Source organism: Chiloscyllium plagiosum, unplaced genomic scaffold (assembly GCF_037043375.1).
Source record: "Chiloscyllium plagiosum isolate Xiang-an unplaced genomic scaffold, Cpla_swu_hap1 HiC_scaffold_40, whole genome shotgun sequence".
Taxonomy (NCBI): domain Eukaryota; kingdom Metazoa; phylum Chordata; class Chondrichthyes; order Orectolobiformes; family Hemiscylliidae; genus Chiloscyllium; species Chiloscyllium plagiosum.
Window position 1 is genome coordinate 38,019,550 of NW_028270178.1, and position 144,179 is coordinate 38,163,728.

At 44.8% G+C, this 144,179-nt stretch overlaps 1 protein-coding gene, 1 non-coding gene and 2 pseudogenes across 2 annotated transcripts; 2 read left to right on the plus strand and 2 right to left on the minus strand.

Annotated features, from left to right (window-relative positions):
* Positions 1-12,537: 12,537 nt before the first annotated feature.
* On the minus strand, positions 12,538-20,559 carry LOC148138475 (uncharacterized). Its single transcript, XM_087981495.1, has 2 exons — positions 20,422-20,559; positions 12,538-15,305 (listed from the first exon to the last, which is right to left on the minus strand). Exon 2 carries the CDS (start codon positions 14,971-14,973, stop codon positions 13,042-13,044), a length of 1,932 nt encoding a protein of 643 aa, XP_087837621.1. The 5' UTR covers positions 14,974-15,305; positions 20,422-20,559; the 3' UTR covers positions 12,538-13,041.
* Positions 20,560-25,811: 5,252 nt separating this feature from the next.
* LOC148138476 (putative G protein-coupled receptor 139) lies at positions 25,812-44,680 on the plus strand (annotated as a pseudogene).
* Positions 44,681-51,369: 6,689 nt separating this feature from the next.
* LOC148138477 (uncharacterized) lies at positions 51,370-105,748 on the plus strand (annotated as a pseudogene).
* On the minus strand, positions 85,350-85,545 carry LOC122547554 (U2 spliceosomal RNA). The gene has a single exon (XR_006311029.2). It is a non-coding gene; the product is annotated as a U2 spliceosomal RNA (small nuclear RNA).
* Positions 105,749-144,179: the final 38,431 nt, after the last annotated feature.

A 144,179-nucleotide genomic window follows, 5' to 3' on the forward strand; every position in this document is an offset into this window, starting at 1 on the left:
GATGTTAGTCTCATAGAACAAAGAACATTACAGCACAGAACAGGAGCTTTATGTAACCGCTCGTCTAATAAAGGAAGTTAGACTAATGCAATTTTGAAGATGACAGCGCACGACCAGTTATTTCTAGAACGGTTCGTGTAACAAAGGAAGTTAGACTCATAGATCATCAAACATTACAGTGAAGTACTGGCCCTGTATGCATCCACTCGGCGGATTAAGGAAGTTTGACTGATACAACTTCGAACATGAATGCACAGTACAGGCCCTTAATGGAACCGCTCAGGTAATAACGGAAGTTAAACTAATACAACATTGAATATGTCAGCGCAGTACACAGCTTTGTGGAATCGCCCGGCTCATAAAGGAAGTTCTGCTCATAGAACGTAGAGCTTTACAGCACTGTACAGGCCTTTTACGGAGCTGTTCGGCTAATAAAAGAAGTTAGACTTATCGAATATAGAATACCACAGCGCAGTGCAATTGCTTTATGGAACTGCTCGTTTGATGAAGGAAGTTAGACTAATGCAATATAGAGCAATACAGAGCAGTATAGGCCCTTAATGAACTGTTCTTCTAATACAACAAGTTAGACACATAGAACATAGAACATTACAACGCAGTACAGGCCCTTTATGGAAGCACTGGGCTAATAACGGACATTAGACTAGCACAACATAGAGCAATATAGCGCACTACAGACCGCTAATGGAACCGCTTGGCAACTAAAGGAAGTTAAACTCATCGAACACAGAACATTACAGCGCAGTACAGAGCTTTATGGAACCGCTCGGATTATAACGGAAGCCAGACATACAGAACGTAGGGCATTACAGCACAGTATAGGCCCTTTATGGAACCCCTCGGCTAATAAAGGAAGTTAGACTAATACAACATAGAACATTACAACGCAATACAGGCCCTTTATGGAAACGCTACGCCCATAAACGACATTAGACCTATTCAACCGAGATTTTGACAGCGCAGTACAGGTCCTTTTTTGAACCGCTCGACTAATACAGGGGGTTGAGCTCAGAGAATATGGAACATTACAACGCAGTACAGGCCCTTTATGGAAAGCTCGGCCTAAATGTATGTTAGACTCATAGAACACAGAGCATTACAGCACAGTACAGGCCCTTATGGAACAGCTCGGCTAATAATGGATGTTAGACCATATGACATAGAACGTTGCAGAGCACTACGGCCCTTTATGGAACTGCGAGGCTCATAAAGGTCATTAGACAAATACAAACTAGACTATGACAGCGCAGTGCAGGCCCTTTATGGAACCGCGCAGCTAATAATGAGAGTTCCACTCATAGAACATTAAACATTACAACACAGTACAGGTTCTTTATGGAACTGCTCGGCTAATAACTTACATTAGACTCATAGAACACAGAGCATTACAGCGCTGTACAGGCTCTGCATGGAACAGCGTGGCTCATAAAGGACGTTAGACGATGGACAATAGAACATTATAGCGCATTACAGGCCCTTTATAGAACTTCCAGCTTCATAACGGGCATTAGACAAATACGAACTAGACTATGACAGCGCTGTACTGGCCCTTTATGGAACGGCTCATCTAATAATGAGACTTCAACTCATAGAATATAAAGCATTACAGGGCAGTACAAGCCCTTTATGGAACCACTCTAACCTCTCTTCTAATAACGGAAGTTAGACACGCATTACGGGTAATTTCTTGAACCGTTAGTCTAATACAACATAGAACATTACAGTGAAGAACAGTATAGTCACAGAACATAGAACATTACAGTGCACTACACGACTTTATGGAACCGCTCGGCTGACAAAATGAAGTTAGACTCATAGAACATAGAGGAGAAAGTGAGGACTGCCAATGCTGGAGATCAGAGCTGAAAATGTGTTGCTGGAAAAGCGCAGCAGGTCAGGCAGCATCCAAAGAACAGGAGAATCGACGTTTCGGGCATAAGCCCTTCTTCCTGAAGAAGGGCTTATGCCCGAAACGTCGATTCTCATAGAACATAGAACATTACAGTGCAGTACAGGCCCTTTACAGATCCGCTCGGCTAATAACGGAAGTGAGACTAATACAACATTGAATATGATAGCGTAATACACAGCTATATGGAACCGCTCGGCTAATAAAGGAAGTCTAGACTCGTGGAACGTAGGGCATTACAGCACAGTGCAGGCCTTTTATGGAATTGCTTGGCTAATAACGGAATTACACTACGGGTAATTTCTTGAACCGTTAGTCGAATACAACATAGAACATTACAGTGTAGAACACTATAGTCACAGAACATAGAACATTACAGTGCAATACACGACTTTATGGAACCGCTCGGCTGACAAATGAAGTTAGACTCACACAACAAAGATCATTACAGCGCATTGCAGGCCCTTTATAGAACCACTCAGCTCATAAAGTACATTAGACTAATACAACCAAGACTATGACAGCGCAGTACAGGCCCTTTTTTGATCCATTCGGCTAATATAGGAGGTTGTATAGGAAACTAGACTAATACTAAATAGACCATTACAGTGTATTACAGGCCTTTATGGAACCGCTCAGCTAATAAATCAAATTAGAACATTACAGCACATTACAGGCCATTTATGGCACTGCTAGGCTCATAAAGGGACATTAGATTAATACAAACTGGACTATGACAGAGTAGTTCAGGCCCTTTATGGAACCGCTCAGCTAATAAGGAGAGTTCCACTCATAGAACATAGAACATTATAGCGCACTATAGGCCCTTTATGGAACCGCTTGTGTACTAAATGAAGTTAGACTCATAGAATATAGAATATCACAGCGCAGTGCAACCGTTTATGGAACTGTTCGTCTGATAAAGGAAGTTAGGCTAATACAATATAGAACAATGCAGCAGTATAGGCCCTTTACGCAAAAGTTCGGCTAATACAGGAAGTTAGACACATAGAACATAGAACATTATACCGCAGTCCAGACCCTTTAGGGAACCACTCTGCCGATTATGACCGTTATATTCATAGGAAATAGAGTATTATAGCGCAGTATAGGCCTTTTATGGAATCGCTCAGCGAAAAAAAGAAAGTTAGACTCATAGAATATAGAACATAACAGCTCAGTCCTGTTCCTTTATGGAACCGCTCGGATGGTATAGGAAACTAGACTAATACAAAATAGAACATTATAGTGTATTACAGGCCTTTATGGAACCGCTCAGCTAATAAAGCAAATTAGAACATTACAGCACAGTACAGGCCCTTTATGGACCACTTGGCTAATAACAGGAATTAAACTAGTACAACATAATACAGTATGACGCTTATGGAACCGCTTGACGAATAAAGCTTGTTAGACTCATAGAACATAGAGCATTACAGTGCAGTACAGAACTTTATGGAACCGCTCGGATAATAAAGGAAGTTAGACTCACTGAACGTAGAGCATTACAGCAATACAGGCCCTTTATGGAACCCCTCGGCTAATAAAAAAAGTTAGACTAATACAAAGTAGCACATTACAGCGCAGTACAGGCTCATTATGGAACCACTCGGCTCATATAGGGCATTACACTGTTACAACCCTGACTATGACAGCACAGTACGGACCCCTTATGAAACCGCTCCGCTAATAGAGGACGTCAGACTAATACAGCACAGAATATGACAGCGCAATACAGGCCGTTTCTGGAACCGCTCAGGTAATAAAGAAATTTAGACTTATGCAACATAGAACATTGACAGCGCAATATAAGCCCTTTATGGAACTGCTCAGCTAATAAAGGAAGTTAGATACATAGAACATAGGACATTACAGCGAGGTACAGTCCCTTTATGGAAATGCAAGGCTCATGTTAGACTAATACAACATATAATATTACAGTGCGGTACAGGTCCTTGATGGAACCGCTCGGCTGATAAAGGAAGTTAGACAAATACAACATAGATAATTACAGCATAGTACTGGCCGTTTATGGAACCCATCGGCTGATAAAGGAAGTTTGACTGGTACAGCATATAACATAACAGCCCAGTACAAGCCCCTTCTGGAACCGCTCGGCTGATTAATGAAGTTAGACTCATCGAACATGGAACATTACCTCGCAGTACAGACCCTTTATGGACCCACTCGACTGATTAAGGCTGTTAGTCTCATAGAACACAGAACATGACAGCGCAGTACAGGAGCTTTATGGAAATGTTCGTCTAATAAAGGAGTTAGACTAATACAACTTTGAATATGTCAGCGCACTACGGGTAATTTCTTGAACCGTTAGTCTAATACAACATAGAACATTACAGTGTAGAACAGTATAGTCACAGAACATAGAACATTATAGTGCACTACACGACTTTATGGAACCGCTCGGCTGACAAGTGAACTTAGACTCATAGAACGTAGAACATTACAGCGCATTCAGGCCCTTTATGGATCCGCTCAGCTGATTAAGGAAGTTAGACTAATACAACTTAGAACAAGGACGCACAGGACAGCCCCTATTTGCAACTGCTTGGCTTATAACGGAAATGAGACTAATACAAAATTGAATATGAAAACGCAGTATACAGCTATATGGAACTGCTTGGTTAATAAAGAAAGTCTAGACTCATGGAACGTAGGGCATTACAGCACTGTTCAGGCCTTTTATGGAATCGCTTGGCTAATAACGAAAGTTAGACTGATACAACATAGATCATTATCGCGCATTGCAGGCCCTTTATACAACCACTCGGTTCATAAAGGACATTAGATTAATACAACCTAGACTATGACAGCGCAGTACAGGCCCTTTTTTGATCCATTCGGCTTATGTAGGAGGTTGAGTTCATAGAACATTACAGCGCATTACAGGCCATTTATGGCACTGCTAGGCTCATAAAGGGACATTAGATTAATACAAACTGGACTATGACAGCATAGTACAGGTCCTTTATGGAACCGCTCAGCTAATAAGGAGAGTTCCACTCATAGAACATTAAACATTACAGCTCAGTACAGGCCCTTTATGGAACCACACACCTAACAACAGAAGTTAGACACGTAGAACATAGAACATTATAACGCACTACAGGCCCTTTAGGGAACCACTCGTCCGACTATGACCGTAATATTCATAGGAAATAGATTTTTAGAGCGCAGTACAGGCCTTTTATGGAATCACTCAGCGAAAAAAAGAAATTTAGACTCATAGAACATAACAGCTCAGTACAGTCCCTTTATGGAACCGCTCTGATGGTATAGGAAACTAGACTAATTCAACATAGAACATTACAGTGCATTACAGACCCTGTATGGAACTACTCAGCTAATAACTGAAGTTAAACTCATAGACCATAGACCATTATAGCGCAGGACAGGTCCTTAATGGGATAGCTCGGCTGATAAAGGAAGTTAGGCTAATCCAACATAGATTATGACAGAGCAGGACAGGCCCTTCATGGAACCGCTCAGCTAACAACGGACATTAGACTAGTACAACACAGAACATCACAGCGCAATACAAAGCCTTATAGAACCGCTCGGCTAATAAAGAAAGTCAGACTCATAGAACATTGAACATTACAGCGCATTAAAGGTCCTTTACAGAACCATTCGGTTAATAACGGACATTAGACTAGTACAACACAGAACATCACAGTGCAATACAGAGCCTTATGGAACCGCTCGGCTAACAAAGAAAGTCAGACTCATAGAACATTGAACATTACAGCGCATTAAAGGTCCTTTACAGAACCACTCGGTTAATAACGGACATTAGACTAGTACAACACAGAACATCACAGTGCAATACAGAGCCTTATGGAACCGCTCGGCTAACAAAGAAAGTCAGACTCATAGAACACTGAACATTACAGCGCAGTACAGGCCTTTTACGGATCTGATCGGCTAATAAAGGAAGTTAGGCTTATCAAATATAGAACATGACAGTGCAGTGCAACTGTTTTATGGAACTGCTCGTCTGATAAAGGAAGTTAGACTAATACAGCATAGAACTACACAGCAGTATCGGCCCTTAATGAACCGTTCTTCTAATACAGCAAGTTAGACACATAGAACATAGAACATTACAACGCAGTACAGGCCCTTTATGGAACCAATCGGCTAATAACGAACATTAGACAAGTACCACACAGAACATTACAGCGCAACACAGAGTCTTATGGAACTGCTCTAATAATGCAGGAATTAGACTCACAGGACGTATAGCATTACAGCACAGTACAGGCCCTTTATGAAACCGCTTGGCCAATAGAGGACGTTAGACTAATACAACACAAAATATGACAGTGCACTACAGGCCATTCCTGGAACCGCTCTGCTAATAAAGAAAGTTAGTCTCATAGAACATAGAACATAACAGCGCAATACAAGCCCTTTATGGAATCGCTCAGCTAATAAAGGAAGTTAGACACATAACACATAGAACCTGACATTTCTCCTCCTTATATTCCACATGCCAAGTTTTCATCCACACATTTAAATTGTCTCGAACCTTCTGCAGACACTGACATCCTCTCCACTTGCCTTTCCACTGATTTACATTGACACCTTCATGGTCACTCTGTTCTATGGAGTTGGTCAATCTTCAGTCCACGTTAATGTTCTACCACAACACCACGGTCTCTGAGCTGTTTCAGTGGAGAAAGAAAGAGTGGATTCTGGGACATGGAACACTGAGCAGGAGCTGACACAGGACTTCTGGGTAAGTGAAGCTTTATATTTGGGCAGCTGCTTTACCTGTGACACTGCTCAGGCCGTCTCTCCCACCCGTCCTCCTCTAATCAATATCTGGAATAAGGTGGTGAACTTGCAGCATAGGTTGGTACCTTGGACTTCGATGTTGTGGCATTTTCGGAGACATGGGTAGAGAAGGGACAGTAGTGGTTGTAGCAGGTTCCAGAATTTATATGTTTCTGTAAGATCAGAGAAGATCAAAGATCAATGTCAGTATTACGGTTGCGGAAAGGATGTTTGAGGACTCTTCTACTGAGGTAGTATGGGCTGAGGTTAGAAACAGGAAAGAAAAGATCACCCTGTTGGGAGCTTTCTATCGGCCTCCGGGTTTGTTTCAGAGATTAGAGGAAAGGATTGCAAAGATGATTCTGGATAGGAGCGAGAGTCACTGGGTATTTATAGGGTCTTTAACTTTCCAAATATTGACTGGAAATATTATAGCTCGAGTACTTTAGATAGGTCAGTTTTTGTCCATTATGTGCAGGAGAGCTTCCTGACACAGTATGCAGACAGGTCAACAAGGAGCAAGGCTACATTGGATTTGGTACTGGGTAATGAACCAGCCAGTGTTAGATTTGGCGGTAGTTGAGCACTTTGGTGACAGTGACCGCAATTTGGTTGCATTTACTTCAACGATGGAAAGGGATAGGTAAATACTGCAGGACAACAGTTACTAAGGAAGTTGAATCTTTTGTCAAAAGGAAGAAGGCTTATGTTAGGATGAGATGTGATGGTTCAGTTAGGCTGCTTGAGACTTGTACGTTAGCCAGGAAAGACCTAAAGAGAGAGCTAAGAAGATCCATGAGGGGACATGAGAAGTCATTGGCAAATGGGATCAAGGAAAACCCTAAGGCTTTCTATCGGTATATCAGGAATAAAAGAATGACTAGAGTACGTTTAGGCCCAGTCAAGCAAATTAGTGGGAAGTTGTGCGTGGAGTCAGAGGAGATTGGGGAAATGCTAAATGAATATATTTCGTCAGTATACACACGAGGAAAAGACGAAGTGGTGGAGGACATCACTGAGATGCAGCCTCCAAGACTAGATGGGATTGAGGTGCATAAGGAGGAAGTGTTAGCAATTCTGGAAAGTGTAAAAATAGATAAGTCCACTGGCTGGATAGGATTTATCCTAGCAGTCTGTGGGAAGCCAGGGAGGAGATTGCCTAACCTTTGGCTATGATATTCATGTCATCATTGTCCTCAGGAACAGTGCCAGAAGACTGGAGGATAGCAAATGTTATTCCCTTGTTCAAGCAGGAGAGTAAAAACAACCAGGGTGATGATAGACCTATGAGCCTTACTTCAGTTGTGGGTAAAGTATTGGAAAGGGTCATAATAGACAGGATTTATAATCATTTAGAGATGAAAAAGTTGATTAAAGACAATCAACATGATTTGATAAAGGGTAGATTGTGCCTCACAAACCTTATTGAGTTCTTTGAGAAGATGACCAAACAGGTGGATGAGGGTAAAGTGGTTGATGTGGTGTATATGGATTTGAGTAAAGCATTTGAATAGGTTCCCCATGGTAAGCTATTGGACAAAACATGGAGGCACGGGATTGAGCGTGATTTAGCGTTTTGGATCAGAAATTGGCTAGTTGAAAGAAGACAAAGGGTGGTGGTTGATGTGAAATATTCATCCTGGTGTTCATTAATCGCGGAGTACTGCAAGTATCTGTTCTGGGTCCACTGTTGTTTGTCATTTATATAAATGATCTGGATGAGGGCACAGAAGGATGGGTTAGTAAATTTGCAGATTACACTAAGGTCCGTAGAGCTTTGAATAGGGCCATAGAATGTTGTAAGTTACAGAGGGAAAGCTGCAGAGCTTGGCTGAGAGGTGGCAAATAGAATTTAATGCGGAAATGTGCGAGGTGATTCACCTTGGAAGGAGTAACAGGAATGCAGTGTACTGGGCTAATGGTAAAATTTTTGATAGTGTAGATGAGCAGAGAGTTTTTGGTGTCTGCACATAGATCCTTGAAAGTTGCCACACAGTTTGACAAGTTTGTTAAGAAGGCATTCCATGTGTTAGCTTTTACTGGTAAAGGGAACATGAGATCATGTTGCAGCTCTTCAAAACTCTGGTGCAGCCACACTTGGAGCTTTCAGTTCGAGTCACCGCATTATAGGAAGGATGTGGAAGCTTTGGAAGGGGTTCAGAGGAGATTTATTAGGATATTGCCTGGTATGGAGGGAGAGTCTTATGAGGAAAGCCTGAGGGACTTGAGGCTGTTTTCATTAGAGAGAAGAAGGTTGAGAGGCGACTGAATTGAGTCATATAAAATAGGCAGAGGGTTGGATAGGGTGGACAGTGAGAACCTTTTTCCACCGAGTGTGATGGCTAGCAAGAGGGGACATAGCTTTAAATTGAGGGGTGATACATAAGAGGACAGAAGTCAGAGATAGTTTCTTTAATCACAGAGTAGTAGAGGCGTAGAATGCATATCTGCAACAGTAGTAGACTCGCCAATTTTAAAGGCATTTAAATGGACATTGGTTAGGCATTTGGACAAGAATGAAATAGCGTAGATTAGGTGGTCTTCAGATTCTTTCCACAGGTTGGCGCATCATAAACCCAACTCATTCCAAGGGGTATTAGACCAGTAAACCATCTTTGATGCTTCCAACACATTAACATTCCTCTGTCAGAGTGGTGAACAGTTCTGTCGACAGTGCTCCAGATGCAATGTCAGTGGAGAGCAGCTCCTCTTCGAGAGAGACGAATGATGGTGCTTTAACCGGGGTGAAGGGATGTCACCGAACCTTAGGCGATGGGTTCAGTTGTAGAGAAGGAGAGCCCTTCATGGTAACCTCAGACAGTGTGCGAATTGAACCCACGCTGTTGGCTTCATTCTGCATTATAAAGCATTGCCTATCCAGCTCAATCATAGGCAGCCCTCACCTTAATATCAACCAGCAGGGATCGGACGTAATCTGATAAACGACACAATATTCTCCCGCATGTCATTCTGAAACGTGGAAGAGAGCACATCTGGCCTGTTTTTCATTTCCCCGTGTCTGTTCTGCTCTGCCTTGCAGTCAGAGACAAAGAGGAGCCTCGAGGAGATCTCACTTCTCACTCAGAGTCTGGAAATCCATCCAAGAAAGGCTGGTTCACTCAGGGACTCTCGGAACTTGAGAACTCTTATGGAGTTCAATGTAGCTAAGTGTGAGGTGATTCACTTTGGTAAGAGTAACAAAAAGATGGGGTACTGGGCTAATGATCGGATACTTGGTAGTGTGGATGAGCAGAGGGATCTTGGTGTCCATGTACACAGATCTTTGAAAGTTGCCACCCAGGTAAATAGTGCGGTGAAGAAGGCATATGTCGTACTGGCTTTTATTGGTAGAGGAATTGAGTTCTGGAGTCCTGAGGTCATGTTACAATTGTATAAGACTCTGGTGCGGCCGCATCTGGAGTATTGTGTGCAGTTTTGGTCGCCATACTATAGGAAGGATGTGGAGGCACTGGAACAGGTGCAGAGGAGGTTTACCAGGATGTTGCCTGGTATGGTAGGAAGATCGTATGAGGAAAGGCTGAGGCACTTGGGGTTGTTTTCATTGGAGAAAAGAAAGTTTGGGGTGACTTGATAGAGGTGTACAAGATGATTAGGGGTTTAGATAGGGTTGACCGTGAGAACCATTTTCCACGTATGGAGTCAGCTATTACGAGGGGGCATAGCTTTAAATTAAGGGATGGTAGGTATAGGACATATGTCAGGGGCAGGTTCTTTACTCAGCAAGTCGTGAGTTCATGGAATGCCCTGCCAGTAGCAGTGGTGGACTCTCCCTCTTTATGGGCATTTAAACGGGCATTGGATAGGCATATGGAGGAGAGTGGGCTAGTGTAGGTTAGGTGGGCTTGGATCGGCACAACATCGAGGGCCAAAGGGCCTGTACTGTGCTGTATTCTTCTATGTTCTATCTCTATGTCTATGTCTATGTCTATGTCTATGTCTATGTCTATGTCTATGTCTATGTCTATGTCTATGTCTATGTCTATGTCTATATCAGTCCCTTGTGTAGTCATTGAACAGGCCAAGAGCTGGGAGATAGTGTTAAGGAAATGCAATGTCACTGTAGACTTAATAGACCACAGTGCAGCTCCTCATTAGAGAGAGATGACTGATGGTATTTTAACCGAGGTGTCACCGAACCTCAGGTGATGGGTTCGGTTGAGAAGGAGAGTTCTTCATGGGAAACTCAGTCTGTGTGGGAAGTGAATCCACGCTGCTGGCTTCACTCTGCATCGTGAATCACTGCCTAGTCAGCTGAGCTAAGCAATCAGTGCTGGGGCACCTACTGTTTAACCCAATAATAGGCAGCTCGCTCATTCATAGCAGCCAGGAGGGATAGCACGGTAATCTGATGAAGGACACAACATATTCACACACGTCATTCTGAAATGGAGAAGAGAGCACATCTGTCCTGCTTTTCACTTCCCCGTGACTAGCCTGCTCCACCTTGCAGTCAGAAACTAAGAGGAGGAGATTTCACTTCTCATGCAGAGTTTGGAACTCCAATCCAGAAAGGCTGGTTCACTCAGAGACTCTCAGAACTGGAGAACTCCTCAGGTCAGTCTCTTGTGTAATCATAGCCTCCATGGAACGGGCCAAGAGCTGAGAGGTAGTGTTACGAGCAGAAGACCATCCGAATCAGGAACAGGAAGAGGCCATTCAGCCCCTCGAGCCTGATCTACTGTTCAACAGGATCATGCCTGGTTCAGCACTAGATTTGGAAACTGAAACCTGAACGATGCAGAGATGGAGAGAATCAAATTGCTTTGCTGTGAGGAATCCTCAGACAAGAGCTGGCAACAGAGAGGGAGGATAATAAACATTTACACACACACACACACACACTCTCATACCCCTCCCCACACACTCACGCATACACACTCAAAGACACACATACATGAAGAAAATGCAGATGCATGGGATTAAGGGTTAATTAGTAATTTAGATTAGAAGCTGGCTTTCTGAAAGGAGGCAGCGAGTGGTCGTTGATGGAAAATATTCAGCCTGGAATCCGGTTACTAATGGTGTGTCACAAGGATCTGCTTTGGGAGCACTGCTGTTTGTCATTTTTATAAATGACTTGGATGCAGGTATAGGTGGATGGCTTAGTAAGTCTGCAGATGACACTGAAGTCAGTGTAGAAGTGGACAGTTGGAAGAATGTTACAGGTTGCGGGGGACTTGGATAAACTGCAGAATTGGGCTGAGAGGTGGCAAATGAAGTTCAATGCAGCAAATTGTGAGTTGATGCACTTTGGGAAGAATAACATGAAGGCAGAATACTTGGTCAATGGAAGGATTCTTGCTAGCGTGGATGTGCAGAGTGTCCATGTACATAGCTCCATGAAAGTTGCCACCCAGGTTGACAGTGCTGTTAAGAAGGTATACGGTGTGTTATGCCTTTCATTGGTAGAGGGATTGAGTTCCGGAGCCGCAATGTCATGCTGCAACTATACAAAACTCTCGTGCGACCGCACTTGGAATATTGTGTACAGTTCTGGTCGCCCCATTTCAGGAAGAATGTGGAAGCATTGGAAGAGGTACAGAGAAGATTTGCCAGGCTGTTGCCTAGGGAAGGTCTTATGAGGAAAGGCTTAGAGACTTGGGTCTGTTCTCATTGTAAGGAAGAAGGTTAAGAGGCGATTTGATAGAGACAAACAAGATAATCAGAGGATTAGATACGGAGACAGTGAAAGTGCATTTTCCGAGGATGATTGTGCGAGATATGCGGCTGTCCAGCCCCATCTCCGGCACTTTTATTTCCCTTCCCAGGAACAAAGACACGGAGGAGTCTGTCCAAAACTTTTCATTCAACTTTGCAAAGTCGGGTGTGAGGAAACAAATGGCACACACACCCCTTAATCATAATCTCCACACATTATATACACGTAAATGTGGGCTGGGTCTCCTACTGCTGTCTTGACCAACGAGTGCTAGGGTTCCCCACTGTTTTCCTTATTTGGGTTCTGGTGCCTGCGATTATTTTGTTACTCACATGGCCAATCAGTGTTCGAGTTCCCCGTTCTTTCCTTATATGGATGATGTTGTACAACTGTGGTTAAGGGCGGTCTCTCAGCTATCGAGGAAAGCTGTTACAATTGTTTCATTCATAAAACATGGGGGAGGTCCGGCACCGGTTTCGAGTGTCTGCTTGTGTTTACTATAAGGCACTTGTGTTTACTATAAGGCACTTGTGTTTACTATAAGGTAGAAAAGACTAAAATGCAGCTAACCATTTAAAAATTACACTACCCCCTACAAATCCCCCGTGTCTTTTCTTACGACCTGTAATTTTTAAACCGTAAGTTTCTTCTCCAGGGCGTTTAATAACTCCTGAGCTCGTTCATCAAACTGCCCATCTCTAATACTACCGCCGCCCAAGAGGGATTCACGTTGTTCCATCTCGAGATTCATTCGTTCAACCTGCCCATAGGGAACATCCCTCTTAGTAAGGGCGGTTTCGATCAGTCGTTGAGTTAATCCCCGGACGCAGGGAATAACACAACACCCAAGGGCAGTGAGTACCCCTGCCACCACTATACATGAGACAAGAAAGGGAACGACCACCCCCGTCCATTTACCGAACCAAGCTTCCAACCAGTCCGTGAGGCCAGAGTCGATGCCCGAGTTTTCGGCCAGTTCGTCCGCCAATGTGGTGAGTCCATCCAGGGCGCGGGTGATGGACCCATCAGGGGCTGTGTTGTTGGGGATGAAAGTGCAGCACTGAGTGCCTATCATGACACAAACACCCCCCTTCTCTGCCAACATCATGTCTAAGGCCAACCTATTTTCCCACGTCATCCGACTAGTGGCGTCCAGTTGTTCTGCTATTCCTTTCACTGCATCCCGGGTATAATTAATGAACCTCTGCTGATTGTAGTAAATATAATTAATCCAATCCACGTTCTTATTGATAGTCACCCACCAGAACAGTGACGACTCAAAACCCGCCGCTATCTGGTTCCTAGCCTTGTACTCGTCAGGAACACCCCTGGGGACCCCTATGGCATCTAAATATATGTTATCATCGAAAGAGGTCTCCAAAGCTCTCTCAGTTCTTCCACTGGAACGGAGTTGCTCTTGTTTTTCGAATGCCAGGGTGAATGGGATGGCCAATTGAACGATTGCGCAAGTGCTCGTCCATTTTCGGGGCAGGGTCTGTCGCAGAATCCTCCCACCACAGTACCACCAGAGGTCTGCCCTAGGCACATGAATGTGGGAGTAATTCCCGCCCCCAGTAGTTTCATTGACCAGCCGAATTGATCCGCTGCACTTGTCAAATGTCCCCACATCGTTGTCCCACTGTAGTCCTGTCCGAGAGACACAGGCCTGGTGCGTACCCGTTACCCCTGAGAATGATGGCGGGCGGGGCGCCCCCTCAGACCTGACGGGGGGAAACTTCAAACTCAAGGGTCGACAAGTGGAGTCGTTCCAGGCCTCTCGGTCCTGGTACAGCCTTATCATGCAGTCCAAGGATCGTGGGTGTTTCTCCCATCCCAGCGGGAATGGGACCACCTGAGGGTTAGGGCGGGCACCCGTGCATGCGTAGCAATCACTCTTTTTCATGCTCCTCACAGTATATTTGACCCATTCCATCCAGGCATTCGCCTCCCCGTATCCCGTTTCTATTTCAAAGGTCTTTTCCAAATCCGTCACCTCAATTATTCTAATTTTGCCCTGCTCGTCGGTGGTGGATGAGCCCCCAGACTCAGCTTCAATGACCGTGATATACGTGCAGCACAGCTGCACCCCCTCCTGTCCTGCCTGGCCCCCAACTCTAATACCCAGTATTGTTCCATTAAGGCTCGCCCCGTTGTTTCCCAAGTTCTTTATGGTCAGATAGAGCGGATTGCACTGATTCTGCCCACAATCCTGTCCAGGGGTGATGGGATCACGGACAACTGACACCATAGCCTGGACCGCGGGGGCTGGAGGCCTATGTATGCCTTCCCTACCATGCAATTGTAATACTAACGCCTGACCCTGGAATCTCCTTTCTCTCTCTAGGTTCCGTTTAGTTTGATTCAGTTCACTTTTAGTCCTGCAGGGCACCAACCCACATAGGTCTAAGCTAAATGTCTGTGTTGGCTTGTTGGCAAGCACGGAAATGGAGAACCACTGACGGTCCTCTACTTGTTTTTTTCGGAGGCCAAATTGGGTAACACGCACACTATGACCCAGCCCAAGGATAATGGCAAAGCAAGTTAACAATATGATTGACCGCATTTTGTCGCGACACCTTTAGCCAGAGGGCACAGTTCCTTTAGACTCGCCAAAGTCCGATTAGTTTGTTCTCAGGGTCTCTGTTCCTTAGCTGCCTTTGTCAGAGAGGTTCGTTCGTCCTCCGTCGGTTGTGGCACTGGTCCCTTGACTCGAGTGTAATGTGTCCAGCCCTTTTCGGCCGTACGGACAGCCGTTTCGGTCGTCAAAAGTACCAGGAAGGGACCGTCCCAAGTTGGTTCGAGGGTACGCTGCTTCCAGTTTTTAATCAGGACCCACTGACCCGGCTTGATGGTGTGCACCGCAAACTCGAGGGGCGGCGTCTGTGCCAAAAGTCCCTGTTGGCGTAAACGAGATAGAGCAGACCCCAGAGCCACCACATATTTTTGCACAAACATATCCCGAGACACGAATACAGGAGGTTCCCCCTTCGGCCCATGGAATGGGAGGCCAAACAGCATTTCGAAAGGGGAGACGCCCAAATCCCGCCTTGGCTGGGTGCGAATTTGCAATAGGGCAAGGGGTAGGCATTTGGTCCAAGGCAGGCCGATTTCACTAGTGAGTTTGGTTAGCTGCTTTTTGATGGTCTGGTTCATTCTTTCGACCTTGCCCGAGGAGGGGGGATGCCAGGGGGTGTGCAAATCCCAGTCAATCCCCATTGCTTGCAGTACATTCTGGAGGACGGTCGAGGTGAAGTGGCTCCCCTGGTCAGAGTCAATAGCGCGGGGTTGCCCAAATCGTGGGATGATTTGTTCGAGTAGAATTTTGCTAACCTGAGTTGCTGTTGCCGTGGCAGTGGGGAAAGCTTCCACCCATCCTGTCAGGTGATCTACTATTACTAATAGATACTTCAGGCGACCTATGGGGGGGAGCTCAGTGTAATCTACCTGGACATACTCGAACGGCCTATAGGCCGGACTCCTACCCCCTTGTCTTGCTTGCTGCCGCAGCCCCCTTTTGTTAATCTTTCGACATGTTATGCAATCTCCTGTGACCTGCTTGGCTACCGTGTACAGACCAGGGTGAGCATATCGGCGCAGGAAGGCATCACACAGTGCCTGGACGCCCCAGTGACCCCCTTGGTGTAGACGGGCAATAATGTCCCGCGTCAACGGTCGATTTAGTAGCTGGCGGCCATCGGGTAAGGTCCACTTCCCTTCCCTATCCTTTGTACCCCCCAGAGACGCAAGAAGAGTTTCTTCTTTGTCAGTAAACGTGGGCACTTCGGTAATTTCAGATATCTGGGGAATCCTTACCAGGCAGTTTATTACTTCCTTCCCCATCCCGGCCAATTTTGCCTGTTCATCTGCCAATTGATTCCCCAGGGTCTCTATTTTATCGTCTTTCTGGTGCCCTTTCACATGTACTACAGCAATCTCTTGTGGCAGCAACAAATCCTCCAAGATCATGGCTACTAGTTCCTCGTGGACCAACTCCTTTCCTCTGCTATTTATCATTCCCCTTTCCTTCCAGATCTTCCCAAAGGTGTGTACTACCCCAAAGGCATACTTAGAGTCAGTGTATATCGTCCCGGCTATTCCCTTTAAATTCCTCAAAGCCCGGTGCAAGGCGTACAATTCGCATGTTTGTGCAGACCAGGCATTCGGTAGCCGTCCACTTTCCACTAATTCCCAACCAGTCTCACTAATGACTGCATAACCGTTGTGTCTTTTCCCATCTATCACCCGAGAGGACCCGTCAATGTACCACCGCCTTCCTGCATGCAAGGGGGTATCCCTCAGATCTTCCCTCACTTTACTCTGGTACTCTATTATGTCTGAACAGCAATGTTCCAGTTCCTCCTCCCCTTCCCCTTTCCAAAGGAAGTCCGCCGGGTTCTGGCAGCCCCCGACTTCTATTCGGAGGTCCTCTCGGTCTAACAGTATGGCTTCATATTTCAGAATTCTCGAGTCAGTCAGCCACCTTCCGGCCTTCTGATTCAGGATAGTTCTAACCTGGTGGGGAGTAGTGACTGTCAAGGGGGCCCCGAAAGTCAACTTCCTGCTTTCCTCTACCAGCTTTGCCGTGGCTGCCACCGCTTGGACACACTCCGGCCACCCTCGGGAGACTGGATCCAGAATTCTTGACAGGAAAGCCACGGGCTTCCTTTTTTCCCCCCCAATCCTGGGTCAATACTCCAAGAGCGGTTCCCTTTCTGGAGTTCACAAAGAGACGAAATGTCTTACTAAAATCCGGCAAGCTTAAAACAGGTGCGGTCATCAATTTTTCTTTTAGAATTCCAATTAACTTTTTCTCCTCCTCCTCCCATTTTATTCTATTGGGTGCCTCCTCGATGAGTTTTAGGTACAAGTCTTTAGTAAGGGGGGCAAAGTCATCTATCCATAACCGACAATAGCCTAAGAGCCCCAAGAACTTCCGCAACTCCCTCTTGGTTGTTGGGAGGCCTAGTTCGATTATTGCCCGCACTCTTTCCGGACTTATTCGTTTCTGTCCCTGGCTTATCAAGTGTCCCAGGTACTTAACCTCTTTCTCGACATATTGGAGCTTCTTCTGACACACTCTTAACCCCTTCTCAGCTAGGTAATTTAACAGGGCATTAGTCCCAAGTAGGACGTCCTCCTCCGCGGGTCCGGATAAAAGGAGATCGTCCACGTATTGTATAAGCTTAAGGGCCAGGGACAAGGTTAGTCCCTCCAATAATTGTTCCAGAATCTGCCCGAACAGAGTCGGGGACTAAATGAATCCTTGGGGGAGCACGGTCCACCTGTACTGCTGTTTTCTGCCAGTATCAGGATCCTCCCATTCAAAAGCAAAAAAATCCCTACTGTCCTTGTCCAGGGGACACGCCCAGAAGGCATCCTTTAAGTCTATAACACTAAACCAGCCGTGGTCCGGGGGTATTCGCCCCAGAATAGTGTATGGGTTCGGTACCACAGGGTGCCGTACTTGGACGATTTTATTTATTTCCCTTAGGTCTTGGACCATTCTGTAGCTCCCGTCCGACTTCCGGACCGGCAGGATGGGGGAATTGTATCGTGACATACAGGGCTCTACCAATCCATCTTTTATTAGGTCTTCCATAACTGTCTTCAGACCCTGCCTCCCTTCCCAAGAGATGGGGTATTGGCGCACTCTGACGTCGGGGCTCTGGGGCTTTAATTTTACCTCCACAGGTCGAATTGCGAGCCCCCCCCCCGGTTCCCTTTGGCGACCCAAACCCTAGGGTCTATCTCTGTCAATCGGGACTCACTAAGGTATGACATGGTAACGGCTAATTCATCCTCTTCTCCCACTTCTATTCGTAATCCGAAACGGACTATCAAATCCCGTCCCAACAACCCATAGGGAAGATGGGGGAGGTGAAGGAGTTCCACCTGGAGCTCCTCCTCCTCCAGCCGCAAGGGTTGTGGTTCGAATATTTTCGCACTAAAAACCCCACCCTTAACTCCTGAAATGTTTAATGTTTTAGCCTGGAAGCCAACCCCCCTAGAATGGAGGGGGATTGAGGACCTGCCGGCGCCTGTGTCAACTAAGAAGGTACCATCTTGTCTAAATGGGCCCACCCGTAAATTTACCAGGGGTTCTTGGTAGGCCCGTGTTCCGATCCTCCCCTGACTTCCCTAATCCATTTGTTCACGCTCCATTTCATCCCTTCTCGCTCCCTTTTAAACTCGTGACAATCCCTTTTGAAGTGTCCCAGTTTCCCGCAATGGTAACATCCGGCCATTGGAGGCCGCTCAAATCCATAAAATCCTCCTCTCTCACTTCTGCCCCGTCTCGCTTCTCTCCCTCTCCAACTTTTCTTCGACATTCCTCTTTCCACCCCATAACCTCCCTCCCCCATTCCGGTGGATTTACAAGCTTCCCGTACAGCTGCCACCATCATTTTTGTCTTCTGTTTCTCCCTTATTACATCCCTCTGAACGTACACCTTCTGTGCTTCCCGTAATAATTCTGCAACATCTTTTTCAGCCCAATCCTCCACTTTCTGTAATTTCTTCTGAATGTCAGGCCATGACTTAGTCACAAAGTGCACCTTAAGCATGCCCTTGCCTATTTCCCCATCGGGGTCTAAACCTGAATACTTTCGCATGGACTCCCGCAAACGGTCTAAAAACTCACTCGGGGATTCATCCTTTTTCTGTCCAACTTCGAATGCTTTCGCTAAATTCCGCTGTTTGGGCACGCAGGTTTGGATCCCCCTGATTATAAGGCTTCTGAGATCTGTCATATTGGCCCGTCCCCCCGCGTCGTTATGATCCCACCGGGGGTCCTCTAAGGGGTACTTCTGCTCTCCATGCTGAGGGCCGTCCTGATGCTCCCTATCCCAAATGGCCATTGCACTATTCCGGATCATAACAATTTCATCGTAATTAAATAGTATTCTCATCATGGCCTGCAGTTCAGCCCATGTGTATATACTGGGCCCCAGAAATTGATCTAATTGGGTTCCCACACTGATGGGGTCGTCCAGTAGACGGGGTAGTTCGTTACGGAGTTGCCGGATATCCCCAGAATTTAAAGGTTGTACTACGAACCCGGTCCGTTCGTTCCCAAACGGCACCTCTCGTAAGGGGTTCAGCTGTTCAATATTGTCACTCCTCCCAGCTCTCAATCCCTCTTCTCGGCCCCTCCGCATCTCGAGTCGGACCGATTTCCTAGTGCCTGGGGTGGGTTCTGCGCCCCCTCCTGTGCTCCCCCCAGCAGTCCCTGCCTCACTGGTCATAGCCTGCTGGGAATCGGACTTATCCGTCGCAGGAGGGAGGTCCGCGCTGGACGCCTGGTCGTGCGCCTGGTCGTGCGCGGGTGGTATATACGGGGGCGGGGCAGACGGTGGCAAACCGTCGGTGAGGACGTCCCAAGACTTCTGGGGCTTCCTCGGGTCTGTTTGGGGAATCAGAGGATAGAGACGCGTGGGACCCTCGCTATCGCCTGCCAGCCAGGCGGCGGCGTATTTGCTCTCTTCTGGGTCAAACGGTTGTTTTCTGTTAACATATACATTTAGGATTTGATACACCCAGTCTTCATCAGACCCATATTCGGGCCAAATACCGAGGGGGCGCGGATAGGTTCCTTGGTCCATATAAAACAACAATATTTTATCATGGTCTCTTTCTTTAAGTCCTTTGTTCTACTACTGTCCGTCCATAGACTTAACTTCCGACCTAATGGACTATCGGGGGGTATTTCTTTCCCATTTGCAGTCTTCCCTGACTTCTCCTTAGTAAATTTAGAAGTCTGATTTCCCATGGTCTATCTTCGGTCCTGGTCTTAAACGCCTAAAACGTTTTCACAGATGACCGTCAAAACCACAATTTCCCATGGCTTATCTTCGGTCCTGGTCTTAAACGCCTAAAACGTTTTCACAGATGACCGTCAAAACCACAATTTCCCGTGGCTTATCTTCGGTCCTGGTCTTAAACGCCTAAAGCGTTTTCACAGATGACCGTCAAAACCACGTGGCCAACAAGGAAGAACAAAAAAATCTCTTACCTTGATCCGTGCACGGAGTTGTCTGGCCTTTTTAAATGTGTGTACCCCCGTGTATAGTCACTAACCGGTCGTCCCAACACTCGTCCGTGTGTTCCTTTTCCAGGATTCAAAATTATTTTTAAATGAGCCGGGTCACAGCCTCTCTTGGCCAACGGCCAACAGACCAAGCTGATCAGTGAGAAGTATAAATATATACTAGACGCGTCTTTGTTATGATCAGGCTTGATTAGTGAGCCGAAGAGACTTCCACCCCCGGCAATAATTATTTCATCCCGGAGGAGCCCCCAATTGTGCGAGATATGCGGCTGTCCAGCCCCATCTCCGGCACTTTTATTTCCCTTCCCAGGAACAAAGACACGGAGGAGTCTGTCCAAAACTTTTCATTCAACTTTGCAAAGTCGGGTGTGAGGAAACAAATGGCACACACACCCCTTAATCATAATCTCCACACATTATATACACGTAAATGTGGGCTGGGTCTCCTACTGCTGTCTTGACCAACGAGTGCTAGGGTTCCCCACTGTTTTCCTTATTTGGGTTCTGGTGCCTGCGATTATTTTGTTACTCACTTGGCCAATCAGTGTTCGAGTTCCCCGTTCTTTCCTTATATGGATGATGTTGTACAACTGTGGTTAAGGGCGGTCTCTCAGCTATCGAGGAAAGCTGTTACAATTGTTTCATTCATAAAACATGGGGGAGGTCCGGCACCGGTTTCGAGTGTCTGCTTGTGTTTACTATAAGGCACTTGTGTTTACTATAAGGCACTTGTGTTTACTATAAGGTAGAAAAGACTAAAATGCAGCTAACCATTTAAAAATTACACTACCCCCTACATGATGACGTCTGCTTCTACGAGGGGTATAAGTACAAATTGAGTGGTGACAGATTTAAGATAGATGTTAGAGACAGGTTCTTTATTCAGACAGTGGTAAGGGCGTGGAATGCCCTACCTGCCAATGTTGTGAACTGAGTTACATTAGGGACATTTCAACAATCGTTGGATAAGCACATAGATGATGATGGGATAGTGTAGGGGGATGAGCTCAGAATAGTTCCCAGGTCGACGCAACTGTTCTGCTCTGTATTGTTTTATGATCCATGTTCTACATAGATACTCACTCTCTCTCTCTCTCTCTCACACACACACACACGCACACACACACACGCTGGGGTTTGGATGGTGATGCATAAGGAGTTGGCTGTTTGCAACTGTGGGAGAACATCTTCCCCCCTGCCTATCCACAGCATAGCCACATAGAACACAGAAATTCAAGCCTGTCCAAACCATACAAGAAACACCCAGAATTCTGTAGCATTGACCAAACAAGCTGACAAGAGGAACCAGACATGACCACAGTCACTCGCAAACCAGGGAATACACTTTCCAAGACAAACTAATAATAAGCTTCCTGTGACCAATCAACGCACCTGCCCCAAAGCCTTATGAACAATTTCGCACCCCAGTGATATCAAAGCCACACAAAGGACAGGTCAGAGAGAGAGGCACCAGCATACTTCGCTCACAGGAGAGCAACAATCGAAACATCTTCTTGCCAAGGAAAGGGACATTTTCATCTCGAAGTGAACTGGAATCTCGTGATCCCATTAAGAACTGTTTGATGCTGCCAGGAAGCTACATTTTATATACAATCAGGACTTTTTCAAATAACTGCTTTACGATTATCACCATGGTAACTGGATTACTTGATTGTCAAGACCATTGTGTTTTCCCTATTTTCAATTAGCATCATTGTACAATATTCCTATACAGAACTGGCTTGATTCTCTGCTCAGGGAAGACAACCCTTGATCTACCTGTACAGACAGTCATTTATGTGTTAGCCGAGTCAATTTCTATTCCAGCAATATCGCTTGTAATAAACAGTTTGTCAATTTCACCCAATCTGGTTTGTGTGGTCTCTGCTTTATCAGGCTAATTTCACCGACAGTTTGGTGTTATTAGGCAGTCCCTTCTTTTTGTCTCTCAACAGGGTAAGCGTTTTAAATTTAGCCCAGTTCATATGTGGCGGCCAGCCCTGCTCGAGCGGGTCAGACCACATGAAGGCTGGATGGCTGTGGAGGGTGGCCACAACTCTAATCCAGTAACTGCGACAATTCGGAGCTGAGAAACCACAGCCTTGGCCTAGGAGGGGGGTGCGGTGGAGAGGTGTAGTCGGGTAAGTTCCTAAATCGCTCTACTAAATTTTATCCAATTTGAGCCAGGACTTGTGTCAAGATCCTGATCCAGCCAGGGGAAAGACTGGCGGGCAGAGAAAGTCTGGCAAGATTGAAGGAGAGATCACCGATTATATTTTTGCTTTAATATTAGGATATCTACAGATCATGGGAAATTGACAAGGGGCCCTGCTGTTTTGTTTGTCTGTCTAGTGTTTGTGCTACATTTGTCTCGTCTGTGTGTCTTGTTCGTTTCTGTGTTTGCCAGTGCTGCAGTCCGTTCTCTATTCCGAATTCGAATCGGAGGTCCATGAGGTTATGGGACCCCAACACTCGAGGGAAGGAGCGCCCTGGGGACAAGTCTAACCTGTCCTGCTGAGGCAGCAGTCCACAGACACCGACTCTCTCAAGGAAGTAAAAAGCGCCACAGTAACCACTGACGCTCGGAGAATAAGGTAGGGAATACCCTATTTATACAGGTCACCAGCCAATATTGTCTGGGAGTAGAATAAGGAAAGTAGGTTTGGCGACCCTTCGTGGCCTAAGGGAGTGGTCAGCTCCCACGACCCCCCTCCCCCCACCGCCAGTTTAAAATCACAGAATATCGAAAACTCTCTGAAAAAAGGACCCCTCTCAGCCCCCTTCCCACTGTACCCCACACTTCACCTTTATCCCCATGGTGGAGTGGGGGGCGGAGTTGGTGGGGGGGGGGTGGGATGAGGTGGCTGTTTTACTGGCTTCCCAGCTGCAGAGGGCAGCAGAGGCAGAGCGACAGAGAGAGAGAGAGAGAAAGAGAGAGACAGAGACGGACCTGCAACCTGTCAGAAATCATGTTAGTAGTCAACAGGGGGCCTTGTGACTGAATGCACTGATACACTGACCCTCGGAGAAACATTGACTGTTTGCGTTTGGCCTTGCTTGCACAGTTTCTTGCTGGTAATTGAATGGCTGTTTCAACCCCTGTAGCTCAAGAGAGAACTTGATTTATTTTGCATTTGGTGATCTATGATGACTTTTCTTTTAAGGAACCATCGGTGCTTATGAAATGAAAGTTGTGCACATGTTTTCTTAACAAGGTATTAACGCCCCCACTCTTCTCTGCTTGTTCTGCAGTCACTGAGGGCTTGTCTTGTCATTGTTATAGGTCTCCCATCTGGCTGTGTTTGTTCAGCGTTTAAGTCTTTGTTTATTTTGCGGTCAGTGGTTATATGCTCGATTACCCTTTTTGCCTAACCTGTCAACCACTCCCTGCCTGTGTGTTCTGTGAGCGCGCTCTCTCTCTGTTTTCTTTCCTCGAAAGCCTAAGCGCAGCGCATTTACAACTCAACCCAAGACGTTCAGGATGCCATGGGGATATGGACATCCACCTTTTCTGGTAGATGCCAGCTGTGGGAGCTGAGCGAAAAAAGAAACACGTGGTGAGGAAGGCCCAGGGCCGAAAATGAGCAAGAGTAGTCCTGAAAAGGCATGGTAAATATTTGAATTTCAAGAACCAGGTAGGAGATGATCTTGTTATACTTGGTTCACCAGCAGTCACCGTGCTAAAAGACACAGGGGACAGCCGTTACATTCTCCCCTTTACAGGGGACCTTTACACCTGGTCCCATGGTAAATGGCTATATGGGGGGGGGGGGGGCGCTGTCCTTCAAAATTGATAAAATTGTCTACTGCACCACGGCCATTACAGGAGGGCACGGAGATCCCTCAGGGGACAATGTCTTCATGTTTAGATTAGATTAGATTACTTACAGTGTGGAAACAGGCCCTTCGGCCCAACAAGTGCACACTGCCCCGCCGAAGCGCAACCCACCCATACCCCTACATCTACCCCTTACCTAACACTATGGGCAATTTAGCATGGCCAATTCACCTGACCTGCACATCTTTGGACTGTGGGAGGAAACCGGAGCACCCGGAGGAAACCCACGCAGACACGGGGAGAATGTGCAAACTCCACACAGTCAGTCGCCTGAGGCGGGAATTAAACCCGGGTCTCTGCCGCTGTGAGGCAGCAGTGCTGACCACAGTGCCACCGTGCCGCCCACATGTTGCAGTGTCTCACAAAAGTTCGGTACATTGCCAATCGCCATCAGCCACCGAAAGTAAAAGAACGTGACAATAAAATCCCTACGGCGGAGACCCCTATTACCCCGGGCACATCCCCGCCACCCTAAGCCTTGCAGTACCCAAAACTTCCCCTACCGGCCCCAGAGCCAGAACCGCTGCTAAATGAAGTGGCTCTCTTTATTACCACGCAGCCCACGAGAAGCTCGCAGCAGGACACAGCAGCCGCTGAGCATTCTGACTCACTACCGCTGCCCTACCCAGATGATAACCTCAAGGTCACACGTAGCATGGCTGCTGCCCTGAAAAACCAGGACACTGAATGCCAGCTTCCATACATTAGGTTTGGATCTACTCCCCTTGATAAGCACTGGACCCAAGCAGATGTCTGGGCCATGTTGCCAGATGCCCCAGACCCACTGAAACGATAACTCACATTCTATAATTGGCTGCAACAAATTTCCACAATTTACAACTGTCTGCCGCAAGATATGCAGACCCTGTTACAACTCGCATACGGTACCCACTGGGCGACCATTTGCCCTACCATTCACTTCCTCACCAACCCCTGGGACACTGTTGAAGACCGGGACAGATGGATGGACATCACTGTGAAAGAGGCGATAAAAACTGGTACAAGACAGCATGCAGACTTTGGTGCTATTACCCGCTGTCTGCAGAAAACGGACGGCCCCTGCCAGTCTTCATTACTCACTTTAACGAGGTCTGGGACTCTTCAGCAAGCATCACCTTAACAGAGAATGAGAAGCTGGCTGTACAGACTCTCATCAATTGCATGCTCCCGACATACGCCCACATAGACAAAGTACATGACTTAACGTGGCGAACAACGTCCTGTGGTGACACGTTGCACCCCTTTTGAAGTACTTTGGGGGCAGCCGATCCCCACTGCGACCAGACCCCTGAAACCCTCCACAGATTCAGCGCTTATTCTGACATAAGAGGCCCTGCTAGATAATGTCCAGGCCCTTAGCTGGAGCATTAGTGTTACACGCGACCAGGTCAGGGCCGCGTCACTCACGCTCCAATCAATGCCCATTCATCCGTTCTGACCCAGGGACTATGTCATGATAAAATCACGAGAAAAAGATACTCTCTCCTCAAGGTGGAAATGACCGTACCTGATCCTAATGACGACCCAGACAGCTGTAAAACTGGAAGGACGGCGTGAATGGACACATGCAACCCGCTGCAAGGGGGATTCACCACCAATGAACAAGCACTACACAGAGGAAGACACCACTCCGACCATCAAGGTTCGATCCAGCTGCTCGCTGCAGGCATCAACATCAGCACACTCAGCCTGGCCTCTCTGACCATCATACTGTGGCTTGCTGGTGAACAGTGACAAGGGGCGAGACATTTGTATGCCTGTGTGATCTCTCTCCCGCCATCCAGCTAGCACAGACCTACTGGGAGAATTTCTCTGCCCCTGAGATAACCTCTGCTGAGCCACGGTCAGGTAGATACTGGGAGCTATCGGTCTGAAAACAAGCCGTACTCCCCAGCCGGCAATCCCCCTGGCTCTGGCTACATTGCCCCCTTCTCACCCCACCCCTAAAAAAGAGTGAGAATTGTGGGAAATGACCTGCCACCCTGCTAACCCATAATAGGCCAACACAGAACATAGGAATGCAAACATTGCCAAATTATACCACAAATCAACACCAAAGCCACACAAAGGATAGGTCAGACAGAGAGGCACCGCCAAGAGCATTGCTCCCAGGACAGGACAATGGAAACCTTACTATTTCAGAGGAGACATTAGCACCTACCTGTGAAGAGGATTGGAAGCTCCTGATCCATTGATACTGTCAGGGTGTTACATTGTATCGAGAATCAGGACATTCATCCGATTAGCATCATTGTAACTAGATTAATCCATTTCCAAACACATTGTATCTTTCCCATTTTAATTAACCTTATTCTCCAAGATTCCTATAAAACCTGGCTTTATCCTCAGCTTGAGGAGGAGAATTCTCAGCTACCTGGCCAGACTGTCTATAATGTTTCAGTTTAGTCAATTTCTCTTCTGCGTTTTAACCATAGCAATAAACTGTTGTCAATTTCACTTCAAACTGCGCTTTGTGATCTTTAATTTATAGTGCTCATTTCTCTGATACAAACAGATGGAATAAGTGCTAGTGCTATCTCTAGGCGATTCTTTCAACAAGTATGTGAATTATGCTCAATGTTTGCCAACATTGATGGACTGTGCTGGGCTCAGCAAAGATTGATACTCCATGCATTGATGTTATTTTGGAATATAGCTGTTAACTGTGCATTGTTGACAAGAACCGTCAATTGGAAGTTTACAACGTATCACCTCGATTTTCTTCTATTTTCTAGATATCATGCACATTGCACCAAATTGAGTTTCTTTCCGTCCATCTATTGTGGCACTTAATAAAACCGCCTCGGTTCAAACTGGACCAATGTCTCCCAACAGAATCTGACTTCCACGCATTGATTGCCATTTGAATATTGAGAATTCAGTGAGAACATTGTTCAAACAAACTGAGCTCTTTTTTTTCGTCATTCTTTATGATTGCAGCAGATGTCCCTATGTAATTTGAAGTGACGAGAGTGTGCCTGCCCTGGCCCTCGTTGTAACGGAGAGCATGATCAAGGAACCAGAGCAAAATTGTGATTAATAGGAAGCAGAAAAAATTCTGGTCTGTGCCATAAATGCCAAAACAAAACAATATTGTTGATTTTGCAGATCAATCATTTCTCTCCCTGTATATTGCACGAGAGGTTCATAAAAGAAATGGCCCCGAGTCGGCAATGGGAAAAGCAAGTCATCCAGATCATATACCATCCCGAATAGAGACTAAATCTCTGTTCCTTCACTATCAATGTAACAAATCTTGGAAATCCCTTCCAAACAGCTCTCTCCGTGTATCTAGAACTCTTCGATAGAAGAGGTTCAAGATGGTAGATCTGTGCCACATTCTCCAGAATTATTAGGGAGAACCAATATACTCTGCCTGCCAGTGACCAGTAGGGCCATAGATAATTGTGACCTATTAAATTCATAGGATCTTTTGTCTTTTCACAGTCTTATCTTATGTCTCAGGGAGGTAAGCCTTTATTGCATCAATGTGCCACACCTACATCAGAAAATGATGTGGAGGTGCCGATTGTTGGCCTGGGGTGGACAACGTTAAAATCATACAACACCAGGTTATAGTCCAAAAGGTTATTTGGAAGTACTGAAAGCTGCTACTTCCATGTAAACCTGTTGAATGATCACCTGGTGTTGTGTGATTTTTAACTGTATCAGGACAGTAAAGCCACGCAGTTGCCAGTTTATGAGTGAGAGAAAGTTCATAAACAGGAACTGATGAAGACACAGCTCGTTGTCAGGTTCCAGCCTCAGGAGCAGTCTACACTCTGTTAAGCCAGACGATGATTTTGGTGATACTCTAAAGATTATCAGTTCAACAGTGTTAGAAGGAAGGATGTAGGGGTGACATTTGAAATGTAGGGGTGTCATAATCCAAACTGAGCTGCTATTGCAGATCTCACCTGCCTGGAGTGTGACAGGACATCAAGACTATGATTTCAACATTTCCAAACAGTTACTTTCAGTGGATTTATATCAATGCCACTGAATTCGACCATTCAGTGACAAGTTATCACCATAAACTCCAAAAACGAAGTTTCCTAATCTTTTGAAGTTAGCAAGTTTACAAATTTCTTTTTTGATGCCAATAATCAAATACTTCAAAGTCAACTAAAAGAGGGGTTTGCTTTTCTGGTTCAAATCAGATAACCTGTCGCAGTCTAGAATTAAAAATTGAGCGTGCTGGAGAAACGCAGAAGTGGTGTCAGCATCAGTGGAGACTGAACCAGAATTACCATTCGGAGTCCAACACAATTTCTCATCAGAGCTGGTTCTAATGTGCTGGTCATGGCAAGGCTGATCATGGCATTAATCAACTCCAGCTTACCCACTTCTGTTGACCCACTCCAATTTGCCTATCGGACCAACAGATCCATGTTAGATGCCATATCACTTGCCCTTCACTCATCCATGGAACATCTTGACACCAAGAACAGCGATATAAGAATCCTACTCATTGACTACATTTCAGCCTTCAACACTATTATCCCCTCGAGACTTATTCCAAAACTTAGTGATGTCGGACCAAGCCCCACTCTCTGCAATTGGTTCCTCAGTTTCCTGACCCACAGGCCACAATCAGTATTGATTGGGGACGATATTTCATTCTCACGAACACTCAACATTGGAGCCCCCCCAGGGGTGCGTACTCAGTCCCGTATTGTACTCACTGTATACCCATGACTTCATTGACAAACTCCAGACTAATGCCATGTACAACTTCGCTGCTGACTCCACCATAGTCGGCAAATCTCTGATGGCGACAAAACAGAATACAGATGGGAGGTGGAAGAAATGGAAAAAGTGTGCACTGAGAACAATCTAGCTCCAAGGAACTCATTATTGACTTTTGGTGGGATGTTACTCACGCCCGCCCTCAAGCTTTTCACTGTGCCTCGGTACACGTGACAATATTTAATTCAAATTCAATTCATAATACACACGGATTGTTAACACCGTTTCTCTCTCCAAGCGCTGCTTGATCTGTTAAATATCTTCACATTTTTCGGTTTTCATTTCATTTCATTGACAGCACAAAGGTGGAACAAGTGGAGAGTGTCAAGGTCCTGGGAGTGGTCATCCACAACAAGCTTTCTTGGACTCTTTATGTGGACACATTGGTTACAAACGCCCAACAACGTCTCTTCTTCCTCAGGCAGCTGAGGAAATTTGGCATAACAGCGAACACCCTGACTGTCTTGTATAGGTGTGCCATTGAGAGCATTCTGTCTGGATGTATCACGACCTGGTATGGCAACTGTACCATTCAAGATCGAAGATGGTTACAGAGAGTGGTGAACTTGGCCCGAGCAAATACATATATAGAATCCATCTACTGTCCCGCAGTCAAGGAAAGGCCGCCAGCATTTTCAAAGTTCCACCCCACCCCGGCAATGTTTTCCTACAACCTCTACCATCAGGGAGAAGGTAATGAAGGCCGAACACTCGCACCAGCCGGTTTCAAAACAGTTTCTACCACACTTTTGTTATAATACTGAATGGAGTCACAACTCTTAACATTCGCCTGCACCTGTGCTTTTGTTTTTGCCACTGATTAACTATTAGTTACTTATCTATGCTACTTAATTCTGTGATCTGTTTGTATTGCTCGCAAGGCAAAGTTTTTCACTGCACTTTGGTTCCCATGACAATAAATTCAATTCAAATGCAATTCATATTTCACACAGATTGTTAACACACTTTCTCTTTCTCCAGGTGCTGCTTGATCTGCTGAGGGTCTTCACATTTTTCTGTTTTCCCTTCAGATTTCCATCTTCTCCAGCATTTTGATTTTTGTTGTGGTTCTGTTCGCCGAGCTGGGAATTTGTGTTGCGAACGTTTCGTCCCCTGTCTAGGTGACATCTTCAGTGCTTGGGAGCTTCCTGTGAAGCGCTTCTGTGATCTTTCCTCTGGCATTTATAGTGATTTGTATCTGCCGCTTCCGGTTGTCAGTTCCAGCTGTCCGCTGCAGTGGCCGGTTAATTGGGTCCAGGTCAATCTGTTTGTTGATTGAATCAGTGGATGAGTGCCATGCCTCTAGGAATTCCCTGGCTGTTCTCTGTTTGGCTTGTCCTATAATATTAGTGTTGTCCCAGTCGAACTCATGTTGCTTGTCATCTGAGTGTGTGGCTACTAAGGATAGCTGGTCATGTCTTTTCGTGGCTAGTTTGTGTTCATGAAGTCAATTTCCGTTGACTTTGTGTTCACTGGGACCTCAGCCATACAAATCATCCTGGTATGTTCACATTGTCCCTCGTTATTTCGTCCTCTGAATGTATTTCTTTTGTCATTTCTTTTTCTTCGGTCAGCAAAAGGTGATGTTTGATTATTGTAGCTGGGGAGTATCAGCTTCGCACCTTCAGTCTCCATAGCCACTGTACACGATTCCTTTCTGCCTCGTGGGCAATCTTGTCACTCAACCTTTAATCCATGGGTTTCATTGAATAAGAAAACTGTAAATATCATGTTTGGTTTTGGGCTGAGGACAAAAAGACTGGAAGATCTTGCTTTACAGCAAATAAACGGTGCGAAAATGTGTTGCCAGATTTAATTTAAAAGTTGATCAAGTACTTTGTGAGTTGAATATACAACGTTACCTTGATTGAACAGAAAGTGGGAAGTTCATACATACCACATTTCCTTTTTGTGTTCAGGGCAATGCTGCCTAGAAATTTAAAAATCACACAACACCAGTGCTTGGGTGTTGTTCAACAGGTTTAATTGGAAGCACACTAGCTTTCAGAGCGCCACTCCTTCATCAGGTGGTTGTGGAGGACATAATTTTAAGGCACAGAATTTATAGCAAATATTTACAGTGGATGTATCTGAAACTATGCATTGCAAAATACCTTCATTGTCTGTTGAGTCTTTCATCTTTTCGAATACCATGTTAGTTTCACTTCTTTCATGTGTAAATCACAAAACGTTTTTTTAAAAATGTTGCATTCTCAAGTTAGCTGTAACAATTGATGTTAGCTGGAGAATACGTTTCAGGTGTTAGCCCCCTGTGTTCTCTGTCTATGCCATGATGTTTAGATTGATTGAGTTGTCTCAGGACAATTCCATACAACCCTGTCACAGTAGGCACTGCAAGACGTATCAGAGTGTGAACATGGATACCACCATACACGTTGGGACCCCTCCCACCTTGGACGTGGCAGGTACTCATGTGAGTCAGCCAACATTTGCTATCTTATACGTTGCAGACAAGGATGCCCTGAGGCATGGTACATTGGAAAAACCGAGCAAAAGCTATGACAACGGATGAATGGGCACCACACAACAATCAATTGACAGGAGTGTTCCCTCCCAGTCGGGGAACACTTCAATTATCCAGGATATTCGACCTCGGACCTTCGGGTGACCATCATCCAAGGCAGGCTTCGGGATAGGCAGCAGCGAAAAATGGCCGAGGAGAGGTTAATGGCTAAGTTTGGTACCCATAGGGAGGGCCTCAACCGGGACCTTAGGTTCATGTCACATTACAGGTGACCACCATTGCACTATACACACACACATGCACTCATATATATATATATACACACACGCACTCCTATATACACACATAGACATGGACACACATATGCACAGACACGCACACAGACACTCACACACACCTGACAGACACACACCCTCTCACACTCACACAGGCATCCTCTCAGAAACTTAGACCACTGTACACTCATGCACACACATATGCACTCTCTCACACAGACTCTCACAACCCCCACCCCAAACACGAACACACACTCCCACACTCAGACATCCACCTCCTCACAGACTTAACATACTCTCTCTCACACACAGAACCCCAAACCCAGAGAAACACACAGACAGACAGACACAAAGACCCACATTCATATATATATTTTGTGGGGAGAAAATGTACTTGCAGAGTTACATTATACTTTGCTAAAAAAACTGCATGAATTCATGTAAAACTCTGTTATCTCACTTTTTAGATTATAATCAATCTAAACATCATAGCATAGACAGAGAACACAGGGGGCTAACATCTTCAACATATTGTCTCGCTAACAGCAATTGGGCTTTTGCCCGAAACGTCGATTTCGAAGCTCCTTGGATGCTGCCTGAACTGTTGTGCTCTTCCAGCACCACTAATCCAGAATCTGATTTCCAGCATCTGCAGTCATTGTTTTTACCAACAGCAATTGTTACAGCTAACCTGAGAATGCAACTTAAAAAAAAAAAAGTTTTGTGAATTACACATGAAATAAGTGAAACTATCATGGTATTCATCAGATGCTCAAGGTATTTTTCAATGTATAATTTCAGTTACATCACTCTGTAAACTTTTGATATAAATTCTGTGCCTTACAATTGTGTCCTCCACAATCACCTGATGAAGGAGCGGTGCTCCGAAAGCTCGTGTGCTTCCAATTAAACCTGTTGGATTATAACTTAGTGTTGTATGATTTTTAACTTTGTACACCCCATTCTAACACTGGCATCTCCAAATCATGACTGCCTAGAAATAGTCGTTTAGTTGGAAGTTATTGCAGTGGAGGAGAATTCAGCATAGCAACAACTTCTTGATTGGCTGTTGCGTATTTCGCTACAGCATTGCATGTGAACAACACAACAATAATCATCCCATTTGCAGAGTGAAGACATTATCTTTCACCCTTACCACTAACATCCCTTGGGCAGTTTGAAATTGGTGATAAGGCCAAAAGTCAATGACGTCAACAACCTCTGCTGCACTGACATGTGTTAACTGAATATATTTGTTTAATGACCATGATTAATATCAGTCTCCATGGATCCAAACGTCTCACTGAAGGGTTGCACTCTCATATTAATAAGGGACTACTATTGATATACTTTTGCATTGCATCAGCAGGAGTATCACGTCTGACACGAAAAAGGGATAAAGGGCTCCAGAGAGAGAGAGAGAGACAGACAGAGAGAGATCAGAATCTGAGACAAATATATTGGAATATTCGAATGATGGTTCAGAAACTGGGAGCAATAGACTTGAATGTTACAATGACGGATGAGTATCTGAGTACATTCGACTTGAAAATAACAGCAATGAACAGGAGTCTATCCATGGGCATTTACCTTCTTTCTCAGGATTCAACATTATTTTCATGGCGGATCAAAGCCGTGCTGATGATTATACAGGCGGGTTACTATCCTATCCTGGCTATTGTTGGTGTTCCTGGTAAGTCTTTTGTTCCTGTCCAATTACTAATTTATGAACTATGATTAATTTTATTGCTATTTCTGTTGTCTACATTTTGCAATGACAGAAATTATTATCTTCACATTCAATCACAAACTCCATTGCTTATCAGCAAATTTTGTACATCTCACTCACAAATTTCTGAAAGAAACAAAACTGTTCAGATCCTCGAGGGTCCCTTCTGCTCTCAGCTCATTCGTGTATCTATATTTAGCCTTTCCACGACCAATTATGTCCTCTGCCTCTTCCGGAATATCTCCAGTCTCCCTTTCTGCTTCACTGCAGTTGCTGAATAAATCTTCATTTAAGTTTTTGTTAAATCCAAAATTTACCGGAACATTTTCCTTCTGATTACTTGCCCAGCTGCAAGCATTCGGATCAGAAATATTTACTTGTTTTTGGCTCTGGAGTTGCTTCACAACTGAAAGTCAGGTGTTGGAGTAGTAATGTCACTAGGTGGTTCATTCAGAAGCACATTTATTACACTCAAGGCACTGTTTCAAAACCCTCGACAGCTGCTGATAAAAATTAAATTCAAAGGATAAAAATTGGACATAAAAACTAATTTAAAAGAGTCATCATGAATTAATCAATATTTCATGATATTTTAAGAATCTATTGTCAACTGTTAAAGAAGAGGTTTCTTTTCAATAAATAACATGTTCCCTACCACCCCCTCTCCTTTAATGATGAATTACTCTGAAGTATTGATTAAATAAAGTTGTCCACCTGACTTAATGGGAATGGTAGAAAGCGTATATGCCGGGCAAGATGTTGCAGGTTATGTTTGAATTCAAGTTTATTGTTGTCCTCTGCATCCTTACCCAAAATCCACAACCCTGACTGCCTCGGTCAGCATTTTGTCTCCATCTGCTCCTCCCCCACCTTACTTATCTTCTCATGTTTTGACACTATCTGGTCCCGCTTGGTCCAGGATCTCCCCACATACATTTAGGACACAACCCGCACCTTCCAACTCCTCCATGACTTTCGTTTCGCCGCCCCAAATGCCTCATCTTCACCGTGGGCAACCAATCATTATGCATGTCCATCCGACATTGCAAAGGCCTCTGAGCCCTCCGCTTCTACCTCTTCTGCTGACCATCCAGTACCCTTAAACTACCACACTCATCCGATTGGTAAAAATGATCCTCTTTCTCAATTTCTTCTATCTTGAATCGTCCCACTTCCGTCAGGTGAAAGGGGTAGTTATAGCCACACGCATGGGTCCCAGCTATCCCTGCCTCTTTATTGGCTACCTGGGACTATCCATCTTGCTCATCTATATGGCATCATTCCTCACCTTTTCCTCCACTACATTGATGACTGTATCAACTCCACCTCGTCTCCCATGAGGAGGTGGAACAGTTTATCACCTTCAGTGACAACGTTCACGCTGACCTTAAGTTCACCTTAAAAATCTAGGACGCCTCCCTCCCCTTCCTAGAATTCTCTGTCTCCAACTCAATCGACCAGATGAACACAGGTATCTGTTTCAAACCCATCGACTCCCACAGCTTACCTTGACTACACCTTCATCGTCCACCTCGGGACCCTTCAACTACATGGCATCAATGTCGATTGCACTAGTTTACAAATCTCCCCCGCTACCACATTCCAGATCCAATACTCCAACTCAGTACCTCCCTCTTGACATCTCCCACATGTCCATCTTCCTTCTCACCGACCTATCACAATTACTGGCGAGCTGCATCCACCTATCACCTACCCATCTACCTTCCGATAAGCCCCACCCTCCGCTTTATCTCTCAGCCCCCTTTCCTTTCCACATTCCTAATGAAGGGCTTATGCCCAAAACATCGACTCTCCTGTTCCTCAGATGCTGCCTGCCTGACCTGCTGTGTTTTTCCACTGCCACACATTTCGATTCTGACATTTCAGTATCTACCGCCTTCACTTGAAGATCTAGAATTCCTGGGCGGACCCCTCGGTCTCGAGAGCGGTCGAAAGAGTCACTAGGAGTATGGTCTGTTTAAAGCAAGGTTACCAGTTTAATAAATTAAGGAAGTCAGGCACAGATTTGTCCAACAACACAAAGGTTAATGGCTTCTGTGTTCCATGGAGAAATGGCGCAATTACATTTGATAATTACACATTATTTATAATGTTTTTAAAAGACAGCACTGCCTTAATTACAGGAAAAGACCAATCGAATGTAATAAAGTGACATGATTTAAAGCAGGGTAATCCAATGACATTTCTTGAGAAGCAGACCTTTCCATGCACAAAATCATCCCAGGTTTGCTAGTTCAAGGTTAGTTTGAAAAACAAATCACTGCCTTATGACTCATATTACGAAAACTCTTATCTCGAAATACAATCAACTCAGCAAAGCATCAGTTCAAGTTCCAGTGTCAAAGAAAAATCTAAAGCCATTTTGTTATGTTATTTTAAATTAAAAAGCCGTTTTGTGGTTAATAAAAATCTACACATACTTGTTGCTTCTGATAACAGCCTAAATTCAAATTTTAGATCTTCACACTTTCTGCTAAAATGTCGATGGTAAAAGCTAAAAATGTGACATCGACAATACCTTCGAATCCCACAAACTCTAACACTTGGAATCGCCAACCACAGGAAGCACATGCAAAAAGACCATCGACCAGTTGTTCTATACACCATTTGACGTCCTTACTACAGAATTTATTGACAAATCCTTAACTGTTACTGGGTGAATAATGTTAACCTTTCGCTAGCCCCAATTGTTTATGCTTTTACTGTACCCCTGCAGTATTTCATGAAATAGGCTCACCACACCCTCTCCACGTCAAATATAGTCGATAATCAACGGCGTCCCCGAACATGTACATCTATTATGATTGACTACATTGAACAACTTTGGCACCATATGTCATAAAAAATTATAAATAATGTGCAATTTTATTCAAAGATAGTACAATCCAATCAAATCTCACTGTCCAGTTATTAAATATAGCAGGACATGGTCTATACAGTTATATAATTGTGTTTTTTTTGTGATGTTCGAAAATATTCATTTGTGGATATCTTTTTTTTTCTCTGTGTTACTCTCTAATCATGGTGCTTCGCTTAGTAGTACCAGTGGTGTATAACTTACAAAGTTGATCAATAATGAATTGGCATTGATTTTGCTTCATTTTATAATGTACCCCAAAGGATGTTTGATGTTTGGAAGGGCATTTCTTGAGGCTTGACAAATCCCCTTGAAACTTTTTTATGCCTACCTGCCAAATGAGTCTATTAACCACCTGCAGCTGAATGTGTTCAATAATTGGAAGAAACACAAGTGTTCACATTCAAAAGGACTTCACATGAGAATGAAAACGACGAGGCTTTTGATTGCTTTCTGAAATTGGAAAGTTAATGGAGTTACTGTAAAGTGATTGAATGAACTCCGCATTTTCCCTGTAACATGTCTGATGGACTAAGTTATTGCACTATTCTTGGTAACAGGATGAATGAACTGAAAGCACTTTCTCTTGCCACTTTACTTCCTCAGTTTGGGGAAAACACATTTGATCATCCACTAGCCACTTCCATTTAGGATTGTGTATGCTTAAACAAAATTATATCTGATTCTGATAAACGCTATCGACCTTGATCGAACTTGTTCAAACTGTTATGCCACGATTAATCCTTCATTCCATAAATTGGTGGACTGAGCTTCTTCTGACCTGCTTCCACAACAATTATTTAGTTTTCAGGTAAGGTGCTGAAAACTGAATAATACATGGAAGATCATGTTCTGGCTGTACAGGACATTGATTCGGCCACTTTTGGAATATTGCATGCAATTCGGGTCTCTTTCCTATTGGAAGGATGTTGTGAAACTTGAAAGAGTTCAGAAAAGATTTACAAGGATGTTGCAAGGGTTGGAGGATTTGAGCTATAGGGGGAGGTTAAATAGGCTGGGCTATTTCCCTAGAGTGTCAGAGGCTGAGGAGTGACCTTATAGAGGTTTTTAAAATCACGAGAGGCATGGGTAGAAAAATAGGAATTTTCTCTGGGGTAGGGGAGTCCAGAACTAGAGAGCATAGGTTTAGGGTGAGATGGGAAAAATATAAAAGAGACCTATGGTCAACGTTTTCACGCAGAGGATGGTGTGTTTGTGGAATGAGCTGTCAGAGGATGTGGTGGAGGCCAGTATAATTGCAATATTTAAAAGGGATCTGGATGACTATATGAATAGGAAGGGTTTGGAGGGTTATGGGCCGGGTGCTGGCAGGTGGGAATAGATTAGGTTGCAATATTTGGTCGGCATTGGCGAGTTGGACCAAAACAAGGTTTCCATGTTGTACATCTCTGACTCGATAAAGCTTGTACACAAAATATAATCTATCACTACATTTGTACTTGATTAATCTCACAATAAAGAACAGCATACCAAGATTAATTCCCTTCATGTGTAATAGGCTCTAGATACTGCATGGCTTCTTATTATTGCAACAGGCTTTTCATTTTTTAAAATTCATTTAAAGAATGTCTGCGTCGATAACAAGGCCAGCATTCAATTCTTATTCCTGATTAGTCTTCTGAATGCTGTGATGATCTGTTGTTTTGCAGGCAAGAGTCCGTGTTATAGAATTAAAAACTACGTTTGTAATCCAGAATAAGTGAAAGAACAGGAATATAGTTCTAAATCAGGATGGCCCACGGTTTGGAGGTGAAAATTACATGTTTTGGAATTGTCTAATGCCATTTTTCTTCTGGGAATAACATGCAGATTCATCCTGTACTTATTACAAAATGGGTCCAGTGCCTATGGGTCTCAGAAAAAAACAATACTTGTAGTTTGATGAAAGTCAAGTGAATTGCTTTGCTCTGGATAGAATCGAGCTTCTTGAACGTTGTTGAATCTGCACTCATCCAGGCAAGTGATCCCAATTCAACAAAAACAACATAGACTGGTTGGATCGAAGGGTCTGTTTGCACTCTGTATACTCTATGACTATAAACGTCTGAGCTTTGTCTTGAAATAATGGACAGGTTTTAGGGCTGCATGGGGTGAGTTACCTGTTGCTGAAACATTAGTTGCTCACCTAATCTGTGTCCATGGAATTTTTATGGGTGGTCCAACTGAGATATACATTAACTGATGTTGTATGATAGTGTTTTAGATACAGCATGTAATACTGTTACGGAGTACTGTAAATGATCACTGTGCATAACTAAAGTTTTGAGACTTTCCTTCTCAAAATAAAACACCTAGAGAAAACAGACTCTAACTTAAGCTTAAGATCCAAGTTGCTTCTTCCAACAATGTAACAGTAAACTTCGAAGCTTTCATGTGTTTAAGTACCATGAATCTGAATGTTAGTGTTTCTAATAAATAGTTTAATGCTAAAGCTAAAAACTGAAGACAATACTTGTGTTTGCATCGTACTCCATCCTCCGTTACGCAAGCGTAAGAGACTCTTGGAGTGGTTTCTCATTATACATAACAGAGTTCTGAGTTAATCTGTATAAACGCTAGCACTGGCATGGAGCACACCTTGTTTGATATTTGTTGGCATACTATGCAGCTTTTGTTTTAGCTGAGATGGAACTACGTCAGTAATAAAGGATTCACTATAATGCAATTATCAGTGAGCATCCCCATTTTGAATTTCTGATGGAAGGTTTTTTTTATGGACCAGATAAAACTGGACCTGCTCAAATTGTTTTAAGAATGAACCCAGACCCTACCTCTTTTCTTATTTTCAGGTTGGGTATGGTGTGCGTATTCCAGATGTGATGCAACTCAACAAACTATTCGACGTTAAGCAAAACATAATTTATTTAATCACGACAGTTAATGTACAAACAATAGAAATAAGAATCCAAACTAATTTAATGAGTTGAAAACTTAACCGAATAATAGACATAGGACCTTACTAATTAACTGTTCCAATATATTAACATCATGTAACCACACCTCTTAGCAAAAACAGTAAATGTTGATACAGTGTCTTACATGCAGTTATCCGGCCAGGAGGAAACAATATCAGAGAAAGTAGCAGCTCCGAATAATGCACTGAAGCTCCAACTCTTCTGAAACTCCAAACAGCTTCTGACTGCCACAGCTAAAAGAAATTAGAAAGCCTGGTCTGTTAGAGATGGCCACTCTCTTTCCATTGTTTAAAACAAAAAAAAAGTAAAGGCCTCATAAATTGTTGACGCATGCCACTTCCCGAAGCCAGTTCAGCACCTCTGCCTTTACAACCTCTCTTCAAAAAAAAACGTCGGGCATAAAGTTACCTTTTTTTTAATTTACAGCACAGTTACACATTGATGAAACAGTTTAAAACTGCTGAACTTGAGATTCAGTCAAATATAGCCTTCAAATCAAGACTAATCAGTTTCAAACAACCGCTGGAGATTGGATCATTGTTCCTGTTTGATCCAATTCTGTAAGAAGGTCAAACTACGAGCGGACATAATGGAACACAACGTAAATATTTATCAACAAGTTATCACTGGGTAAATGGTTTCCTATCTGTAATAGGATCTTTTTCTCTGCTTGATTTTCGTTCATGGCCTGCCATATAGATTTTCCATGTTCCTGTTGAAACAGATATAGAAACCATACTAAAACAGTTCTTGGTGGTGGTGGAAAAGCCCAGGAGGTCAGACAGCATGCTAGGAGCAGGAAAGTCGACGTTCCGAGCATAAGCTCTTCATCAGGAATGAGAGGATGGCCCGAGGGAGCTGAGAGATAAATGGGAGGGGGATGGTGCTGGGGTGAAGGTAGCTGGGAATGTGATAGTTGGACGAAGGTGAGGGTGAAGGTGGCAAGTTGGAGAGTAGGGTGGAGCAGGTAGGTGGGAAGGAAGATGGACAGCTCGGTTCAATCAAGAAGGTGGCGCCAAGTTGGAAGGTTGGATCTGGGATACGGTGGAGGAAAGGGAAATGAGGACACTGGTGAAATCTACATTGATCCCGTGTGGTTGGAGCGTCCCAAGGTGGATAATGAGACATTGCTCTCGGTGTGGTCTCCGATACATTGGGGAGACACGATGTTAACTTGTGTAAAATTTCAGAGAACATCTCTGGGACACATGCACTAAACAACCTCACCGCGTTATGACCAAATAATTTAACTCCTCCTCCCACTCCACCAAGGACATGCAGGTCCTGGGCCTCCTCCACTATCAAACTCTAGCCACCGGATCCCTGGAAGAAGAACGCCTCATCTTCCACCTTGGGACCCTCCAACCACACTGGATAAATCTGGAATTCACCAGTTGCCTCACTTCCCCTTCTACCACCTCTCCCAGATCCAAACTTGCAACTTGACACCACCCACTTGAATTGTCTTACCTGTCCATCTTCCTTTCCACCCATCCACTGCACTCTCCTCTCAGATCTATCACCTTCACCTCCATCTTCATCCATTTATTGCATTCCCAGCTACCTTCCCTCCAGTCACACCCCTGTCCATTTCTCTGTCAAACCACTTTGGCCATGCCCTCTCATTCCTGATGCAGAGCTAATGCTTGAAACTTCGACTCTCCTACTCCTTGGGTGCTGCCTGACCAACTGGTCTTTTCCAGCACCACACTGATCCACTCTGATCTCCAGCATCTGCAGTCCTCACTTTCTCCTGGAGTGTACTAAAATAGCTTGCCAATGGGTGCCGCTGTTCGGGAGAACAAACCTTCAGTATTACGATTGGAATGTTGTCAGTAGCTATCGCTTTTGCAATATCCCGTTGTTTTTGATATCGTGAGTGAGTCAAATTAGTTTATGTTATTCATAATCAACAGATGTTGTAAGACGATAAAGCTGTTTAAATGATTCTATACTTCAAACCTGAATTAAATCACTTGATGTCTTAAATGTGATTGAAAAAGTTTGTTTTAATGCAGATAATCTTTTGATTCTTGAAAGAGACAGACCCTGTATATACCTCTAAGACACACATTGTCTTTTCTTTTACAAATATGTCTTTTCTTTATTGTTTATTTCAAGATGCAGCAAAGCTGTTTACAATTATCATTTTGTTGACAGAATGCTTTAGTCTACAATGAACCTCATAATTTTACATAGTTTCATATTTCATTTTAATTGTACAGTGAATTTTTTGGTGATTATTAGGTGCACAAAAAATGTTCCTGCCTTTAGAAGACTAAACCAAGAAACCCATGATTTTTTTTTTTTTTCACGCTGAGTGATGTTCTGTCACCTCTTTTATTGCAGATGTGGAGTTGTATTCCTCTGAAAAACGTTTTCAAAACCAATGTGTTAACATTCAACAATAATCCTCCTTGTTGTGTCTTCAATAAAATTTTGTGAATGACCCCTCACGTTTCTAAAAAATCTTCACTGTATTATTCTGTTTTGCAGTGTTTTCTCTGCTGTGCACAAGCCTTTCCTCCTTATTTGGAAATGTTTGTTACTTATGCCGTATTCCCGTTTTCCATTGTGCAAAAGCATTTTGTTGGCCCTGCTCACAGCCTTGCTAATGCTCATTTTCAGTGGAAACCATACTGCTTCCTCCCGCCTGCCAGCTCTCACTTCTAATGTCATTGACATTTTCTGCCTTGTTTGAGCTCAGAAATTTAAGCTCATGAAAAAACGTTGGCTTCTTTTTGCTCCAAGTCCAAATCCTGATGGGAGTCTATTCAATTAAATGCACACACACTGAAGTGCTGTGTGACTGAGATTATAAATCTATACACATTCACACAGGGCATCAGGCCATACAGGTTAATAATATCAAGTCTAAATTCTCCCCCCAGCCTTTCATATGTATCTTGTCTTCCCATGCATTTGCTGCTTTGCCTAATCTGATAGGTCTGAGCACCCATCTCCAGTTCTGACTAGCATTTGACGATTGGCTTCTCATTAAGATCTAGGCAAAAGTGAGGACTGCAGATGCTGGAAACCAGAGTTTAGTTCAGAGTGGTGCTGGAAAAGCACAGCATGTCATGCAGCATTCTAGGCGCAGGAAAATCGACGTTTTGGGCAAAAGCCCTTCATCAGGAATAGAGGCAGGAAACCCCCAGGGTGGAGAGAAAAATGGGGGGAGGGTGTGTGTGGGGGTTGGGATGGAGCTGATAGGTCAGGGGGAGGGTGGAGCAGAAAGGTGGGAAGGGAGATTGGCAGGTTTGAAAGTTCATGAGGACAGTGCTCAGCTGGAAGGTTGGAACTGAGGTAAGGTGTGGAGGAGGGGAGGGAAAATGACGAAATCTTCCCATTTAGATGTACGTACATTGCAACGGTGTTTTCCTGACACCATTTAATGTTACTCAGCCATTAGTGATGGTGTCTAGATGAGAGTGGTGGTGGAAAAGGACATCAGATCAGGCAGCATCCGAGGAGCAGGAAAATCGGCGATTCGGGCAAAAGCCCTTCACCAGGAATAGATGCAGAGTGGAGAGATAAATGCGAGGGTGTGGGGGTGGAAAGAAAGTAGCATAGAGTACAATAGGTGAATGGGGGTGGGGATGGAGGTGATAGGTCAGGGAGGAGGGTGGGGGAAGATAGCAAAGAGTACAAAGGGTGAATGAGGTGGGGATGAAGGTGATCGGTCAGAGAGGAGGGTGAAGTGGATAGGTGGAAAGGAAGGTAGGCAGGTAGGACAGGTCATCAGGGCTGTGCTGAGCTGGAAGGTTTGAGCTGGGGTGAGGTGGGGGAAGGGGAAATGAGAAAACCTGTGCAATCCACATTGATGCCATGGTGTTGATGTGTTCCGAGGTGGAAGATGAGGCATTCTTCCTCCAGGCATCGGGTGGTGAGGGAGCGGCAGTGGAGGAGGCCCAGGACCTGCATGGCCTTGGCAGAGTGCATCTGGTATCGATGATTGAGTGTGAGCTGATTGAATGGTTCTGTCGCATGTTTGAACTCCTTCCCCTCACTTCTTGCAGTTTTGTGGAGATTTTAAAGGGATGGCTGTTTCAGATTCAGAAAGGTCTATGTAATGGATATGTTAACGTGTGGGAATTGGAAAGCCGACAGCATGATTACCTGCCTGGGAGACAGCATCTATGGCAAATACCAGGATCAACTTGGTCTGGCTCCAGTAATGCAATACATTTTATTTGTCCCTTATGCTTCTGCGTTTGAAGCTGTTTGAGGAGTGAATGCTTCCTATCTTTTGAATTTCATGGTTTCAAATAACCATCTAATTTGTTATTTCAAGTGCACGTATTTCAATAGATCACTGAATGCAGAAACATACTTGATGTTGTCTGTAGATTTACATTAAAACTCATAATGTTTGGCCCATAATTCAATTGTTTGTTTTTACCTCACTCACAGTAAACGTAGTGACGATCTACGTGCTGCTTTATAAAGATTGTGGATTGTCTCCATGTGTCAGACGTTACCTGGGAGCCATGGCATTGGCGGACCTACTGGTCGTTATCCTCGATCTGATACTGAGACACATTCCCATTGTTTATCCGGAACAGTTTTATTTTCTGGTGGACATTCCCGTGTGCAATATCCACGCTGTCCTGCTTTATGCAGCAACTGACTGTTCTGTCTGGTTCACTGTCACTTTCACCTTTGATCGGTTTGTGGCCATTTGTTGCCAGAAGCTGAAAAGTGCATACTGCAATAAGAAAGCAGCAACTGTGGTTCTGGGAACAGTGACTGTGCTGAGCTGTTTAAAAAATATTTTCTGGTATTTTATGTTAAAGCGTCGCTATCAGCTGGGGAACATCCCCTGGTTTTGTAAATTCTCCTGGATTGTTCTCTACTCTCCGGTGTGGATACCAATCGAGTTCATCCACCACATTCTAAACCCGGCTCTCCCATTCCTCCAGATTCTGCTGCTCAATGTTCTCACCATCAGACACATTTTGGTGACCAGCAGAGCCCGCAGGAGACTCCGAGCCACTAGCAGTGGGAATAGTTCCCGTGATTCAGAAATGGAGAGTCGAAGGAAATCGATAATATTACTGTTTTCCATCTCGTTAAATTTCATCGTGTTATGGTCAATGTTCATGATTTATGTTTTATGGTACAGAATGAGAGGCTTGGGATATAATGATTTGTATCTGCATCCGTTTGTGCAGGAGTTAGGCTTCATGCTGCAGCTCCTGAGCTGCTGCACCAACACCGCAATTTATGCCATCCCACAGGAAAAGTTCAGAGAGCACTGGAAGAAAGTGCTGCAATATCCCTTTATTCAAGTTAATCAATTAATAAAATACATGACTTAGTCTATAATTTAATCAGGTTCCATGTTATGTGCGTGCATCAAAGTGAGACCCAAAGTAATGCATCGCTGTCATTGGCTTGCCTCTGATATCTGTGTGCTCACTTACTTCCTCATGTTATTCCACTTCCTGTGAACTGCTCACACTCTGTCATTGTTTTGCTACTTCGTTTTGCCATCACTCAGTCTGTTTCACTCAACTGCCCCTTTTTCTCACTTGTTTACTTATTCTCCCCTGTTCTTTCATTCACTCCGACATTATCTGCTCCTTGACTTCGCCGTGTCCTTTCCTTGCATTCTCATTCTCACACTAATCCTGCTTGCCAATGTTTCAGTCAGTACTAATTTTCCATCGATCACTCGTTTACTTTCCGCAACTCGCTCACTTTTTCTCCTTCATTCATCATATCTATTGTCGCATAATATGTAATTATAGATTTTGTGTGACAATTCCATATTAGACATTGAAATAGATATAAACGTCTCTCACCTGAGTTGTGAATGTCCTTCTGAAGAACGTGGTGCTGATGTCTTTGTCAGACAATCCTGTGGCAAGTGTTGCCTGACTTACTCCGACAACAAGGGAGAAGATTTATTGTTACACCAGTATAATAAACTATGATGGAAAATGGAAATAAATTTTGAACCCAATACGAAAAATGAAAAATACTGAGGAGTGGGGTGGGGGTGGGAGGGTGCTCTTTGTTTGTAAAACAAACATTGCATGTATTTTCCGAGCAAAGTCAAGCAGTGAACACATTGATCTTGTCTCTCGGTTTTCCTGTTGATAGAGTTAAAGTTCCAGACTTGCACCAGCTGGGAATCAAAACAGGCTGAACTGATTGGAAGGCAGCTACGCACAAAGCAATGCCACCATGGCGCTGCATTGCAATGCAACACAATCCTCAAATACACCTCACAAAACATTTATTGTGAAAGTTAAACAGAGCTGACTTTAGCCATCAAAGGCAAAATGACGTCACAGAACAATAACTTACTCAAACACGTAGATTTAAAACATGTCTTCAATAGGAAAGGCCACTGAGTAGTCTGAGAGCGTGAAAAGGCCAGTCAGACAGGTTACAAGAGAGGGTGCTGTAGTTTGCACTGCTCACCTTAAACATCAGCTGTAACGATGATGCAGAATAATGGAGTACAGAAAGAGGCCATTCGTCCTATATATCCAATTAATTCCATTCCTGTTTCCTTAATCCATGACACAGTAACAGCCCAAAATGAATGTTATTCATGAAGCTGTTCCCACAGCCCTTCTGCAGTAAATACCAGATCAGAACAAACTGCTGATTCAAAGACACTGTTCTCATTTCCCTCTTTATGCTTTGGTTCTCTCCTCATCTTTCAATGGAAACAGATTGTTCTCATTCATTTCAGCATGTCTTCAGCATTTCAATGGCTCTATAAAACCTCCCCCGCAGTCCCTCTGTTCTAAGGGGACCACGTCAGCTTTCTGCTCTTCCTGCAGTCCTCCATCTCTAGCACATTGTCACAAATATTCGCTGTGACACCTTGCCATCTTTTCTAAAGTATGGTGCTCGGAAGGCGTGTGTCATTCAGTCATAAGACGTTGTCCTCATCTATTCCCTGTTTCAGTATTTCACTCACAGTTCTGATTTAAAAATCAATGGGGTCTTTAAAATCTGAAGCCCATTGATGAACATTAACAGAACATAATTACAGAACAAATAGGAGCAGGAGTAGTGCATCTGCCCCAATCAGCCTGTTCCATAATTGAATACGATCACAGCTGATCTTTGTCATAGACAAAGCTCCACTTGCCCACCCTTAATTCATTTACTGCTTTGAAATATTTGTCAGAACAAGCAGTGAATAAGGTTGCCTCAAAATTTTGGTAATTTACCATGAGCGCATCTATTATTTCCCCTACTGATTCTTTTAGAACCTTACGATGCATTCCAGCAGGGCAAAGAGATCTCTCTACTTTTTGCCCCAATAACTTGCCCGAGACTTCATTTTTTGTAAAAAATGATCGTTTTGTTTTGTTCCTCACCAGCCAGCGAATTCTTGCGATGAATCACTGCAGGGTACTTCTGTCTTCTACTGTGAAAACTGATATCAAGTACCTGTTCAAGAATATATTAAGGTTATCTGTATGTTCTGGAAATGTGTTTAAAAATAGAGGAAAAGAAATGAAGGCATCTTTTCATCATGATGGTTCATTTTTTCTTAAGGGGAAGGTGTTATAAAGATGTGGCTATTGTGTACTTTTAGGAGAGTTAAAAGCTGGTAGAGCGACCAGACATCACCAAGTGTTCTCACTAAGTTAACAATGTAACACTTGTTCGAAAGCGAACTTAGCTGGCTGCCTGAAAATGACAGAACAGATTCGAATTAGACAAATCAGTTTAAATTGTAGTCCAAAAAATACCAAACTCCAATCCAGGTTGAATTGAGTATATTGACAAACATAAAAGCCAATGACACAATCTGATGCTTTGGGCATATAAGACTAGGGATAATTCAACAGTTGGGAGGAGAATTGCCAACCACTAGGATATAAAACGTCTGACTGAAAAATAGCTAACTTAAAGGTACCTTTATCAATCAGTAACCTGTTAAACGGAAACCCGAAGAAGAAGAAAAGAAGACTCAGGAAGATCCAGATAGAAGAACTGAAAGTTGCCTGGATTTGAGATAAGTTTTGTTTTGTAAATCTTATTTGGAAGTTTTATCAGACTCGTATTGTTGAAGGGGAAGGTAAACAATAGTTTCGAGGACGAAATTCTAAATATTTGTGAGTTAATTATTCTCTTTTATACTTCATGAAATAAAGTTGTTAAGGTTTACTTTGAATAATTCTTAGCCTCTCGAAGTTTCGCAGATTACTGCACAGGATAAATATTTTCCGTGTTGCTGGTTGAAATTTAGCAGGAGAGTTTACCCCCTGTCATAACAGTAGCCTTTGAAAAACTGGAGTAAATGAGATTACAACTCTGTTTGGTTTCATCCTGAATACAAGTGGAGATGGTTATCGCTATTGGAGGTCAATCAGCCATTGTATATCTCTGCAGTAGTTCGTCAGGTTCATAATCGAGACTTTAAAAGCTGAACATGCCTTAACAACGCCCTTCCCTCCAAATTGGAGATGCTTTCTTGTGATTGGACAATGTTCAGCACCATTTACAATTCCTTAGATAAAGAAGAGATCTGTGTCCATATACAGTGGGATAGCATCTAGCTTGGGCTCATAATTGACAAGTAACATTCATATCCTACAAGCATCAGGCAATGACCATGTCAAAAAGTGAGAATTTACTAATCTTCTTCTAGCTTACTATGACATCACCATCACTGAATACACGGCTATCAACAATTTGTAGTAACCATTGGCAAAAGGAATGCCCTGATCCAGCCTTGCAATTGCTGTGGCCACAGGAGTATGTCAGATACTCTGATTACTGTGGCTATGCCTCTCCAATCCATGTCCATCATCCAGGAAGCACAGCTCAGAGCTGGGACGGAATGCTCTTCATGTATCTGTCTGAGAGCACCTCAAATATTACATTGAAGGTAACACCCACAAAGCTCCACATTGTACTGGACAAACAGCCAATTGATTAGCATGCCACTCACAACATTCAGCACTCACTCCCTTCACTAATGACGCATATGACTAGCAATTAATAAAGTGTAGTATGTAAATCACCACAAGTACCTTTTAATTTGGCTACATATTCAGAAATCCAATAGGGAATTAGGTTTGTAGGGGGCGTAGATACTTGAAGTGTGGGTCCAAAAGTCTAGCGGATGACCAAGGACAGCAGATGCACAGAAGTGCCATCACAGAAACGTTCCATTTCAAGCCAGACCTCATGCATTGTTCTATCACTGTTGCTAGGGAACAATTATGCAACTATCCCCCCAAAACACAGTGATCTTCCTGCACTCCAGCGAATACAGATGTTCAATAAGGCAGATTTCCAATGGCATCACGAAGATGGTTAGACCGAGATAATGGATACTGCATGACCCAATAAAGCTCCCATTCCATGAGCATTTTTTTAAAAAAATGATCAGTATTCCCACATCTGTAAGAGGATATCTCTGAACCCAAGGAATGGTGACTATCAAAGGGAATGTTCCGGATGACAGAGAGAAGGAGAAATGCCAAGGTGGCAGTGTGGATGCTTGGTGCTGAGATTCTGCTAAATTCAGGGCATCATCTATTCCAGTGCATCATCGGTGCCATAGCTCATTTCACCAAGTACAATGAGTTTCCCAACTCTTGCTGGTATCAAAGCCAGGAGATAGCTCCTTTTACCGAGGTTGGCTGCTGGGTACCTGTCTTTACATTCCCTCCGCCAGCAAACTACACTGAATTGAATGGAGTATCTCCTATCTTCGATAGTGGGTATATTTCGAGAGCCTCTTATTTGTAGCAATGGACTCAGTATGGGGCTATCCAATCCAAGGGAGTGATTTAAAAAAGGGAGAAGTCATCTGCAAGGGGGAGCTAGCTGTGCATTGGGGAGTTCCATTTTCTTTTGTTCATTGAAGGGATGTTGGTATCGCTGGCTAAGCCAACATTTACCACCCTTACCTAATTGCCCAGAAGGAAGGTAAAAGTCAACCATGTTCTTGTAGATTTGGAGTCACGTTAGGCCAGACCAGGTAAGGATAACTTTCCCTGAAGTACATTAGGGAATGAGATTTTCCCCCCAACATTTGACAACAATTTTATAATCATAAGTGAACTCTTAAAACCAGATTATTATTGAATTGAAATTCCATCATCTGCCATGGCAGACATCAAACCCAGCTCCCCAGAACATTACCTAGGTCACCGATTTAATAGATTAGTGATAAGACCATGAGATTATTGTCTCCCATAATCTTTAGCATTAGTCTGAATCTACAGAAGCAGTCCCTGATACCAAGCAACAGTACAATGTTTGGGTCTCCAAGACCAAGCTGTGGTACAGTGCTGTTGATCTACATGAGAAGTGCCGGTTAAACTGTGGAGATGTATCGCCCCAGAGTCTGCTCCGGAACTTCTAGGGAGATCTCTGTTCACAAGGAGAGGGCCTAAGAGAGGCACTTGGATATATGAGCCTGGACATCAAGAAGGAAGTTATTTTAAATTCGAGATAGAGTGCCTGATTTTAGATTAGATTACTTACAGTGTGGAAACAGGCTCTTCGGCCCAACAAGTCCACACCGACCCGCCGAAGCGCAACCCACCCATACCCCTACATCCACCCCTTTAACCTAACACTACGGGCAATTTACCATGGCCAATTCACCTAACCCGCACATTTTTTGGATTGTGGGAGGAAACCGGAGCACCCGGAGGAAACCCACGCAGACACGGGGAGAACGTGCAAACTCCACACAGTCAGTCGCCTGAGTCGGGAAATGAACCCGGGTCTCTGGCGCTGTGAGGCAGCAGTGCTAACCACTGTGTCACCGTGCCGCCCATTTCTAAACTGCAAAGTTGCAATGCCGCATGGATTCAGGTTTTATTTGAATGAGGGCTGTGGTGTATAGTGTTGGACATGTGGAGGGAGTCCGTGCCAAATATTGAAGTTCTTCTGATTGTGATGGGTATCCACAAAGGTTGGATTCATTGCTGAATACTTTCATAGCTCAGTTTGTCAGCATGTTCAGATGAAGTGACTAAATGCCTGATCATTTCGTCATGTTGTGGAGGCCATCCACTTCATGACACTGCGTAGTGTTTTAATGCCATTTACTGTAGTTCATATGATGTGATGTCCAATTCTAGAGGCAATCTCAACTGTGGAGGCACCAGGAATTTTGCAATCCATGCCCGTGTTTGATATATCCCATTTTATGTTTCACTGATTCCTGGTATTCTTGTGTGGATGTTGAGGTCTAATGGACGACTCCAGCCAAATGGAATAACGTATAAATCAGAAGAAACCAACCACTGTCAACCCGACTCAAATATTGAGTACATGATCGTTCTTCTGGGAATAATCATCTGCTTATGTTCTTCCCTATGTCCTTTAAAAGTGCAAATAATTCATTACAAGAGTGCAGATACTTTATACTTCATATGACATGGAACAATTATCTTTGTTCTAAAATCTATCCCTTACAGTCTGGGCTCATGTACAGTACTCTTTGTTTAATAACTTCAACTTTTTTTTTCATTTCTCCCTCTCTGACAGTTAATCTTGTGGTGATTGCAATAACAGATTGGGGTAAGTGTGGTCTTTCTAAATGCAGCACTTGTTATTTGGTGGCCATGGCAGAGTCCGATGTACCGTTCATTAATTTGGATGTTATACTTAACCGATTTTGATATTATTATTAAGCACTGTGTTTCCTGGACATCACTCCTGTTTGTATCATTATCAATGTCCTGAGCAGTTGGGCCATTGAACATTCTGTCTAGTTCACCATTGCTTTTTCATACGATCGACTTGTCACCATTTGTGTTCATCAAATGAAAGCTAAATATTGTACAGGGAAAACTACAATGAAAGTTCTAGCAACAATCTGCATTTTATTCTTTCTACGTTCAATTTAAACCTGGAAAGATCATCAACAATGTTCCATGGAAATGTTCTATCAGGTACAATTATTTCATAGACCGGCAACTTCTAAATATATTGCACGTTTTTAGCATCACTGTTCCCTATCACTTTCATTCTCTTTATCAATGTTCTCACTGTTAGAAATGTCTCCAAGGCCATTAAGATGCGTAAGGAACTGAGGGCTCACAGAAAAACAGAGAATGACCCAGAGCTGGACAGCAGAAAGAAATCTATGATTTTGCTCTTTGTCAGCTTCATCCTTCTCTCGTTTGGGTATGTTTTATATTTGTTTAATGCTGGTTATTCCGTGGATCGGTTCAATTTTTATCCGTTTGAACAAGTCATATATATCAATAAAGAAAATTATTCACAGACCAGTTAAAGTATGTAGTGGAATATCCAATTAAAAATAATTCAATTGCTGAATAAATCCAAGTAATTGTGAGTAAACATGAGATGCACCAGATAATGGAGCAAGGAGTCCATGTGACGAATGGACTGAAAGAAGCAGGAGGATTAACAACATGGTGTTCTCATGGGGAATGAATGACTACCTATTTCTCTGCATCGATTCTGGCCAAACTACTGAGCATCTCCACAGTTTTCTAAATTTTCTTTTTAACAGAACAGACTCCAGGAAGTTAACCTAAAAGACATTGTGCGACCATTTCTGGAACAATTGTACTCAAGTTGAATAAAGTTGTAGAGCAGCTTGCTCAGCACCACAGCCCCAAACATCCCCTGTCCCCATCACCGACATTCAGTAACACCAGTGTGTACCACAGACAAGATGCAGTGTAGAAATTCACCAACGTTCCTCATAGAGCAACTTCCAGATCCACAGCACTACAGCCTAGAACGCCAGGCACAGAAGATACACAGGAAAACCACCAATTGACAATTCCACAACCAACCTGGCTTGGAAAAACAGCTCGATTCCACAAATGCCATTGGTTGAAAATCCTGTTACTCCTTTCCTTATTTTTTATCATTGTGAGTTTCCCTGCACCAAATGAATTGCAGCAGATCTGGAAAGCAGCCTCACCGACACTTCCTCCAGATCATCTAATTCAGGGCAACAGATGTCAGCCCAGTAAGAACTGCGACAAACCCAGAAATAAGTGTGAATATAACGCAATGCCATTTACTGTAGTTCATATGATGTGATGTCCCTATATAAATATATCTGATACGTTCTAAAGTTATGCGTGTAAATACAATAAGTTTGAGATCAAAACTCTTAGTGTTGCAGAGTATTATCAGATTTTAAGACGGTGGTCTTCGTCCTACAACCAGAAACAGCAAGAAGACTTTCTGTCCATCCATCCTCGCAAGGTCCATTGTGCCGTCAATAAACTGAAAATGGCTGACTGACTGACAAATTCAAAATCACTCGTCCTGACTTTGCAGGTGCAGACATAAATTATCGTCTCCTAGCCTGCTGCAGATGAAATAAATCGAGATGTGAATTGTTGTTTTTGGATTTTAAACCTAGGATGGACAATATAAACTAAATGGTGCAACATCAAACTAGATGCCGGAACAGAGAAGCCTTCAGTCTGACTGGAATTCTGTCAACACAGGAGAGGGGCAAATGTGTCAAAAGCTGTTTTTATTCAGACATTGTTGCATGGCAAAAATGTTAAGCTTGCATTGCAAAAACAAGATATGGTGAACTGTGTCAGAGAAGATACACAAGTTTCATTGATTACAATGAAAATTTCGGATTCTACTTAAAGCCATTTTCCCGACATAATTTAATGTTTCCAGCAGTGTCTGTCTAGCTTTCCAAACTTCAAACAGGCAAAGCGATTGGAATATACAAACGGTGACATGTCAGTCAGATACTGATTTGTAATTGTAAGGTATTGTAAGAATCTATCTCAAGTTTTATCCTGAAGAATTATATACGCGAAACGTCAACCTCTGCACCTCCTGATGCTGCCAGGTCTGCTGTTATCTTCCAGTCTCCTGCCTGTCGACTTTGGATTCCAGTATCTGTAGTATTTTTGTCTCTAAGTATTCTAGGCCCACCTGCTGCTCCTTTCTCATATGCCTCCAAATCATTCCTATTCATGTATTTATCATGTGTTAAATATGACCAGAAGGCATAGGAGTGGAAATAAGGCCATTCGGCCCATCGAGTCCACTCCGCCATTCAATCATGGCTGATGGGCATTTCAACTCCACTTAATCGCATTCTCCCCATAGCCCTTAATTCCTTGCGACATCAAGAATTTATCAATTTCTGCCTTGAAGACATTTTGTGTCCCAGCCTCCACTGCACTCTGCAGCAATGAATTCCAGAGGCCCACCACTGTCTGGCTGAAGACATGTCTCCGCATTTCTGTTCTGAATTTACCCCCTCTAATTCTCAGGCTGTGTCCACGGATCCTTGTCTCCTTGCCTAACGGAAACAATTTCCTAGCGTCCACCCTCTCCAAGCCATGTATTATCTTGTAAGTTTCTATTAGATTTCCCCTTAATCTTCCAACCTCCAATGAATACAATCCCAGGATCCTCAGCCGTTCCTCATATGTTAGACCTATCATTCCAGGGATCATTCGTGTGAATCTCCGCTGGACACGCTCCAGTGCCAGTATGTCCTTCCTGAGGTGTGGGGACCAAAACTGGACGCAGTACTCCAAATGGGGCCTAACCAGAGCTTTATAAAGTCTCAGTAGCACAACGGTGCTTTTATATTCCAACCCTCTTGAGGTAATTGACAACATTGCATTCGCTTTCTTAATCACGGACTCAACCTGCATGTTTACCTTTAGAGAATCCTCAACTAGCACTCCCAGATCCCTCTGTACTTTGGCTTTATGAATTTTCTCACCGTTTAGAAAGTAGTCCATGCTTGTATTCTTTTTTCCAAAGTGCAAGACCTCGCATTTGCTCACACTGAATTCCATCAGCCATTTCCTGGACCATTCTTCCAAACTGTATAGATCCTTCTGCAGCCTCCCCACTTCCTCAGTACTACCTGCCTGTCCACCTAACTTTGTATCATCGGCAAACTTCGCTAGAATGCCCCCAGTCCCTTTATCCAGATCATTAATATATAATGTGAACAGCTGCGGCCCCAACACTGAACCCTGCGGGACACCGCTTGTCACCGGCTGCCATTCCGTAAAAGAACATTTTGTCCCAACTCTCTGCCTTCTTTCAGACAGCCAATCCTCAATCCATACCAGTAGCTCACCTCGAACAACATGGGCCCTCACCTTGTTCAGCTAAGCCCCGTGTGGCACCTTATCAAAGGCCTTTTGAAAGTCTAGGCAGACCACATCCACTGGGTTTCCCCGGTCTAACCTACTTGTCACCTCTTCAAAGAACTCCAACAGGTTTGTCAGGCACGACCTCCCCTTACTAAATCCATGTTGATTTGTTCTAACCCGACCCTGCTCTTCCAAGAATTTAGAAACCTCATCCTTAATGATGGATTCTAGAATTTTATCAACAACCGAGGTTAGGCTAATTGGCATATAATTTTCCATCTTTTGTCTTGATCCTTTCTTGAACAAGGGGGTTACAACAGCGATCTTCCAATCATCCGGGACTTTCCCTGACTCGAGTGACTTTTGAAAGATCTCAACCAACGCCTCCACTATTTCCTCAGCCACCTCCCTCAGAACTCTAGGATGTAGCCCATCTGGCCAGGAGATTTATCAATTTTAAGACCTTTTAGCTTTTCTAGCACTTTCTCTTTTGTAATGGCAATCGTACTCAACTCAGCCCCCTGTCTCCCTTTAATTGTTGGGATATTACTCATGTCTTCCACTGTGAAGACTGATGCAAAGTACTTATTAAGTTCTCCTGCTATTTCCTTACCTCCCATCACGAGGCTCCCAGCATCAGTTTGAAGCGGCCCAATGTCTTCTCTTGCCTGTCATTTGTTTCTTATGTATTGAAATAAACTTTTACTATCATTTCTAATATTTCTGGCTAGCCTACCTTCATACTTGATCCTCTCCTTCCTTATTTCTCTCTTTGTTATCCTCTGTTTGTTTTTGTAGCCTTCCCAATCCTCTGATTTCCCAGTGCTCTTGGCCACTTTATAGGCTCTCTCGTTTTCTTTGATACATTTCCTGACTTCCTTTGTCAGCCATGGCTGTCTAGTCCCTCCCCGGATAATCTTTCTCTTCTTGGGGATGAACCTCTGTATAGTGTCCTCTATTTTACCCATAAACTCCTGCCATTTTTGCTCTACTGTCTTCCCTGCTAAGCTCTGCTTCCAGTCTCTTTTCGTCAGTTCCTCTCTCATGCCCTCATAATTACCTTTATTTAACTGTAACACCATTACATCCGATTTTGCCATCTCTCTTTCAAACTGCAGACTGAACCCGACCATATTATGATCGCTGCTTCATAAATGTTCCCTTACTTTAAGATTTTTTATAAAGTCTGGTTCATTACATAGCACTAGGCCCAGAATAGCCTGCTCCCTTGTGGGCTCCATGATAAGCTGTTCCAAAAAGCCATCCTGTAAGAATTCCATGAATTCCCTTTCTTTGGATCCACTGGCAACATTATTTACCCAGTCCACCTGCATATTGAAGTCTCCCATGATCACTGTGACCTTGCCTTTCTGACATGCCTTCTCTATTTCCCGGTACATGTTGCGCCCCTGGTCCAGACCACTGTTAGGAGGTCTGTACATAACTCCCATTATGGTGTTTTTGCCTTTGTGGTTCCTCAATTCCACCCACACAGACTTGACATAATCCGACGCTATGTCATTCAGTGTCATAGATTTAATTTTGTTCTTAACTAATAAGGCAATCCCGGCCCCTCTGCCCACCTCCCTGTCTTTTCGATAAGTTGAAAACCCTTGGATGTTTAACTGCCAGTCCTGACCCCCCTGTAACCACGTCTCTGTGGTGCCTACTACATCATAATCATTCACATAATCATAATGTTGTAATTGTGCCCACATGTACCAATTCCTTAGAATGTCCATTCCACACACGAACCAACCTGTGTGTACAAAAATATTCTTCATTCGTTTTTTAAAATCTCTGCCCACTCACTTTAAAATGTGCACCCAAGTCTTGAAAGCCCCCATTTCCTCCCCGCCACCACAAAAACATGGACCTCCGTCCGTGAAAGCAATCTCCTCTCCTCATAACAAAAAGTCTCCAGACCAGGCAATATCCTGGTAAGGAGGCAGTGAGCTCTGCAAATGCTGGAGATCAGCGTTGAGAGTGTGTTGGAGAAAAGCACAGCAAGTCAGACAGCGTCCGAGGAGCATGAAAATCGACGTTTCATGCCGGAACCATTCATCAGGATGAAGATCTCTAGCCAGAAACGTCGATTTTCTGCTCCTCATATGTTATCTGACCTGCTGTGTTTTTCCAGCAACACACTCTCAACCAAAATCCTGGTAAACCCTCGCCAACATTTCCACATCCTTCTGGTAGTGTGGCAATCAGATCTGCACGCAAACTTCCAAATGTGGTCTAACAGAAGTTTTGTACAGCTGTAACATAACTTACCAACATTTATATATTCATGCTGCGTGCTTTCTTGACCACCATATCCATCTGTGGACTTTTACGCCCACCTCCCTCTGTGTATCAATGCTCCTGAGGAGGTTTTACCGTTACTGTATAATTCACACCAAAATTCCACCTTCCCAAATTAATCATCTGCCATTTGTGTGGATTAAACTCCACCTGCCATTTCTCTGTCCAAATCTGCAATCTACCTGTATCCCGTGGCATCGTTTTCCAAGCACCCTCATTATCTGCAACTCCACCAATTTTGGTGTCGTCAGCAAGTTTACTAATCAGACAAACTGATTTTCCTCCAGATCATTGATATATATTACTGACAGCAAAGTAATCCCTGCAGAACACCATTAGTTACTGATCTCCACTCCAACAAGTGCCCTTGACTGCTACTCCCTGCCTTCTATTAAAGATATGGACCCCTCTTAAGGGATCTCTTCATTCGAGATCAGTCAAACAATAAACAGAATGCAGTCTGTACAAAGCAAGGACATTAATAAAGTAAGGCATCTTGACGCAATTCTGTCCAGCAACACAGAGGTTAAAGCTCCAGTTCTCCGTGGCAAAGTTGCTCAATTACATTTGAAAATGACACATTATGTATATGTTTTAAAGAGACAGTACAGCCTTAAATACAAGAAAAGACCAATCTCATTATAATAAGGTGACATGGTTGACAGCAGGAGTTTCAAATGTTATTTCCTGGGAAAGTGTTCTTAATTACAAGAAAAGACCATTTAACTGTAATAAGGTGACATGATTGAAAGCAGGCTAAACCAATGACATTTCCTGAGAAAAGGTTGTTTGATGCATAGAATCACCCCATGTTTGCTAATTCAAGGTTAGTCCAAAATACCAAATCACCGTCTTATCATTCATATTATGAACGGTCCATTGTTTTCTCTTATCTTGTATTTTCTACAAAACAGCACTACAAGTTCACACAGTCAAATAATTATTTTCAGCCAATTTGTGGTTTTATTTTAAATTGAAAAGCCATTTTGTTGTCAATAAAATCTACATATACTTGTTGCTGCTGACAGCAGCCTAAACACAAATTTTAGTTCCTCATTCCCCCGCTTTGGTCATTCTATGACCACACCACAAAGGCATGGATCAAATTAATCCAATTCGACGTCAACTAAAGACTGCAATACTTTCTCTTCCTCCGAAGAGGTACTAGGGGCAGGTGATGATGCTTCCTCCTCATCATCGAAGTGGACAAGAAGCATGTTCTGGGTGGAACCAATGTTGTCAATATAAACTATTATTTCAGCAATAGTACACTCATCAATAGCAATACCAACAAAAATACCAACTAAAACAATAGCAGCATAGATAGCTATACTGATTAGCCAGTTGTACCATGAACCAAAACCCCAATCTCCCCATTCTGCACCTTCGTTCACTTGGTTGATAAAAGTGTGGATGTTATGTTTAAGTTTAGTAATGCTTTCGATAAGATTAGTGACCTCCATGATGCACTTTCATTTGATTATGGCGCAAACTCCACCTTCCTTCACAAGTATGTAATCGAGAGCATAACAGTTTTGTTGGGCAAATAGGTATAATTCGGAAAGCATGTCCCTAATTTCTATTAGGGCAGCAGTTGTCATGATTCTACAAATGAGATAATTACGTTTATGATGACTAATAGCTCCTGAAGACCTTCCTACGGAAAGAAAACTAAGAGTTGCATATGCCAATGAGTGAGTTGTACTTTTTGACACTTTTAGATTCATCCAATCTGCACAAAAGTCAGGAGAAACTGAACGTTTAAAACGGGAATTTGAATCTCGTGGACAGGTAACTGGACAAGGAACAGTAGTAGGAAATAATATTCCTACAGCTCCAGCATGAGGAGTACTTGCTCTATTCAGGACAAGGTGCCTTATTATAACTGAAAAAAAAAATCAGGTTTAGTGAAGACAATGTCGGGACCTCCCCAAAAAGAAGCGGGCCTATCTTTGTGACTTCCTGGTGTACCTGGGCGGCACGGTGGCACAGTGGTGAGCACTGCTGCTTCACAGTGCCAGAGACCCGGGTTCAATTCTCGCCTCGGGCGACTGACTGTGTGGAGTTTTCACGTTCTCCCCGTGTCCACCCACAGTCCAAAGATGTGCAGGTAAGGTGAATTGGCCATGCTAAATTGCCCGTAGTGTTAGGTAAGGGGTAAATATAGGGGTATGGGTGGGTTGCGCTTCGGCGGGTCGGTGTGGACTTGTTGGGCTGAAGGGCCTGTTTCCACACTGTAATGTATTCTAAATCTAAATCCATGGTTACAAAGTTTGGTCCTGAACGTAAAGGTTGGAAGTCATTAAGTCGATGAGGTGGGTATCTTGATAAGAGACGTTGTCGACATCCCAGAATGCTTCTACTCATCCAATAATTGGGAATATTAGGGGTATCATAATAAAGGATGGTGTTGTTATCACCCGACAAAGGATTTGAATACCAGTGGTAATAGAGACACATTCCTCCTTAACGAATGCACATGGAATGTGGGGTCCTTCAGGGAAGCAATGACAACTGACACATTTAGGGAGAATTTTAGGCACTTTAAAATAAGTGCACTCCCATCCCTTATCATTGTAGCAATTCGGATAGGTTATCCCAGATTTATTGGAGGAAGTCCATAATCCTGTAATTAATTTCGAACCACTCTATACCCCCATGTTAGGATTTGGAAGGATAAAAGGTGTCAGGGAGTCTCTTGTTGAAGTAAGGGCGCAACAAACTACTTCATCCTCTCCAGAAGTTATATTATGGATTTCTAGAAGTAAATTGCTAGTGAAGGATAATATGCCCCCATTGTCTCTTTGACTACGTGATCTATCTGAAAGGAGACAAGGCTTACCAGGTATGTCAGTAGTACAAATGAAATCAAGCTGACACACTACACCTTTTGAGGGTAAAGACCATTTAGACTTGTTCTGTAAATGAACTGGTTACACTTTTTTTGCACTTTACCACTGCAAAAGTCATTCTTGGTATCATTCAGTCTTTTCACACACAAGGACATCTTCCTGACTAGTTGGTGCACAGTCTCTGTTTGCTCAGGATCGCACAGATAAACTGTCCCTTCTTATGCAACAACGCTGGCAATTGCAAGTCTCCATAGCAGGTCAAGTTCAATTTTTATCATCTTCCCCCTTGCTAGATTGGAAGCCGTGGAGTGATCATTGTAATAAAATATAAACCATTCCCTCCTTGTATATAAGTATATACAATATACATATAATCAAATAAAATGAGCAGCAGCAAAGAAGTAACACAAACTAATCTAGTAGGGGTCATCCATATTCTGGTTTGTGCATCGCGAGAGTACCCTATTTGAGGCCATAATTTGTGCACTTCGGCAGGCTCGAAGCCCATAGAGCAAGTTTTCAATAAATAATTCTCAAATTAATCAAACTCAAATAGCCCACTTGAGTAAATATACTGCCCACACTGGCAAAAGGCTCATTCATTTTAAACTCTGCACTAGAGATTTCCTTCTTACCCATGATTTTCTTACTTTATATGGAGGAGCCCAGACATGGGCTAATTAAGCAAGCCTATTTCTATGAATCCAGCTTTGCTTAAAGATAATACTCTTCGACGTTTTGCTACTAAAAACATCAATATTACATAAAATTTAGATTAGTTCTGCAATATGTTGTATTATTTTTAAAAAACATATATTAAACGTGTGCGCTATCAAATGACCCGGTCTACAGCTGTAGTTAACAGTATTTAGAATTAAGTGTAGAAACCAGGTGGTGATTTTGTGCAGAAAAGTTGGTGATGAGTATTGGCTGGAGGGCAATGCTGTGCCCAAATTATGGTAACATGACACAAAGATTAGATTAGATTACTTACAGCGTGGAAACAGGCCCTTCGGCCCAACAAGTCCACACCGACCCGCCGAAGCGCAACCCACCCATACCCCTACATTTACCCCTTTTAACCTAACACTACGGGCAATTTAGCATGGCCAATTCACCTAACCCGCACATCTTTTTGACTGTGGGAGGAAACCGGAGCACCCGGAGGAAACCCACGCAGACACGGGGAGAATGTGTCAACTCCACACAGTCAGTCGCCTGAGTCGGGAATTGAACCCGGGTCTCTGGCGCTGTGAGTCAGCAGTGCTAACCACTGTGCCACAGTGCCGCCCCAAAGCTTTCAAGCCACCATGCAATTTTCGAATATTGAGCTAACCTTGAATTTGGATGTTGGTACAGTCTTAAGTTTATAAACCATCACTGTTCAGTATCAAATATATAAGTGAAGATAATAGCTCAGCCAGACACACCTCCTTAGATCTAACAGCCCAGTCTAAAGATAAACTAATCAACCAGTGTGCATTCTTATAAGCTCCATAAACAATGGAGCTTATAAGATCTTTTGGCTTAGTGTCGATGTTTGAAATCAAATCACGTGAAAATTTAGTCAGCAGTACATTGTAATATAAAGTGCCTGCATTATTTCAGAAATGGTAATTTGCAAATTACTTCCAAATTTCTAAACAATATGGAAAACAATCCAAACACTAAACCAGCTTATAGATAGTAAGCAATAGAGAAATCAGCCTCTACATTGTGAATTGGCACTGAACAGACAGTCTCATTCCTCCGTGATTTCTGTACCTTACCAAGGTCTGGCATACCCGTCCTTATACTTTGTCGAACCGGGTGTTGCCGGGGACCCAATGGAATCAGAAATTTAGGGTGTAAGGTTGCCTGCTTGGCAGCTGCATATACTTGCCCACTACTTAAGAAACAGTATCAGTTTCATGAGTATGAGCTGAACATCTTGATAATCGTCAGATTGATTGGACAAAATAGCATTACTTTAACACTACCCCGTTGGGGCTTAAAAATCTCCAATGTTCCCACAAGCGTCCAACATCGTGGATCATTTTAAAAGCGCAATGAAGAGTCAGTGTATATCAGTAGATTTTCCTTTTGATAGGATGAATCTGATGATACCCAGCATCCGTTCCGAGGTAACATTAAAAATCCATTACACACATTGACCACATTTCAACAGTTAAAGCAAGGGCCAGGCATATGTTCCTGGGGGATTTTGCTGTCATGTTCCCAGTCTCAAAAGTGAAGTGCTGGGGTTTGCCTATCCCCATTTTCAGGATCCCCTCGGCAAAAGGTTGTCCAGCAGTGGTCGTCGGGTGGGCACCTGAGGTAGTTTCCGCCTCCAGTAGGTATCCTGGTTCAAATCAACCATATCAGGGCTGGCATACAGCTTTTGGGATCACAAGGGCGCTGGATATAATTTGTTTTACCAGTAACTTGGATCATGGTTCAGTCCGGTTCTGGCCATCTCCCCCAAAAAAAACACCGTTCTCCTCATCTACGACTGGAAATCCCTGTTTGGTTTGCCCTAACAAGTTGAATTTGTTGGTAAGACTGTTTGTTCTAACCTTTGCATTACAAGCAACATGAATTTGACTGGGACAACACTACCATTATAGGGCAAGCCAAACAAAGAACAGCCAGGCAATTCCTAGAAGCATGGCACTCATCCACAAACTCCATCAACAAACACATTGACCTGGACCCAATATACCGGCCTCTACAGCGGACAGCTGAAACTGACAACCGGAAACGGCAGAGACAGGCCACTATAAATGCCGGAGGAAACACCACAGAAGCGCTTCACAGGGGGCTCCCAAGCACTGAGGATGTCACCTAGACAGGGGACGAAACGTTTGCAACAAAAACTTCCAGCTGTGTGTAATTGCCTTCTCTCCCCTATTAAAACAGTGACAGCACTCTTTAAACATTACATGTCTGATAAACATTCTGAGATGTCCTGGGATTCAGGAAGGTGTTATCAGTTATTTCCTTGAGTTCTGCAACTTTCTTGATCTGTCCCCTCATCTCTGCTTTCATCTCTCTCCACCATTCTTTTTGTTTCTATCGATTTGACTGTCTCTACCTCGCTGCTTCTACCTGATTATTCTCTTTCACTCTCTTTGTATCTCTCCCTTCATTTTCCCTCTTCAATACTTTTTACAATCTCTTTTCTGTTTCTCGCTTAATTTCCCTACCTTGTCATATTCTTACGTATCACTCTGTGTAAACAGTCTTTAAATTTATCATCTTCATATCATTGCTGTTGTATTAATGTTGACGTTAGGTCGCTCAGTTGGCTGGATGGCTCAATTGCACTGCAGAGTGATCCCAACAATGAAAGTGTTCTAATATTCCTCCCATCCCCGTTCCTGCCTTATCTCCATAACCCTCAATTCCCCATCTGATCAAGAATCTCTCTCTCTCTCTTTCTCACCTTAAACATGTGGAGGGATTCTGGCTCTCTGTCACAAGGAGATCCAAGTATTTACAATCCTCTGAGGGAAGAACGTCTTTCTCCACTCAGTCTGAAATTGGAGTTCCTTTATTCTGAGGGTCAGTTCCTTGTCTCCCCAATAAGGGGGAAGCATCTTTCCTGCCAAGCCCCTTAAGAATCCTATATATTTCATGTGAGATCGCTTGTCATTCTCTTAAATTCTTGTAAATAGAGTCAAACTGCTTTAGCCTTTGCTCAGAAGACAAACTCTCCATCCCAATAACCTTCCTCGTGTAAATTTTCTGAACTGCTTGCAATGAAATTATGTATTTCTTTAAGCATTGCGACCAAAATTTCTCATTGTTCTCCAGATGTGGTCCAAATGGAAAGACTTCCATACTCTAACACTCCAACCCCCTTGAAGGAAGAGCCTACATTCCAATGGCCTTCTGGATTATACGTTGCCCACCCCCACCGTGTGAGCTTTCTGTGTATTGTGCACAAGTTCCACTAAGTCCCTTTTTGTTGCAGCTTTGACCATTTAAAGATGAACAACTTCATTTCTTATCACATTATACTCCATTTTCAAACTGTTTAACCTCTGACTAAACTATGAATATCTCTCCACAAACTGCTTGTATCCCTCTTATGACCTGCGTTTCCAGCCATTGTGATGTCGTTTGCTATTTTGCAGGGATGTTCACTTCCTTGTTATAAATCATGAAGCCCCTGCAGGTCCCATCTTCTCCTTCTCTCCCCTCGCCTGGGGTGGGGTGACCGCTCTGGTTAAACCACCACCAGCTGTCGCCCAATGGTCAAACATTTCTTATCAGCTGCTGTTGTCTTCTTCAATATTTACCTCTGAAGCGGAATCTGGTGCCATCCTGTCTGACTCTCTTTCTGAAGCGGTTTTCAATCTTGCTCTCACAGTGAACCAACAGTTTACTTCCTGCCTGATTCGCAGCAAAAAAATGAGGAAGGCAGATGGTATGTTGGCATCCATTGCAAAAGGATTGTATTTCAGATTCGCGATGCCTCACTGACGTTATACAGGGACTTGATGAGATCACCCCTGCAGTATTGTGTCTCGTTTTTGCCTCCCTACCTCAAAGATGATATTCTCACCATAGACCGAGGGTCCATCGAGACTGCTCCACCAGTCAATAAGATCATCGTTGATCTGATCGTCATCAAACCCCCTTCCCGGCCTTTCCCCCATTACTCTCCACTTACTTCCTGATTAACATAAACCTCTCGATCAGACACATGAACGGGCAGTGAGTTGATAGATGCTGACGATGAGCAGGCAGATCGCATTAGAGTAGAATCGCATTATGGTCAGCACAGACATAGTGGGCTGAATGGCCTGGTGTTCTGCTGTACTGTTTGGCATTCTCAATGGGCACTTATAATGTTGAAGCATGCAAGGCTGTGGGCCAAGTGCTGGATATGGGACTCAAATGGGGTGTGATTACTGTGGTGGTGATGGCCGGGTGGCATTATTGTTGGACAGTTAGTCTAGAAACCAAGGTAGCGTTTTGACGATGGGGTTTCAAACCCAGGCTTGTCAGACTCCGTTTGAGCTGAACTGATGAGGCAGAGGCTGGAATCAATGTCACAGACTTCACAGGTCTAGCTCAGGCTGCTGAATCCCCCCTCAGGGAGTCGCTTATGGCCATGGGATCCTGCAAAGTGACAGAAATTCCAGGCCAGAATTCAGTGGTTCCATTCCCACTTCAGCCACCAACAGCCACCGATGTGTTCTGCGACCTCCACAAACAGCTCGATGGGAGACTGTAACAAGCCTGCACAATCCGCCCCCTCACATTCACAATGGGCACAGTCAATGGTCTGGCCTTTTAGCACGTTGCAGCTGGAGGCTGTGCCCGCTGTAGCTGTGTGATGATTAGCTGCTGATCCGTCTGTTTGTTCATATAACACGCTCCGATGCGCCTGCACCTCACACTGTGTCTGGACAGTGACCACCAGAGGATGGTGAAAGCATTTATTTAGCTGCTTATGTTCCTGACAGTGGCCGAGCCCATCACTGCTGATGGAGACAGGGAATCCTGGGCGTTGGTGGGAGGTGAGGATGTCTTTCATTGGGGAAAGTCGAGCCAGGAGAATGCTGGATAAATCCAAAGTCGGTTTGGCAGCGTCCGAGGTGTAAGAGAAACACGGCTCGTATTTCCAGTTCCATTCTTGACGACATTATGAAGAAGAGTGAGAGCAGACTGGAAACGTGGACTCTGTTTCTCTCTCTGTCTCTGCACAGATGCTGCCAGACCTGCTGCGTCTCTCCATTAGTGTCTGCTTCAGATTGCCAGCACCAAAGGATTTAGCCGTTACTCTGTTGAGATAAGCAAGGTAGGGGGACGGGAGGACAGGATAGAACGAGCAAAAGGATGAAGCCATTCAGCCTTCTCAGTTGGTGCTGCTATTCCACATGTGTTTGTCCAGGCTTCATTACATCATGTGTCTGATTTGTTCACCCATCCTCTCCCCGCAACCCTGGTTTCTCCGTAAACTCTTGCTGTTGGAAAACACTTCTAGAGATCTGTTCCCCTCAGGATCTGGAGTCCTGCACATGATGTGAATTGTCACAGGCCACATGCTATTAACAGGCGAACTCCATCCTGAATTGCATCCCATTCTATCTTGCTTTGTTGTGTATTCCAAATTCTTCATTTGTTGATGGGTTGTGAGTGACACATTACAACATTCATCATCTATCCGTAATCACCTAAAGGACAGCTGAGAGACAGTGACACATTACTCTTGGTATAATCAAATAGAGTCAGGCTAAGTGACAAATATCATTCTTATTCCCGCACAGAAATTCCGGAACCAGATGGATATTTAGGAAAATTGACAATTGTGACAGCTGCTTCTTTATTGAATATTTGCTTTCCGTTTCACATTTCACCAGCTGTTATGGTGGCGCTGTTCTCTTGTGTTTCTGGATGATTATTGCAGTGAAATTCCCATCATCCCTCCACCACCATCCTCATTCTTCAAGGTGATGCAGTTTGACTGACGAGAGAAAAGTCTAGAGGGAGAATGAAGAACTGGGCAAGAGATTCTAAACTTTTGGGCAAATAAAAGTTTGTTTGTGCATGTTATTATGTCGGATTTAACTGAAATCTACAAGTAAAGATGTGAAGTTCCCACATTAAAGGAGAGTTTGTCAAGATCTCCCCTGGGGAACAATATTCTTGGCCTTACTTACACAGAGAAGAGGCTGAAAATGTCTCCTCCATAACTGAGTCAGATCAATCCATTTTGATTGGAGCATATGAATCTTGTCAAGTGAGAGCAACTCACACTTGAGGACATCTGACACTCGAATACCTGCTGTAAGCTTTATATTAATCTGGTGATGAGCTGTACATTCAAGAAAATATGTGAAAACGTGTAAATATAGGTTTAATTCAAGAAAAAGAAGCAGTTAATTGGAGCACATTAAGGCCAACAGCAACGAGCAATGTTTCAAGGCTGTAGGAGGTGAGCGTTCAGCTGAAAAACAGACAGCACCTTGGGTAAGAGGAAATTTTTGTTTGATTATTTGCAGCAGGGGGCCGTCACTCCTTTTTGGGTTAGATTGTCTAATTTGGTCAGTGTTCAGCGATAGGAGAGTGTGATTGTGAGCGAGGTATGCGTAGGGAGCCAGACAGCAGGGATACAGGAGCCTCATACTTGGCAATAGTGACACCAGAAGGAACAGAAAACCAGTCAAGTGGGAGAACACCAAAAGTAATAGAACTATAGGAGGGGCGCACAGGAATCGACACCGTTTTGTGCAGCAATGAACGTGAGTCCAGGCGGCTGTGTTCCCTTCTTGTGCGGCGTTTCAGGGTCTATGGTCAGGGCTGTCGATAAGTTCACAGTGGGATGGGCAGGACACAATCTTACTGATCCTCGCGGGTACAGACAATACATACCCGGCAGGAAACAAGGTTCTGACGACTCACTGTCAGGTGTTCGGTGTCCAATTCAAAAGCTGAATCTCTGGATTATTATCTCCCACAAATGTTAATTGGCACAGGGTCATTCAGATTAGGGAGGGACATTGGTGGCTCAGAGACTGGTGTGGGAGAAATGGGATGTGGTTCTCTCATCACAGATGCTGCCAGACTTGATGAGGTTAGATTTCAGTTTTCCAATAAAGGCACTGTTTTCTCTTCATACAGTTACTGTTTGTTCTTCCTCACTGTGTCGTTTGTCATACCTAAGATCCTATACGGTTGCTATTTCCATCTTCAGCCGATCCTGTCACATTAAAAGATGTATGTACATGAACACCAAAGCGACTCTATCCCTATTCACATTTAAAACTCTGCCGTTCTGTAGATGTCTGAATGGTTAGTGTCAGTAAGTTTGAGGTCAATTATGTCTCCATTGTTGGAAGCCTATCTTATTCGCTGAGTCCCCTTCCCTAAAGAAAGACCGTGTGTTCTTCTCACTCGGTCCTTCACGTGACTCCAGATCCTGGGAAATAGGGAATGGGGAGTAAATGCTGACCTCAGCAGCAACGCACACATTCAGTGAGTGAGATGATTCACACTTCAATCAATGAGTGAAATGTTCTTGTTAAAAGCGGGCAGATCCTACCCGAGAGAGCAGACAGACAGTTCTTAGACATATTTTCTCACTGGAATAAATTGTCCCGATACAAAATTAAACGAAATAATCTGAGATCTCGGGATGGGCTCATGTTGTTTGAGAGGACTGTGTTATTGCTGGAAGATTCAAGATTCTGTTTTTATTATTTCGTTATGATGTACTGAGCAGCAACCTTCCTTCATAACTGGGATTAAACTTGTTATTGTCATTAATTTGTTCATTGACCTAAATTTGAAAAAAAAAACCCAGCAACAAAGCTGAGTAATGTTGTCACCTCAATCACCCCAAGGAGCTTCCACAAAGCATAAGGCAGCGTCTCTGGGAATGCATCAGCTCAGAGTTTCAAACAACTAGCTTGTCAGCTGCCTGAAGGGACACATCACTTTGCACGGAAAATGCATCTACCAATTCATGAAGTGGAACGTGGAAATGATTTGACTTTGAGAGGTATTCCTGACATTATACACATTAAAGGGGAATCGGTTCAGCTCAGTTGACTGTATTATTGGTTTGCAGAGCAGTGGAATGCTAAAAGTGTGGGTTCAATTCCCATAATTGCTCTGAGATTGCCATGAAGGACTATCCTTCTCAACTTTTCTTCCCTTGCCTGAGTTCTGGTGACCCTCAAGTTAAACCACCATCCGTCACTTCTCTCTAATGAGAGAGCAGCCAATTTGATCTGGTAAGACCATGGTGACACAACAGCATATACAATAGAATGTTTCCACTGCAATTGTATCCAGGCACCTCAGAGTACAGCTTAAAATGTTTTCTGATGTACTCCTACAAATTTCAAGTGAGAAAGGAGGAGGCATTGGAGCAGCACTGGGCACATTAATGTCCTTCTCCTAATACCCCAGGTTCAACATCGCAAAGGATTGGGCAGAGTTGCGCTGTGTCTCCACGAAAGGCCGACTGTGTGGAGTTTGCACATTCTCCCCGTGTCTGCGTGGGTTTCCTCCGGATACTCCGGTTTCCTCCCACAGTCCAAAGATGTGCAGGTCAGGTGAATTGGCCATGCTAAATTGCCCGTAGTATTAGGTGAAGAGGGGAATGGGTCTGGGTGGGTTGCGCTTCGGCGGGTCGGTGTGGACTTGTTGGGCCGAAGGGCCTGTTTCCACACTGTAATCTAATCTAATCTAATCGAAACAAATGTTCATTTTGAGAGATTCACAGACTTCGATGCTGTCACTGAAAGAAATCTGCTGCTTATGCAGTGGCGTGGGGTGTCCAGCAGAGGGTAGCATTGTATCCGTTTGAATAGTAGGGGGTTGGACAGAGATGACACATTCCCAGGTGGAAGCAAACTCCAGGAGCTGGGTCTGTCATTCATGGGACAGTCGGAGTATGAGAAACCATCAACAAAAATGGGACCAACTGGAATATTAAAGATCACCCCTTCAGTCTGTCCATGGCTTAACCCCTGTTTGTCTCTGTCTGACTTTTCCCCTTCTGTCTCTCACTCTCTGTCCCTCTCTCACTCTCACGCTGTCCTTCTCTCTGTCTGTCGACTGTCTCCCTCTCTCTCTGTCCTTGCTCTCTAACCCACCTCCGTCCTTCTCTCTGTCCTTCTCTCTCTTTCTCTGTCCTCTCTATTTTTCCTACTTTCTCTGCATCCTAGTCTCTTCTCTTTATCTCTATCACCCTCCCTTTCTCCCTCTTTTTCTCTGTTTCAGACTTTAAAGTGCTGACATAATTTTGCGCTACCCAAAAACATTTTGCCCCCATTTTCACTTACCTCCCAAATTAATGACCTTCTCCAAAGATATTGCCCTCCCAAGTATTTGCCTCACCAAATGTGTTTCCCTCAAATATTTTACTGTCCCAATGTTGAGGCAAACCCCACTCCCTGGGGCAAAGTTAAATGACTCTGTGTGGACTGACTGCCCTGAGACTGACCAGTTTACTGCACAGCAAGATCCCAGTCTGCGGCCATCTATGGCTACACACTCAATGAGAAAGGTACTTCATGCCGTTTCCACTCCCCCCTCCCCAAGTTTGGGAAACTGTGGGGTTTAAAATCCAGGAGGAGGGGAAAGGTGGATCCCACTGCATTAACTGCACAGCATCCCGTGGACTGAGTCCAAAGCTTCCCAATGCCTCTTCCTCAGTCACTGGGACACAGTGTGGGATGACGGAGAAATAGTTGGGGAAAACCCAGAGAGAGAAAGAGAATATCAGAAGGATACAGGGAGAAAGAGGGGACAGAGGGAGGGAAAACCCAGGGAGAGAAAGAAAGACAGACAGAGAGCAAGAGAGCAATCCCAGCGAGAAATATGAGACAGAGAGAGAAGGAACTGAGTGAACAAGATTGGGTTCCAACAAGGAGATATGGCCGATCATTTTAGCTCCAAACTGGAATTCAATTTGAACTTCAGCACTTGCCTTGATGGATTCGAACCCCCACACACAGTACATTCAAACATCTGAAAGATTCAAGTAAAAAAAAAAACTGGAATAGCTCACCCATTGCACTGTAGTTGTGCAGCCTTATGTATGTGTCACAGAGTGTGAATCCTGTGTGATGAGGCCCCATCTCAAAATCAAGTGTTTTTCAAATACCACACGGACCTGCTGGGAGTTCAAATTGTGTGTTGTTGGCAAATAACTGAAAATAATACAACTACAAATAAACAAAGCTGTAGATGGAACTTTGTGTGTTTGTTGGTGTTATTGTAATTGCACAGGTTTGGACATAATTGAGGCAGTCTGAGTTAAGCAGCAGTATAAGCAGCATGGTAGTGAAACTATAAAATGATATTAATGTCTTCCGTGAATGGGGAAAACAGAAGGGAAAGGTGTTCAAAGTAGGCAAGTGGGGATTCACTAACGTCGTATAGTTTATGACTTCAGTATATCAAGGACCATCAAAGTTTGGCATTGTGTTGATCAGAAGAAAATTGATCACATGTCAGTTTTAATGTTTCAGTGCAGATTTACAATAATCTGATGCCTTTTGCTCATGATCTGACTTCAATCCCTAGTAAAATCTGGGGAAATGGAATTTCCTGCTGGGAAATTCCTATCGGTTTGGGACCCTTTGTAAGTCTTCATAACAATCAAATCCTTTGGATGGCGTTGATGAAATTAAACAGAATAGTTGATCAGAAAATATTCCACTATTAAATACATGTTCCCACTGCTCAGTAACAACTCAGCAGACCCCATTATAATGACCCAAACAGCCCCCTCGATGTTGTTTTGATGTTCGAAATTGTGGCAGGTGATTACATGACATTATGATAACCCACCCACCAAACAAATGGTCACAAGGCCGGGCTCCATAGTTTTCTGGATCAAGCTGCTATATTCTAATAGGTTGCTGCTCCATTTCAGTTTAATGAGACATTTCCTGTCATGGGGCACACAGTCAAAATAGTGCAATAGAGCTCCCTTGAGGTGAAAGTGATAGAACGCTACCCTCTTGTGGCCACCCCACGCCATTGCATGGGAGTGGTGAAGGGTGAAAACCGGCAAGGATTCAGTCAGAGAGGGAGAGAGGGACAACGGCAGCTCACAGCACCATCCGAACTGACAGCACAATCAACACAGACACACACAAGGTCAATGAGAAAGAGAATGTCAGACAGGTACAGGGAGTAAGAGGGGATAGAGGGAGGGAAAACCCACGGGGAGAAAGAAAGAGATAGACAGAGCAGTTTTGCACAATCACTTGAGATGTTGCACATGAGATACTTGGAGAACATCATTAACCTGCCCAGTGCTGCTCTAAAATCCTCCTCCTTTCTCACTTGAAATTCGTGAGTACATCAGAAACCATTGTAAGATGCAGAAAGTGCAATAAAAATCATCTTAGTCTCCTTATAAAATCGTTCACTTTGAGCCGCCTTGATTCAATTGCAGTGGTCATATCTGGTTCCGCTGAATATAAGTTATCCACTCTCCTCAATTATATTCCAGTTTATAGTGGTGCTGGAAAAGCACAGCAGCTCATGCAGCATCGAGGAGCAGGAGCATTGACGTTATGGGCAAAGGCCCTTCATCAGGAATGAATCAGGGAGCCTCGGGGTAGAGAGATAAGTTGGAGGGGGAGTGCGGCTGGGGGAAGGTAGCTGAGAGTGCAATAGGTGGATGGAGGCGGGGTTAATGATGATGGGTCAGAGAGGAGGGTGGAGCGGACAGTTAGGAAGGAAAGTGGACAGATGGGATAGGTCATGAGGGCGGTGCTGAGCGGGGAGGTTGGAACTGGGGTAAGGTGGGGGAGGGGAATGAGGAAAATAGTGAAGTCCACATTAATACCATGGGGTGGAAGGGTTCCGAGGCAAAAGATGAGGCGTTCTTCCTCCAGGTGCCGGGTGGTGAGGGAATGGTGATGAAGGAGGCCCAGGGCCTGCATGTCCTCGGCAGAGTGGAGGGGAAGTTCAAATGTTCAGTCACGGAGGCGGTGGGGTTGGTTGTTGCGGGCATCCTGGAGATGTTCTCAGAAATGCTGTGCGAGTAGGCGGCCGGTCTCACCAATGTAGAGGAGACCACATCGGGAGCAACAAACGCAATAAATGATATGTGTGTAAGTGCAGGTGAAACTTTGATGGATGTGGAAGGATCCTGTGGGGCCTTGGATGGAGGTGAGCGGGGAGCTGTGGGCGCACGTTTTGAAATTCCTGCGGTGGCAGGGGAAAGTACCAGGATGGGAAGGTGGGCTGTAAGGGGGCGCGGACCCGGTCAGGTAGTCACAGAGGTAACAGTCTTTATGGAAAGTGAATAGGATATGTTGGATATTCTCAGAGAGTTGGATATCTATGGAGAAAAAAATAGAATGACATTGTGGATGAAAGCTCAAAAAGCTCTGAAATAATTTCACTTCTTTAAAAACATCCTGCTAAGTTTCAGGTGGACCCTTCAGCTGGAAATCTATCCGAACTCTGGTGTCTGAGAAAACCCTTAAATCTCAGTGAATGACCAGGATTGGATGATATCGCCCTGTCATTGTCACTGTGTGATGACATCACCCACAGGGACACAGAGCATCTGAGTCTGTGCAAACGAGAGTTCCCCCACACATTGGGAGGAATGGCAGGGTTCCTGACAGGGGGGCCAAGACATTTACCAGGATGGTTTGGAGAATGATAGATTGCAGTGATGAGGTTAGGGTGTAGAAATCGACATTGAGGGGAAGATTTGACAAAGTGGGAGCACTAGTTTATGATTTGTAAACAAAAGGTAAATAAAGTGAAGCTGACCATAAAAGGATTAGAGGAGAGTTACATCATTTTGGGGATGTTCAACAGGGAGAAGGTGAGGAAGAAATTTAATGCAATTAATGTTAATGACCATGGACTCAATGCTGACCCACAAACGCCAATAATACATTGATGGAGGTCATGTGTAAAAAAAAACATCAGTCTGATTAATACTGGAATCTGAATTGAATAATTACTAGCATTGACCTGGCAGAATTAATGTGGAATGTCTCTCAATGGACTTAGACCAAACGATTCCAGGGCTGAGAGCACATCACCTTTCCACAGATTACTAGTTGGTTCTGGAGAAAACTTCAGCTGATTCCGGAAATCCTTCTATTGACTGACGTTCTGAGATGTATAAAGGTTCAACTCTCGGAAGGACATTGCTAGAAATACTCAACAGATATTTTAGCTCAAGAAATTTCATCAACATCTGTTTTAAGTGGGATAAGTAGGCAGTAAGTGGAAAAAAAGTAATTGCTTGGGAGCAATTGTATAAGAGTGCAAACTAGAGTCGAAATCACAAACAAAAGTGAAGTATTGTGGATGCTGCAGGAAGAGTTGTGGCGTCTGTCGAGACACACATAGAATTGAAGTTTTGAGTTCACAATCACTGAGAGTCAGCTGAACTTGAATTGATAAATCTGCTTCTCTTTTCATACTGGCTATGTTCGATTTAGGAGGATAGACTAAAACAATGGGCCGACTGTAAGAATCGCAGATGGAGGGGTATCCTTTGTTGAGCACGCTGAATTGTTAACATTTAGTGCGGAATGCTCTGCAATTCGGGAAATTGCACTCAGATCTTGTGGCGTTTTATGTGTTAATCAGTGCCTGGTTAATACGTGTGCACACCTTTACAATTGCAGTTTCTATTACACTTCCACAGATATTTTCAAATCCGCATATATACGTGTGTGTGTGTGTGTGTAAGTCAATTGGAAACAATATAACCTTTCAACTTGTGGACAACAATCAAGGCAAAGTTCTAACTCCAAACAAAAGTTTGGGACGAGTCCTGTGCTATATCCCTGATTGCATTTTCCTGATCTGCTTTCGGACTTGGTGAGCACTGTGATGCTATCCAGGGGGAAATTCAGTCTCTTCAGAAATTTCCCTGGTCTCCATAGCAGTGACAGATCTCCTGATCAATCCAACAACCATGACATTGGCTGATCTCTAGTCTATGTTTTCTATGAGGTTGCTGCCCATCATTCCTGCAAATACATTCACCTCAGTCTTCATTTAGTTAGCAACTTGTAGTTCCAGCTGGTTGATGGTCACTTGATCCATATCGCTCCATTCCTTGCACATCCATCTGCTTAAGGGGCAAAAAGCCCCTGAAACACCCCTATCATATCTGCTTCCATTACCACCCCTGACATTATTTTCTGGACACCTACCACTCTCTGTGGAAAACAAACCTCGCCCCTACATCTCTTTTGAACTTTTCCACTTTCATCTTGTTAGAAACGAAAATCGCTTCTCAATAATCGCTCTAGACAAATTCAGGAAAACAAAGTTTTATTAACAAGTCAAGTCTGCAGAGTCGGGCACCCCTAAAGAAAAGGCGCGCTGAGGCTTACAAAGTCTCCATTATTTATAGGACAAGTCCCTCCTCTCCTTGGCTCCAACAAGCCATGAGGTTCACATTCTTAAAAACATCATTATTTTTATCACAAAGTCTGCAACAAAAGGCTCCAGAGTCTCCAAAGTTTGTTGTTTTTCTCACCCTGTAGTCTTATCAGTCAAAAGCTTTTAATCTGAAACAGATGTCTCAAGTCGTACTCCCATCCTGGAGTCTTATCAGCCAAGGACTCATCCTTCTCTGCTGTGTGAATGGCTTCATTAATCAAGAGCCTGCTTGCTTTTACTATCGCTCACAAATTGTCAGCATTCTGCACAATTTAAACTACTCTACTTTTGAGTATATAAAATGGTTGTTAGAAAAGAAACAAAGGTTTTGTCTTTTATGATTGATCAGTCTGTGGTCCAGGCACATCTTAAAGTTTAAACCGAAATTACCTCTCACAATTCCACCCTTTTCTTTCTTTAAGATGTGCCTGACCAAGATAAGCACCCCCGCCTTCCCTCAAGGGCCCGGGAAATCCTTGGTCTTTCGCAGCAACATCACTTTAAGTTCCCGTGTCCCATGTTGTGGAACCACCACTGCCTGGAGTCGGGAAATATTTTTCTGAATTAAAAACTGAATACAGGGAGTTAGGCAGGATAATACGAGAAGAAGAATCATGCCGCCCCCAACCACCAGCAACGCCGTGCGCCACCAGCTACCACCTAGGAGACCATCCCACCATCCGATGCCACTAAGAGGACGCCAAGATTGTACTGGCACATGGGCCAATCTCCGAATTTCATCGGAAATTTTCAAAACCGCTTTACCATTATCGTCAATTTCTAGACAGCAGTTTGTCAGGTTAAATTTCCCGCACACACCCCCCTCCGAGGCCAACAGATAATCCAAGGCAAGTCGGTTTTGATATATAGCAGCCCTCATCTGATCCTGCTGCTGAGCCAACAGCTCTAGGGCCAGGGCAGTCCGGTTAGTAATGACCTCTACGACTGCTTGGAGCCTGATAATTCGATTTGGCATATAGATAGGAGTACGATATCCCCATGATCCGTCCTGTGCCCAAGTAGCCGGCCCATAGTATTCAATAATCCGGGCCGGTGGCCACTCATCCCCCCAATCACCGACTTGGATATCCCTTGGCGACCTACGCAGGGAGTCAAAGAGTTTAACTCCCAAATCATCGCCTTCCTCCCGGGGTAATAGGAAGAACGCAGGTCGTATTAGACCCAGGAAGCATACCCCAGCCCATCCCATGGGCAGTTTGGAGTATGCCTGATTACCGCATATCCAAAATAGGCCATCTGGAGCAGGCCCTCCCTGCCTCACAACGTCATCCCACAACTCCTTTACCCCAGGGACGCCCTCATAAGGACCAGGACCACTGCAATTCCAGTATTCGGATTGTTGACCCCGTGGCAGAGTCTGGACAGGATTATTCCAGCATTGATTCCCCTGACAACCACCGCTCCACACTCTTTTCATGCCATCGGAAGGGTCAGCACTGAGCTCGTAAGAGGAGGAATCAGAACGTAACCGAATGCAATTTTGATGATCTCGGTTTGCAATGTACCAAGCAATATTCTCAGGCCACCATACTCGCGTGGTTGCATCCAATATATTCTGACAGGGGCTAATCCCTACCTTCACGGTCCCCTTGCCTTCAATACAGAACTGGCCCTCAGGGCTGTTTGTCAGTCTCCACCCCTGGCTTTTTCTGTCGTTGTCACGAGTCCAAGTGGTTTGCAGCAATTCCCCTATGTCTAAGCTTTGACCAGTCCACGGCCATTGTTCCGACATATGCGGCCCCCCACAGACCCAGCAATTGCTAACATTTAAAACAGTGGCTATTCTAGAGGTGAGATCAATAAACAGGTTTTGTGTAACATCAGGGAGTTCAATCTGTCCTTCTACCTCTTCATATACAGATGGCACTTTAGGGAGCACGACCGTTCCCTGTCGGTCTTGCTCTTTCCCCAACCCCCGATCAGGGATCTGTATCTTGGTCTCCTTGACTCTGTCAACCTGCTCCCTGAGCAACACGGAGGATAGGTCCCACCTCCCAGTTTTGCTAATACACACCCAGCGGTCATTTATAGGGCATCCATGGATTTTGCCACCGTATCCTTTATTATATACCTGATAATAGGGTCTCCCATCCTCCCAACATTCATGGCGTGCACTCACATCGTAACACCTATCGTCCACATAGGAATGGGACACAAATGATCCCGAATAGATTCGAATCCCAAGTCTTACTGTTGTTCGACATTTGTCACATCTCCCCTCACCCTCCCCCACATACAGGAGTAAACTGATCAATATCCCCACCAATACAGTCCAAGTAGAGTTCATTATTGCTGTCTTTTCAGTTTTACCGACAACGGCTTGTCCCCTTGCTCGCATGTCCAGGTGCTTTCTTCTTCAGGCGGAACAGGCCCCTTTATCCTTGATGCGTGGACCCACCCTTTTTCTTTCGTTCGAACATCTGCCTCAGTTGTTAACAGAACCAGGAACGGTCCTTCCCACCGCGGCTGGAGCTTTTCGTCTTCCAGGTCTTAACAAGTATCCAATCTCCGGGCTCCACCATATGCAGGAGGAAGTCGAGCGGCGGATTCTGAGCCAGGAGACCTTTCCTTCAGAGTTCTGCAAAAGAACGGGATAAGGCCAGTAAATAGGTTCGGATAAATACATCCCCCCCTTGTAGAGTGGGACATCCATCAACCTTACTCCAATACGGTAATCCGAAGAGCATTTCATAGGGGGAAACCCCGACATCTCGGCGAGGTGCCGTACGTATCCTCAATAGGGCAATGGGCAGGCACTTTGGCCAGGGTAACTTAGTTTCTAACATCAGCTTAGTCAATTGGGTCTTGAGCGTGCCATTCATTCTCTCAACTCGACCCGAACTCTGAGGATGCCAGGGTGTGTGGAATTTCCATTGGATACCCAGGGCATTACAGATCAAATGGTGTAGCTTAGAAATAAAATGCGTCCCGCAATCGGAGTCAATAGATTCCATTATGCCATATCTCGGGATTATGTTCTCTAACAACAGTCGGGCCACGGTTGGGGCATCGTCTTTGGCAGTTGGGAAAGCCTCTACCCAGTGAGTGAAATGGTCTACTATTACTAGCAGATATTTCCATCTCTGTACTGGGGGTAATTCTGTAAAGTCGACTTGGATCCTCTGAAATGGCCTAATCGCTAGGGGCTGACCACCAGCTGGCATAGAACGCATGGCTTTCTGATTAATACGCCGGCAAGTGGGGCATCCGACTACCTCTTGTTGGGCTAATGTGTATATCCCCCTGCATACATAGTCTCTCAGGATTGTGTCACACATGGCTTGCACCCCCTAGTGGGTCTGATGGTGTAATCGGTGCAGAATACCCCGGGTGATCTGTTTGTTCAGTACTTGTCTCCCATCAGGAACTGTCCACTTCCCGTTAGTATCTAGCCGGGCACCCAATTGATCCATTTTATCAATCTCCCCCTGGGTGAAGACGGGTTGTTTAGCGAGGCCCTCCCTCAACGGTATTAACGTTAACAATTGGACGGATTTTTCGACCGCTGCCCGCTTGGCTTCCTCGTCTGCCAGCCGGTTTCCCACCGCTTCCGGTGTCGACCCCTTCTGGTGACCGGGTACATGGACTACTGCAAGTTCCGTAGGTAACGCCAGGGCTTCCAACGTTAGGCTGATCATTTGTTCGTGAGCTAATTCCTTTCCCCGGGAAGTTATCAATCCTCGCTCTTTCCAGATTTTCCCGAAAGTATGAACGACTCCGTATGCATACTTTGAGTCAGTATATATGGTCCCCACTTTCCCTTCCAACAGCTTCAGGGCCCTCTGGAGGGTGTACAACTCACAGGATTGGGCTGACCACTTCCCGGGCAGTCGTCCAGACTCAATCGTCCGTTTCGTTGCACCATCTATAACAGCATAGCCACTGTATCGTACTCCACTGATGCACCGGGAGGACCCGTTGATATACAGTTCCTGTCCCTCACCCAGCGGGGCTTCTTGCAGGTCCTCTCGGCTTTTGGTCTGCAAGTCCACAAATTCCACACAATCATGCTCCTGTTCCCCGTCTGCAGGACGTCCGTACAGAAACTGGGCTGGGTTGCAACTGAGATCTTTTGCAAAATTGAGATCGTTCCTGGTCATCAAAATCGTCTCATACTTTAGGATGCGAGAGTCTGTTAACCAGCGGTGAGCCTTCTGAGCCAGTATGGCACTAACCGAATGTGGGGAGTATACTGTGATCCTTCCTCCAAAGGTAAGTTTTCGGGCCTCTTCTACTAACATTGCCGTAGCTGCCACTGCCTGTATACAGGTCGGCCATCCACATGACACAGGGTCTAACATTTTTGACAAAAATGCAACCGGCTGACGTTTCCCTGCCCGCAGCTGAGTGAGCACACCCTGGGCAATTCCGCCGGCGCTATTAACATATAACTGGAACGGTTCCTTCAGGGTGGGTAAAGCCAATACCGGAGCTCGAATCAGTTTATTTTTAATAATATTAAATCGCTGCTCCTCCTCATCTGACCAGTCCACCTTTTGTCCTTCTTGTCCCAGTTTATCGTACAAAAATTTTACTAAAGTGGTGTAACTTTCAATCCATATCCGGCAATACCCTACTAGTCCCAGGAATTGTCTGACTTCCTTCTTCGTCCTGGGTATTGGCATACCCGTAATTCCTGATATTCGTTCTGGCGTGATACGGCGGTGCCCCTTACTGACTTGATGGCCCAGATATCTTACTTCTCGCTCCACAAACTGGAGTTTTGTCCTGGAGACGCGTAGACCCTGTTTCCCCAGGAAGTTCAACAGGGCAACGGTGTCTGCTCGTACCTCCTCCTCTCTTGGTCCTGAGAGTAAGAGATCATCGACATATTGGAGCAATTGATTCTCCGCGTTACACTGAAATCCTTCTAAGATCTGCTCCAGTATTTGTCCAAACAAATTGGGTGACTCCGTGAATCCCTGCGGCAAGACCGTCCATCTTAACTGTCGCTTTCGTCCTGTGAAGGGATTCTCCCATTAAAAGGCAAAAAGGTTCCGACTTTCTTCGTCAAGGGGGCAACTCCAAAAAGCATCCTTCAGATCTATTACGCTGAACCATTCATGTTCGGGGGGAATTTTACTCATTAACGTGTAGGGATTAGGTACCACCGGGTATCTAGCCTGGACTACTTCATTCAACCCCCGCAGGTCTTGCACCAGCCTATATGTCCCGTCCGGCTTCCTCACAGGGAGTATTGGAGTATTGAAAGGGGACATGCATTCCTCCAGTAGTCCATCTGTGATTAATCTTTCTATCACAGGTTGTAACCCCTCCCGTCCTTCCATAGCAATCGGGTATTGTTTCCTTCTTACCGGGCCTCTTCCTGGTAACATGGTGATTTGGAGAGGTTTGATGTTTAGACCCCCTCTGTTCCCCTCTCGGTACCAAACTTCCGGGTCTATTTGTTGATCATCTTCTTCGGTGAGGGCGAACAACCTTACCACCATTTCCCCATTACTTGGTACCGTTCCGATCCCTAGTTTGACCTGCAAGTCTCTTCCTAACAAATTAAATCCCGCCGATGGCAGTAGAAGGAGGTCTCGTTTAGTAGTTCTGTTTTCATATCCAATTTCCACGTCCTCTACCACTGGGACTTGTAATTTCTGTCCTCCAATTCCAGATACCCCCATAACTTTTCCTCCTGCTCGGGTGCCGGGGGGTATTTGGATTATACTTGATCTTTCGGCTCCCGAGTCCACCATAAATGTGATCTCCGATCCTTGGGGCCCTACTTTCAAGTTTACCAGGGGTTCCTGTCGATAGTCCTTTTGCCCCAAGGGTAGGAACCCCCGACCTCCCTAATCTTCCTCCATCAGGGCGTACGACCTCACCTCCCGCTTGTAGCGGGAGCACTCCCGTTTAAAATGTCCCTCTTCATTACAATAGTAACATCTGAGTGTCCTCTTCGTTTCCCTGTCGCGGTCTCGCGTTCCTCCACTCTTCCTTTGTTCCGGCCATGGTTCTCTTTTCCTCTGCTCTTGCCACGACTCTCCCATTTCCTGTTTCTGCCACGGCTCTCCCTTTTCCTTTCTTCCAGCTGTCATTTGTTGCACCGTTTGCATCATTATCTTTGTCGCCTTCCTTTGCTTCTCATCGTCCCTTCTCACAAACACCTTTTGCGCCTCTCGTAGTAATTCACTTAAAGATTTACTATCCCAATCATCCATTTTCTCCAACTTCTTTCGTATGTCCGGCCAGGCCTTTGATACAAACTCTACCCGTATGAGTTGTTGCCCCACGTCCGTCTCAGGGTCCACCCCAGCAAACTGCTACACATTCTTCCTAATCCTGTCTAGGAAGTCCGTAGGGGTTTCCTCCGGATTTTGATGATTACCAAAGGCCTTGGTAAAATTGTGCCCTTTCGGGGCTGCGTGTCTTATTCCTTTTATCCAATATTCCCGCATGTCTCTCATGTTGCGCCGTCCTCCCTCCGTGTTCTTATCCCACTCGGGGTCGGTGAGGGGAAACTTCTGCTCCCCTCCTTCTCCCCCCTCTCTCTCCCAGACCAAGAGCGCAGCTTGTCGTATCATCTGACGCTCCTGGCTAGAGAACAATGTTTTCATGATGGAACACATCTCTTCCAACGTGTAAGTATTCGGACCCAGGAACTGATCCAATTGTTCAACAAGTCCCATGGGGTCCCCTAGTAGACCCTTCATCTCCCTCCTGAAATTCCGTACTTCAGTACTCGTCAAGGGAACGTTCACATATCCCGTCCTTCCTTCCTCGCCCCCCATGGGCACTTCCCGGAGTGGATTCATTCTTGCAATCGAGACAGGGTCTTGTCTGTGACCCTTTCCAGCTTGAGATCTGGTCTGTACCCCTGAGGTAGTTTGTGATTCCTCCCCATTTTCTTCCCCTTCCCCTGAATCGTCGTCACCCGAAGGAACATTCTGTGGGGCAGACGGGGTCACGTAGGGCGGCGGTAAGTGATCTAAAGGGTCCAATTCTTTCTGCCCTTTCGAGTCTTTATTAGTTACCTGCATTTGACAAGATATCGTAACCGGCAGCCAACAAAGGGCATAATCACTTTCTTCCAGATTAACATCAGGTTTTGAATTGACATGTAAAATGAGGGCTTGCCGGACCCAGTCTTCGTCAGTACCGAATCTAGGCCACCACACTGAGTCGCCCTGAATAGGTTTCTGGGACCACTTTTGACAGTATTTTACCATCTTCCTTTTAGATTTTCCCTTTCTTCCAGCCTGATCCCAATTATTTAGCATTCTCCCTAACGGACTATCGTCAGGTACCCCGGGGTATGTGTCATTGTCCCTGTTTAAGCCTACCTTTCCCTTAATCACCTTAGATCCCTTATTTCCCATTTCCGAGGACTTCGTATTTTTCCCGTGATAATCTATCACAATGTAGCGAATTCCCGGACCTTCAGTCCCGTGATCGCCCAGGTTCCTTTGCAGGCACCCCCGGTCTTTGGATTCCTGTGTCCTACGTCTCTGTGACACAAATCACAGGCACCCCGTAGGTACACGTTCCTCCTCAAACACGGTCTCTGCAAAATCCCTCACAGGCGAGCCCCGGTCTCCAGATTCCTGAGTCCCACGTCTCTGTAGAAAAAATAAATCCACAGGCACCCCGTAGGTACCCAGTCCTCCGGAAACACGGTCCCCGCAAGTTTTGTCTTACCTGGGTTCGGTGCACCGAAATTACTCGATCGTTAACCGTCCCCACTGCCTCGGGTACACCCCTCCTTTGTTTTCCTGAGCCTCCCGGATATCACTCGCTCAAGCCGCGCGGGGTGACAAGCAAGGAATCAGGGACTGCTGAACACAGTAGGGTGCACCTTCTCCGATATCCTTCCTCAACTCCCCTCACGGCCGGAGTGTTGATCCCGGATGACGAGCCCCCAAGTTGTTAGAAACGAAAATCGCTTCTCAATAATCGCTCTAGACAAATTCAGGAAAACAAAGTTTTATTAACAAGTCAAGTCTGCAGAGTCGGGCACCCCTAAAGAAAAGGCGCGCTGAGGCTTACAAAGTCTCCATTATTTATAGGACAAGTCCCTCCTTTCCTTGGCTCCAACAAGCCATGAGGTTCACATTCTTAAAAACATCATTATTTTTATCACAAAGTCTGCAACAAAAGGCTCCAGAGTCTCCAAAGTTTGTTGTTTTTCTCACCCTGTAGTCTTATCAGTCAAAAGCTTTTAATCTGAAACAGATGTCTCAAGTCGTACTCCCATCCTGGAGTCTTATCAGCCAAGGACTCATCCTTCTCTGCTGTGTGAATGGCTTCATTAATCAAGAGCCTGCTTGCTTTTACTATCGCTCACAAATTGTCAGCATTCTGCACAATTTAAACTACTCTACTTTTGAGTATATAAAATGGTTGTTAGAAAAGAAACAAAGGTTTTGTCTTTTATTATAGATCAGTCTGTGGTCCAGGCACATCTTAAAGCTTAAACCGAAATTACCTCTCACACATCTTCAATGCATGCTCCATAGTTTTAGACAATTCAATTCTGGGAAATAGATTCTGACTGTGAACTCCATTTATACATCTCATAGTTTTCTAGACTTCTATGGAGTCTCCCGTCAACCTCCGCTGCTCCAAGGAAAACAGCCTGACATTTTTCAGTGTCTCCTCATAGCACATACCCTCGAAAACACGCAGCATCCTGATAAACCTCTTCTGCACACTCCATATCCTTCCTGTAACGTGGCGACACTCAAGGAGAAACTTCACTAAAGTCTTATACAGCTGCAACATGACATTCTCACTCTCCTTTCTTCTTTGCACTATGTGGCGAGTCCATGAGCTTCTGTACTTTCCTACACAGCTCCTTCAATTGCAAACTTCACCTCACAACGTTACCCATCCCCGAGCCCCAGGCCTACAACGTCGCCATGACAACCATCACGCTGCACTGCCAAAACCGGGACAGTGATGGCGACTCGCACTTCCACAGTAACCCACGTCCGTGTCTGCCTCGCCCTCTAATGTGGTGACTTTCCCACCCCTGCCACAATTCCTGACCACTCTACTACAATCAGGCTGTCGCCACTGACCAGAACTGACTTTCCCAACTTCACTGCTACTGCAGGGGCCTCTGAATCCCTCCTTGAGAATTTCATCGATCTGATCCCCAATGACAGGAACGGACACGGTCAAAAAGGATTGGAGAAAGGGAATTCAGGATCGAAAAATCGACCGGAGCATTTGGATGATGTAATGACTAGTTTGTGTGGCCACCTCTCTGGACTGTAGTGATACAGATTCCCTGTTTCTGATTGTTCTAAACAATGTCAAAGTCCCTGGACATACTGTGCCGAGGTCTCCTGACTGAATCCTGTCTCCGTTGCCTTAACTGATCACTGGTTCCCTGAGGCTTTGAGACGCGACCATTTGGTTGAAGCACATGCAGTTTGTTTGGTGCTTCAGCTGCTGTTCGAAGTGCCTGACAGTCCAGCCTCTTGAATGATCACTGCTAACAAAAATGATAAGCTGCCTGGCTTATGGCTGCGATAAACAACCAGGCAAGACAGTAGGGCTGTGGAATATTAGGTTCAGGTTCAGGCATCAAAGAGCAAAAAAGTCAAGTAAAGACAGAGATGTTGTGACAATCCCTGAACAGGACATGTCTCAGGCGCTAGAGCATTTGTAGAGTTCTGAGAGCAGTAATGTTCTTCATGGACAGGTAATTCTACATCTTGATGCAGAGCTTTTCTTTAAGTCTGGCTCGTTTCGCCAGCTCCGTAACTATCTATTGGATTGGTTAATGTGAGAGTTGGCTCTCGGAGTAATATGACTCTGACTTGGTCATTAGCTGTGATACCACACGCAATTGTGTCCTACATCAGTGAGTATGTAACCTGATTCAACTCACAGGCCTTTGAACTGAGAACATAAAGCTGACACATATTGTGGTTGTTCTTGCACTCTGATGAAAAAACATTCTGAAAGATTTAGATTAGATTAGATTAGATTACTTACAGTGTGGACTTTGCCAAAGTTGGAGGTTTCAGCTGCAGGGAGAGACTGAAGAAGCTGGGTTTGTTTTCCTGGGAATGTCGGAGGGTCTCGGATGTTTTCCCTGGAGTGTCGGATTTTATAGAGGTTTATAAAATCATTAGTGGCATGTACAGGGTGGATAGACAAGGTATTTTCCCTGGGGTGTGTAGTCCATAACTGGAGGGCATAGCTTTAGGGTTTGAGGGGGATAATTTAAAATGAACCAAAGGGGCACGTTTTTCATGCAGAGGATGGTGTATGCATGGAATGAGCTGCCATAAGAAGTGGTGGAGACTGGTACAATTACAACATTTAAAAGGCATCTGGATGGATATATGGACAGGAAGTGTTTAGAGTGATATGGGCCAAATGTTGACAAATGTGACTGGATGAGGTTAGAATATCAAGTCAGCATGGACGAGTTGTGCTGTACATTTCTGTGACTCTATGTACGTTAACAACATCAGATCTTTTCCTGCTTCACAGTGTTCTCAAAATATCTCGTTCAAGAAATCTGAGTCATCCTTATCATCATCAAAATCCAAACTGTTGAATACTTCAATAGCTTCATCTTCTCCATTTTGTTTTCTGGAATGCCATTTGACATTAGGTTGAGCTGTTGGACAACTTTGGTTTACTTCTGTTGTTCGGAGTTGGGCGTTGGTGGGAAAGGATGGCATGTTCCAGGGATAAAATGATAACATTGAGGATGAAGGCTGAACATGCAGAAAGAGACAGGTGAATAGTAACCTAGGACGAATTGATTTGCATGAAAGCGAGTCCGACTTGACCAAAAGGCTGTCTGTATGCTTTCTTACACACAGATTCGGAAGACGAGAAGTAAACACACAACACAAAAAAAGTTGTTTTTCGCATTCTTTAAGGAGGGGTGCACCATTCCCAGAAATACTGCAATACCAGGACAATGTGCGAAGTTGATGGAGCAAGCTCCTAACCCAACTCCTTCCTGCAAAAATCAGCTTATTATTCAGTCCCTTACTCAGGTATACAGTATATCAGATATTAAAACGGACAAGAAAAGAACTGCACATGATCATAGCCAAAAGGCTGAGAAGCGATACTGGTGTTATCATCACGATTAGAGTGGTGCTGGAAAAGCACAGCAGGTCAGTTAGCATCCAAGAAGCAGGAAAATCGAGGTTTCGGGCAAAAGCCCTTCATCAGGAAGATGGTGGGGCTGGGGAGAAGGTAGCTAAGAGTGCAATCGGTGAATGGGGGTGGGGATGAAGGTGATGGGTCGGAGAGGATGGTGGAGCGGATCGGTGGGAAGGAAGATTGACAGGTGGTATATGTCATGATGATGGTGTTGAGGTGGAACGTCGGAACTGGGATAAAGTGGGGAGAGGGGAAATGAGGAAGCTGGGGAAGTCCACATTGATGCCCTGGGGTTAAAGGGTTCCGAGGGAGAACATGAGGCGTTCATTCTCTAACCATCGGGTGTTGAGGGAGTAGCGATGGAGGAGGCCCAGGCCCTGCATGTCCTCGGCAGAGGGGGAGCGGGAGTTGAAATGTTTGGCCACGTTTCGGTGGGGTTGATTGGTGTGGGTGTCCCATAGATGTTCCTTGAAGTGCTCTGAGAGAAGTCGTGCAGTCTCTCCCCAGTGTAGAGGCGATCACATTGGGAGCAATGGATACGACAATTGACATTTGTGGAAGTGCAGGTAAAACTTTGATGGGTGTGGAAGTCGCCTTTGATGGGTGTGGACGGAGGTAAGAGGGAAGGTGTAGGCACAGGTTTTGTAATTCCTCAGCCAACTCTTCCTCAGGAAACCAGCTCCAACTCCTCCAAGCGATGATGCGATCTGAGCATGCTCATCCCCGGGAGCTATCTTGTAAATCTGTTTGAACTTGTCTCGATGTCTCCACAAACCTTATGATCGTCTGGTTTCCAGAACACGAAACAATACTCTAGCTGGACCTGAACTGTGGCATTATGAAAACACAACAATACCTCATTGCTCTCACAGTCTCAGTCACTGTGAACAAGGACCAGGAGACAATGTCCTTTATGACATGTTCTCTCAGCCTGTACTGCCAATATAGATTTCATAAGTCCATGTACACCCTACTCCTGTTATCCCCTTTTTGGTCTGGAGACGATTTGTCTATTGACTCTTCTTCTGCCCTTAATCTATCTCCTCACACTTCTCCACATTGGACTTCATCTGTCATCTATCCATCTACCCCACCGAAATATCAATATCTTTCTGACATTCAACACTATCCTGCTAAAAAGCTCTCAGCTTCCCTTTTCACTGTTATCGGTATATTTCGACATTCTGCCTCAACACCAGGTAACAATGAACATCCAGACTAGCAACGCCATATTTCCCCAATACTCACAGCAAGTCTTCCTTACTGTCCTACTCCAATCGCCTGGCAATAATTGGGAAGATATCATTTGTTTTCCTGGTTGGCTGCACAATTACATTAACTTTCTGATCATTGTGTACAGGTCCCTCTCATTCCCAAAGGATGGTAATGTTTCATAATTTCTCACCATTTTAACCAGAAGCATTTAGATTTTATCTCTACTTCCTCCTATTTTAAATCACATTTCACCACATCATGTTTGATTTTTAAAATTTACAGTATTTATCCAGTGAATTGTTCAGGAATCTTATTAACATAGTTAGGAAGTTTTGGTCACATGGAATCCAGGGAAAGCTAGCCATTTAGATACAAAATTGGCTTGAAATTAGGAGACAGAAGGTGGTGGTTGATTATTGCTTTTCGGACTGGAGGCCTGTGACCACTGCAAGGATTGATGCTGATTCCACTGATGTCCAACATTTATATAAATGACTTAGATGTGATAAAAGGAGGTATGTTTAGTAAGTTTACAGATGACACTACAACTGGTGATGGTGTGGACAGTGAAGTTGGTTACCTCAGAATACAATGGGACCTTAATCAGGAGGGTCAATGGGCCGAGGAGTGGCAGATGGAGTTTAATTTAGATACGTGTGTTGCTGAACTTTAGTGAGACAAATCAGGGCAGGACTTACACATTTAATGGTAAGATGTGATTGTTGATTGAAGGCACCTTGGAGTGCAAGTTCATAATTCCTTGGAAGTGGAGTTGCAGGTAAACAGAACCATGAAGAAGGCGTTTGATACACTTGCCTTTATTAGTCAGTGCAATGAGTATCGGTATTGAGATGTCATATTGCATCTGTAAAGGACACTAGTTATGCCACTTTTAAATAATCCATTCAGATCTGACCGCCCAGCTGTAGGAACTATGTTGTGATACTTGGGTATCAGAAAAGATTTGCACGAATGTTGCCTCGTTTGAATGGTTTGAGCTAGAGAAAGAGGCTGAATAGGCCGGGGCTATTTTCCCTGGAGTGTCAGAGTCTGAGGGGTGACCTAATGAAGGTTTATAAGAACATGAGGGACATGGATGGGGTAAATAGAAAATATCTTTTTCTCAAGGTATGGAGCGCAACACTAAGATGAGAGGGGAAAGATTTAGATGTTATTAAAAGGGTAACAGTTTCATGCAGAGTGTTGTGTATGTATTGAATGAGCTGCCAGAGGAAGTGCTGGAGGTGGTACAATTACAACATTCAAAAGGCATTGGGTATGTGTATATGATTAGGAACTGTTGAGAGGGATATGGGTTAAATGCTGGCAAATGGGACCTCAATTTCCAAAAGAAATTAAACTCACGTCTCACTTCAATGTCACAATCAAATATAGTACTTCAAATTAATGCACAAGCAAAGACAGGAAATGCTGAAGAAACTCAACAGGACTGGTAGCAACTGTGAAGAGAGGATGCAGTGTTATCTGATGTTTCTGTGAAGTCACCATGAGACCATAAGCATTCGGGGCAGAAGGAGTCCATTCAGCCACTTGAGCCTGCTCTGCTATTCAATACGGTCCTGTCCGATCTCATTTCGGTCTCAACTCCACTGAACTACCTGCTCTCTTTCACCCTCCAACCCATTACCCATGAAACACCTATCCTTCTCCTCCTTGAATGTAGTAATTGTCCTGACATGTACTGCACTCTGGGGGCGTGAATTCCACATATTCTTGATCCTTTGGGAAGTAATTCCTCCTCATCTCTGTTTTAAATCTACCAGTCCCTTATTCTAAACTACATCCTCTCGTTGGTGAAGCTCCAGCAAAATTTAAGATGCTTGACACCATCCAGGACAAAGCAACCCGCTCGATTGACACCACATGGCCCAGCATGTCCAGCCTCTCCTTGTAACCAAGACCGTCCAGTCCTGGTAACCTTGGTAATATTTTCTGAATCCCTTCTGAATTCTACTTTAATAATGTCCTTCCTAAAGCAGAGTATCCAGAATTATACATAGTATTTCAAAAGTGTCCATACCAACAAGACATTCCAACTCCTATGCTCGGTGTTCTGACCAATGAAGGGAAGCGTGCCAAACACTGCCTTCACCACCCTGTCTACCCGTGACACCACTTTCAAGGAAGGGTGTTTCTGAACCGTACGCTCACTATCCTCACAGACAAACATTCCAGACCCACACTACCCACTGACTGAAAACACTTTTTCTCAGAAAACCTTCCATCTGTGAGTACGGAGTGCCACTCGTAACTTTATTCCAGTTCAATTTCCCTTCGTCACTGAGAACTAAAGTTTCAGCCCAACATTATTTTTAAAATTCATGTAACAAAGGTGCTACTGTTAACATCTGCGTCTTTAGATTAATCATTATTTGTGCATAAGAAGCGTTTTGTTACCATGAACCTTATCATCTTCTCAAAAATTATTTGTGAGTAGACAAGAATTTTACTAATGCAGCTGCAATCATTTTGCAGCCGATCACTATAGAAATGAGTAATGATTGATCAGAACCGCTTCAAGAACCAAACTTAGTATTTAAATTGAGAGACTCGCACCTGGTAATTATAATGGATTTCAGCGTTGGAAACTTGGATTTTTAGGAAATGAAATTCCAGTTTATATTGAAGACTCTTAACAACACTCATACTCATTCGGAATAAACCTTGTAATTTAATAGCAGAGAAATATGCACGTCATAGAACAATCCTGATACAATTTAATGTATACGACCATAAGCAGATTTGCATCATTTTTGTGACATGAAAATAAGTTTGATCTTATTAATTGGCAGTGAAAATTCTCAGCCACTTGTTCAGTTTCCATCTCTCAATTAGAGAATATACTTATATGAGTCAATATTTGTATTAGTCCTGAATTACATAATTCGAATTAATGGTTTTTATGCATTTACACATTGTAAATCATCCGTGTCAGTGTCTCATCGTTAATTTGAAGCATGGCTGCATTGTTTACTATTCACCTGGACCGTCCCTTAAGACAAATTGAACATTGTCCATCCAATTGTCAATGGAAGGATGTGATCTGATGGAAAGTGTAGGAAGCACGGTGGGTGGCACGGTGGCACAGTGGTTAGCACTGCTGCCTCACTTCTGCCTCACAACGCCAGAGACCCGGGTTCAATTCCCGCCTCAGGCGACTGACTGTGTGGAGTTTGCACATTCTCCCCGTGTCTGCGTGGGTTTCCTCCGGGTGCTCCGGTTTCCTCCCACAGACCAAAGATGTGCAGGTCAGGTGAATTGGCCATGCTAAATTGCCCATAGTGTTAGGTAAGGGGTAAATGTAGGGGTATGGGTGGGTTGTGCTTCGGCGGGGCGGTGTGGACTTGTTGGACCGAAGGGCCTGTTTCCACACTGTAATGTAATGTAATCTAAAGCAGAGTGTTAAAAAAGGAGTTGAAGTAAAAGCGCTGTAAAAAGAGCCTAAGTTCCACTTGGCATCCTGAACCTATGTCTGAGGTACCGACACTATTTAAGGATGGGATGATACTGAAAGGGATGAGGAATGGGGATTGCAGGACACCCAGTGAGCCCCTAAAATCTCCTGATAGTCCCCCACACACACCCTGTTTCTAAACCTTCCCCTTACACTGAAGATGAAGGATTCTCAATCGGTCACCCGAATTTCCAGAAAGCAGCTAAGAGCTGAAACATGAACCACCCCCTTGCCGGGTGGGACCTTCTAATTGTCTACAACTTGGTTTATAGAATTACCTCGAGTACATTCTTATAAAAATTGTCTCGTGAGAGGAGATGTACTTAGCAGATTGATTGAAATCATCCCAACGGCTGATAATCCAGCTGCAACAATGGTTTAAAAAGTGTGAAAATATCTGCATAAATTAACCAAAACTTTTGAAAGTTTGCATTCACATGTACGCCATGATACGTTCACCTGGGAGGCCACAGATTATAATAACCATAAATTAGTCCGACCTTCGCACTAATCCCACAGGTTCACGCATGGGGACCATCTGCTTTCAATGTCGCTCCAAGTCAGGGTGGAATGCTGGAACCAGTAAAAGTACCCATTCCCTGCTCCTCACCCCATCCAGGCACCGATCAATTTGCTCTGGGTGTATTCTGAGCCGACTATAAACGCTGGATTCAAACCCCTTTGGACTGGAATTCAGTGAAATTACTGATGAACGGATAATGGCACCTCTTTCACTAGCAACCACAAGGCCTCGCCCTTTTTCCCACGGTCCTGCACGGGGAGTTGCTATCTCGGGGGTGTGGTTCCCCTTTTACCACACGTACTTATCCAGATTTGAACGGCCTTCACCTCGTACCAAAAGAACTCGAAGAGAAACTGAGCGGATCTTTGCCATTATCTTTCCTCCATTATGAAAGGTCTCGGATAACAAAGGAAGTTAGACTCACAGAACATAGAACATTACAGCACAGGACAGACCCTTTATGGAACCACTCGGCTAATAAAGGAAGCTAGACTCATACAACATAGAACGTGACAGCGCAGCACAGGCCCTTTTTGGAACCGCTCAGCAGATAAAGGAAGCTAGACTCATACAACATACAATATTACAGCACAGTACAGGCCTTTTCAGGAACCGCACTGCTAATAGAACATAGAACGTAACAGCCCAGTACAGGTCCTTTATGGAACTGCTCAGCAAATAAAAGAAGTTTGACAAACACAACATAGAACATTACAGTGCAGTACAGACGTTTTATGGAACCAGTCTTCTAATAAAGGAAGTTAGACTAATACAACAAAGAACAATACAGTGCAGTACAGGCCCAGCATGTAAACACTCGGCTAATGAAGGAAGTTAGATTCATGCAAGATAGAGCATTATAGCACAGTATAGACCCTTTCTGGAACCACTCGGCGAATAAAGGAAGTTAGAATAATACAACATAGAGCATGACAGAGTAGTACAGGCCCTTTATGGAACCACTGGGCTATTAAAGGACGTTGGGCTCAGAGAAAATCACAGGTCAGTACAAGTCATTTATCCAACTGCTCGGCTAATCGAGGATGTTCGAGGAATACAACATAGAACACTACTGCGCAGCACGGGCCCTTTATTGAACCGCTCGTCCAATAGAAAATGTTAGATTCATACAACATAGAACATGACAGTGCAGTACAGGCCCCTTATGGAACTGCTCAGCCAATAAAGGAAATTAGACTCATACAACATTGAACATTACGTACAGTACAGGCCCTTTATGGAACCACTGGGCTAATAAAGGAAGTTAGGCTGAGAGAGCATCACAGGTCAGCACCGGCCCTTTATGCAACCACTCGGCTAACAAAGGATGTCAGACGAATACAACATAGAACATTACAGCACAGTACATGCCCTTGACGGAACCGCTCGGCTAATAGAAAATGTTAGACTCAGAGAACATAGGACATTACAGCGCAGTACAGGCACTTTATAGAACTGCCTGGCGAATACAGCAAATTAGACTAATACAATATAGAATATCACTGGGCAGTACAGGTCGTTTATGGAACCGCTTGGCTAACAGAAGATGTTCGACTCAGAGAACATAGAACATGACAGCGCAGTACAGGCCATTTATGGAACTGCTCAGCTAAAAAAGGAAGTTAGACTCATACAACATAGAACATTACAGCGCAGTAGAGACCCTTGATTGAACTGCTCAGCTAATAAAGGAAGCTAAACACAGAGGACATCACAATGCATCACCGGCCGTTTATACAACCACTTGGCTAATAAAAGAAGTTAGACTGTTACAACAGGGAAAATTACAGTGCAGTACAGGCCCTTTATAGAACACTTCAGCAAATAAAGGCAGTTAGACTAATAAAACATAGAACATTACAGTGCAGTACAGTCCCCTTAAGGAACGACTCGGCTGATAAAGGAAGTTACACTCATAGAACATAAAGCATTACTGTGCAGTACAGGCACTTTATGGAACCATTCAGAAATTAATGGACATTAGACTAACACAACATAGAACATTACAGCGCAGCATAGGCTATTTATGGAACTGTTCGGCTCATAAAAGACATTAGACTAATACAACGTAAAACATCACAGCGCAGAATAGGCCCTTTATGGAACTGCTCGGACAATAAAGTAAATTAGATTAATATATTATAGAACAATACAGCACGCTACAGGCCATTTATGGAACCGCTTGGCGAATAAAGGTAGCTAGAATAATACAACACAGAACATTACAGCACAGGACAGGCCCTTTATGGAACCGCTTGGCTAATACAGTAAGTTAGACTGAAACAACATAGGACATTACAGCACAGTACAGGCTCTTTATGGAAACACTGGACCAATAAAAGAAGTTAGACTAATACAACATGGAACATTATAGCGCAGTACAGGACGTTTATGGAACCGCTCGACCGATAAAGAAGTTTCACTAATACAACATAGAACATTACAGCGCAGCACAGGCCATTTATGGAACCGCTCAGCTAATAAAAGACATTAGACTAATACAACATAGAAAATTTCAGCGCAGTACAGGACATTTATGGAATGGCTTAGCTAATAAAGGAAGATGGACTCATACAACATCGAACATTACAGTGCAGTACAGGCCCTTTATGAAACCACTGGGCTAATAAAGGACGTTAGACTCAGAAAGCATCACAGGTCAGCACTGGCCGTTTATGCAACTGCTCGGCTAATAAAGGATCATAGACTAAGACAACATAGAACATTACAGCGCAGTACAGGCACTTTATGGAACTGTTTGGCGAATAAAGGAAGATAGACTCATAGAAAATAGAGCTGAAAATGTTTTGCTGGAAAAGCGCAGCAGGTCAGGCAGCATCCAAGGAACAGGAGAATCGACGTTTCGGGCATAAACCCTTCTTCAGGAAACCCTTCTTCAGGTTTATGCCCGAACCGTCGATTCTCCTGTTCCTTGGATGCTGCCTGACCTGTTGCGCTTTTCCAGCAACACATTTTCAGCTCTGATCTACAGCATCTGCAGTCCTCACTTTCTCCTCATAGAAAATAGAACATTACAGCGCAGTACGGGACCGTTATGGAACTGCTCGTCTAATAAAAGAAGTTAGACCGATGGAACATAGAACATTACAGTGCAGTGGAGACCCTTGATTGAACTGCTCGTCTAATAAAGGAAGTTAGACTCAGAAAACATCACAGGTCAGCACTGGCCGTTTATGCAACTGCTCGGCTAATAAAGGAAATTAGACTAATGCAGCGTAGAACATTACTGTGCAATACAGGCATTTTATGGAACCGCTCTGCTAATAGAAGATGTTCGACTCAGAGAACATAGAACATGACAGCGCAGTACAGGCCATTATGGAACTGCTTGGCGAATAAAGGAAGCTAGACTCATAGAAAATAGAACATTACAGCGCAGTACGGGCCCGTTATGGAACTGCTCATCTAATAAAAGAAGTTAGACTGATAGAACATAGAACATTGCAGCGCAGTGGAGACCATTGATTGAACTGCTCGGCTAATAAAGGAAGTTATACTCAGAGGACATCACAGCGCAGTACAGGCCGTTTATACAACCACTCGGCTAATAAAAGATGTTAGACTATTACAACAGGGAAAATTACAGTGCAGTATAGGCCCTTTATAGAACCGGTCACCAAATAAAGGAAGTTATCCTCATACAACATAGAACATTACAGTGCAGTACAGGCCCCTTATGGAACCGCTCGGCTAATAAAGGAAGTTACACTCACAGAACATAAAGCATTACAGTGCTGTACAGGCACTTTATGGAACTATTCGGTTATTAAAGGACATTAGATGAATAGAACATAGAACATTACAGTGCAGCACAGGCCATTTATGGAACCGCTCGGCTCATAAAAGACGTTAGACTAATACAACATAAAACATCACAGCGCAGTACAGGCCCTTCATGGAACCGCTTGGTTAATAAAGGAAGTTAGACTCATACAAGATAGAGCATTACAGTGCAGTACAGGGACTTTTTAGAATCACTTGGCTAATACAGGAAGTTAGTCTAACACAACATAGAACATTACAGCTCAGGACATGCCCATTATGGGACCGCTGGGCTAATACAGTAAGTTAGACTAACACAACATAGAACATTACACGCAGTATAGGCCCTTAATGGAAACTTTTGGCTAATAAAGGAAGTTAGACTAATATAACATGGAACACTATAACGCAGTACAGGCCGTTTGTGGAACCATTCAGCCGATAAAGTACGTTAGACTAATACAACATAGAACATTACAGCTCAGCACAGGCCATTTATGGAAGTGCTCGGCTTTCCCGCCCACTGTCCTAGGACCCCTTCGCCCACCTCCAACACACTGCATCCACCTGGACACCCCGCGCTGGCCTATTACCTGCCCTCGACCTCTTCATTTCCAACTGCCGCCGGGACATTAACCACCTCAACCTGTCTACCCCCCTCCCCCACTCCAACCTCTCACCCTCACAACGCGCAGCCCACCAATCCCTCTGCTCCAATCCCAACCTCACCATCAAGCCAGCGGATAAAGGGGACGCAGTGGTAGTCTGGCGCACTGACCTCTACACTGCTGAAACCAAACGCCAACTCAAGGACACCTCTTCCTACTGCCCCCTCGACCATGACCCCACGCCTCATCACCAAACCATCATATCCCAGACCATTCAGAACTTCATCAACTCAGGCGATCTCACACCCACAGCTTCCAACCTCGTAGTCCGGGAACCCCGCACTGCCCGGTTCTACCTCCTTCCCAAGATCCACAAGCCTGACCACCCTGGCCGACCCATTGTCTCAGCATGCTCCTGCCCGACTGAACTCATATCTACCTATCTCGACACTGTCCTGTCCCCCCTAGTCCAGGAACTCCCCACATCCGTTCGAGATACCACCCACTCCCTCCACCTCCTCCAAGACTTCCGTTTCCGCGGCCCACAACGCCTCATCTTCACCATGGATATCCAATCCCTCTACACCTCCATCCGCCATGACTAGGGCCTCAAAGCCCTCAGTCTTTTCCTCTCCAGACGTCCCCAACAGTACCCTTCCACTGACACTCTCATTCGTTTGGCCGAACTGGTCCTCACCCTTAACGATTTCTCCTTTGAATCCTCCCACTTCCTCCAGACCAAAGAGGTAGTCATGGGCACACGTATGGGCCCTAGCTATGCCTGTCTCTTTGTTGGCTATGTAGAGCTGTTGATCTTCCGTAATTACACCGGCACCACTCCCCACCTCTTCCTCCGCTACATTGATGACTGCATTGGCGCCACCTCGTGCTCCTGCGAGGAGGTTGAGCAATTCATCAACTTCACCAACACATTCCACCCTGACCTGAAATTTACCTGGACCATCTCTGACACCTCCTTCCCCTTCCTGGACCTCTCCATCTCCATTAATGACGACCGACTTGACACTGACATTTTCTACAACCCCACCGACTCCCACAGCTACCTGGATTACACCTCTTCCCACCCTACCTCTTGTAAAAATGCCATCCCGTATTCCCAATTCCTCCATCTCCCACATAACTGCTCCCAGGAGGACCAGTTCCACCACAGAACACACCAGATGACCTCCTTCTTTAGAGACCGCAATTTCCATTCCCACGTGGTTAAAGATGCCCTCCAACGCATCTCGTCCACATCCCGCACCTCCGCCCTCAGACCCCACCCCTCCAACCGTAACAAGGACAGAACGCCCCTGGTGTTCACCTTCCACCCTACCAACCTTCGCATAAACGAAATCATCTGCCGACATTTCCGCCACCTCCAAACAGACCCCACCACTATGAATATATTTCCCTCCCCACCCCTTTCCGCCTTCTGCAAAGACCGTTCCCTCCGTGACTACCTGGTCAGGTCCACGCCCCCCTACAACCCACCCTCCCATCCCGGCACTTTCCCCTGCCACCGCAGGAACTGTAAAACCTGCGCCCTCACCTCCTCCCTCACTTCTATCCAAGGCCTTAAAGGAGCTTTCCACACCCATCAAAGTTTTACTTGCACATCCACTAACATCATATATTGTATCCATTGCTCCCGATGCGGTCTCCTCTACATTGGTGAGACTTGGCCCCTCCTAGCAGAGCGCTTTAGGGAACATCTCTGGGACACCCACACCAATCAACCACAACGCCCCGTGGCCCAACATTTCAACTCCCCCTCCCACTCTGCCGAGGACATGGAGGTCCTGGGCCTCCTTCACCGCCGCTCCCTCACCACCAGACGCCTGGAGGAAGAACGCCTCATCTTCCGCCTCGGAACACTTCAACCCCAGGGCATCAATATGGACTTCAACAGTTTCCTCATTTCCCTTTCCCCCACCTCACCTTAGTTCCAAACTTCCAGCTCAGCACTGTCCCCATGACTTGTCCGGACTTGTCCTACCTGCCTATCTCCTTTTCCACCTATCCACTCCACCCTCTCCTCCCTGACCTATCACCTTCATCCCCTCCCCCACTTACCCATTGTACTCCAGCTTATCTCTCCACGCTTCAGGCTCACTGCCTTTATTCCTGATGAAGGGCTTTTGCCCGAAGCGTCGATTTCGAAGCTCCTTGGATGTTGCCTGAACTGCTGTGCTCTTCCAGCACCACTAATCCAGAATAAAATACATTAGACTAATACAACGCAGAAAATTAGAGCGCAGTATAGTACATTTATGGAACCACTTGGCTAATAAAAGATGTTCCACTAATACAACATAGAACATTACAGCACAATACAGGCCCTTTATGGAATCGCTCGGCGATAAAGAACGTTAGATTAATTCAATACAAAACATTACAGCGCATTATAGGCCCGTTTTGGAACTGCTTGGCTAATATAGAAAGTGCGACTGATACAACATCGAACATGACAGTGCAGTACAGGCCTCTTATGCAACTGCTCGGCCAATAAAGGAAAATAAACTCATACAACAAAGAACATTATAGTGGAAGACAGGCCATTTATACAACCGCTCGGCTAATAAAGGACGTTAGACTAATACAACATAGAACATTAAGCTCAGTACAGACCCTTTATGGAATTGTTCGGCTAATAGAGGATGTTAGACTCAGAGAACGTACAACATTACAGCACAGTACAGGCCCTTTGTGCAACTGCTTGGCTAATAAAGGAAATTAGACTCATCCAACATAGAACGTTCCAGTGCAGCACAGGGCCTTTGTGGAACCACTCGGCTGGTAAAGGAATTTTGAGTAATAGAACATAGAACATGACAGCGTGTTGCAGGCCCTTTATGGAACCACTCAGCAATAAATGAATTTAGACTCATACAACGTAAAATATTACAGTGCTCTACAGGACCTTTATGGAACTGCTTGGCTAATAAAGTAAGTTAGACTAATACAACATAGAACATTACAGCGCAGTACAGGCCCTTGATTGAACCGCTTAGCTAATAAAGGAGATTAAGCGAATACAACATAGAACAAATACAGCGCAGTACAGGTCCTTTATGGAACCACTCAGCTAATAAAGGACGTTAGTCTAATTCGACACAGAACATTACAATGCAATACATGCCCCTTATGCAACCGTTCAGCTAATAAACAAAGTTATAATATACAACATAGAACATTACAACTCAGCACAGACCGTTTATGCAACCGCTCGGCTAATAAAAGAAGTTAGACTTATACAACAGAGAACATTACAGCGCAGTACAGGCGCTTCATGGAACTGCTCGGCTAATAATGGAAGATAGAGTGTGACAACATAGAACAATACAGTGCAGTACATGCCCTTTATTGAACCGCTCGGCTCATAAAGGAAGTTTCACAAATACAACAAAGAACATTACAGCGCAGTGCAGGCTGTTTATGGAACCAGTCTGCCAATAAAGGAAGTTAGACTCATACAACAAAGAGCAATACAGCGCAGTACAGGCCCATTATGGAACTACTTGGCTAATGAAGGAAGTCTGAGTCATAGAATATAGAACATTACAGCGCAGTACAGGCCCTTTCTGGAACTGCTCAGCTAATAAAGTAATTTAGACTAATACAACATAGAATATCACAGTGCAGTTCAGGTCGTTTATAGAATCGCTCGGCTAATAAATAAAGTTACAGTCATAGAACATAGAACATTACAGCGCAGTACAGCCCCTTTATGGAATCACTCGGCCGATAAAGGATGTTTGAGTAATACAACAGCGTAGTGCAGGCCCTTTTTGGAACCACTTGGGCAAGAAATGAAGTTAGACTAATACAAAATAGAATATTACAGTGTTATACAGGCCCTTTATGATACCGCTCGGCTGATGAAGGAATTCGGACTAATACAACATAGAACATTACAGCGCAGTACAGTCTCTTGATTGAACCGCGTGGCTAATAAAGAAGAGTAAATGAATACAACATAGAATAAATACAGCACCGTACAGGTCTTTTATGGAACCACTCGGCTAATAAAGGATGTTAGTATAATACAAAATAGAACATTACCATGCAGTACAGGCCCCTTATACAACCGCTGGGCTAATAAAGGAAGTTAGATTATTAGAACGTCGAGTGTGGTTCTGGAAAAGCGCAGCAGACCAGGCAGCATCCGAGGAGCAGGAGAATCGACGTTTCCTTCAGGAAGGGCTTATGCCCTTTATGTATTGAAAAGCTCAGTTAATAAAGGAAGTTAGACTAATACAACAAAGAACAATACAGTGCAGTGCAGGCCCATTATGGAACCACTCGGCTCATGAAGGAAGTTAGATTCATAGAACATAGAACATGACAGCGAAGTACAGGCCCATTATAAAGAAAGTTAGACTCATACAAGATAGAGCATTACAGCGCAGTACAGACCCTTTCTGGAACCGCTCGGCTAATAATGGATGTTAGACTCATCCAACACAGAGCATTACAGCACAGTACAAGCCCTTTGTCGAAACTCTTGGCTAATGAAAGACGTTAGACTGATACAACATGGAACATTACAGCGCTGTACAGGCCCTTTATGGAATCGCTCGCTAATATAGGCAGTTAGCCTCCTACAACACAGAACATTACAGCGCAGTACAGGTCCTTAATGGAAATGCCCAGCGATTAAAGGAAGTTAGACGAATTCACATAGAACATGACCGTGCAGTACAAGTCCCTTATGGAACTGCTCAGCCAATAAAGGAAGTGAGACTCATTCAACCAAGAACATTACAGCGCAGTACAGGCCCTTTATGGAACCGCTTGGACCATAAAGAAAGTTAGACTAATACAACATAGAACATTATAGCTCAGCACACGCCCTTTATGGAACTACTCCCCTAATAGAGGATGTTAGATTCAGAGAACATAGACCATTACAGCGCAGTACAGGTCCTTTAAGAAACCACTCAATCAATGAAGGAAGTTAAACTCATCGAACATGGAACATGAAAGCGCAGTACAGACCCTTTATGGAACATCCTGGCTAATAAAGGAAATTATGCTATTGCAACATAGAACATTACCTCGCAGTACAGGCCCTTTATGGAACTACTCGGCTAACAAAGGAAGTTAGACTCATAGAACAAGGAATATTACAGCACAGTACAGGTCCTTTAAGAAACCACTCGGCTAATGAAGAAAGTTAGATTTATAGAACATAGAACAGAACAGCGAAATACAGATCCATTATGGAACCGTTCTGCTAATAAAGGAAGTTAAACTCATATAAGATAGAGCATTACAGCGCAGTAGAGACCGTTTCTGGAACCGCTCGGCTAATAAAGGAATTTAAACTAACACAACATAGAATATCACAGTGCAGGAGAGGTCATTTATAGAACCACTCGGACAATAAACAAAGTTACACTCATAGAACATAGAACATTACAGCACAGTACAGGCCCTTTATGCAACCACTCAGATAAAAAAGGAAGTTAGACTAATATAACATAGAACATTACAGCGCAGTACATGCCCATTATGGAACCGTTCAGCACATAAAGGATGTTAGACTCAGAGAACACTACAGCCCAGCACAGGATATTTATGCAACCGCTTGGCTAATAAAGGAAGTTAGACGAATACAACAAAGAACATTACTGTGCAGTACAGACCCTTTGAGGAACCGCTCGGCCAACAAAGGAAGTCAGACTAATACAGCATAGAACATTACAGCGCAGTACAGGCCCTTGATGGAACTGCTCGGCTAAAAAAAAGAAGTTAGACTCATACAACATAGAACATTACAGCGCAGTACAGGCACTTCATTGAACGGCTTGGCTAATAACAATGTTAGACTGATCCAACACAGAGCATTATGGCGCAGAACAGGCCCTTAATGGAACTGCTTGGTTCATGAAGGAAGTTAGACTGAAAGAACTTGGAACATTACAGCCCAGTACATGCCCTTTATGGATCCACTTTACTAAAAAAAAATCTAATCTCAGAGAACATTACAGCGCAGTACAGGCCCTTTATGGAACTGCTTGGCTAATAAAAGAAGTTAGACTGATACAGCCTAGAACATTACAGCATAGTGCAGGCTCTTCATTGATTGGTCTAACTTCCTTCATTCACTAAGCGGTTCCATAAAGGGCCTGCACTGCGCTGCCATGTCCTATGTTCTCTGAGTCTAACTGCCTTTATTAGCCAAGCGGTTCCAATCAAGGCCTGTATTGCGCTGTAATGTTATATGTTCAACGTCCGGTATTAGCCGAGTGGTTACATAAAGGGCCTTTACTGCGCTGTAATGTTCTATGTTGTATTAGTCGAACGTCCTTTATTATCCAAGCGGTTGCATAAAGGGCCTGTCCTGCGTGGTCATGTTCTTTGTTGTATTAGTCTAAGTTCTTTGATTCGCCAATCGGTTCCATAAAGGGTCTCTGCGGCTTTGTGATGTTCTATGAGTGTAACTTTCTTTATTAGCCGAGCTGTTTGACAAATGGCCTGTACTGCGCTGTAATGTTCCATGATCTATGAGTCTAACTTCCTTTATCAGACAAGCAGTTCCATAAAAACCAGTACTGCACTGTAATGTGCTATGTTCTTTGAGTGTAACATTCGTTTTTGGCCGTGCGGTTCCATAAGGGGCCTGTAGTGCACTGTAATTTTCCATGTTCTATGCGACTAACTTCTTTTATTAGCCAAGCAATTCCTTAAAGGGCTTGTACTGCGCTGTAATGTTCTATGTCGTCTGAGTCTAACATCCTCTATTAGCCCAGAAGTTCCATAAAGGGCCTGCACTGTTCTGGCATGTTCTGTCTTGTATTTGTCAAACTTCCTTTATCAACTGGTCGGTTCAACTAAGAGTGTGTACTGCGCTGTAACCTTCTATGTTCTGTGAGTCAAACCACCTGTATTAGATGAGCAGTTCAAAAAGGCCCAGTGCTGCGCTGGAATGTTCTATGTCCTCTGAGTCTAAAATACTTTATTGGCCCAGCTGTCCCATAAAGATCCTGTAGTAGGCCGTCATGTTCTATGTTATATTAGTCTAACTTATTTTATTTGCTGTGCGGTTCCATAAAGGGCCTATATTGCGCCATCATGTTCTCTGTTGTAACAGACTAAGTTCCTTTTTTATCTGAGAGGTTCAATAAAGGGCCTATAACTGTGCTGTAATATTCTGTGATCTATGAGTATGACTTTATTTATTAGCTGAGCGGTTCCATAAACAACCTGTATCGCGCTGTGATATTCTATGTTGTATTAGTCTAAATTCTTTTATTAGCCGAGCGGTTCTATAAACAGTCTGTACTACGCTGTAATGTTCTATGTTTTACGAGTCTCACAATCTGTTTTAGCTGTGCGGCTCCAAAAAGGGCCTGTACTGTGCTGTCATATTTTATGTTGTATTAGTCTAAGTTTCTTTATCAGCCGAGAGGTTCCATAAAGGTCCTGTAATGCGCTGTCATGTTTTTTGTTGTATTCGTCCAACTTCCTGTATTAGTTGGGCGGTTCCATAAAGGGCCTGTACTGCGCTGTACTGTTCTCTTTTGTATTACTCGAAGTTCCTGTATTAGCCAAGCGGTTGCAGAAAGGGTCTGTACTGCGCTGTAATGTTCTATGTTCTATGAGATTAGCACCCTGTATTAGCCGAGCTGTTCCATAAAGGGTCTGTACTGCGCTGTCGTATTCTATGTTGTATTAGTCTAAGTCTCTTTATCAGCCGAGCAGTTCCATCAAGGGCCTGTACTGCGCCGTCATGTTCTATGTTGTATTAGTCTAACTCCCATGTTTTGTGAGTCTAACCTCCTGTATTAGACGAGCAGTTCAAAAAGGGCCAGTACTGCGCTGGAATGTTCTATTTTGTAATAGTCTGACTTCCTTTATGAGCCGAGCGGTTCCAGAAAGGGTGTGTACTGCGCTGTAATGTTCTATCTTGTATGAGTCGAACATCCGTTAATTGCTAGGCGGTTCCATAAGGAGCCTGTACTGTGCTGTCATATTCTATGTTGTATTAGTCTCAGTTTCTGTATCAGCCGAGCGGTTCCATGAAGGGCCTGTACTGTGCTGCCATGTTATTTGTTGTATTAGTCCATGAAGGGCATGTACTGCACTGTAATGTTCTCTGTTGTATTAGTCTAACTTCCTTTATTAGCCAGACAGTTCCATAAAGGTCCTGCATTGCGCTGTAATGTTCCATGTCCTATGAGTCTAACTTCCTTTATTAGCCGAGCGATTCTGTAAAGGGTCAGTACTGTGCTGTAATGTTCTATGTTGTCTGAGTCGAATATCCTCTATTTGCCAAATGGTTCCACAAAGTGCATGTAATGCGCTAAAATGTTCTATGTTGTCTGAGTCGAACATCCTCTATTGGCCGAACATCCCCTAAATTCCTTTATTCGCCAAGCAGTTCCATAAACAGTCTGTACTGACCTGTAATGTTCTGTGTTCTATGAGTCTAATGTCTGTAATTTTCTGAATGGTTCCATATAGGGCCTGTACTGCGCCGTAATGTTCCATGTTGTATTCGTCTGACTTCCTTTATTACCTGAGTGGTTCCATGAAGGGCCTGTACTGTGTTGTAATGCTCTCTGTTGTATTAATCTAACTTCCTTTATTAGCTGAGTGGTTCTATAAAAGGGTCTGGAGTGCGCCGTCATGTTAAATGTTGTATTAGTCCAACTTCCTTTATTATCTGAGTAGTTCCATAAAGGGCCTGTACTGCGCTGTAATGTTCTCTGTTGTATTCGTCAAACTTCCTTTATTTGCCCGCCGGTTCCATAAAGGGCCCGTACTGTGCTGAAATGTTCCACGTCCTATGAGTCTAACTTCCTTTATTAGCCAAGCGATTTCTTAAAGGGCCTGTACTGCACTGCAATGTTCTTTGTTTTCCGAATCTATCATCCTCGATTAGCCGACCGGTTCCATGAAGGGCATGTACTGCGCTCCAATGTTCTATGTTTTTTTAGTTAAACATCTTTTATTCGACGAGCAGCTCCACAAATGGCCTGTGCTGAGCTTTGAAATTCTCTGAGTCTAACTTCCTTTATTAACCGAGCGGTTCCATTAAGGGCCTGTGCTACGCTGTTATACTCTATGTTGTATTAATCGAAATTCCTTTATTAGCCGTGTGGTTCCTTAAATCACTTGTACTGCACTGTAATGATTCGATTAGATTAGATTACTTACAGTGTGGAAACAGGCCCTTTGGCCCAAGAAGTCCACATCGACCCTCTGAAGAGCAACCCACCCAGACTAATTCCCCTACGTTTACCATTTCACCTAACACCATAGGCAATTTAGCATCGTCAATTCACCTAACCTGAACATTTTTGGACTTTGGGAGGAAACCGGAGCACGCGGAGAAAACCCACGCAGACACGGGGAGAATGAGCGAACTCCACACAGACAGTTGCCTGAGGCGGGAATTGTACCTGGGTCTCTGGCGCTGTGAGGCAGCAGTGTTAACCACTGTTCACTGTTGTATTGGTCTAACTTTCTTTATTAGCCGAGCGGTTCCATAAAGGGCCTGTACTGCACTGTAATGTTCTATGTTTTATGAGTGACTCAAACCCTTTATTAGCCGAGCAGGTCCATAAAGGGCATGTACTGCGCTGTAATATTCCAAATTGTATTAGTCTAAAGTCCAGTATTAGGCAAGCGGTTGCGTAAAACACATGTACTGGGCTGTAATGTTCTATATTCAATGAATGTAACACGCTGTATTAGCCGAGCGGTTCTATAAAGGGTTTGTACTGCGCTATAATTTTCTCTGTTGCATTAATCTAACTTCCTTCATTAACCAAGCGGTTTCATAAAGAGCCTGTACTGGGCTGAAATGTTCTATGTTCCAGAAGTGCATCTCTCTTTATTAGCTGAACGGTTCCAGAAAGAGCCGCGTTGCTCTGTCATATTTGATGTTGGATTTGTCGAACTTCCTTTATTATCTGAGTGGTTCCATAAAGGGCCTGTACTGCGCTCTCATTTTCTATGTTATGTGAGTCTAACTTCTTTGTTAGCCAAGTGGTTCAATAAAAGGCCTGTACTTCGCTGGAATGTTCTATGATCTAATCGTCTAACTTCCTTTGTTAGCTGAGTGGTTCCATAAAGGGCGTGTACTGTGCTGTAATGTTCTATGTTGTATTAGTCTAACTTCCTACATTCGGCGAGCGGTTCCATATAGGGCCTGTACTACACTGTAATGATCTATGTTCTCTGAGTCTAACTTCTTTTATTAAGCGAACAGTTCCATAAAGGGCCTGTACTGCCATGTAATGTTCTAACGTCCGGTATTTACCGATCAGTTCCATATAGGGCTTGTGCTAAGCTGTAATGTTCCATTATCTCTGTGTCTAACTTCCATTATCAAACGACCGGTTCCATAAAGTGCCTGTACTCTATGAGTCTAACTTCCTGTATTAGCTGAGCGGTTCCATATAGGGCCTGTACTACACTGTAATGATCTATGTTTTCTGAGTCTAACTTCCTTTATTAGCCAAACGGTTGCGTCAAGGGTCTTTACTGAACTATAACGTTCTATGTTGTATGAGTCTAACAGCCTGTATCAACCGAGCGGTTGCATAAAGGGGATGTGCTATGCTGTAATATTCTACTGCTGTATGAGTCCAACATCCTGCATTAGCCGAGCGGTTCCATATAGGGCCTGCACTACACTGTAGAGATCTATATTCTCGGAGTTTAACTTCCTTTATGAGGTGAGCGGTTCCATAAAGGGCCTGTCCTGCGCTGTAATGTTCTATGTTGTATTAGTTTAACATCCCCCCACCACCAAACCATCATCTCCCAGACCGTCCATAACCTCATCACCTCAGGGGACCTCCCATCCACCGCCTCCAACCTCATAGTCCCACAACCCCGAACCGCCCGTTTCTACCTCCTGCCCAAAATCCACAAACCTGACTGCCCCGGACGACCCATCGTCTCAGCCTGCTCCTGCCCAACCGAACTCATCTCGGCATACCTCGACACGGTCCTGTCCCCATTAGTCCAAGAACTCCCCACCTACGTTCGTGACACCACCCACGCCCTCCACCTCCTCCAGGATTTCCGCTTCCCCGGTCCCCAACGCCTCATCTTCACCATGGACATCCAGTCCCTGTACACCTCCATCCCCCATCACGAAGGACTCAAAGCACTCCGCTTCTTCCTTTCCCGCCGTACCACCCAGTACCCTTCCACCGACACCCTCCTTCGACTGACCGAACTGGTCCTCACCCTGAACAACTTTTCTTTCCAATCCTCCCACTTTCTCCAAACAAAAGGAGTAGCCATGGGCACCCGCATGGGCCCCAGCTATGCCTGCCTCTTCGTAGGGTATGTGGAACAATCCATCTTCCGCAACTACACTGGCCCCACCCCCCATCTTTTTCTTCGCTACATTGATGACTGTATCGGCGCTACCTCGTGCTCCCACGAGGAGGTTGAACAGTTTATCCACTACACCAACACCTTCCACCCCGACCTCAAATTCACCTGGACAGTCTCGGACTCCTCCCTCCCCTTCCTAGACCTTTCTGTTTCTATCTCAGGCGACCGAATCAACACGGACATCTACTACAAACCTACCGACTCCCACAGCTACCTGGACTACACCTCCTCCCATCCTGCCCCCTGTAAAAACGCCATCCCATTCTCCCAATTCCTTCGTCTCCGCCGCATCTGCTCCCAGGAGGACCAGTTCAAAATACGTACAACACAGATGGCCTCCTTCTTCAAGGACCGCAATTTCCCCCCCGACGTGGTCGACGGTGCCCTCCACCGCATCTCCTCCACTTCCCGCTCCTCCGCCCTTGAGCCCCGCCCCTCCAACCGCCACCAGGACAGAACCCCACTGGTCCTCACCTACCACCCCACCAATCTCCATGTACAGCGCATCATCCGCCGTCACTTCCGCCACCTCCAAACAGACCCCAGCACCAAGGATATATTTCCCTCCCCTCCCCTATCAGCTTTCCGTAGAGACCACTCCCTCCGCGACTCCCTTGTCAGATCCACACCCCCCACCGACCCAACCACCACTCCCGGCACCTTCCCTTGCAACCGCAGGAGGTGCAACACTTGCGCCCACACCTCCCCCCTCACTTCTCTCCAAGGCCCCAAGGGAAACTTCCATATCCGCCACAGATTCACCTGCACCTCCACCCACATCATCTACTGCATCCGCTGCAGCCGGTGTGGCCTCCTCTATATTGGGGAGACAGGCCGCCTACTTGCGGAGCGATTCAGGGAGCACCTCTGGGCCACCCGGACGAACCAACCCAACCAACCTGTGGCACAGCATTTCAACTCCCCCTCCCACTCCACCGAGGATATGCAGGTCATTGGACTCATCCACCGCCAAACCACAACAACCCGACGGTCGGAGGAGGAGCGTCTTATCTTCCGACTGGGAACCCTCCAACCGCAGGGGATGAACTTGGACTTCACCAGTTTCTTCATCCCCCCTCCCCCCACCTTGTCTCAGCCGGATCCTTCCAGCCCGGCACCGCCTTCCTGACCTGCAGTCTTCTTCTTGACCTCTCCGCCTCCACCCTACTCCGACCTATCACCCTCACCTTGACCTCTTTCCACCTATCACATTTCCAACTCCCCTCCTCCAAGTCCCTCCTCCCTACCTTTTATCTTCTCCTGCTGAACACTCTCTGCTCATTCCTGAAGAAGGGCCTGTGCCCGAAACGTCGAATCTCCTGTTCCCTGGATGCTGCCTGACCTGCTGTGCTGTTCCAGCAATAAAGTTTCAACTTTGATCTCCAGCATCTGCAGACCTCACTTTCTCCCATCCTGTATCAACCAAGCGGTTGCATAAAGGGCCTGTACTGTGCTGTAATGTTCTATGCTGTATGAGTTTAACATCCTGTATTAGTCGAGCGGTTCCGTATAGGGCCTGCAGTACACTGCAAAGATCCATCTTCGCGGAGTTTAACTTCCTTTATGAGGCGAGCGGTTCCACAGAGGGCCTGTAATGCGCTGTAATGTTCTATGTTGTATTAGTTTAACATCCTGTATTAAACGAGCAGTTCCATATAGGGCTTGTAGTGAGCTGTAATGCTCCATGATCTCTGAGTCTAGCTTCCATTATCAAGTGACTAGTTCCATAAAGTGCCTGTACTGCGCTGTGATGTTCTATGTTCTGAGTCTAACACTGTGTTAGCTGAGTGTTTCCTTAAAGCGTCTGTACTGCGCTGCAATGTTCTATGTTGTATGAGTTAAACTTTCTTTATTAGAAGAGCAGTTTCATAAAGTTCCTGTACTGCACTGTAATGCTCCATGTTCTATGAGTCTAACTTCCATTATCAAGTGACCGGTTCCATAATGTGCCTGTACTGCGCTGCATGTTCTATATTGTATTAGTTAAATTTCCTCTATGAGCCGAGCGGTTCCAATTAGGGACTGTACTGCTCTAATGTTCTATGAGTCTAACTTCCATTTTCAAGCAAGTGGTTCCATAAAGGGCCTGTACTGTGCAATAATGTTCTATGAATCGTACTTCTTTACTGGCCAAGCATTTCCATAAAAGTCCTGTACTGTGCTGTAATGTTCTATGTTGCATTAGTCTAACGCCTGGTATTAGCCAAGCAGTTCCACAAAGGGCCTGTCCTGCGCTGTAATGTTCTTTGTTGTATTTGTCTGACTTGCTTTATGAGTAAATTGTTTACATAAATGGATAGTACAGCGCTGAAATGCTGCATGCTCTATGAGTCTAACATCCATTATCAGGCAACCGGTTCCATATCGGGACTGTACTGAGCTGTAATGTTCTATGTTGTATTTGTCTCACTTTCTTTATCAGACAAGCAGTTCCATAAAAGTCCTGAACTGCGCTGTAATGTTCTATGATCTATGAGTGTAACACCCTGTATTAGCTGAGTGGTTGCACAAAGAGCCTGTACTTCCCTGTAATATTCCATGTCCTATGAGTCTAACCTCCGATATTAGCCTTGTGGTTCCATATACGGCTTGTATTGCGCTATAATGTTTGATGTTGTATTAGTCAAACTTCCGTTCTTAGCCGAACGGTTCCATAAATAGCCCGTACTGCGCTGTAATGCTCCATGTTTTATGAGTCTAACTTCCTGTATTAGCTGAGTTCCATATAGGGCCTATAATGCGCTGTAATGTTCTATGGTGTATTTGTCTTATGTGGTTTATCAGGCAAGCAGTTCCATGAAGGGCCTGTACTGCGCTGTAATGTTCTGTGTTCTATGAGTCTTACTTCCTTTATTTGCCAAGCATTTCTTTAAAATGCCTGTATTGCACTGTAATGTTCCATGTTCTATGACTCTAACTTCCATTAGCGACTGGTTTCATACAGTGCCTGTACTGCGCTGTAATATTCTAACTTCAGCGCCTAACACGCTGTGTTTGCCGAGTGCTTCCATGCAGGGCCTGTCCTGCGCTGTAATATTCCATGTTCTCAGTGTCTATCTTCCTTTATTAGCTGAGTGTTTCCATTAAGTGCCTGTACTGCACTGTTATGCTCCATGTCATATGAGTCTAACTTCATAGATATGTACTACACTGTAATGTTCGATGTTGCATTAGTCTAAATTCCTTAGTCAGCTGAGCGGTTAAATAAAGGGCCTGTAATGTTCTATGTTGTGTTAGTCTAACTTCTGTTATTAGCAGAACGGTTCCACAACGAACCTGTACTGCCCTGTAATGTGCTATGTCGTATTAGAGTATTGTCTGTTTCTAGCTGAGCGGTTCCATAAACTGTCTGTGCTGCGCAGTAATGTGCTGCGTTCTATGAGTGTAACTTTCTTGATTAACTAAGTGTTTCTATAAAGGTCCTGTACTGCGCTGTAACGTTCTATGTTGTATGAGTCTTACTTTCTTTATTAGCCTAGCAGTTCCATAAAGGGTCTTACTGCCCTGTAATGTTCTATGTTGTATTAGCCAAATTTACTTTATCAGCCGAGCAATTCCATTAAGAGCCTGGACTGCGCTGTAATGTTCTATGTTCTACGTGTCTTACTTCATTTATTAGCCGAGAGGATCCATAAATGGCTTGTACTGTGCTGTAATGCACTATGTTCTAGATTACTTACAGATTACTTACAGCGTGGGAACAGGTCCTTCGACCCAACATGTCCACACCGAACCTCCGAATAGCAACCCAACGAGACCAATTCCGCTAAGGTTATACGAGTCTTATGTACTTTATTAAACAAGCAGTTCCGTAAACGGCCTGTACTGCGCTGTAATGTTCTGTGTTGCATTAGTCTAAGGTCTGGTATTCGCCGTGCAGTTGCATAAAGTGCCTGTACTGTGCTGTAATGCTCCATGTTCTATGAGTCTAACACCCTGTATTAGCTGAGCTGTTCCAGAAAGGGCTTTTGCTGCGCTTTAATGTTCTATGTTCAATGAGTCTTACTTCCTTTATTGGCCAAGCGGTTCCATAAAGGGCCTGTACTGTGCTGTAATGTTCTATGTTATATTAGTCGAACTTCCTTTATTAGCCAAACGGTTCCATAAAGGTACTGTATTGCGCTGTAATGTTGTATGTTGTATTAGTCTATTCTCTTATTAGATGAGCGGTTCCATACAAGGCCTGTGCTGCGCTGTGATGGTCTGTAGACTAACTTCCTTTCTTATCCTTGCGGATCCAAAAAGGGCTGGTACTGTACTGTGATGTTCTTTGTTTGTATTAGTTTAATATGCACTATTAGCCAAGCGGTTCCATCAAGGCAAAAATATAATGGCCAAGAGCCACTCAGTATCTCTTAGAGTTCTCTTGGTATGAGGTGAATGTCGTTGCAATGAGGAGGGGCACCAGTGGTATAATGGGAACCACATCACTGGGATAGCAACTCTCCGTGCAGGAGTGGGGGAGCCATGGCTAGGCCTTTGGCTGTAAGTGAAATAGGTGCCATTATCCGTTCGTCAGTAATTCGATTGTATCATAGCCCAAAGGGTTTCGAACGTGGCACTTGTAGTCGGCTCAGAATACTCCCAGAGGAAATTGTTCAGTGCCTGGATGGGGGGAGGAGCAGGGGAAGGTTACATTTCCTGGTTCCAGCTTTCCACCCTTACTTGGAGCTGCATTTAAAGCAGATGGTCCGCATGCGTGTACCTTCACCTGTGGGATTAGTGCGAAAGGTCTGAGTGAGGTTATTATAACCTGAGGGCTCCCAGTTCAACTTATCATTGCGTACCTGTGAATGCAAACTTTGAAAAGTTTTGGTAAATTTATGCAAATATTTTCACACCTTTTAAACCACTATTGGAGGAGGATTATCAGCCGTTGGGATGATTTTGACCAAGCTCCTAAATACATCTCCTCTCACGAGAACGTTTTGATACCAATGTACTCAGGATAATTCTATAAACCAAGTTGCAGACACGTAGAAGGGCCCATCAGGCAAGGGGGTGGTTCCAGACGGCAGGAACATCCCTTTTACACATTTGACTTTTTTAAAACAATTCGACCATGCTTCAGTTCTTTTCGTAGCTGCCTTCTGGAAATTCGGGTGCCATCAGGTTTGTAATAAAGTATTAGCCATTCCCTCCTTGCCCAAGCGTTTCCAATTATGCACAGAATCAATTAGGGTACGAGCGAAGAAGGAACACAAACATGTCCCACAAGGGCCACGCACAGCTTGTTTTCAGTATCGAGGGCGCACCCCATTCGAGTCCAATGTTTGTGCTGTTCCACGGGGTCTCCCCCACCCGGTGAATTCTATATCTTACCCAGGCCTGCCATACCCAGCCTTTTACTGTGTCTAACCGGGTTTGACTCGGAACAAAATGGGGCCAGACGTTTGCACCTACCCACTCATTTCCTTTGAAGACTGCATCAGTTGTCTCAGAGTGTGCTGAACTGCCAGACTGGTTGGACAAACCCAGCATTTCGAATAAGCTATCCCGTGGAAGTTAATTGTGGAAGTTCAATCATCTGTGTTCCCACAAGTCTCCGAAATTGTGGCATATGCCAAAAGCACAAGAGTTGGTAGATATTTGCAGATTTTCCTTTTCAAAGCATGCAAACCTGCTGATCCCTGAGTTAGCTCCAAGCTCCAACGATAAGGACATTTCGTTCCCAATGCCCATATCTCCCACAGTTAATATCTGCCATTCGTCCCTAGTTAGCTGAGTTGTTGCCACTCCCAACAGTGTAATACTGGAGCCTGCCTGTCCCCATTTTGCAGGGTCCCCTCAGGAAAGGGTTGCTCAGAAGTGGTCGCTGGACAGGCATCTAAGGTAGGTTCTGCCCTCAGTGGATATGCTGCTCTCTATCCACCTCCATGGAGTTTGGCACATGGGATATAGGGCTTGCGAGTCATGGACTTATTCGGGTTTTTTTTTGTTCCTGTAACTTGGATTGTGGTTATCTCCCGTTCTGGCCGTCCCAATAGAAAACCACTACTCGCCTCAGTTGCGACTGGGATTCCTTGGATCAGTTCATATTGTTTGTTTGGATCATGACAGTACACCATAAGGAATACATTGCAAAAGCATAGCATTAAACAAATATGAGTCAGCTTCAATATTAAAAGGCTTGATCAACTGCAAATTTTCTGTAACAGGCCACAAACCATTCCCAATAATCACCTCCTGACTCCCAGGGTTAAGGATTACATTCCAGTCTGTGATACCCTGGCCCATCTGTCGTTGCCACTTGGTAACTTCTGCAGAGGACAGGATCAAACAGCAAGGAGCAAACAAGTCCTGAGGAGTGGCATTGTCCATCTGTATTGCCGTATGGACATAATGAGGAAATAGGGCCAGTTTATCCTTATAGTCAGGAGTTCGGTTCATGAACATTACACCGTTTCTTGGGCCAGTCTCTTAGTGAGGATGTCCCAGGACGCTATTCCCCATGATGTCGGCGATGAGGTCGGTGACTGATAGTGGATCCTTCATCTTCAGAGTAAGAAGAAGGTTTAGAAACAGGGTGTGTGTGTGGAGTAGATTTTAGGGGCTTGGTGGGTATCCTGGAATAAAATCCCCATTCCTCATCTCTTTCAGTATCATCCCATCCTTAAGTAGTGTCAGTATGTCAGACATAGGTTCAGGATCCCAAGTGGAACTTAGGTTCTTTTTACAACACTTTTACTTCAACTCATTGTTAACGCTATACATCCTACACTTCCCATCAGATCGCATCCTTCCACTGCCAATTGGCTGAACAATGTTTAATTTGTCTTAAGGGACGGTCCAGGTGAACATTAAACAATGTGGCCATGTCTCAAATTAACCATGAGACACGGACACAAATGATTAACAATGCATAAATGCATAAAAACCATTAATTCTAATTATGTAATTCAGGACTAATAAAATTAATTTAAAAATATTGACTCATATAATTATATTCGTTAATTGAGCGAAACTGAACAAGTGGCTGACAAATTTCACTGTCAATTAATAAGAACAAACAGGTTTTCATGTCACAAAACTGATGCAAATCTGCTTCGGGTTGCATACATTAAATTGGATCAGTATTGTTCTATTACGTGCATATTCCACTCTGCTGTTAAATTACAAGGTTTTCTCCTGTTGAGTATGAGTTTTGTTAAGAATCTTCAATATAAACTGGAAGTTCATTTCCTAAAAATCCACGTTACCAACTCTGAAATCCATTATAATTACGTAGTTCGAGTGTCTCAATTTAAATACTAAGCCAGCGGCCTTTTTGAGTGGGAGCAGCAGCGGAGGTAAGGCGAACCTGGCAGGCTACAGCTAAGGAGCTGGAGCAGCTTCAGAAGTGACGCAGACCAGAGGGGCTGCCTGGAAGGAAAGGAGTGAGTATGAGTACTTACCCTTCGACGCCAGTGACCTTTCTGCGTGGGAACAGCAGCGGAGGTAAGGCGAACCAGGAAAGGTACAGCTAAGGTAAGGGAGATTTTTAAAAAAATTACCCACCGATAGTAGCCAGAGGTGTTTTCCCTCCAAAAAAGGAGCGGGGGCAGCTGCAGAAGTGACGCGCACCAGAGAGGCTGCCGGGAAGGTAAGTAAGTGTCCACATATATTGGCTACTCTCCGTATCTCCTCTGGCTACATCTGCGGGAAGTGCACCCAACTCCAGCTCCTTGAAAACCGTGTTAGTGATTTGGAGCTGGAGATGGATGAACTGCGGATCATTCGGGACGCTAAGGGGGTAATTGAGAGCAGTTACCGGCAGTTGGTCACTTCTGAGGCTCAGGATAATGATAGATGGGTTACAGTCGGGGGGAGGAAAGGGGACAGACAGACAGTGCAGGGATCCCCTGTGGACAATTCCGTCAGTAATAAGTATATCGTTTTGGATACTGCTGGGGGGATGACCTACAAGAGGAAAGCCATAGTGGTCTGTTCTCTGTCACTGAAACTGACGCCGTGGCCCAGAAGAGAAGGGGGCAGAACAGAAAAGTGCTAGTGGTTGGAGACTCGATTGTTCGGAAAATTGACAGGAGATTTTGTGGTCAGGATTGGGATTCCCAGAAGGTTTGTTGCCTCCCTGGTGCCAGGGTCTGGGACATCTCCAATTGGGTGTATAAAATTCTGAAAGGGGAGGGCGAACAGCCAGAAATCGTGTTACATATTGGCACCAATGATATAGCCAGGAAAAGGATCTAGGATATAAAAAGTGATTTCAGGGAGTTAGGGTGGAAACTGCAGAGCAGGAAGAACAGAGTAGTGTTCTCGGGTTTACAACCAGTGCCACGAGATAGCGAGGTGAAGAACAGGGAGCGGACGCTGCTTTACACGTGGCTGCGCAGCTGGTATAGGAGGGAGGGCTTCAGATATGTAGATAATTGGGATGCCTTCTGGGGAAGGTGGGACATGTAAATGAATGACCTGAACTGGAAAGGGATCATTTGCTCGAGTTGTTCAGAGGGTTTAAACTAGTATGGCAGGGGGGTGGGAACCTGAGCTATATACCGGTGGTGAGAGTTGATGGAGATGAGGCAATAGCAAGATATAGCGCAGCCAGTGGGAAGGAATTTACTGGGAAAGAACCAAGCGATCGGTTAAAGTGTGATTGCTTTAATTGCAAGGAATATCAGGAATAAAAGTGATGAGCTCAGAGCATGGATCAGTAGCTGGTGCTATGATGTTGTGGCCATAACAGAGACGTGGGTTTCTCAGGGGCAGGAATGGTTGCTGGATGTTCCAGGGTTTAGGACATTTAAAACCAATGGTGGGGGGGGGGGGGGGGGGGGGGGAGAGGAGGGGGTGTAGCACTGCTAATCAGAGAGGGTATCGCAGCTACAGAAGTTACCATTGTCAAGGAGGGTCTGCCTCCTGCTTCAGTATGGGTGGAAATTAGGAACAGTAAGGGAGCAGTCACCTCATTAGGGGTTTACTACAGACCGCCCCCCCCCCCCCACCCCCAATAGCAGCAGGGAGATTGAAGAAAGCATAGGTCGCCAGATTTTGGAAAAGTGTGAATGTAGTAGGGTTGTTGTAATGGGTGACTTTAACTTTCCCAATATTGATTGGAACCTTCATCGAGAAGATGGTTTGTAAGGAGCTGTTTTTGTAAGATGTGTTCAGGAGAGTTTCCTAACTCAGTACGTTGACAGGCCGACGAGGGGAGAGGCCATTTTGGATTTGCTGCTCGGTAATGAGCCGGGGCACGTGTCAGATCTTGTGGTGGGAGAGCATTTTGGTGATAATGACCACAACTGCCTCACATTTTACAGAGCTATGGAGAAGGAGAGAAGCAGGCACAATGGGAGGATATTTAATTGGGGAAAAGGAAACTATGATACTATCAGACGTGCGTTGGGAAGCATGGACTGGGCGCAATTTTTCCATGGAAAGGGCACTATAGACATGTGGAGACTGTTTAAGAAACAGTTGTTGCGACTGATGCACAAATGTGTTCCTCTGAGACAGGCAAGAAGGGGTAAGATAAAGGAACCTTGAATGACGAGAGTGGAGGAGCTTCTCGTCAAAAGAAAGAAGGCAACTTACAGAAGGTGGAGGTAGCAACGGTCTTGCTCAGCTCTAGATGATTACAGGCAGACGAGGAAGGAGCTCAAAAATGGTGGGAGGAGACCCAGGAGGGAGCACAAAAAAGGCTTGGCAGGAAGGATTAGGAAGAATCCAAAGGCACTTTACACGTATGTGCGGGATAAGAGAATGATCAAAGAAAGAGTAGGGCCGATCAGGGATAGCATAGGAAACTTGCGTATAGAGTCTGAGGAAGTAGGAGAAGATCTAAGTCAGTTTTTTGCTTCTGTCTTTACAAAAAAAAAGGACCTTGTGGTGAATAAAACCATTGAGGAGCAGGTAAGCATGCTGGAACAGATAGAGATTGAGGAAGCTGATGCGTTGAAAATTTGGACAAACATTAAGATTGACAAGTCGCCAGGGCCAGACCAGATCTGTCCTCGGCTACTTTGGGAAGCAAGAAATGTGATTGCTTCGCAGCTGTCGAAGATCATTGCATCCTCGCTCTCCATCGGAGTCGTAACTGAGGACTGGAGGGAGGCAAATGTAATTCCTCTCTTCAAGAAAGGAAATAGGGAAATCCCCGGCAATTACAGACCAGTCAGTCTCACATCTGTCGTCTGCAATGTGTTAGAAAGGATTCTGAGGGATAGGATTTATGACCATCTGGAAGAGCATGGCTTGATTAAAGGCAGTCAGCACGACTTTGTGAGGGGCAGGTCATGCCTCACCAGTCTTATTGAGTTCTTTGAGGATTTTGCTACACAAGTTGATGAGGGTCGAGCGGTTGATGTTGTCTAGTTGGACTTCAGTAAGGCATTTGTTAAGGTTCCCCATGGTAGGCTCGTTCAGAAGGTCAGGAGGAATGGTATACAGGGATATTTAGCCGTCTGGATACAGAATTGGCTGGTCGGGAGAAGACAGCGAGTGGTAGTGGGTGGCATGGTGGCACAGTGGTTAGCAGTGCTGCCTCACAGCGCCTGAGACCCGGGTTCAATTCCCGCCTCAGGCGACTGACTGTGTGGAGTTTGCACATTCTCCCCGTGTCTGTGTGGGTTTCCTCCGGGTTCTCCGGTTTCCTCCCACAGTCCAAAGATGTGCAGGTCAGGTGAATTGGCCATGCTAAATTGTCCGTAGTGTTAGGTAAGGGGTAAATGTAGGGGTATGGGTGGGTTGAGCGTCGGTGTGGACTTGTTGGGCCGAAGGGCCTGTTTCCATACTGTAATGTAATGTAATGTAATGTAGTGGAAGGGAAATATTCTGCCTGGAAATCAGTGGTGAGTGGTGCTCCACCGGGCTCTGTTCTTGGGCCTCTACTCTTTGTAATTTTTATTAATGACTTGGATGAGGAGATTGAAGGGTGGGTTAGCGAGTTTGCAGACTACACAAAGGTTGGAGGTGTCGTTGACAGTATAGAGGACTGTTGTAGGCTGCAGAGTGACATTGACAGGATGCAGAGATGGGCTGAGAGGTGGCAGATGGAGTTCAACCTGGATAAATGCGAAGTGATGCATTTTGGAATGTCGAACTGGAAAGTTGAGTACAGGATTAAAGACAGGATTTTCGGCAGTGTGAAGGAACAGCGGGATCTTGGTGTGCAGGTACATAGATCCCTTACAATTGCCACCCAGGTGGACAGGGTTGTTAAGAAAGCATATGGTGCTTTGGCTTTCATTAACAGGGGGATTGAGTTTTCTATTATAGGAAAGATGTGGATGCTTTGGAGAGGGTTCAGAGGAGGTTTGCCAGGATGCTGCCTGGTTTATCTTACGAAGAGAGGTTGACTGAGCTTGGACATTTTTCATTGGAAAAAAGAAGGAAGAGAGGGGACATAATTAAGGTGTACAAGATAATGAGAGGCCTAGACATTTTCCCAGGGCAGAAATTGTTAACACGAGGGATCATAGTTTTAAGCTGTTTGGCGGAAAGTAAAGAGGGGATGTCAGAGGCGGGTTCTTAACGCAGAGAGTTGTGAGAGCATGGAATGCGTTGCCAGCAGCAATTGTGGAAACGAGGTCATTGGGGATATTTAAGAGACTGCTGGACAAACATATGCTCACAGAATTTTGAGACTTCGTACATCAGGTTCACCTCACATGAGGATCAATGGCCGGTACAACATCGTTCCCGCCTCAGGCAACTGACTGTGTGGAGTTTGCACATTCTCCCCGTGTCTGCGTGGGTTTCCTCCGGGTGCTCCGGTTTCCTCCCACAGTCCAAAAACGTGCAGGTTAGTTGAATTGGCCATGCTAAATTTTCCGTAGTGTTACGGGCAGTGGTAAATGTAGGAGAATGGGTCTGGGTGGGTTGCGCTTCGGCGGATCGGTGTGGACTTGTTGGGCCGAAGGGCCTGTATCCACACTGTAAGTAATCTAATATAATCTAAAATCGTGGGCTGAAGGGTCTGTTCTGTGTTTTACTGTTCTTCATTCTATATTTGTTTCTTTCGGCGGTTCTGGTCAATCATTGATCATTTCTATTCCTATCAGCTGCGAAATGACTACAGCTGCGATAGTAAAAGGCTTGCCTACTCAGAAATGGTTTTTGAAAATGTGCTAAGGTTCATGGTGACAAAATGCTTCTTCTGCACAAATAATGATTAACCTGAAGTCACAGATATTAACAATAGCATCTTTGTTACATGAATTTTACAAATTAATGTTGAGCTGAAACTTCCGTTCTCAGTGAGGAAGGGATGTTGAACTGGAATAAATCTACGACTGGCACTCTGTACTCACATACAGAAGGTTTTCTGAGATGAAGTGTTTTCAGCCAATGGGTGGTGCGGGTCTGGAATGTTTGCCTGGGAGGGTAGTGAGCGTAGGGTTCAGATACACCCTACCTTGAAAGTGGTGTCACAGGTAGACAGGGTGGTGAAGGCAGTGTTTGGCCCAATTTCCTTCATTGATCAGAGCACCGAACATAGCAGTAGGGATGTTTTGTTGGTAAGGCCACTTTTAAAAGACTGTGTAAAATTCTGGAAGCCCTGCTACAGGAAGAATATTATTAAAGTCGAAAGGATTCAGAAAAGATTTCCAAGGAGGTTACCAGTAGTGAACGGCTTGAGTTACAAGGAGAGACTGAACATGACTGGTGATGTGGTGCCGGGTGATGTGGTACCGGGTGATGTGGTGCCAGGTGATGTGGTGCCGGATGATGTGGTGCTGGATGAAGTGGTGCCAGGTGATGTGGTGCTGGAAGATGTGGTGCCGGGTGATGTGGTGCAGAGTGATGTGATGCCGGATAATGTGGTGACGGGTGATGTGGTGCCGGGCAATGTAGTGTTGGGTGATGTGGTGCTGGGCGATGTGGTGCTGGGCGATGTAGTTTTGGGCGATGTGGTGCTGGGCGATGTGGTTCTGGGCGATGTAATGCTGGGCGATGTGGTGCTGGGCGATGTGGTTCTGGGCGATGTAGTGCTGGGCGATGTGGTGCTGGGCGATGTGGTGCTGGGCGATGTGGTGCTGGGCGATGTGGTGCTGGGCGATGTGGTGCTGGGCGATGTAGTGCTGGGTGATGTGGTGCTGGCGATGTGGTGCTGGGCGATGTGGTGCTGGGTTTGTGGTGCTGGGTGATGTAGTGCCGGGTGATGTGTTGCCGGGTGATGTGGTGCCGGGCGATGTAGTGTTGGGTGATGTGGTGCTGGGCGATGTGGTGCTGGGTGATGTGGTGCCGGGTGATGTGGTGCCGGGTGATGTGGTGCTGGGTGATGTGGTGCCGGGCGATGTAGTGTTGGGTGATGTGGTGCTGGGCGATGTAGTGCTGGGTGATGTGGTGCTGGCGATATGGTGCTGGGCGATGTGGTGCTGGGTTTGTGGTGCTGGGTGATGTAGTGCCGGGTGATGTGTTGCCGGGTGATGTGGTGCCGGGCGATGTAGTGTTGGGTGATGTGGTGCTGGGCGATGTGGTGCTGGGTGATGTGGTGCCGGGTGATGTGGTGCTGGGCGATGTGGTGCTGGGTGATGTGGTGCCGGGTGATGTGGTGCCGGGTGATGTGGTGCCGGGTGATGTGGTGCCGGGCGATGTAGTGTTGGGTGATGTGGTGCTGGACGATGTGGTGCTGGGCGATGTGGTGCTGGGCGATGTAGTGCTCGGCGATGTGGTGCTGGGTTTGTGGTGCTGGGTGATGTAGTGCCGGGTGATGTGTTGCCGGGTGATGTGGCGCTGAGTGATGTGATGTCGGGAGATGTGGTGCCGGGTGATGTGGTGCCAATCACGCGGGTTGCTTTGTCCTGGTTGGTGTCAAGCTTCTTGAATGTTGCTGGAGCTGCACCAACGAAAGGATATAGGTTAGGATAAGGAGGGGATACAGATTTAAAACAGAGATGAGGAGGAATTATTTCCCGAAGGATCATGAATCTGTGGAATTCACTCCCCTAAAGTGCAGTGGGTGCCAGGACATTGAGTACAGGTAAGGAGGAGATGATAGATTTTCAATGGGTAATGGGTTGGAGGGTGACAGAGAGCGAGTAGGACAGTGGAGTTGAGACCGAAATGAGATCAGCCAGGACCGTATTGAATACCAGAGCAGGCTCGAGGGGCTGAATGATCTCCTCCTGCCCCGAATGCTTATATTCTCATGGTGACTTCACAGAAACATCAGATAACTCTGCCTCCTCTCTCCGCAGATGCTGCTGGACCTGCTGATGTTCTCCAGCATTATCTGTTTTGTTTGTGTATTAATTTGAGGAGCTATATTTAGTCGTAACATTGAAATGAGATGTGAGTTTAATTTCTTTTGGAAATGGGGGTTCCATTTGCCAGCATTTAACCCATATCCCTCAAAACACTTCCTATTCATATACACATCCAGATGCTTTTTCAATTCTGTAATTGTACCTATCAGCCTCCAGCACTTCCTCTGCCAGCTCATCCCATACACACACCACTCTCTGCATGAAACTTTCACCCTGTTGATCACATCTAAATCTTTCCCCACTCTCCAGATTCCTCTGCCATCTATTTTGGACTCCTGTTCTTTGAAAAAAAGATGTTGTCTATTTACACCATCCATGTCCCTCATGATCTTATAAACCTTCATTAGGTCACCCCTCAGATTCTGACACTCCAGGGAAAATAGCCTATTCAGTCTTTTCCTCTAGCTCAAGCCCTCCAAACCTGTCAACATCTTTGTAAATTTTTTGTTGACACTCAAGTATCACAACATCTTTCTGGTAGCAGAGAGTCCAGAACTGAATGCAGTATTTGAAAGTGGCTTAATCAGTGTCCTTTACAGCCACAACATGACATCTCAACACCCATCCTCAATGTACTGACTAATAAAGGCAAGGGGATCAAGCACCTTCTTCATGACTGTTCACCTGCAACTCCACATCCAAGGAACTATGAACCTGCACTCCAAGGTACCTTTGTTCGGCAATCACATCTTACCATTAAATGTATAAGTCCTACCCTGATTTGCCTCACCAAAATTCAGCACCTCACATTTATCTAAATTAAAATCTCTCTGCCACTCCTTGGCCCATCTGATCAAGGTCCCATTGTATTCTGATGTAACCATCTTCACTGTCCACTCCATCACCAGTTGTAGTGTCATCTAAAAACTTCCTTAACATACTTCCTATAATCCCATTCACACCCTTTATAAAAAGGTTGGACATCAGTGGACCCAGTGCCAATCCTTGCAGATCATCTCTGGTCACAGGCCTCCAGTCCGAACACCAATCATCAGCCACCACCTTCTGTCTCCTAATTTCAAGCCATATTTGCATCTGAATGACTAGATTTCCCTGGATTCCACGTGACCAAAACTTCCTAACTGTACTAAAAGGATCTCTGAACAGTACACTGGATAAAAAAAAATAAGTTTAGTAAATCAAACATGAAGTGGTGAAATGTGATTCACAATTGTAGCAAGTATAGATAAAATCTGAATGCTTCTGTTTAAAATGTTGAGAAATTATGAAACATTACCATCCTTTGGGAATGAGAGGGCCCTGTACACAACGATCAGAAACTTACTGTGATGGGCAGCCAACAATGAGGACAAATGATACGTTCCCAGTCACTGCCAGACCTTGGAGTAAGACAGTGAGGAAGACTTGCTGTGAGTATCCAAGGGTTTGGGATACACACACACACACACACACACACACACACACACACACACACACACACACACACACACACACACACACACACACTCACAGATGTTGGGTAAATGTGGGGATGCTTGCTATTCTCGATGTTCATTGTTTCCTAGTATGGAGGCACAATGTCGAATTATTTCGATGACAGTGAAAAGGGAAGCTGAGAGCTGTTAGCAGGATAGTGTTGAATGTCGGAAAGATATTTGTATTTTGATGAGGTAGATGGATGGATGCAGATGAAGTCCAATATGGAGAAGTGTGAGGTGATAGATTTCGGGCAGAAGAAGGGTCAATCGACAATTTGGCTCCAAATCAAAAAGAGGTTAATAGGATCAGGGTATACATGGACTTATGGAATCTATGTTGGCAGGACAGGCTGAGAAAACATCTCACAACGAATATTGTCTCCTGGTCCTTGTTCACAGTGACAGATAGTTAGAGTAACAAGGTGTTGTTGTGATTTTAGAATGTCCCTGTCAACATCTTTGTAAATCTTTTTTGACACCCAAGTATCACAACATCTTTCTGGTAGCAGAGAGTCCAGAACTGAATGCAGTATTTAAAAGTGGCTTAATCAGTGTTCTTTACAGCCACAACATGACATCTCAACACCCATACTCAATGTACTGACTAATAAAGGCAAGGGGATCAAGCACCTTCTTCATGACTGTTCACCTGCAACTCCACATCCAAGGAACTATGAACCTGCGCTCCAAGGTACCTTTGTTCGGCAATCACATCTTACCATTAAATGTATAAGTCCTACCCTGATTTGCCTCGCCAAAATTCAGCACCTCATATTTATCTAAATTAAAATCTATCTGCCACACCTTGGCCCAACTGATCAAGGTCCCATTGTATTCTGATGTTACCATCTTCACTGTCCACTGCATCACCAGTTGTAGTGTCATCTAAAAACTTACTCAACATACTTCCTATAATCACATCCACGTCCTTTATAAAAAGGTTGGACATCAGTGGACCCAGTGCCAATCCTTTCAGATCATCTCTGGTCACAGGCCTCCAGTCCGAACACCAATCATCAACCACCAGCTTCTGTCTCCTAATTTCAAGCCATATTTGTATCGCAATGACTAGCTTTCCCTGGATTCCTCGTGACCAAAACTTCCTAACTGTACTAAAAGGATCTCTGAACAGTACACTGGATAAAAAAATTAATTTAGTAAATCAAACATGATGTGGTGATTCATCTGGATCATCTGGAACATTGTTTCCCGTTCTGGAAACCGCACGATCAGAAGGATTGTGGAGATAATAGAGACAAGGTCAAACAGGTTTACAAGAAAGCTCTTGGGAATGAGCATGCTCATTTTGCATCATCAATTGGAGAAGCTGGAGCTGGTTTCCTGAGGAAGACTCAACTGAGGAATTATAAAATCTGTGCCCACATGTTCCCCCCTCACCTCCGTCCAAGGCCCCAAAGGAGCCTTCCACATCCATCAAAGCTAGAGGCACATTACTCCGAGAGTCAATTCTCACATTAACCAGTCAAAAAGACACTTGCAGAGCTGGCGAAATGAGCCACAGTTAAATAAAAGCACTGCAGCAAGATGTCCACAAAGTACCTTATTACTCTAAGAAATCTAACAAACTTCCCAGCGCCTGCGACACGTCCTGCTCAGGGACTGGCACAACATCTCTGTATTTCCTTGGCTTTTTTGCACTTTGATGCCTCGATCAGAACCTAATGATTCACAGTGCTCCTGTCTTGCCTGGTTGTTTAGCGCAGACATAAGCCAGGCAGCTTATCGTTGTTGTTAACGGTGATCGGTCAAGGGGCTGGACTGTCAGGCACTTGGAACAGCAGCTAAAGCAGCAAACACACTGCATGTGCATCAACCAAGTGATAACGTCTCAAAGCCTCAGGGAACCAGTTCTCAGTCAGGGCAAAGGAGACAGGATTTCGTCAGGAGATCCTAAGACAGTGTGTCCAGGGACTTTGACATTGTTTGGGACAATCAGGACCAGGGAATCTGCATCACTACAGTTCCGAGAGTTGGCCACAGAAACTACTCATTAATCCTCCAAATGCTCTGGTAGACTTTTCGATCTGAATTCCCAATCACCAATTCATGCTGACCTTGTCCGTTCCTCTCATTGGGGATCAGTTCGATGAAATTCTCAAGGAGGGGTTCGGGGTACCCTGCCATAGCAGTAAAGTTGGGGAAGTCCGTTCTGGGCACTGGGGACAGTCTCTTGTAGCACAGTGGACAGGAATTGTGGAAGGGGTGGGAAAGTCAATATGTGAGACGTGGAGGGAGACAATGAAGTGCGTTACTGTGGAAGTGCGAGTTACCTTCACTGTCCCAGTTTTGATGTAAGGACAGTGCACTGTGATGGTTGGCAATGGCGACGCTGTAGGTCTGGGCCATAGGGATGGGTAATGTCGTGAGGTCAAGTTTGCAAAAGAAGGAGCTGTGTGGTAAAGTACAGATGGTCATGGACTCGACACAAAGGGCAATGAAGAAAGGAGAGTGAGGATGTCATGTTTCAGCTTTATCATACTTTAGTTAGCACTCACTAAGAGTGTGGCATTTAATTCTGGTCGCCACACTACAGCGAGGATGTGGAGGGAGCAGAAAAGTTTTACCAGGATGCTGTCTGTATTAAAGGGATGAGCCATTCAGAGAAACTAAAAAAAAACTCAGCCTGTTTTCCACGGAACAATGGAGGCTGAGGGGAGACTCTGTGGAAGTCTATACAATTATGAGACACAAAATAGAGTTAACAGTCAGAATCTCTTTCCCAGAATTGAAATGCCTTAAACTATGGACCATGCATTGAAGATGAAAGTGAGAGCGTTCAAACAAGATGTGGGGCAAGGCTTATTTCCTCAGAGAGTGGTAGGTGTCTGGAACGTAATGCCAGGGGTGGTAAAGGAGGCAGATATGATAGGGGTGTTTCAGGGCTTTTTAGGCCCATAAGCAGATGGATTTGCAAGGAATGGAGGAAAATGGAGCAAATGAACATCAACCAGCTGGAACTGCAAGTTACTAAATAAATGCAGACAGAGGTGAATGTATTTGCAGGAATGGTGGGCAGCAACCTCATCGAAAACGTAGACTAAAAATCAGACAGTGCGATGGTTTTTGTATTGATCAGGAGATCTGACACTGCCGTGGAGACCAGGGAAAGTTCTGAAGAGACTGTATTTCCCCCGAGACACCATCACAATGCTCACCAGGGTCGAGAGCAGATCAGGAAAACGCAAGCAGGGATACAGCACATGATTTACCACAAACTTTTGTTTTGAGTAAAATCTTTCCTTTGACTGTTATCCACAAATTGAGAGATTACATTGCTTCCAAGAAACAAAAATCTATTCAGCGCTGGAATATGTCTTTGGCAGAGTAATAGAAACTGCAATTGTAAACGGGTGCAGACGATTAACCAGGTGCTGATTAACATGATCTGAGTGCAGTTTATCGAATTATACAGCATTCCACACTAAATGTTTACGATAGGCCCCCCAATAGCAGCAGAGATGTGGAGAAACAGATTGGGAAACAGATTTTGGAAAGGTACAGAAGCCACAGGGAAGTAGTCATGGGCGATTTCAACTTCCCAAATATTGATTGGAAGCTCTTTAGATCAAGGAGATTGGATGGGGCGGTGTTTGTGCAGTGTGTCCAGGAAGCTTTTCTAACACAGTATGTAGATTGTCCGACCAGAGGGGAGGCCATTTTGGATTTGGTACTCGGTAATGAACCGGGACAAGTGATGGGCTTGTTAGTGGGTGAACATTTTGGTGATGGTGACCACAATTCTGTGACTTTCACCTTGGATATGGAGAGAGATAGGTGCGTGCAACAGGGTAGATCTTACAATTGGGGAAGGGTAATTACGATGCTATAAGACAGGATCTGAGGAGCATAAGTTGGGAGCATAGGCCGTCGGGGAAGGATGTCGTGGAAATGTGGAACGTTTTCAAGGAACAGATACGACGTGTCCTTGATATGTATGTACCGGTCAGGCAGGAAAGAAATGGTCGTGTGAGGGAACCTTGGTTGACGAGGGAGGTTGAATGTCTTGTAAAGAGGAAGAAGGAGGCTTACATAAGGTTGAGGAAATAAGGTTCAGACAGAGCAGTGGAGGGATACAGGATAGCCAGAAGGGACCCGAAGAAAGGGATTAGGAGAGCCAAGAGAGGGCATGAAAAATCTCTGGCGGATAGGATCAAGGATAACCCAAAGGCATGTTATGCGTATGTAAGAAACATGAGAATGACGAGAAAGAGGGTAGGTCCAATCAAGGACAGTAGTGGGAGACTGTGTATTGAGTCGGAAGAGATAGGAGAGGTCTTGAATGAGTACTTTTCTTTAGTATTTACGAATGAGAGGAACCGTATTGTTGAAGAGGAGAGTGTGAAACGGACTGGTAAGCTAGAGGAGATACATGTTAGGAAGAAAGATGTGTTGGACATTTTGAACAACTTGAGGATAGACAAGTCTCCCGGGCCTGATGGGATATATCGTAGGATTATGTGGGAAGCAAGAGAGGAAATTGCAGTACCGTTGGCAATGATCTTTTCATCCTCACTGTCAACGGGGGTGGTACCAGGGGGCTGGAGAGTGGCGAATGTTGTGCCCCTGTTCAAAAAAGGGAATAGGGATGACCGCGGGAATTACAGGCCAGTTAGTCTTACTTCGGTGGTAGGTAAAGTAATGAAAAGGGTACTGAGGGATAGGATTTATGAGTATCTGGAAAGGCACTGCTTGATTAGGGACAGGCAGCACGGATTTGTGAAGGGTAGGTCTTGCCTTACAAGTCTGATTGAATTCTTTGAGGAGGTGACCAAGCATGTGGATGAGGGTAGAGCAGTGGATGTAGTATACATGGATTTTAGTAAGGCATTTCATAAGGTTCCCCATGGTAGGCTTATGCGGAAACACAGGAGGCAAGGGTTAGAGGGAAATTTGGCCAATTGGATAGAAAACTGGCTAACTGGTCGAAGTCAGAGAGTGGTGGTAGATGGTAAATAGTCAGCCTGGAGCCCAGTTACAAGTGGAGTTCCGCAGGGATCAGTTCTGGGTCCTCTGCTGTTCGTAATTTTTATTAATGACTTGGATGAGGGAGTCGAAGGGTGGGTCAGTAAATTTGCAGATGATACGAAGATTGGTGGAGTTGTGGATAGTGAGGAGGGCTCTTGTCAGCTGCAAAGGGACTTGGATATGATGCAGAGCTGGGCTGAGGAGTGGCAGATAGAGTTCAACCCTGCCAAGTGTGAGGTTGTCCATTTTGGGAAGACAAATAAGAATGTGGAATGCAGTGTTAACGGTAGGGTTCTTGGTGAGGTGGAGGAACAGAGGGATCTTGGGGTCTATGTTCAGAGATCTTTGAAATTTGCCACTCAGGTGGATAGAGCTTGTAAGAAGGCCTATGGTGTATTAGCGTTCATTAGCAGAGGGATTGAATTCAAGAGTCGTGAAGTGATGTTGCAACTGTACAGGACTTTGGTTAGGTCACATTTGGAGTACTGTGTGCAGTTCTGGTCGCCTCACTTTAGGAAAGATGTGGAAGCTTTGGAGAGGGTGCAGAGAAGATTTACCAGGATGTTGCCTGGAATGGAGAATAGGTCGTACGAGGATAGGTTGAGAGTGCTAGGCCTTTTCTCGTTGGAACGGCGAAGGATGAGGGGTGACTTGATAGAGGTTTATAAGATGATCAGAGGAATAGATAGAGTAGACAGTCAGAAACCTTTTCTCCGGGTGAAACAGAGTGTTACAAGGGGACATAAATTTAAGGTGAAGGGTGGAAAGTATAGGGGAGATGTCAGGGGTGAGTTCTTTACCCAGAGAGTGGTGGGGGCATGGAATGCGCTGTCTGTGGGAGTGGTAGAGTCAGAATCTTTGGTGACCTTTAAGCGGTAATTGGATAGGTACATGGATGGGTGCTTAAGCTAGGACAAATGTTCGGCACAACATCGTGGGCCGAAGGGCCTGTTCTGTGCTGTATTGTTCTATGTTCTATGTTGTATGTTCTATAAATGTTAACAATTCAGTGTTCTCAACAAAGGACTCCTCTCCATCACCAATTCTCTGAACAGAGAAGCAGGTTTATCATTTCAAGTTCAACTGACACTCAGTGATTGTGAACTCAAAACGTTAATCCTCTCTCTGTCTTACAGATGCTAACCTCCTCCTGCAGCATCCAGGCACACACCACCCTTTGTGTGAAGAACTTGCCTTGCACATCTCTTTCAAACATCCCCCCTCACACTTTGTGTCTGTGTCCCCTGGTTAATTGATCCCCTCCACCCACACCATGAACCAATTCAAAATGACTGACAGATGACTTTGGCACTTTACTGATATTCCGGGAGACAGACACAGTGACCAAAGGAAAGAGTTTGACAGAAGGATATAGGGATGCGGAGATGATAAGTGAGTTGGTAAAAAAATATTCCAAGCCTGAAATCTAATTGGAGTAGTTTGTGGTGTTTTTATATCGAATGACAGATGTCCAGGAGTAATTTACAGACTGCGATATAATCAAAGATTTTAGAGTGGTTGATATTGAGAAGAACAGATCCCCGGCAGTGAGTTACAGACTGGAATCTCATCGAGGGTTTGATCGTGGTTGTGATACAGAAACGTGGAAGTGAGTTAGAGATTGGAATCGTATTTAAGGATCTGGAGTAGTTTATATTTCGAGTGATACATGCATAGAAGTGAGTAACGGATTCAAATCTCATCGAGAGGTTTATAGATAGAATAACAGATACCCTGGAGTGAGTTGCAGACTGGAATCTAATCCAGGTGTTGATGATGGCTGATGCACAGAGTCACGGAGATATGAGAATGAATTACAAACTGGAATCTAATTGAGCTGTTCGGGGTGCTTTATATATGTAATCGCACAGACCCAAGAGTACGCATCAGATTGGAAACTATTTGAGGGATTTGAGGTGGGTAATATACAGAATAATAGATACCTGAGAGTTAGTTACAAACTGCAATCTAATTGAAGTGTCTGAGGTGTGGTATATGTTAAAGAACAGATAACTGAAATAAGCTACAGACTAGAATTTGATTGAGGAGGTTGGGTTGGTTTACATATAGAATAACAGACACCCAGGAGTGAATTACAGACTAGAATCTGATCGGGGAAGTTGGGTTGGTTTATATATAGTTGAAACTTTATTGCTGGAACAGCACAGCAGGTCAGGCAGCATCCAGGGAACAGGAGATTCGACGTTTCGGGCACATGCCCTTCTTCAGGAATGAGCAGAGAGTGTTCAGCAGGAGAAGATAAAAGGTAGGGAGGAGGGACTTGGAGGAGGGGCGTTGGAAATGTGATAGGTGGAAAGAGGTCAAGGTGAGGGTGATAGGTCGGAGTAGGGTGGAGGCGGAGAGGTCAAGAAGAAGACTGCAGGTCAGGAAGGCGGTGCCGGGCTGGAGGGATTCGGCTGAGACAAGGTGGGGGGAGGGGGGATGAAGAAACTGGTGAAGTCCAAGTTCATCCCCTGTGGTTGGAGGGTTCCCAGTCGGAAGATAAGACGCTCCTCCTCCGACCGTCGCGTTGTTGTGGTTTGGCGGTGGATGAGTCCAATGACCTGCATATCCTCGGTGGAGTGGGAGGGGGAGTTGAAATGCTGTGCTACAGGGTGATTGGGTTGGTTCGTCCGGGTGGCCCAGAGGTGCTCTCTGAATCGCTCCGCAAGTAGGCGGCCTGTCTCCCCAATATAGAGGAGGCCACACCGGCTGCAGCGGATGCAGTAGATAATGTGGGTGGAGGTGCAGGTGAATCTGTGGCGGATATGGAAGTTTCCTTTGGGGCCTTGGAGAGAAGTGAGGGGGGAGGTGTGGGCGCAAGTGTTGCACTTCCTGCGGTTGCAAGGGAAGGTGCCGGGAGTGGAGGTTGGGTTGGTGGGGGGTATGGATCTGACAAGGGAGTCGCGGAGGGAGTGGTCTCTACGGAAAGCTGATAGGGGAGGGGAGGGAAATATATCCTTGGTGGTGGGGTCCGTTTGGAGGTGGCGGAAGTGACGGCGGATGATCCGCTGTACATGGAGATTGGTGGGGTGGTAGGTGAGGACCAGTGGGGTTCTGTCCTGGTGGCGGTTGGAGGGGCGGGGCTCAAGGGCGGAGGAGCGGGAAGTGGAGGAGATGCGGTGGAGGGCATCGTCGATCACGTCGGGGGGGAAATTGCGGTCCTTGAAGAAGGAGGCCATCTGTGTTATGCGTATTTTGAACTGGTCCTCCTGGGAGCAGATGCGGCGGAGACGAAGGAATTGGGAGAATGGGATGGCGTTTTTACAGGGGGCGGGGTGGGAGGAGGTGTAGTCCAGGTAGCTGTGGGAATCGGTCGGTTTGTAGTAGATGTCCGTGTTGATTCGGTCGTCTGAGATAGAAACAGAAAGGTCTAGGAAGGGGAGGGAGGAGTCCGAGACTGTCCAGGTGAAGTTGAGGTCGGGGTGGAAGGTGTTAGTGTAGTGGATGAACTGTTCAACCTCCTCGTGGGAGCACGAGGTAGCGCTGATACAGTCATCAATGTAGCGGAGGAAAAGATGGGGGGTGGGGCCAGTGTAGTTGCGGAAGATGGATTGTTCCACATACCCTACGAAGAGGCAGGCATAGCTGGGGCCCATGCGGGTGCCCATGGCTACTCCTTTTGTTTGGAGAAAGTGGGAGGATTGGAAAGAAAAGTTGTTCAGGGTGAGGACCAGTTCAGTCAGTCGAAGGAGGGTGTCGGTGGAAGGGTACTGGGTGGTACGGCGGGAAAGGAAGAAGCGGAGTGCTTTGAGTCCTTCGTGATGGGGGATGGAGGTGTACAGGGACTGGATGTCCATGGTGAAGATGAGGCGTTGGGGACCGGGGAAGCGGAAATCCTGGAGGAGGTGGAGGGCGTGGGTGGTGTCACGGACGTAGGTGGGGAGTTCTTGGACTAATGGGGACAGGACCGTGTCGAGGTAGGAGGAGATGAGTTCGGTGGGGCAGGAGCAGGCTGAGACGATGGGTCGTCCGGGGCAGTCAGGTTTGTGGATTTTGGGCAGGAGGTAGAAACGGGCGGTGCGGGGTTGTGGGACTATGAGGTTGGAGGCGGTGGATGGGAGGTCCCCTGAGGTGATGAGGTTATGGATGGTCTGGGAGATGATGCTTTGGTGGTGGGGGGTGGGGTCATGGTCAAGGGGGCAGTAGGAGGAGGTATCTGCGAGTTTATATATAGAATAATAGATACCCTGGAGTGATTTAAAGACTAGAATCTGATTGATGAGGTTGGGTTGATTTATATATGGGATAACAGATACCCAGGAGTGAGATACAGACTGGAATCTGATTGAGGTTTTTGAGTTGAGTTATATATGGGAAAGCAGACATACGTGAGTGAGTTGCAGATTGGAATCTAATCGGTGTATCAAGGGGTTTATTTATGTTACAGACTGGAATCTAATTGAGGGTTTTGGGACGGTTTGTGAATGAAAGAACAGGTACCTGGGAGTGAATTACAGTCCAGCATCTAATTGAGGGGTTCGGGGTGGTTGATATATGGAATAACAGATACTCAGGAGTGATTTACAAACTGGAATCTATGCAAGCTTTCGATGTGGTTTATGTATGGAGTAACATATATTCGTGAGTGGGCGACAGATTAGAATCTAATCGATTGATCAGGCTTTATTTATTTAAAAAAAAGTGCGAGTTACAAACAGAACTAATTGAGAGTTTGAGATGTATCCTGTCTGGAATAATTGATACCCGGGAGTGAGATACATTCTGGAATCCAATCAAGGAGTGTGAAGTGGTGAACGTGAACAGCTACAGATATATGGGAGTGAGTTACATACTGGAATCCTATCGAGGGGTTTGAGGTGGGTTTTATATGTCGAATAACAGAGACTCAGGAGTATGTGAAATATTGGATTCCTATCGAGGAGTTTGAGGTGGTTTTTATATGTCGAATAACAGAGACTCAGGAGTATGTGAAATATTGGAATCCTATCGAGCAGTTTGAGGTGGTTTTTATATGTCGAATGACAGAGACTCAGGAGTGTGTGACATATTGGAATCCTATTAGGGATTTGAGGTGGGTTTTATATGTTGAATAACAGAGACCGGGAGTTCGTTACATACTGGAATCCTATCGAGGGGTTTGAGGTTGTTTTTATATTTCGAATAACAGAGATCAGCGAGTGAGTTACATATTGGAATCCTATCGTGCTGCTTGAAGTAGGTTTTAGATTAGATTAGATTACTTACAGTGTGGAAACAGGCCCTTCGGCCCAACAAGTCCACACCGACCCGCCGAAGCGAAACCCACCCATACCCCGACATTTACCCCTTACCTAACACTACTGGCAATTTAGCATGGCCAATTCACCTGACCTGCACATCTTTGGACTGTGGGAGGAAACCGGAGCACCCGGAGGAAACCCACGCAGACATGGGGAGAATGTGCAAACTCCACACAGTCAGTCGCCTGAGTCGGGAATTGAACCCGGGTCTCATGGCGCTGTGAGGCAGCAGTGCTAACCACTGTGCCACCGTGCCGCCCACGGTTTATATTTAAACTATCAGAGAACGGAAATGCATTACTGACTGGAATCTAATCAAGGGTTTTAAGGTGGTTTGTATATAGAATAACAGGTAGCTGTTTCAGTTTTTGTATATTGGAACCTTTCAGAAGCTTGCAAAGTAAGGCAAACATTTCTGGAATGTGCCATTGGCTCAGGCATTTACTGCAAACATTTTCTGGAATTTGCATTTTCATCACCTTCAAAGAGCTCTCTCCATTTCCTACCTTTACCAAGAGAATCCACATGTTTATGATGAAATAATGTGTGACAGGAAACAGCTTTAGAGACAATGTCCACAAGGACAGTATTTCACCCCAAATGAAACTTGGAGACATGTGACAGAACAGAAATGAACCAGCACCGTTCTGTGTTCCTGCTCCCAATATAACACGGCACGGTGTTATATTGGCACGGTGGCACAGTGGTTAGCACTGCTGCCTCACAGAGCCAGAGACCCGGGTTCAATTCCCAACGCAGGCGATTGACTGTGTGGAGTTTGCACATTCTCCCCGTGTCTGCGTGGGTTTCCTCCGGGTGCTCCGGTTTCCTCCCACAGTCCAAAAGATGTGCAGGTCAAGTGAATTGGCCATGCTAAATTGCCCGTAGTGTTAGGTAAGAAGGGGTAAATGTAGGGGTTGCGCTTCGGCGGGTCGGTGTGGACTTGTTGGGCCGAAGGGCCTGTTTCCATACTGTAAGTAATCTAATCTAATCTAATAACATTTGACCGTTTATTTGATCATGTCTTCAGTCTAACCTCCAACAAGTATCACTTCACATCTCACATTATTTCAGTTCGTCTGCCAATTCATCAGACAACCCATATCTAAACCAGTTCCATCTAGCCAGAGCAGTTAGAGAATGGGTTAGATTCAGAGTGAAGCTCTCTCTCTACTCTGTAACTTCCAAAATTCCCAGGCCGGATTCAGTGTGGGGTTAGATACTGATTCAATCGCCCACTTCCTCCATCCTGTCGCCATCAAAACATTCAGACCAGCTCCATCACTGTATACAGGGTATGTGTCCCTCTACACTTCCTCCATCTGAATCTCCCAGTGTCTGGGAGAATGGGATTAGATACAGAGTAAAGGTCCCTCGATACTGTCCCCATCAACCACTCTCAGGACAGTGACAGCTTGGGGTTAGTTAGAGTAAATCTCCCTCTACACTGTTCCAATCAAACACTCTCAGGACAGGGGCAGCATAGAGTTAGTTACAGATTGAAGACCCCTCTGCACTGCCCCATCCGAAAACTCCCAGATATAACATGTGGCTGGGTGCAGAGTAAATCTCCCTCTACACTATTTCTGACATACAATCTCAGGACAGCAATAGCACAGGATTAGGTACAAAGATCCGCAGCGAAGATAGTTCATATGGTACCAAGGAAGTACAAAGGGACATTGAAAGACTGGGCTAAGGGGAACATCTCTGTTAGTGCAAGCAAGTGTGTGTAGTACAAACAGGGAGAATAAAGGAGGATTACGAGAATGATCCTGGACTTCAGGAGTTACATTCTGAGGAGAGATTATACAAAGGAGGCAAGTTTCCTCTGGAATGGAGAAGGTAAATGGGCGATCTTATCAAAACCTTCAAGATATAAGCCGAACGACAAAGGTTAGATGATTCCTGCTGGTTGCAGATTCGTGAACAAGAGGGAACAAAGTCTGAGAATTCGGGCCCAGAGCGTTCAGGAGAGATGTTAGGAAGCACGTTCTCACACAAAGGATGGGAGAGGTTTGGAACTCTCTTCCACAAACAAGTAGTGGATGCTGGATCATCTGCAATGGATAAATATTTGTTCAGTGAAGATATTGAGGGAATGGGCCAAATGAAGAAACGTGGGATTAGGCCACAGATCGGCTGAATGGTCTACTCCAGTTCCAATGCTACAAACTAAAGAGCCCTCTACACTGTCCCCATCAAACACTCTCAGGAAAGGGACAGGATGGTGTTTGATACACAATAAAGCTGCCTTTACTGTATGCCCATCAACCATCCCCAGGAAGGGATAGCACAGGGCTAGATACAGAATGAAGCTTCCTCGTTGATATCTGAATCAAAACTTTAAAAGGCAGGTACAATGTGACAAGAGATGCTGATTTAAGCTGACAATGTATTCTCCCCATCTTACACACAGGCGCGCACACATACAACAACAAGACTAGAACTACTCCTGAAATTCAACAAAATGATCTATGGTTGATTCTCTCTGTTCTGTCCTGATTCCGTTAGATTGCTGGTTCTGAAAAAACATGTGGACAGTTGTCCTAATCCCATGGTGCCCCGTCTTGCTCCCAAGCACAGAGTGTGATTCCAATCCGGAGTGTCATACAGCAGTCTCTTAGTGTCAGAGGGAGGTGAGTCTTGAGCTTGACCAAGGTGTGTGACTGTCTTGTATTCATCTGACACATAGGGATTGCTTAGTGGAGCTTTAATATTTAACAATCCCAACATTATTTTGCCATTCTGTGTCCCTGTAACTGTGTGAGCGATTGTGTGTGCCAATATGTGTGCGCGTGTGTGTATGTTTGTGTGTGTGTGTGTCTGATTACGCGTGTTTGTACGTGTGTGCATCTGTGTGTGCATGTGTATGTGTGTCTTGTGTGCATGTATGCTTGTGTATTTGTGTATGTGCGTGAATATGTTTGTGTCTGTGTGCGAATGTGTCTGTTATTGAGCGTGTGTGTCTGCGTGTGTATGTGAACGCATCTGTCTGTGTGTGTGTGAGCGTGTGTGTCTGTGTGTGTGTGTTTGATCGAGTGTGAGTGTGCGTGTGTCTATGGGTGTGTGTTAGCGAGTGTGTACGTGCGTGAGTGTGCATGTATCTCTGTCAGTCTGACTATCTGTTATTAGGGCCCTGCGATATTGAGTCTAGTCCTCCTACAATCCAGGACTGAATTATTCAACATTATTTTCTTTATCCTTGTTTCCAAATCACAGTAACCTAATGTGCTTGTGTCACCAAGTATGAGGCTTGTTTGCCGATTATTCCAAGGGCAAGGGACTAGGGAATTGAGGAAGCCTTGCTTCGCCTGAAGACTTAGCCTGCAGGAGCAGCGAGTAATTAGCATGGCAAAGGGATTGCTCATGTTCATTGGTTCACAGGATGCTATCATCATTGGCTGGGCCCAGCATTAATCCCCCATTCCTATCAGCCCTTGAGAAGTCGGCAGGGAGATGCCTTATTGAACCACTGCACTTCATGAAACTAATATTTTTGGAGAAACAGAAAGTGGCAGAATTTAAATTCCAGCTTTCTGTGTTGCTGCTCCCAATTTAAAATTCAACCATTTAGCTTACACAGAGTTAGGGACTGGAATCCCATCGATGGTCTAGCGAGTTTATGTCTTGCATAATACACAAGAGAGTGAGTTTCAGTCTGAAATCTAATTGAGGGCTAGGGGGATTAATATACAGAATAACAGTATCAGAGAATAAGATACAAATAGGAGTATAAGCAAAAGTGGTTCACAATTGATTAACCAATACTGGGGAATGAACTACAGACTGGAATCGAACTGAGGAGTTTATGGCGTTTAGACATGGAATCACAGATGCTCAGGAGTGAGAATCTAATAGAGAGTTTTGGAGATTGGTGTTATATATAGAATAACAGGTCAATGAATATCAGTTAGAGATCGGAATTTTATCAAGGGGTTTGGAGCATGTATTTATAGAATAACGGACACTTAGGAGTGAGATTCAGGCTGGTATCTTAGGAAGGTTTCAGTGTAGTGTATATATATAGGTAAACATCGATTATCGGAATGAGATGGGTAGGCACTATTTCACTCTGATAATTGATTATTCAGTTAATTGCTTCAATGCATTTCCTCTGGGGCTCGGAGTTTTCTGAAGTTTCATTTTTCCTCGCTCTGCCTGACTTGCTCCCTCTCTCTATCTCAGGGTTTGTTTCTGAGCAGATACACACATGTGTGTCAGGGACTTGCAGCATTTCTGAAGCCGCTCCTCACACTCCTCCCCCATCAGTTCAATGAGGGTTGACACAGCGAGCTCTTGCTAACTCTGCTACCTGTTCAGGAGACGAGGTAGCAACACACCGAGTGTGAGACCCTGCACCATCCCCCACACACCCCGTGTGGCCCCTAGTCCCGCTAATCCTGCCCGATCCGACCTCCCAAATTCCGCCCCATCTAACCAGCGCATTCCTAACCCACATCCAACCCCTGTGCCCCACCACTTCCAACTTCAAAACTCCGCCCCATTACCACCCCAACCCGCCCCCGTCCAAACCCCAATTCCGTCCAACCCCCAAATACTGACCCATTCCATCTCCCCAACACTGACCCCGTCTGACCCCCAACCCACGCCGTCCCACACCCAAAACCCGCCCCAATCTGACTCGCCCCAAACCCACCCCTGTCCGACTCCCAACCCCGCCCCCGTCCGACTCCCTGAACGTCGCCCCCGTCTGACCTCCATCTGACACCACATCCCTGCCCCCTCAGAAGACGCAACCCGACCCCCATGCAATGCCCGCCTATATCTGTCCAACCCCGAACAATACAGGCAGATCACAGAGTTAAATAGCACAGATAAGTAAATAATAGGTATCCACGGCAAAAACAAAAACACAGGGACATGCGAATGTGAAGAGTTTGTGAATCCATTCAGTATTCTAACAACAGTAGGGTAGAAACTGTTTCGAAACCAGTTGGTGCATCTGTTCAGACTTCTGTCCCTTGTTCCCGATGGTTAAGTTTGTAGAAAACATTACCACGGTGTGATGGATTTTTGAGAATGCTGGCGGCCTTTCCTTGACAGCGGACCTCGTAGATGAATTCCATAGATGGGACATTGGCTTTTGTGATTGTCCGGGCAGAGTTCACCACTCTCTGCAACCGTATCTGACCTTGAATGGTCCAGTTGCCATGCCAGGTAGTGATACATCCAGACACAATGCTCTCGATGGCGCACCCATAAACTTGGCGAGGGTATTCAAGTCTCTCAGAGGAAATCAGAAGTAATGATCAGGGCTGGGGTACTAAGAATGAATCTTATGTCAAATGGGCTTGTCAAGATTTAAAAGGACAATTGGTACAGGAGACGGTCCTGCCAGGAGCACAGTGAAGAGATTTAGTAGCATTAGGCGTGAACGTAGGATGGCATGTTACTTTTCTGGCGCTTGGTTGAAGGACATCACAAAACATTTGAAGCAGATTGTCAAAGGGGAGAGTGAGAAGCCGGAAGTTGTTGTATACATTGGGAGGAATGACATTATCAGGGCAAGGATTAAGGCTTTGCAGAGTGAGTATAAGAACTTGGTTAGAAGGTTAATGAAACAGAATATCACAAGTAGTAATCTCTGGTTTACTTCTGGTCCCAATTTCAAATCAGGGAAGATAGGGGTTGATAAATAAATGGCTGAAGAGGTGGTGCAATGTGCAAGGATTCTGTTTCTAGGATCGTTGGGATCACTTCTGGGACAGAAGTGGCCTGTTCAAAAGGGGAGGGTTTCACTTGAAATGGGAAAGGACCTATATCCGGGTGGGTTCTATTTCGACAGGCCGTGAACCCTTTGTATTAGGGAGGGGGGTTGTGGGGCTTTGCTATGTAACAGTTAAAATAGACAGAAAGATGAGGATGATTCTGAATCAGAAAAGAGCAAGAAAAGATAGACAACAGCAATTCAGAGCCCAAAGTAATTCTGAAGATTTAAACTGCATTTACGTCTCTACAGATAATGCTAATGAACTCAGGGTCTGTCTGGCAACATAATACTCGCCTGACAGAGCTATTACAGAAACGTGGCTGAGGCAAGAACAAGATAGGCTGCTCAATGTTCTGGGTTTCAGATGTTATAGGAAGGATAGAAAGAGAGGCAAGAGAGAAAGGAGAGGAGCATTTTTGACTGAGGAAGAGAGGAGGGGGCTTAATATACAGAATAACAGGTACCAGGGAGTGAGTTACAGATTGGAGTACAGTTGAGGGGTACAATGTGATTCACAATTGAATTACAAATTATGGGGAGTGATCTAAAGACTGGAATCTAACTGAGGACTTGAGGGTGTTTGCACATGAAATCACAGATACTCAATTCCTACTGTACTTTGAGTAGCTATTACTGAGGAACCATTTAGTGAAAATCTATGGTTTGAAATGAGAAAAAATAAAGGGATGGGATTGCACTACAGGCCCCCTAGTAGTCAGAGATAAATCGAGAAAAAAATGTTGTGATCTCAAATGTATGTAAGAATAATAATGTTGTAATAGCAGGGGAGTTTAATTTTCCTAATCCTACGCCATTTAGAAAAGTGTGGTAAGGAGAGTTCAGAGCATGTTGCTCCTGTTGGAGTGAAAGGCAAGGCTTGGAAGATTAGGGAACAATGGATGAATAAAGGTATTGAAATTCCAGTCAAGAATAACAAAAGAATAATATTTTAGATACAAACAATTAAGATCAACTGAATCTCTTGAACATTATAAAGACTATTGGGGCATTCTTAGGAAATAATTCAGGAAGGCAAAGAGAGATATGCGATAGCCCTGGCAGATAAGGTCCAAGATAATCCAAAAAGATTCTCCAAAGACATTAAGAGCCTGACAACAACTACAGAGAAAGCAAGACCCCCTTAAAAATTAACAAGGTAATCATTGTGTTCAACCTTAGGAGGTGACTATTGTGCATCAGCTTTTACTGTTGAGAAAGAAATGGAAGCTAGAGAACAGGTATGACATTACAGAAGAGAAAGTGCTGGAGGTCTTCAAAAACATAAAGGTAGATAAATCTCTAGAACCTGAACAAGTGTATCCCAGGACATAGTGGGACGTTAGGGATGACATTGTGGGGCTCCCAGTAGAAATATTTGTATCATCTATAACCACGGGTGAAATCCCAGAGGACTGGAGGGTGGGTCATATTATACCATTGTTTAATAAGGGATGGACGGAGAAACCAGGAAACTATAAACCTGTAAGTCTGACTTCGATGGTTGATAAGTTGTTGGAGGTGATTGTGAAAGATAGGATTTACATGCATTTTGAGGGACAAGGATTAAATAGGGATAAAAATCACGAGGTAAAAACAATGACTGCAGATGCTGGAAACCAGATTCTGGATCAGTGGCGCTGGAAGAGCACAGCAATTCAGGCAGCATCCGAGGACAGGCAAAATCGACGTTTCGGTCAAAAGCCCTTCATCAGGAATAAAGGCAGAGAGCATGAAGCGTGGAGAGATAAGCTGGAGGAGGGTGGGGGTGGGGAGAGAGTAGCATAGAGTACAATAGGTCAGTGGGGAAGGAGATGAAGGTGATAGGTCAGGGAGGAGAGGGTGGGGTGGATAGGTGGAAAAGGAGCTGGGCAGGTCGGACAAGTCCGGACAAGTCAGGGGATCGAATTGCTGGAGATTAGAAGCTAGGATGAGGTGGGGGAAGGGGAAATGAGGAAACTGTTGAAATCCACATTGATGCCCTGGGGTTGAAGTGTTCCGAGGCGGAAGATGAGGCGTTCTTCCTCCAGGCGTCTGGTGGTGAGGGAGCGGCGGTGGAGGAGGCCCAGCACCTCCATATCCTCGGCAGAGTGGGAGGGGGAGTTGAACTGTTGAGCCACGGGGCGATTTGGTTGATTGGTGCGGGTGTCTCGGAGATGTTCCCTAAAGCGCTCTGCTAGGAGGCGCCCAGTCTCCCCAATGTAGAGGAGACCGCATCGGGAGCAACGGATACAATAGATGATATTAGTGGATGTGCAGGTAAAACTTTGATGGATGTGGAAGGCTCCTTTAGGGCCTTGGATGGAGGTGAGGGAGGAGGTGTGGGCACAGGTTTTACAGTTCCTGCGGTGGCAGGGGAAAGTGCCAGGATGGGAGGGTGGGTCGTATGGGGGCGTGGACCTGACCAGGTAGTCATGGAGGGAACGGTCTTTGCGGAAGGCGGAGAGGGTCCTGCGGTGGCAGGGGAAAGTGCCAGGATGGGAGGGTGGGTCGTAGGGGGGCGTGGACCTGACCAGGTAGTCACGGAGGGAATGGTCTTTGCGGAAGGCGGAGAGGGACAGTCAGCATGGTATTGTGTGAGGAAATTCATGTCTCACAAATTTGATTGAATTTATTTTAAGAAGTGACCCTAAAGATTGATGAATACAGAGCGGTAGACATTGTTTATTTGGACTTCAGCAAAGTCTTTGACAAGGCTCTGCATGGGAATCAAATTAGAAAATTAGATCACATGGGATTCAGGGTGGGCTTGCTAATTGGATACAAAATTGGCTTCTTGGCAGGAAACAGACAGTGATGGTGGATGTATATGTTTTGGACTGAGGCCTGTGACCAGCGGTATTCCACAGGCTTCGGTACTGGATCCACTTTTGCTTGTCATTTATATAAATGCTTTTGTTGAGACTATAGAAGGCATGGTTAGTAAGTTAGCCGATGACACCAAAATTGTTGGTGAAGTGGTCAGTGAAGAATGTTACCTCAGATTGCAAAGAGATCTCGATCAATTAGGTCAATGAACTGAGGAGTGGCAGCTGGAGTTTAATTTGGAAACATGTGAGGGATTGCATTTTGATAAAGCAAACAATGACAGGATTTAATAGTGGGGCCCTAGGTCGTGTTGTAGAATAGAGAGGTCTCGGGGTTCAGGGACATCATTCTTTGAAATGTGCGTTCTCAGTAGACAGGGTGGTTAAGAAGGCATTTATCATGTTTGCCTTCATTGCTCAGACCGTTGAATATAGCAGTTTGGTTGTTATACTGAGGTTTTACAGATTGTCGGTGAGGCCTTTTCTGGATTAGTGTGTGCAATTCTGGTTCTCAGTGGGTGACACTGATACATAAATGAGCTGGAGGAAAAGATCATTATTCACTACAGGCATTAATCAATCGGAAAATCTAAAGACAAAATGAGTTTGGTCAGATTGAGAATATATACAGCTTTCCTTCCAAGACAGTCAAATGCTAAGCAGGAGCAGACAGGGGGCAGCATGGACTAAACTATTTCCTGCTGCTTCCTCTCACACCTTCCCCCACCCTCCCTACCTCCCTCCAATCCCACAAAAATTACTCTGGCTGTGGTCAATCTCAAGGGGAGGTTTACCGCAGGGAGAGAGAGCTGGGAACTGACTAGATGAACTGGGACTTGGGAGGAGAGGGCGTCATTGATTGGCAGATCTGGGGGTATTTCAAATAGGTTCTGGCAGCCTCTGTCCTTTCACAATGAGCACTGAGCAGGGAGTGAGTATCTGTGTGGTTTTGTCTGTCTGTGTGTGTGAGAGTGTGGGGAGTGTTTGAATCTCAATCCCAGTTTGATCCTTTAATATCCCCTTTCCCTCCCTGAACCAGACCCTCCTGAAGCAAGGTCTGTCCCAAATGGAAAAGAAAGAGTGTGAGAGCCCATCGAGAGAGCTGGGACCAACCTGACTGGAAAGGAATACCACTTTAATCATGTCATGTCTTTCCTTAACTCTTGTTTCTCTCTCTCTGAGGTTTCATCTTTTCTCTCTCTCTATCTCTTTCACATTCCTTAATCTCTCTCTCAATCTTTTTCTCGCTCACACTGTCCCTCTATCTCTCTTTCCTACTGACAGCATTTTTTGTCCGTTTCTCTCCTACTTCTTTCAACTTTGTGGGTATTTTTTCACACTCTCTTCCTTCCTTTCTTCTTGTTTCACTTTGTCTCTCTCTTTCTCTCTATTTCTTTCCTTCCGTAATTCTGTCTTTCAATCCTGAAACTGCAAACCTCACACCCCAATTTTACACACGCCACTCTGGCAAATTTTGCAGTCTCACAAACTTAGCACCTCCCCCTTCCATGGCCCCTGTCTAATTGCCCTCCTCTGTGTGTCTTCATCTCACCCCACTCTGGCAAATGCTGCAGTCTCACAAACTTAGCACCTACCCCTTCCGTGGCCCCTGACTAATTGCCCTCCCCTGTGTATCTTCGTCTCCCCTGAATTCCCCATTCTTTCGTTTCTCCATTACACACCCACTGAATATCAGAGACCTCTTTGTCTCCAGCCATCCAACCACAATACTCTCCATGCCATGTTCCAGCCCCTGGGGTGGATGTCAAAGAGAACATGTGCAGAGACTAAACTGTCTTTTGACTACCTGCTATAATGTCAGAGAGTCATAAAGTCATACAGCACGGAAAAAGACCCTTCACGCCACCCCTCCAAACTAACCATCTTCCAAAACTAAAAAGATCCACCTGGCTGTGCTTGGTCCGTATCCTTCCTAACCTTTCCTGTTCATGAACTTATCCAAATGTGCATCTTGGAAAGGTAAATCAGGGTAGGACTTATACACTTAATGGGAAGGTCCAAAGAGTGTTGCTGAACAAAGAAACCTTGGAGTTCAGGTTCACAGTTCCTTGAAAAAGGAGTCACAGGTAGATAGGATTGTGAAGAAGGCTTTTTTTTTTACTTTCCTTTATTGGTCAGAGCATCACGTATAGGAGTTGGGAGGTCATGTTGCGGCTGAACAGGACATTGATGGGGCCACTTTTGAAATGATGTATTCAATTCTGGTCTCCCTGCTACAGGAAGGATGCTATGAAACTTGAAAGTGTTCAGAAAAAAATTTCAAAGATGTTGCCAGGGTTGAAGGATTTGAGCTTTTGAGAGAGTGTGAATAGGCTGGAGCTGTTTTCCCAATGCGTCGGAGGCTAAGGGGTGACCTTGTAATGGTTTATAAAATAATGATGGGCATGGATAGGTTAAAACCAGAGGACATTGGCTTAAGGTGAGAGGGGAAAGATTTAAAACTGATCTAAAGGGCAAGGTTTTCACACAATGAGTGTAGTATGTATGGGATGAGCTGCCAGAGGAAGTGGTCGAGGGAGGTACAATTGCAACATGTACAAGGCATCTGTAAACGTTTGTAGGAGTTGGAAGGGTTCAGAGGGTTATGGGCCAATTGCTGCCAAAAGGGACAGGATTTATTTAGGGTAACTGGTTGGCATCCACTGAGAACTGATTACTTGGGATGAATGTATCTTTCGTGTCTAACTCCTCTTTCGTTTTTGTTTTTGCTGTTCCACTTTCTACTAACTATTGCTCCTTGCTGACAGTATTTTGCACTGGCTTTGCTCCTGCAGTCTCTTTCATTTTGATCCTCAGATGGAATCATTCTTTGCACATTAGAAAATGACTGATGTCATGAAAGGCTGGTAGGTATAGGGAATGCTGGATGACTAAAGAAATTGAAAGTTTGGTTAAGAAAAAGAAGGATGCATATGTAAGGTATAAACAGGATAGATCGAGTGAATCCTTAGAAGAGTACAAAAGAAGTAGGAGTACACTTACGAGGGAAATCAGGAGGGCAAAAAGGGGACACGAGATAGCTTTGGCAAATATAATTAAGGAGAATCCAAAGAGTTTTCACAAATACATTAAGGACAAAAGAGAACTTGGGAGAGAATAGGGCCCCTCAATGATCAGCAAGGCGGCCTTTATGTGGAGCTGCAGAAAATTGGGGAGATATTAAATGAGTATTTTGCATCAGTTTTTACTG

Excerpts from the sequence above, each read along its gene's own strand:
- LOC148138475 (XM_087981495.1), bottom strand. The coding sequence starts at position 14,973 with ATGCGGTCAATCATATTGTTAACTTGCTTTGCCATTATCCTTGGGCTG.